This window comes from Agelaius phoeniceus, chromosome 6 (assembly GCF_051311805.1).
Source record: "Agelaius phoeniceus isolate bAgePho1 chromosome 6, bAgePho1.hap1, whole genome shotgun sequence".
In the NCBI taxonomy this organism is placed as follows: domain Eukaryota; kingdom Metazoa; phylum Chordata; class Aves; order Passeriformes; family Icteridae; genus Agelaius; species Agelaius phoeniceus.
This window is the reverse complement of record NC_135270.1, coordinates 29,826,965-29,948,860: the sequence shown is the minus strand read 5'-3', so window position 1 is coordinate 29,948,860 and position 121,896 is coordinate 29,826,965. Positions and strand designations below refer to the sequence as shown.

The following is a 121,896-nucleotide window of genomic DNA, read 5'->3' as shown; positions in this document are numbered from 1 at the left end:
CTCATTCTGGGCTCCCACCAACAAAGCTCAGGCTGCTCATCTGAGAAGGATCCCTCTTCTCTGCCTCATGTATACACATTTATATATAGATATCTGGTAAACATTTTGTATGAAAATAAATACTTCATCTGCGTTTTAAGAACCATCATTGCCTCCATCTAGCGACCTGCTATAATGTTACGTCTTTTTGTCCATGACAATCTTGTTCCCATTGCTTTTTCCCTAATCCATGGGCACCTCCTCCCTGCCTCCTGGGGCAGTCAAAAGCACGGCAGCAGGCAGAGCTTTACCCTTTGGCAGCCCCTCTCTTACTTTCTGCCTCCCAAAGTTTGGCTTATTTTAGGGAACTTGATGAAAATGGTTCCCTTTTACAGCACCTGTTTCATGATAGAAGAAATTATCTTCATCTCAAAAACACTTTACAAAGAGTAGGATTTTAACATTCTCTTACAGGGCTCTCAATTAAGAAATATGTTTCTAGATAGCACTGTTTATATAGATATAGGTATAGTTTTTATTTATTTTATTACCAACCCAACATTTCAATTTGCAGTTGTTGATGTAACTTATGACATACTCTCATGGTGGTGGGTTTTTTTCTTCTTTATCCTTAAAAAGAAATGCATTTCAAATTAAAATGATGCTTTTTTGTCTGTCTGGTGTTCCTAAAAGGTATTTGAGATGATGTAGGAGTCCTGATGTGGGTGGCAGTTTTTAAGCCCGTACCTGTCAATGGCCTGGAGACCACCAGCAAGGTGCAGGTGCTGTGAAAAATGGCGTAGCGACAGAATGGAAGCCATGGCACAGCTCTGGGTGGGATGGTGCTGGGAACATATGGGCACACTATCCAGGTTCTCCTGAATTCATTTCCACCTCTGAGCAGGAGGCCCACACAGCCAACCTGCCACCACCACCATCCCAAGGAGCCACTGCTGTTTTCCCTGTCCCCCTTGCTCCCCCCAGGGCAGGATGTTTTATTTCTTTAACAGTTGTAAATTAACATATTTTTCTCTCCCTGCAGTGCCACGAGCTCAAAGTTAATTATACAAAGAGAAATGCCATAGTCAAAATATACATGACACATATTGTATTAGAGGGTTGGGGTTTTTTCTCCTTCCTTTTTTCTTAGCCCAGGCAGGTGATTGAGATGCTACATGCTCCAGCTTTTGTCACTAAATGTGTGTGACTGTGTGTCTGTGTTTGTATTAAAAATATATCAGTCTTGGGATGTTCTTAAAAAAGAAAGAAATGGAAGGCAGCAGGGGAGGAAATGGGTAATAGTGAAAAAGTTTTTTGACTGTGTCACAGTCTTTTGTGGCTTCAGAAATACACATGTTCAGTTCCAGCACTGACGGCAGCTTGAAGCTTTGAGTTTAACTTTTTAACATTTTTTGGATTAAGTAGTAAAAAAGAAAAGAAAAAAAGAATCAGCGTGCTCCCCCAGAACCAAAAAGCAACGAGCAAACAGAAAAAAAAAAGAAAAAAACCCCCACAAATTCCTGAACCAGACTTCTGTAATTCTCAACTAGTAAAAATGAGGAAACATCTCCTTACAGTGGAGGGGTGCTCAGCAGGAAAGGAGATGACCCCCTGTGGGAGAGGTGGCCTTTGGAGATAGTTGAAACTTTCATAATTTCATTGAATAGGGTCAGTGCCTGGGTTTATTGTGTTTTATTTCAACACTTGCCATTGTTGCTTTCTTTTGTACCATTTTTGGATGGGTTTTGTCTCTTTGTTTTTTTCACTCTGTGATGGTTTTGCCCTTCTTGGCACGCAGCTGTCCGACGGTCTGGGCAGCGGCAGCCCCTGACAGACGGCCGTCCGTCCCTCCAGTGAAACTGCGCTTCCAGGACTGGTGTGCGGTGAGGTAACAGAGGAGGGGTCCCTCCCCCGGCAGCACCGTCCCTCCACCACCGCCTAAAACCCCTTGATGTAGCAATAGGCCTCCAGGGTGGCGAAGAGGATGTAGAGCAGCCAGAGGCTGACGAAGAGCAATGTCGTGGCCACTTTGCACCCTCGGGGGCCGCCCAGCTCCCCCCCAAGGTGGGGCCGCCGGCGGTAGAGGAGGACGCTGATGCAGATGAAGGCGAAGATGGTGAAGAGGGTGACGGAGAAGGCCAGGGTGCCTGCTGACACCTGGAACTCCTGCCCCTGCGACGCCCAGTAGATCGCTGCCACTGACCATGCCAGCCCGATGCCCAGGAAGACGTTGACAGCGTTGCTGCCCGTGACGTTGGTGATGGAGGCATCAGCGTACATGTCCTGGACGGCTGCGGCTTTGCTGGCAAAGGTGTCTGGGGTTGAGGGAGGAGGGAAGGAGAAATCACTGGGGGTCCAACAGGAGAAACAGACAACCCTTCATGCCTGGGGGACAAGGGAGGCTCGGGTGTGTCACCAACCAGGTTAGGACACAGACCAAGAGGCGCACAGTCCCCTCCTAGGTTCAGAGATCCCATGTTGCCAAAAAGCAAGGTGCAGACCTTGCCTGGAGTCAGGGCTTTGAGAATACCCTTCCCAGACTAATCCCATCCCATGACAGAGCTTCTCCCCTGAAATCAGGAGCAACTCCAGAGGATTTACCTCCCACCCCATCCCCTCCCCACGGCCACCCCACCTGGTACAGAGGTGCCGAAGGCGACGAAGACAACGGCAGTCACCGAGTCCTTGAGGCCAATGGTGCAGCCAAAGTGGGAGGCGAGGTCGCCGATGACGGCCGTGAGCATGCCGATGATGAGAATGGAGACGATGAAGCAGGCCCAGCCATTGCAGTACTCGGTGGGGGGCACGCAGGCAAACAGCACCTTCCAGAAGACTGTCAGGAAGTGCATCACGTAGTCAAAGCAGGATGGCAGGCGCTCCTCACCAGACTCATCCTCGTCCTCATCACCTGCTGCAAACAACATGGAAGGAGCGGTCCAGCATTCATTCCATTGGGGCAGCTCGTGCTTGTCTCCTCCACCCCAAGGCTCCAGGGATTCTGCTCTACTGGGACAAGGTGGAGTGGTGCTGGCCATGACAGTGAATTCAAGGCACACCATGTCCTTCAGTGATGGATGAGGCTTGGCAAAAAGAATGTCTCCTAGGGACCCCAGAGCCCTCAGGGATGGGGAACAATGTAATGGGATGTTGTACCCACAGAGGAGCAGCCCTGTCCCTGAACACAGGCAGTCACACAGGAGGTAGTCAACCTGTGGTGATCACCATTGAGTGGCATGAAGAAATTATGCGGGCAAGTGATGTTTTGGACCAAAACTAGTGGAAAGTAATAAAATTGGGAAACTGGAGAGATCTTTTAATCCTCCTGCTCCAGAGCACAGGCTGGGCTATCCACTGTCTCCTATACAGCTGGGTGAAAAACACCCCTTTGAGGCAGATGCGAAACCAACCATCAAGGAAAGGTTCAGAAAGATGCCAAACTGCCATTAATGGCATAGATGTGCCTAAAACACCTTCCCCACAGCTGCCTGGCTCTGAAAGCAGTGAGCTCTCTCATCAGACAACAGCTGGCAAGTCTCTGGGCCTCTTCCTTTACCAGCAGCTGCCTCATGAGGCAACATCTCCAGTCTTCATGTGGTAACTCTTCCTACTCCCAGGAACTCTACTGGCTATGACAGGACATCTCAGGACATCTCCCAGTAGGAGCTACCTGCACTGGCCAGGATCCCAGCAAGGATGGGATTTTGCTGCCTGCACACTGCTCATCAGATCACTGAAGCAGCAGGAGCACCATCATCTGACACAGCCTTTGAAAACTGGCCTTCTGGAGGGCTCTGCACCAGAAGATGGATCTCCTGGGCTCCTCACTAATTTACCTGCAAAAGCCCACTATATTTGGAGCAGAGGAGCTCTTTGGACTGGCTTTGCTGATGGGTGACCACAGCTGAGCATTAGTGACCAGGGAGATGCTGTCATTCCAGGATGCATGAATCCTGTGGATGTTCGTATGGATTTTCTGATGTCTCACTCACCTGCGCTCACAGTAATGGCCTCCATGAACTGGTCCCTCCAGGAATGTGTCCCTACAACCAAAGCCAGGTTTGTCTTCCTAATCAGCTTGTCCACGGTGCTCTGTTGTGGGAATAAAGATGCACAGCAGTTAAACCAGCTGCTAGTGGGCAAGGATGATCTTGCAGTACATTGTGGTCTCACAGACCCCTTCCAAACCATAGAAGTGTCACAAGCACTCTCCTACTAGCTAGATTAGGCCATGACTAGGGTTGAGCCCACCTTCTCGCTGGACTGGCTGATCCAGACCTCACCAGAGCCAGCTCGTTTGCCACATCTCAATCCTGAATAGGTTCCTTCTTCCCTCAACCCCGCCTCACCAGAGACAGCTTTGCTCCTGCATCCTCCTGCCCACTGGCTTCTTCTGCATCCATCAGGGCCTTCTTGCCTTTCTCTGTCCACCCCCACCAACCAGCAGCTGCTACTTTTGACATTTCTTGTAGACTTCATCCACCCTTAGCTGCATTACATACTTCTTTTCCTCTCTCAACAACCTTTTCCAGCACATGCTGCCTCCTCAGTCCTGCTCTCCAAGGCTGCTCGACAGTGCCACATGGCTTTCCCCTCCTGGAGGACCCCTAGGACACCTACTGACCTTGAACTCATAGGACTCCTCAATGATGACTTCCAGTTTGGGGTGCTCGCCGAGTATTGGTTTGCCCATCTCTGCTATTCTCTTGGCTTCCTCCTCTTCTACTGTCATCTTCCGCTCAGCCACCTCTGTGAAAGCAAGGCCAACACCAAGCTGTGGGCAGCAGCCCTCCAGGACCTCCAGGGCACCATGGGGGCTTGTCTGAAAGGCCTGAACATGGGCTGCTGCAGACTCCTCACAGCAGTTTGGGGGGCAGTGGTGGGGTGTTTGACCACAGAAACAAAGGACCGAGATTTCTGAATATCAGTCACCAAGAGCATAAGCAATGTGGTTTTAATTTATTAACAAAAAAACCCTTAAATGTTTCTTCAGTCTGCATTGGTGCTCTCAGTTGACACCCACTCTCCCATCACCCCTGCAGCAGCCACAGTTTTGGGGAGAGCAAGGTACCAAACCATTCTGCCATTTGGCAGAAGTGCCCTTTAAGACCCTTCTAACACCCTGACATGCTCCCTCATTTGAATTAACAAGAGACAGAGCCTTTTTTCCCCCTTTGAGTAGAAAATCATGGGTGGCTCCTTGTGCCACTCAGTGCTTGATCTAACACTCAGACACACAGTCACAACCACACGTAAACCACACATGAATTGGAAAAATGAACAAGTAATGAAACAAGTAGTTTTTTCCATTCATAATACTGCAAAGGTGCTAAGGCACTGGAACAGGTTGTCCAGAGAAGGTGTGAATACCCTGTCCCTGGAATTCCAAGACCAGGTTGGATGTGGTGTTTGAACAGCCTAGGGAAAGGTGTCCCATGGGAGTGGGGTTGAAACCAGATGATCTTTAAGATTCCTTCCAACACATTCCATTCTGTACTTCCGTATTTAGTTTTTGCTGAAGGAAAGTAAACCAGGACCCTGGGTCAGCAGCATGCTGAGATGACCCTGTGTCAGGCTCGATCTCGCTGATGACCCAGCTAACCCAGCAAGGTGCCTCAAGAGGGTTCTGGTTGCCCAGATGGCAAGGAGCATCCCAACCAGCTGGAAGGGTGCCTAGGCCTGGCCCAGGTCTTGTCTTCCACCCACAGCCTAAGTGCAGGAAGATGCTGATGAGCTCTCTGTAAAACTGACACCTCAAGAAAGGGGCTGGCTTTCCCCTGGCTTTCCCGTGCCTGAGCAGTCAGGGTGTACAAGCTCCAATACAGGGCCCAGCTGAGCCTGGTAGTGCAAGCTGGAGCTCTTTAGAACCTGGGAGGGCATATCACCAAGGCAGAGCATCTTGTTCTGGCTAAGCAGTGGGTCAGATGTTACCTGAGGTTTCCTGCAGAGCTTACAAATGCCCAGGTAATGCCTCAGACGTGACCAATCCCATGTGGACTCCAACAGATCTCATACTACACACTAGAAGTCACATAGAAATTATGCAGTCACAGGGAAATCTATTTATAAACTCTGACTTCTCTCTTCATCTGCCTGGCTAGATTGACTGCAAAGGCTGTAAGCCTTGCCAGACCTCCTGTGGCAGGTGACATTATTATAACCCATCACAGAAACAGAAAAGTTGCATCCATCATTTAAAATCAATGATGTACATCAAAACCCTCACTGCCTAGCTCCAAGACAGCATCATCTGGATTTAGGAACCCCTGTAAGTTTAGAAAAAAATTGCACAGACAGAGGAGCACAGCACCTGGAGAAAAAGAGATTCAATGCAGGGGGATGCAGGGGGCACACCTTTTCACTGAAAAGGTAGTTAAGATCAGAATGGGCTGCCCAGGAAGGTGGTGGAGTCACCATCCCTGGAAGAGATCAAGAAAGAACTTGATGTGGTACTTAGTGCTATGGTTTAGTTGACATGGTGCTGTTTTGTCAAAGGTTAGACAATGATCTTGGAGGTCCTTTCCAACTTTAATGATTCTATAGTTCTATGATTCTTTGAAAATGTTCTGCTTTACACTACACTTGGAGGCATGAACTGATGATTATCAAGAACAAGATGTAAGGTACTTGTATTCAGTGGAACAAGGAGTCTCATATCATGTACATCTCTTTTTCTAAGACACAGAACAAGAAAGTCCAGTGTCTTGCTCTGCCTGGGAGTGTGTGAAGATAAGCTGTGTCCATCAATGAAAATGCAGGTGGCTCACACATCATTTGCCATAGCACTTATGACATGACTTTGCTTCTGTCTGAGCTCCTCATAACCTGAAGGTCAGGGGGAAAGGCACCCTCAGCTCCACAAAACCCAGCTTGGCAGATGAGCTTGAGCACATGCTGACATATGCTGACAATACAGAACTGAGCAAAAGCACTACGGCCATCCCAGAAGGGTTGCAAAGCCCAGACTTGGTTGACAGTGTGACTCACTACAACCTTCCCTGGAATAAACACATCTGAAAAGCTGCAGTCACAGTTGGCGGCACAGTCCCTTAGGCTCCTGCCCGCTAGCTGCAGTTGCAGAGCGCAGAAAGCAAATGCCTGGAATCTGAGGAAATGCTCTGAAAATAGGGAATATCAGGCAGCATTTCCTCAACTTAATAACTCCAGGAGAAATGATGCAATGAAACTTCAATCCCCAATCTAACTGATTACAAAAGCCTTTGGCATGGTAAGAGAACATAGAGTCTCACGCAAATGTTGTGCCTCTAGGCAAGGTTGAACTGCAGGCAGGTCTGGAGGCACATGCAATGCAGCAAGTTTTCTTATCTCCACAGGAAATGGTATCCAACACAGCTTTATCCCAGAACCTGGCATCTTGCTTATGCTAGTTTATGTACTTGCACTAGGCAGGACAGTGGAAGATGTGAATCCCTCCCTGAGGAGGAAGATCTCCTGCGTCTCCTCTCTGTGTGTGCCACATCCAGGGCGGTTGGGCAGGCTGCATGGGAGTGCCTGCCTGTGTTCACAGGACCTTCCCCTTCTGGCATGTGGCTTTGATGTCTCTGCAAGCCACCTGTGGATCACTTACTAATGCAACAACCAAGGCAATCACTTGCCAGGAAGCTCTTAGAGTAAATCAAGCAACACAACCATGTCCAAGAGTGTCTGTCAGCCTAGGGGCTACATGCTATCATGAGCACAGGACCAGAGACCCCACAAGGTGAAGGTGGTGGGAGTCTGCTATTCCAGAAGGCACCTTGCCAGCAGACTAAGTGCTACCAGAGGCACCTTCAAGCCCTAGGTAAGCCACTCGGAGTGAAGAGACAAACTGACTGGCAAAGGAGACCTTCAGCCTATTGACAGCACACCCAGAGAAACATGAATAAGGGAGGCACTGATGTCACCTCCTCTTCCATGTGTACGGTGAACAGGGCGCAGACAGAAGAACATGGGCACCCAAGATGGCACATCAAAGGGCATCCTGTGGGGACAAGTGATTGAACATGACTGCCCAGCTAGGTCTTTCAATGTCAGCTGCAAGCAAACCATAGGAGAACAGGCACAGGGAGCACGTCCAAATGGGTACCTCATAGAAATGTTAATAGTGGAAGCTTTTGGATAAGGAAGAAAGAAGGTAATTCCTTAATGTCTCATTAAAATTCAGTCACATTTGTGAACGTGCAACAGGAACGTAAAGCACAGAAACCTGACCTAAACCTAAATTTCAAAGGTGCATCTGAAAATATTTAAGCTGCCATTGTATTTTCACTGAGGCTCCATCCTAATGTAGGAGAAAAACACAAGACGCCTATGTCAGTACTGTACTGGATCTTGCTCAATGTACTTATGCAAGTGACCCATAGGTGCTAAATATGAGGCTGCTGACTGTTCTCTGAAATTAAGGCAGTGGCAGGAAAGACAAATTTAGGAGCCCAGCTGATATTTTTTCTCCAGAACCTATACTTGCCATACAGTTAATGTGGGCTGAGCACCTTCAAAGAGCAATATGAAGCACCTACATGATTCCAACAATTCTGCCCACCTATTGTTTAGGACACATGAGCATCTTGGGGTGGGAATCAGTGTCAACCTCTGCAAAACACCAGATCCCATCCTAAGCCTGCTCCAGGCCTGTTGGGTCTGCCTGTTTCAATGGGATGCTGAGGGCTGAGCTGAGCCTGTGTGTACTGACCCAACAGCTGAGAAGGAATAAACTCTTGCACAAACCCCAGTGGCGGAGAACAATCCCAATGCTCTGGCATTTCAGGGAAGCACTTCAGCCAGCACAGGGTGCACCAGCCTGCCTACAGAGCCACAGGAGGTTGCTATCCTCCCTTGCTTCCATAAGTCCTTGCAATCCATCAGGCTGCTCACTTGCTGCAAGTGTGGAATATGCTCCCACACAGTCTGGTGTAGGGCTGGGCTCTTGGAGGGCTCCTCCAGGAAGCAGAGACAGGACATCCGTGATGTGTGTCACACATCACCCCAGTATGGCCGCCTGCAAAGAAGACTACCAAGGGCTGAGATAAATAGAACACAAAGTAGGGGGAGCGAGGATGGGGGGGGATTGTATGTTGGGAGAGAGATTTTAATTTGGAAGGTCAAGTCTGTCAAGGTGAATGCTGCCAAGCTGCAGCTTAATTATTAACTAGCCTGATTTCTGTTTGTATCTGCATCAGTACCTACTTTTCAATGCGGATTGCACCCTGGACTCCCTGCTGTCAACTCCAATTAAGCCTGATAAGGTCTGGCTCTGCCTATCGAGAACAGAGCTTGCCAGGACCTTCTGGGCTGCCTCTACCTCCTCCCTGGGAAGGAGAAGGTGGCCAGAGAGGGGTCCCCTAGACCCTGTCTGCTCTGGCACCTAGGTATGTGCTACCATTGAGTGTTACAAACCTCTCTGGGCAGCAGGAACACACACAGGCTGCTGAGGCCAGGCAAGCTGGGGCTGCTGTGCCAGCTGCTGCACCAAGGTACCCTGCTCCTGGTGCCAGGGAGCCAATGAGGTAGAGAGAATATGCTACAAGCAAGTGAGACAACAGGTGTGGTAAAATCAAAGGCTGGGTGGGAGGAATGAGGATCAAGTACGCTTTTGCTTGGGCTGTACCAACAGCCACAGCTGATACCCACTAGGTGCTGGACTGTGCAGGAAGCAAGAGGATAAACCACTCCATGCCCTCATTCTGCCTTGTTCAGACCCTTAAAGCTACGACAGACAAGAGGGCTGAGCAGCTCCTGGTTATGGTCCTGCCACTGCTGTGCTCTGCAGCCCTGGGCATGTCTCTGCCATGCTCACTGCCCAGCTTTCACCCCACATCCCTCTCAGTCTGTTTCTCTCAACTTATGTCCGCAGGGCCATCCCAGGACTTGAGCTGCAGTGATCTGCAAAGCACTTTCAGACCTGCATATGACAGGCCATTTCTTGGGGTCAAAATACTGTAAGCATAGCCCCATCTCATTGTATTTCTTCCAGGGAAAGGGGAGCACTGAGCTATGTTCCCATATCATGCACTGCTTGCCCGCTCAACCTCCTTCAGAGTTGGGAGGGAATCAAACAGGAACTAGACATTGCCTATGGCCTCCTGGCCACATTATAAATCAAAGTTAGACAAAGTCCATTTCTATGGTGTAATCTGCCCACTGCATCTTTTGAGCTGAAGCAGGCAATGGGAAGGCCCTGTAACACCATCAGAGAGGTAGATACTCATCACCTAGGCAATGCTGCAAAACTACCAAACCATGGACAAGTTTGTGTTCCCTGACACCTGCTGAATAAATTGGACTAAAACCAGCAATGTATTCATGAAAGATTGCTTTGAAGGCCATTTCACACTCTTCAAGCTATCTTGTCTCCATCCATTTCTGGAGTAGGCTTGTATCTGCATGAAGGTCACCCCTTTTGGACACTATGCTGCTACGAAAAAATTAAAACAATTAAAATAGGATCTTTTTTGTTGTGGCTTAATAAGAGACAACCCTGGCTAAACAAAGTAAATAGAGAGCATGAATGAGTTCCTCTCTCCAGTGCATTGTCAAGCTGTCAGTCACAAGTGGAGAAGACTTCTGGCTAAAAGACACTCTGGCTTTGGAGATTAGCATATGGATATGCCCTTTACAGAAGCACATGTCCACATACAAGCACTGGCAGCCTAGGCTGCCTTCTAAAATGTAAGGAATCTGCTTACTTAGCCCTGAAAGCTATTCTTGAGACATGATACATCCCATGTACATGCCCAGCATTCCTTAATGGTAACTGGGAAATGATACACATTCATGAGAGGGAGGCTAAGGCATAGGGCTGGGAACTGAGCATTATTCCACTCCTGGCTCTGCCTTGAGATTGCTGCTGACATGACCATCCCTGACTGGCCAGACAACTGGCATCTCTGCTCCTCAGTCTTTCCCACTGCTAAGTGGACATGGGAGTTTTAACGCATAAATAAAGAAATATATTTAGACGTATTTTCTTGGAACTTGATGAGTATATAGAAATGATGATATAGAAGTATATACCATATAGATAATTCCATAGCCCTTTAAAGACCTAGATATTTAGAGCCCAAGAATTTTCAAGCAAAGGCTGTGCCCAAGCTTTCAGTGACTTTTGCAAAGGCTGGAAAGACCTTGAGAGCAGCTCTTCTACTGCTGGCAAAGGCAGGGACAACTGGAGTACCTTTGCACTTTGGTATCAAGTATTTCCCTGTATAAACAATATACAGAGTGATAAAAGAGAAGGTCAAGAAACCCCCAGACTCTCAAGTCTCTCCACAGCTATGCCATGCTACTCTGAAGCCTGAACAGTTGGTGTTGGACACATGGCCAAGTGCTGCATGGCCTTGCAAGTCTGGCTCAGAGAGAGAAGAAATTTGGAAGAAATAAAGGCTGAGCAGAACCAGTGCCCTGCCCAATTACTTCACCTTGTGTAAAATTCACATCCCTGTTTTCCTTGGGAGAGCCCTGCCAGGCTGGGGGGGTCAAAGTCAGGATCCCTCATTTCTTCCCAGGTAAGGGCTCTTGGGACAAGAGAGGCATTGTCACTTGGGCTCATCCATCAGGGTACCCACACTTTCTGTAAAGAGAAGGGATTACTCTTGTGAGCAGGGGCTGTGCAGCTGCTGGCCCTGCAGGGGCTGCCAAAGCGGTGCCATGGGAAGAGGAATGCCCCAGGGCTGCAGAGGAGAGCCAGGACACCCAGCAGTCCAGTGACACATCCCCAGGAATGGGATGCTGCCCAGGAAGAGCTGTGCAAGCTGCTCCAGGAGGCAAGGGATGAGGTGTGGGACTGACAGATTCCACTGGAACATTCAATAATGCAGTTTTTAAACAAAGATTCCCGTGCGCCAGTGTAACCTAAATCCAACATGACATGGACTAAACGAGGACGTCGCTTCTCTCCCCACTGATTAGCCCTGATTGCTGCTGAGTGACACTCCAGCATGTGCCTGCTTGCTGGCTGCTGCTGGATTGAAGCACGCGTGGGGGCCAAGCACCACGAGCCAAGCGCACGTCACATGCACAGAGAGCACCCTGAGGCAGCTTGGCAAGGGGGGCACCCCAGGGACCCCTCACCAGACAGAGAGGAGGCTCCCCCTTACAAAAAGTAACTTTTCATAGCTGGTGACCAAGTTCTCCAGTAACAGCTGCCAAAAGCAATCAGGCTGGATCAAAACAGAGGGAGGAAAGTTATGTTATTTTAATAGGAATTATTTGGTTCCCAGGGTTCTGATCAAATTAGGCAGCTACTGAATTAAAGCAATGAAATTACTGGGAAGGAGGCTGTGCTCAACTTATTTCCAGTCCTCCCCGATCTGAAGAGGTAACAAAGGAAACTGTCCAAACCATTCCAAGGAGTTTTCCATAAACACCCTAAGCTGGTATTTGGGGAACTGGGGATTTCTGCCTGCCACTAGCAATTTTCTAATTAGTCCAATAGAGGGCTCAGGACATCCCCTGTGCAGCAGATTTGGCATCCTCTGAAAAGGGGCCAGACTGAAGCCTGCGTGGCAGATGCTGCTCCTTGGATTTGCAGCACAGCTCAGGCATCATGAATGCTTTGGTTTTCAGGCCTGCTCGCAAACCTGTGGGATTTCAAGCTCCTCTCTTCACCCTCCATGCCCACCCTTATCCTTCAAGAAATGCTTCTTTAGTGGAAATTGAACAGTAATCACATCTGGAATTGAAGGAATAACCACAATACAGGAGGCATACACTGCACCACAACTGCACCACAGTGGGATAAAGACAGACCAGTGTAATGGGGATTTCAGGCAAGGAAGAGGGGCTCTGTATTAATACACATGAAATCCTGACACAGGGACAGGAGATGCAGAGTGCAGAACCAGAGCTGAGGGTGAGGAGGGAAATAGTGCTGATCACATTCTGGTACTACTGCTCTGGTGCTGGGCACACCCTGGGGACCCCCTAGGATGGGAGGTGGAGAGCACAGGGGAGAAGGGACTGAGGGGTGACATGTGACCCTCCATGGGAAGGGGACACCTGCACAACCTTGTACCCTTACCCACCCCAAGCAACACTGTCCCACACTGTAGAAATGCCACCTCCCTGCAGAAATCCCTGTCTTCCCCTGTGCATCAGCACAACCCAAGCACCAGAGCTGCCTAAAGAGAGTCTCAAGTCACAGCTTCAGACCAGGTATAGTTGCCTGTGTTGCTTTGCAACTCTGTCTGGATCATTTCCCCCAAACTGCCAGGAAAAATGTGGAATATGGGAAATGCTCTTAGATGTCAGTCAATCAATCAACCAATCAGTCAGTCAATCAATCACTGTTATTTTCTTAATTGTACTGCTCTTAACTAGACCAGACACAAACATCATGAGCTGAGGTTGTCTACAACACAGCAAACACAAGCAGGGAGGCTCTGACCAAAAGGGACAAAAGGAGAGCCAGAGAAGCCAGAGGAAAGGAGAAAAAGCACTTACCTTGTGTGAGCAGTAGGGCTGTGGTGAAAGAACATGAGAAAGACAGAGAGAGAAAAGAAAAAGAGGGAAGAAGTTAATATGTACCAGGAAAAAGCTGTTCTGCAGATGAAGGCTGTCAGTGAGCAATGGACATGGCGCAAGGCAGCGTGCAAGCTCACCAGGGCTGCATGGTGGGCACAGGCTGGGGAGCAGACACCACAGCAGCAAGATGGAGAGGAGACTGGGGTGCTCCAGTGAGCACCACGGCACTGGCTCCCCAAAGTCACCCCTTCCCCCCAACAAAGGCAAAGGGATGGGATGCAGCGGGGGGAAGTGGCAAAGAGGGAAAAGGAAAGGGGAGAAGGAGGGCAGCTACACTTGCCACCGGGGCCTGACACAAGCCAAACTGACCCAAAGGCGTGGGAGGTGCCCCTGCCTAAGCTGGGTATGTGTGGTTGTGGCAGGGCTTGGCACAACTGAGGAGCCCCAACAAACCTGTAGGTACTGAGAAGAGAAGGTGATGGGCAGCTCATTGAGAAGAGCAGCATCAGAGGGAGGCACTGATTAAACAGATGGCCTCCAATGTTAAAAGGGGCAGGGGTAACACAGCTATGCATCATCCCCCAGGATGGTGCCCTGGCTCACCTACACCTATCCCACACCCCACAGGCACCACTTTCAGAGGCTCAGGGTACCTAGACGAGCTTAGCCACATGTAGAGCATCACTGTTTCTGTCCTCCTGGATCTCTTTGTTCCAAATTGCTGATCCGCCTGACAGTGCTGCATGGACACAGGCCATGCAACATTACCATAGTGGGATGCAACTGCCTGTCAGGAAATGTGACTTCATGGTCTCAGGAAATGTGACTGCATGGTCCTCTGAGATTTGAGGTGGGAGGAAAAGAGGAGAAAGGAGAGAAGGTCCTTGCAAGAGATGACCTTACCCTGGCTCTCCATAAAGACACAGTCCAGCCCCTTTGGCAGTGACCCCCTGACCCTCTCTTCTCTTGATTTCTCCACTCCCCAGAGCTGTCACAAAGAAACATCTGGCTGGATCCCTCTGAAGTATAACCCACAGACAGCCACAGCTTACATCCAGGTATCAAACCAGCTGCAGCTGAATCCATATAACTAAAAATCTCAAACACTCTTTGAGAGGGGCCAAGCACCAAAGCTTTAACTTCTATTTGTTTTTCAAACAGCAAACCAATCCCTGAAGACTTGGTTGCATGTGATGACAGTATTGTAATTACTAACACTTATTATCATGCACTTTTAGTCTCAGAAGCTTAAAACTCTGTACAGAGTCAGTATTAACAGCCCTATTTGACAGATGGTGAAGCAAGCAAAAAGAAGCTAAAGGGAACATTTTGCAAACTCAGAAGTGGGCTGGAGTCCAAAAGTGCTAATTTTCCCAGCCTTGCCGGTTCGGACCTCTGAAAAGCAGGCACTTTTATATAGATGCACCCAATTGTATCTGTGCCATTTGAAAGTGATTTCCTAAGCAATTTATCAAAGGTCGCACAGCACATCCATGGCAGAGCCAGGGAAACTAATCCTGAGTCCTGACACCCAGTCACTTCCTTGCTCTGTTGAGCAGCAACCATGGGCATGGCTTTCCCAACAGAGAGACACTGACCCAGTCAAGATCTTCATCCACTGATCCGTCTCCTCAGCTGGAAGAAGTGTGGGCAACCCAAGAGATCTCCCTTGTCCATGTGGGCAGGTAGAGGCACAGTGAAAGGTGAAATGAAGAGGCTCCTTGCTGAGCAACCCTTCTGTTTCAGGGTCAATTCCTTTTGAGAGTCAAAAACTTTGGGGAAACTATTCACGAGTACATTCTGCATTAGGTAGAGTGCCACTGAGCCACAAGATGCAAAGGGATGTTTGCTCTGCCTGCACCTCCTGACATCCACACAGCTCTCCTTGAAGTCTCCAACAGGCTCATCAGTACCCCTTGTAGCATGACTCTGGAGATTCCTTATAGCTCTGTCCTGCTGCAGTTCATGCTGTCATGTGACCTTCTTACTGTTCCATGGTCTTCTGGCTCTCCAGACAATGTACAGAAATTTAATTTGCCTTTTGCAATTACAAGCATTAGTACAATGGGTCAATTTGGTGTTCAAATGTAATATAATGAAATATTACTGGGACCCTAAGCTACTGTGGCTATTAAAAAAAACCATTGGTTCCTCATGTTTGTTAAAACTGTTATTATACTGCTCTGGGATTTGAGTTTATTTTTTTCCCCATTTCCTTGTGAGCCTGAAAAAGAACAATTTTTCTCCCTTTCACTTATGATATGATACATGAATATTTGAAGAAGCCTATAAAGCTATGAATGAAACATCAAGAATACACCATGCAGAAAGCCAAAGGATTCTTCTGTCTTTATATTTCTGAGTGAATGCTGTGCATGCAAGCAAGAAAATGATTTCACGGACTAAAGCTTTCTTCCTGCACACACATCTGCTAATGTGCCCTTAGCCCTGACCTGTAATGTTTACTGACAGCCCATCTGGGGATGCTGTACCTGTACCAGCTTCACTGATGGCCTCCGTGCTGCTCCCATCCCACAAGCCTCCCTCCACTCTCCCCAGCCTGGGCTGCATCCCTCCAGCCCTCCCCAGGGCACCTCTCCCTCTGCTGCACTGTTGCTCTGCACATCACGCTCCTTATGGGGCCAAGCCAGGCCACCTCACTGCTCTTGGCATTTCAGGTAGTCTCAGAGGCTTAACATGTGTACTCTTACAGGGAACTGCTAAAATTAGCTCAGCAGCCAAATCCAAAATAGCAGTCCCAAGTATCCCTTAGCTAACCCTTGCATGGTGTGACTGTGGACAAACACGTGTGCCTGCAGATAAGGGGGCTGTGACGCTGACTCACCCAGGAGGACCCACAGCCTTTAGCTCTGGATCCCTGCTCCTCCTTCACTGGGGTTTCTCTTCCCTGAAGGCTTGGTTTTGACTAGGTGAAGTCAAAATTGCATGCATGAACTCTGCTTCCCTTGCCACCCCTGAAAATGGACAATTTTAACCTGAATTTTAAAAAGCTGCTAAAAATCTGTGTACTACTAAGCCATTTATTCTGCATGGTTTTGGCATACTTTGAGGTCAAATTCTGCTGTGATATGCATGTTGGCGTGGGTTACAGATCAGGAATTTCATCACCTCCTGTGTTAACTCCAAAAAGCTTAAAGCAAGCGGAACCAGGCTTGGGATTGAAGCAGACCAGCAGTCCAGCAATCCTGTGTTTACAGCAACCGGATGTGCTGAATGTGTATCCCAGCCTTTTTCTAAACAGTGAAACATTTTTCTCTGCTGTTTACCTCACTGAGAGATTTGACTATGCTGCATGCTTTATTCTGGACGCATTCTTCATTAACATAAATCTTTTCTAATCAGTATCCCTAAAGAGTCAGAGAAGCCACTGTGTAGATAAGAGGATCCTTGTTAAAGGCCTGGGATTTAGAGAGGGAGTTGCAATGAGAGAGAGGAGGATGAATTTTGAGGAAGTTCTCAGTCCCACAGCAGGGCAGTCAGAGGATGTCACAGGCAAAGAGAACACACTGCCTCCACCCCCTGCACACTCAAAGGTGACCAGGAAGTGCCCATGTGAAACACAGGCTCCCTTCCCAAAGAGATAATGGTCCCCCATCTCCCAGATGTAACTGTCCGCAGGCTCTGCCTCCAGATTTGCTCACTGAGGTGAGTATAATGTTTCCCTAACAGATTGTGAAGAGACCTAACATGGGGTTTTTTACAGGCTAAACAAGGCAGAGATTTTGCAGCATTAGCCTGAATGCTATTATTATTGAAGTCAACAGCAAAGCTCTTGCAGACTCCAAGAGACTCCTCTCCATCAGGAGAATAAGGAGCATTCAGCCTTATCACAGAGCTGTGAGCAAATTATTAAACCTTGAGGGAATGAGGTAACAACAATCTAACATTTTTTTCCTACTCTCATCAGCAGCTGATGGAGTTGATGAAGGAGTTTCTTAGCATCTGTTCACACTTCAGAAAATTGCAGCACATGTATCAATACAGCTTACCTTAAACAGGTATAGATCTTTGTAACAAGTCAAATAATTTTATCAATATTTTGATATAGATAACTTGATGGATTAATCCAAGCTGGGAATCCTTCCTTCTTTGCAATTCAATCCTTTCTCTGTGACTCCCAGTCACATCCTCCCTCTGGGCACAAAGCTTTACCATCAGAGGTGCTGACACTTCATTAGAAGGAGATGTGCTATGAGATTTGTCTGCACCAGTTGATTCTGTGCTGGGAGAGCTGAGAAGACTTCAGACAAAATCCTCCCAAGCCAGGGCATGCCACTCAGCTGATAGCAGTGTTTGCCAGCCATCTGCACAGCCATTTCCAGCAAAGTCATATCTTGTGGGAGACATGCTTTCTGAAGCAAAACTTCACATGAAGGTTGTCAGTCCCTTTCACAAAACATAACCCTCAGAGTCAGCCTTCAGGTATCAGCCCTGACGTTGAATCTGCCACCACTGTGCCATGAATTCTCACAAGCTGATTCCCAGTAATCCTCATGTAACATATTTTTCCAAATGCCATTTGCACCATTATCTGCAATCAAGTGAAATCTTCCAAAGTAGCCTCACTTGCCATTCAGGCTGTATCAACACTAAGATTAGCCACAATTTAAGCAGATGAGCAACTTCATCTAGGGAATGCAAAGCAAGTTCTTCTCCTGTAATCCAGGGCTGAGGAAAAACTGTAAAAGCTGATGTGTGAAGAAAGTATTACTCCAAAATCTTGCTGGGACAGCAGCAAAATCTGCATTCTGAGTTGTGAGCTGACATGATAGCAGAGATGCTATGAGAGCAAGAGTCAAACCAACAGACAGCATCTCTTCATAGAGGAAGACACTCACTTCCCTGCAGGAATCCTTTAAAAAGGTGCTGACAAAAGGATGCCCAGAAATATGGTGAAGAGAAGTGTCAAAATCCTTCAGCACTCAGTAAACAGGGATTCAGGTTATATGACTTTGCATATGGAGGAAAGGTGAGACAAGAAGGATTTGAAGATTAATTTCTTAGAAATGGAAAGGACAAAAAAAGTCAGGAAACCTGGAAAATGGCCAGGAGGATAGAGAAAAGCAACATTTACCATCCTGGCCAAGCAAAGAATATGAATCTCTCTCTTTGATTTCTTTTTACTCATTCACTTAGATACAACAAGCTTGCAGCAAGCACCATCTTTGCCAGTGCTCTGTGCATCTGATATGCCACTACTGAGTCAGCACTGGTCGTCATCACAGGCCAGGCTGGCAAGATACCAATCTCAGATCTGTTCTCATCTCTTTGAATTATTGGAGCACATCAACAAAAAGAGCTGCTTTAGTAAAACTACTTGATGTGATTTGTTTGGATGATCAGAAAGACTTTGAAAAACTCCAGCTGCAGAAAGTGATTGATGAAAAAGAACAGATGACCTGTGAGACAAAGCAGATGTAGCATTTATGTAGCAGAAGTAAGTAAGTGGTCAGCTCTTCTTACAGCAAGGGTTAACAGCTGAGTGTCCCAAGGCTCAAAGCAGCATGACTCATGTAACTGGGGATGAACAGTGAGGAGCAGCATCTGCAGATGATGCAAAATGTTCCAGTTCAAAGGCTGTATCGGTGGCTGGTCTGCATTTTTTTATGCAAGCCCTGGTCAACCTGAAGACAGGCATTTGTGTTTGCATCACCACAGGAACACTTCTGTGTAGAGATGATTTTTCCTCCAGTAAGGTGCTAGCAGATGCAGAAAGCAAGAGCAATAGGATGAATGTCATGCTGAGTTCTGGCCCTCACAGAGACTATCCTGGAGACCCCTGTGGCCCACAGCTCTGATCAGGGCCAAGGAGAAGTTCCCTTGACTGGAGGTGACTGCTTTGTATTGGCAGGTGTACAGGACAGCACAGACAGTAATGCAAATCAACCGTGTGATAGTAAGCCCTGCTCCCACCTGCCATCCTCCTCCACTGCATGTCTATCAGGAGCCACTGCCACCACAGCCTGCAGCAACGTGGGTACCCTCAGGGACAGCACACTGGGTCTGAATAGCACCAGGCTCTGGACCAAGTTCTGCATCCCAAAATAAACCACTCAAACTCTGCCCCAGGCTGCTTTGAAAAGCACATACTACTTCTCCCTGTCATCAGCTCTGCCATCACTTCAGGGAACATTTCACCCTTGATTTCATCACTGCCACCTTGTTTGTATCCCTGAGGTAAGCTTGGAGCTGCCCTCTGCATGGAGAAGTCCTGGGCTGGCTGCAGGCCCTCAGCACAAAGCTGTGGTAGTGCAGGCACAACTAGCTGTCTCTGCGTGACCTGGACTGCAGATTACTTCCAAACACGACTGCCATTCATCTGAGGTGCCCAACACCACCCTGCTTTCAGAGGAGCCAGGAGAGGTTTTGAAGATGCTGCAAATAGCTGAGAGCATCAATCCTTCTACAGCACCGAGGCACAGGCTCAGTGTGACAGAGCTAAGTGAGGAGTAACAACAAAACAAGGACACACTGTCAAGAAAACCACATCTTTTGCAGCACTGGGAACAAATGCATGAGTAGCCAAAACCCAGGGAGACTCTACCTCAAAAGCTACCGGGCCTGGGTCCCCAAGGAGAGGCAACAGCTGTGCTTTGCACTTGCTGTGTGAATCACGTGGGGGTACATCCATCACCACAACAAAACCCAGCAAAGCCCCCGCTAGGGGACTGTGGTGTGGGATTTTCCCCGTCTGTGGGCACAGGGCAATGGCAGCACCCACATGATGCCAGCAGGAACACGCGTGCTGGAGCCAGCATGAGCATCCCCTCCCAGCGCTGCACGGTGCACGATGCCCCAGCACGTGCGAGCCTGAGCGTGGCCCAGGCTGCCTCCTCTCCGCCGGGAGCCAGCTGGTCATGCATGAATTCTGTGAAGCTGCTGGCCACAGCATCTGCTCTGGATCACTCACAATGCTCTCAATGGGAAAGCCTCTTGTAGCTCCTTATTCTTCATGCCAGGCACAAGGTAGGCTCATCGGAGGCGCCACAAAGTGCACAGAGTACAAAGATCCCCAGTACAGAGCTGGGGGATCTTTCCAGATGCCCTGGATTTAGTGTAGCGACTGTGCCACCTTGTGCCAGCAACATTTACAAATGCAGTTTAATCTCCTGCCTCTCATATTTTAAAACCATGGTGCTCTCACTCTCTGGCTTTTCTCTAATGAGGCCAACTAGGGCCCTGTGTCTCCTCCCTGGCATGGTCCTTTACTTCCTCCAGGGTAAAGAGGGTCTGTCCAAGGGTGTGCCCTCACCTCCTGGCCTGCAGGCTCTGTGCTGCAGATCAATTTAGTCCAGCTCTGACCTCTTCTCTGCCTCTTGCAAATCAGACAATCACACTGACTAGAGCTGATATAGATGTAAATAAGAGATATATGATACAGCAAACTGGCTCTGTAGTCCTAGCAACAATGAGGACGTTTTACAACTGGTCCACTTCCGGGGGCACTTGGGTTCTTTCCAAACACTTGCTCTTATTCAACCAAGTGCAATGTGACCTGTGTAGGAAAAAGAAATATGGGACTTCATAAAAACAGCCCATTTATGACTCTGTATTCTGATTCTGCTCATTGTTTAGAAAAGGCTGCAGGATTCACAGAGAACAGACAGCTGAGAAAAAAAATTCATTGTGTTGCTCCAAACTACCAAGCAGGAGAAAGCCAGGGGCCTGTGATTTTCCTCATGGACCTGCTGAGATGGAGGTGGGAGACCCATGGACAGGAAGACATCTCCACACATGTGGAGAGGAGACCCCAGTGTGAATCTAGGACTGAAGACTTTGATCCAGGATTTGGCCTTCACAATGCCCAAGAAGAAATCTGAGCACACTGTGGGTGTAGTGAACAGACAGCTACATGGATGCTGTGGCATTATATAGTTCTTTTATATGATGGAAAAAAGTAGTAAAATAACTAGTGGCTACAAGCTGAGGCCAGACAATTTCTACCTAGAAGCCATGCTAACATCTTTACCCTGGCGGGCAACTGATTGCTGGGACATACTCCCATGGGATATGGCAAGGTTGATCACTGCTTCTGCTCAAGGGCAGATGGACTTCAGTGAAAACTGAGGGCTTGTGCTTGACAAAGTGAAACCTGATATCCCTCATTGCCTGTGGGCTGCAGGAGGCAGTCTAACAGTATTAAAATACGGGTTTACATTTTACAAGTCCATGGATGCTGTATGATACTGAAATGCTAATGTAACCTGTGTCTATCCTGAACATCCTATGGAGCAGTCTATGGGAGCTTGGACTGGCCAGAGGGCAGCTGCTGTGCTGGTGAGGTAAGAAACAGAAGACATTTCAGCAAGGGAGAGCTGTGCTGTGCAGTGCATGGGCAGCAGCCAGGTGTCCCACCACCAACAGCAGCACCTGAGAGCAGAAATAAGCCTGTGGGCACACACATTTGGCTCTCCTCTGTAACAGGCACCCAGAAGGATTTGAATTCCTTTTTGTAAAGTGCCTCTGTTTAAATCTTGGCCCTCCTAGGCCACCCTAAAGCTAGTGAAGCCAGTGGCAAGACTCAGTGAGAAAGGGGTCAAACACATATAGGACAAGAACAAAGGTAGATGTAGGCAAGACACAACCGTAAGTCTGGGTTTATTCCAGCAATGAATCCTGGCCTCCTGGGAGATCCTGGGTCTCACTTCAAATGAAGCAGGACCTCAGTAGAGCTTCACACCCCTCACCCTCACAGACTGTGATTGTTTGTGACACATTTAAAGGGGTTTTCAAATGAAAGACATGAAGAACCATTTCAAAAAAAGAGTAAGCCAAGTTACTTCACACCTTCTCTCTTCTCCTATGGACTTTTCATCACACTTCATAGGGACCCAAGAGCACCAAAGCAGTGCCACTGGAGGCAACAACAGAGGGAAGGACAGGGGAGTACAGGAGGAGCTGAAGGGGGCAGCCATGCATTACACCCTTCTCTTGCCTTTTGCATTCCCCAAGGTCCTGGCAAAGAAGCAGGAGCAGGGAGAACAGCAAAGGTGTGCTCAGAACAAAAAACAGATCAAGACAAGGAAACCCAATCAAAATAACACAGCCTCCGAGACTCAAGCATTGCACAAAAGGAGGATCAGAAGTAAGCTAGGCTCTTAAAGGCACAGAGATGACACTGAAACAGAGTAAGAGCAGAATACAGGAGGGCAAAGAGTAAAAGTCAATCCCTCTACAGGAGGAGGAGAAAAGGAGGAAGGGTAAGGAGGAGAAAGAAGGTTATATTTTCTGGATTTGGGGTTTGGATACTTGATTCTGATTTTTTTCTTTTTTGCATTTTTTTTCATAAAGGATCTCACACCTGATATTCCTCGTTCCATCCATTGCGGTTCACCAAGGGCAATGAAGAAATTCTCCTGCCTTTCGTATTCCTCCTCATCTACTATCTTAACCCTTATGGTCTTCCTGTAGGGACAACAAGAGAGACAACCGTGTACAGCGGGTCAGCTGGCTGGAGGCGAGGCAGCGGCGGCGGCGGCAGCGAGGGCTCCTGGCACGCAGCCCCTCCCGCTGGGGCGGCGTGCGCTGGCCTGCCTGTCGGACACAGCATCCTCGCAGCGGCTCCTTGGGAGCGGGCTGTTAGGGGCAGGGGGGGCTGGCAAGGGAGAGAGGAGGCAGGGAAAAGTGGGAGGAGGACCTTGCTGATGGTTAGTGGAAGGTGACTTCTGCAGCGCATTTTTTTTCAGTGTCAGATGGTAATGGAAAGGGTATCAGTTGCCTGAAAAGCATCAGGGACCACCACCCTGAGCTACCCACTGCATTTTAGCTGGAGGACCAATTTCTTCTTACCATTAATAATAAATACAGTAATAATACCCTCACGATTAATAATAAGTCTGCAAAGACTCTGGGCCGGGAACCTGAGGAGAAGAGAGAGACACATTCCCCAGGGTGGTGAGGTAGGTCTCTGCCAGTGGCTACAGCTCCACCAGCTGCTAAGGAGGCTGATGGTTCTAACTCCCATTTTTAAAATGGCACATCTTACTGCTTTCTCTTCTTGATAGTATCCACCCATCCTCCTGTCTTGTTCCTCAAATGAGGATGCAGTCTTCCCAGGGGATGGACAGCTTTGCTCACAGGGGACACAATGGGACAATGCCTCCAAGGCTCAAAAAGAAATGCCCTGGGCACTGGAGAAGGTCTGGCCTCTTTCCCTTGAGGCCAGCTTATCTGGCCCCCTCCACTACCCCTGCAATGTACACAGCTGCTGTGAGACCTCAGGCAAACCAAAGCAGGCCCTGGCTCTTCCTTGCCCTCAGCTCCTGCTCCCAGAGTTGCTCTGTGACAACCAGACCAGTGCACAGCCTTTGCCCACTGCTCCTCAGAAGTCACAGAGCTGCTTCTCTGCCAGGCCTCAATTCCTGTGTTTTTCTAACATGGGTCTGACTGGAACAACCCATAGGACCAGGGCTGGGGAATGATCTCCTGAGATGCTGGATGTGTTTCTAGCCAACATCTTCCCACTGACACTACAAAATTTTGTTGGGCCCTCCAGTGGGGGTGGCAGAAGGTTCCTCTCAAGTCACCACAGAAACATGGACAAGCAGGACTGCTCTCCATCCTTCTCTCTCTGCTCCCCTTGCCACTTTGCCTCTCAGCAGCCCCAGCACCACTCCCCATGCCACCCCATGGGTACCATGTGACACAGTGTGCGTGCACAGCAGTGTTTAGGGCAGAGCAGTCAGAGACAGAGAGACATCAGAGGAAGAGAAGAGGAGGAAGGAGATGGAAGAGAGGAGGAAAGAACGTTAATGTTAGTCTGCAGGGCCAGTACTACACCTTTCTGTAAACTCATATCCACCATGCGGGGGCTCATCAGCTCAATGAAGAAATTCTTGGTTTTTTCATACTCCTCATCATCAATTACCTTGATGTGAACTGATTTGCTGTGGATGGAAAAATAATAAGGGTCATAAAGGGGAGAGGGGAACAGAGAAGCAAAAGTCAAGGAAGGACAGAGTTAAATGGGTACATTAGAGAGTCAAAGTTTTCTCACCCACTGAACATACTCAACATGGCCCTTTGAGAAAGGCTAAAGCCCCCCTTCTGCAAGCAACACTGGCCAATTTTCTGTTTAACCCAAAGGCAGAATGGCAGGCTAAACTAGAAAGTGAAGTTAGACAAAAACAATCCCCCAGCAAACTGGCTCAGGGCTCAGCCTGTGGGCAGTGAGGTCTGATGGCCAGCAGAGAAGCAGGCTTCCCTCACCCTGTTACCCCTGTGCACACACACACACACACACACACACACACACAAGCACACACACCCTGCTGGCACCCTGTTGCTGCCTCAGCTTCATTGGCCTGCTCTGAGAAGTGCTGGCTGCTGGAGCTGCTGAGCAGCTGTGCAGCAGATCCTGTGTTTCTCCTTTGGCAAATTTCTTGTAAGTTCTTTTACCATTTTGTAGGAGAAGAAGAGCTCACTCTGTCATGACTTCCTTCACAGCAAATACATGCCTTATGCAGAGTACTGTCCCACAACTTTCACACTCAAAGAGAACAAGAGAAACAAGTCAAAGACTGCCAACCCACTGCCTCCTTACAGACAGGCTGCACTGACTGTTGCAAGCTCAAAACGACCCCTGCACTCCCCTCATTCTGCCAGTGGCTGCAAAGGTTCATGCAGTCACATCCCTCACTTGTGACTGAAGACATCGATGCTTTCATTCCAAGCTGGCATAAGCCCCTCTTAAATACAGCACTGTTGGCGCATGTAACTCCTCTGAATGGGTACCTACTTGCCATCTTGGGGCTCCTGGACTGCTGGTTGAACCCTACCCCAAGCTGGAACTGCATCTTTTAAACCAGAAGTCAGTTCCACATAAAAAGTGTTTTCCTTACCTCAAAACAATTGCCCTCCTGCAAGTGAAAGATCCCCTGCTTCCTACTGCTCTGGTCCCACACACGGCCCTGACACAACAAGCTCCTCTCCTCTTTCCTGCCCATCCTTAGCAGTCAGATCAGGCCCAGGTGCATGTTTTGCACAATCAGTCTTGACCGGCAATGGGAAGGAAGAAAAGAGCAAGACTGGCAATCACAATCACTGGCAATCTGGACAGATGTAACCAAATTCACATCTCTATGTGCCTCAGCCTGTAGCCTTTGCAATTAAATCCTGTATCTTTGATCTCACAGTGCCTCAGAGAACAAGCAGTCCAGCCCCGCACCCTGGGGGTGCTGTGATCCCCACCCTGGGGATGCTGCCACAGCCATCAGCCTCTGGAAAATCATCACTTCAGCACAGAACAGGAGAATCATCACTGCAGCTTGCATTCCTACTGGTATCAATAATGACCACAAAATTATTTGGTCATCCTACAATTTGACTCTCAAGTCAATTCCTCCTGCATTCCAGTTGTGGAAATCCTGTTCCCTGTGCTGACTCTGGTCTTGATCTTGGTCCCAACCCTTCTCTTTCAAATGATGGCACAGGGGTGGGAGAAGAGTTTGGACAATGTCAGCCTATCCATCAGTGCAGGAATATGCAGGAAAAATCACCTCCAATTCTTCTTTCTGAGCTAAATCAGCTTTATTTTTGCCAGTGCTTGCTCTACCCATACCCTGCACCAATGCCAGCAAGCCTCCTTTCCCTTCTCTAGGCTCCTTCAATCTCTGCTAATCCAGCCTGAAAGATTTTAAAAGGTATTTCTCTGGTGTAAATGTTGCTGCTCTGCCAAGACTTCATCATGATGATTTTTTGTTTCATTTTTGTTGGAGATGTTGAATTTGGCTTTTGAACCAGATTTTATCTGGGCCTCCGATACTTTGCAAAGCTTGTTCAATTTGCTGAGTTAAACCTACAGCTGATTCATAGCTCTGATCTTTTCCTTGCTCATTACTACAAAACAGAAGGTGGGATTTTCCAAAGCAGCCAGTGCTTCCTGGACGTGGGTTGCTTTTAATAATCCCTTTCATAAGTACCATTGCTTATGGTTTTTCCATTCTAGGAGCTTTGAAATAATCAGTATTGCTTGTCTGCAAAAATTTGGAAAAAACACCACAGACCCTGTTTCCTGGGGTCAGTTTATGTACTGCGACAAAGCTATTCTAAGGCTTTGTACAGTTAATATTCTGCATGCAAACCATTCCTTCCTGCCTTCCTTCCTTCCTTCCTGCCTGCCTTCCTTCCTTCCTGCCTTCCTTCCTCCATATGCCCTACCAAGTAGTTCCACAGTGCTGAGACTTCCTTAGAACAGTCTTTGTTTTAATGTAAAAAAACACCAGTTATAACGAAAGAGAAAGAAGGGTTGCTGGGGATCCCTAGAAGCTAGCATGGCAAAGTGCTGCCTTTGCAAAAGCAGGTCCCCTTAAATCAGGAACACAAATCTTCTGGGCTCCAAAACCAACTCAGCTCTGCTGCAAACTGGACCACTACCACACACTCAAGCATCAGGTGGCTTTTCCAAAAAGATAGTCTGAATTTGGTTAGCAAACCAGTTTCCTCCTTTGCTACAAGCTTTTAAGGAGAAAAGAACCTTTTACCCAGCTCTGAAACAACAGGTGAAGGACAGATCAGAGCAACAGGCCAAAGCCACAGGTGCCCTGCACGGACACAGGCTGAGCCTTGCACCCCCTCTCCCCATCTGACTGAATCCCAAAGGAGGTGGTGCCTGACCTCTCCAGCTTTGCTGAGAGGTGGTGAGTGCCCAGAAGGTCCTCCACCCCATGAAAGCCTTGGGGATACAGCAGGAGCCCAGAGGTGATGCTTGAGGCCAGGTGTGGTGGGATGAGGGTGATGGGAGCCAAACTGCAGGCACTGCCAGCTCTTGCTCCAGAGTCAGGATGTTGCCAGACCTCCCTGTGCAAGGGGGAAAGAAGCAGGGCAGAACTTGGCAAGGACTGTGCAGTTACATGGGGAGGTGGGCCAGGGCCCACAGACCCAGTGCCACATAATGGGGAGCAGTTAACCTTTCCCTAGGATTTTGTGGCAGAGGGAAGAGCTCCCAGGCCTGCTCTGCAGATGGGGGCACAGTGCTGGTTCCCTGCTCCCAGGCCGCTCTGCAGCCTGCACAGATGGGGGCACAGTGCTGGGTTTGCTCCCTTGAGAGGAAGTGCCCTTCTCTCGGCTGGCTGCTCCCGTGAGTGTCACCACAGAAAGGTCAGTGCTGACAGAGGGGGGGTGTGCTGGCCCATCAGGCCACCCCTCCCAGTCCACTGTGGCTGGTGAGGGCTGCCCTTTCCCCAGCTGTGCAGCTTCCCTACCTCTGTGAGCATTTTGCTCGTCTCCAGGCCTATGAAAGCAACCATAAATACAGCTGCGTCCTGAGCTGTCATAAATTGTCTGGAGGCCAAAACACAGATTGCTCCCACACAATCTCATCTCTCACCTACAGCCACACTGAGAGCTGCGTCCTCGGAAGGCAGGAAGAGTGGAGGAGATGGATGGAGAGAAGGGCTGGAGTGTAACGCTGCCCCGGGAGGACATCACGTTAATGTGAGAGATGTGACAGAAGGACACCGAGAGGCAGAGAGCGTGTGGGAGCGGGAGGCTTGGGAACATTTTGCTGCAAGAACATCATGACAGCTTCTTGAAATTAATGGAGGCAGAGGCGGGCACGAGGGGCTGGCCGTGCAGCAGCCCTGATGGGCATGCTCACCACCATGGGAAGCAAGGAACCTTGCTCAGCTGAGCAGCTTTCATTCCCCAGCCTCTGGCCATTTCACATGGGCAAAGGAGGACACTTTCCAGCCTTCCCCATTCTCTCTGACAGTTTGACTGGGGCCAAGACACACCTCAGACAGCTCAAAAGCAGAGAACAACAGAGACCATCTAAAAGCCTCTCCTGGCAGCAAGGAGCCACTCTGCAAAACACAAAGCCCCACTGTTAGCACCAAGCCACAGCATAGTCCAATCTCAGCACCTGCATGACTACAGTGATGGGAAGGGCTCTTTAATTCAGGGCTTGGTGCCAGCTTTCAGCAGACTGAGCAATGCTTTCAATCTGGCCTGTGACACAGCAGGGCAAACCAAAAGCCAGCACTCTCAGGGAACACCTGGTCATATAGAAGTGAGGATAGCTGCTCACTTGCTCACTTGCTTCTTTTTCTCTGAGGTCATTGCAAGCTGCCACCCAACAGCCTTCAGATGAGGTTCTGCTTTCAATGTACACTTAGAAACAACCACTGGTTTTAAATGTCAGGGATGGAAAAGCTCCTCTGGGGAGCAACATTAAGAATGAGATTTCCCTGAGTAAGCAACAGAAGATGAAATGAATAGACATCGATCTTCTCCTAAAGGACTTTGTGCACATGATGTTGCTAAATTCCCCATCTGGGAAGTACAGAGGATAATCTATAAAATCATTTTATTTGACAACACGTCCACTTCCAACACATAAGGCAACAACTGAATGGTTATTTGATTAATGTGCTAGAAAATACTGAGTATCTCTTTGTGTGGACACTCTCATTTGCAGGAATTATTGCTGAGAAGGTTAAGACGATATGTCTTTGTGGGTCTGTGTGATTTTGGAATGTGAAGCAACTCTAAAAAGAATGCAAGTCAGGAGATGTCACATAGTGTATACCACTGAAACAGGCAGGGCTGTGCAAGGGCACATTTTAGAGTCCCTGGTGGGATGCTATTAGCCAGGATGAAAAGCAGCCAAGACAGCAAGGTAAACATCCCTTTGGCAGTGAGATGTACCAGGAGATGTTCAGTAACTCATTAATGCGAATCATTAGTACAAACACTTTGGGTCAAGCCATTCTGTTCTTGACACATATCCTGATGAACCCAAATCTTCATCTGATTTGCTGTAGGTGGAAGTTCCTGCAGCATGAAGCTCAAAGCCTGTGGTACCAGAATTACTCTTCCCCAGAGCTCTGAGCTGGTTTGGGATTTCACTGTGAAGCTGCAGATAGGGCCCAGCTACTATGCCAGAAGACTTCATAGAGCAGTCGCAGTATCATAAAATATGCCGAGTTGGAAGGGACCCATCAGGCTCATAGAGTCCAATTCCTGGCTCTGGGCAGGATATCCCAACAATCATATCATGTGCCTGAGAGCATTGTCCAAATGCTTAAACTCTGTCAGGCTTGGTGCTGTGACCACTTCCCTGGGGAGCCTTTCCAGTGCTCAATCACCCTCTGAGTGAAAAACTTTTTCCTGATATCCAACCTAAACCTTCCTTGACACAACTTCATGTTTTTTCCTCAAGTCCTGCCACTGGTCACAAGAGTGAAGAGATCAGTACCTGACACTTCTCAAGAGGATGCTAAAGACCACAATGAGGTCTCCCCTCAGCCTCCTCCAGGCTGAACAGACCAAGTGATCTCAGCCACTCCTCACATGGCTTCCCCTCCAGACCCTTCACCATCCTCATAGCCCTTCTTCAGACACTGTAATTCCTCAATGTTTTTTTTATTTTGTGGTGCCCAGAACTGCACACAAGACTTGAGGTGATGCCACCCAGTGAGGAGCAGAGCAGGAAAATCACCTGCTTTGACTGGCTGGCAATGCTGTGTGATTGAGGCAAACCAGAAGGGATTAAATAAGGTTATAAATAGTGGGGATCTGTCTTTGCCCAGTTTACTGGGAGGTGGATATTAAACACAACAATGTGACAGTGCTCACAGGAAAGGTGAAGAAGACAGCAAAAGAAGCCTGATTTGATGCCCATGCTCATATGAAGTTGTGCATCAATAACCCAGAGTAACAAACTGAGCAATTTTGAAGCAAAGAATTATGCTGTCACATGGCACAGAAAAAGAAAAAAGTGTTTGAAGGGCAGAATCATTAGATCCAAAACCAGATTCACTAAACTCACCAAGGAGATGCTGAGTGATCTTAATTTCAAGAGAAAATCATGGTAATTTAAGAACCAATCCAGATTATGACCAAGACAGGCAAGTTGCACTTTGGTCTTAAGATCATGTTTATGAAAGAAGATGTTTTGATTACCATGGAGATTATGGAGTGGGGGGACAAGTTGTCAAGCATTCAGCTGTAGCCACTGGCAATGGTCACTGTTTATTCTAGCAGAAAGGTAAGAACTGAAGGTCCCTCTAAGGTCTGACTAGATGTTGGTACCAATTGACTAAACAGGTGCCAACAGGATAGATGAACTGTCCGAACACAGTTTCAAGCAGATCACTGATGTGCACATTGCTGATGTTTGAGTTACAGAAGAACTGGTGCTGGTGCAGAAGCTGGAGACAAGCCATGGCAGGCCAGTTTCCAAGAACTGGCTGCATTGTTCATGAGGACCTTGGAAAAGCAGCTGTGCAAGAGTTATCCTACTTTGTGTAGCAAGCACATGGGGGAAAGCCCGAAGAGCTTCACTACCAGCCAGTCGGCTATAAAGTAACATAGTCAGAAGCCATCCCCAGAAAATGAGATTTTTCTCCTCTGTGTTTTCTCTTTTGTTGTCAAGTTGTTTTATGGGATAACCAGATGGTAACTAATTCTCTTTTAATCAAAGTCACCTGATAAATTACTATAAGAAACTATCATCTTATCATTAAAATAAGGTCCTTTGCAGTGCTAATCTCTATATGACCTATGTATTTCTCCTGTCAAGCCTGAAGCCTTACAAGTAAGTCAGTTGATACCTCCATACTTAAGTTTCTATATCCATGCAGGGCCTATGGTCCTTATTTCTCACAGGGACTTGATAGGGGACAGTCCCTACTTGCTTTGAACTCCCAGTGTGGAAGGTGCTACAGTGATGCAACCAGAAAGGTGGTGAGGGAAGACAGCAGAGAGAGCTTGAAGTGGTGGTGGAAGTATCATTTATTCATATGAGTATCAACTTATTCTGGCTTCATCTGACATGGTTCCCATTTGAAGGAGCTGTGCACTTCTGTAGGGCACCTCCTCTTCCTTGCTAAAGTCTGTTTACTTCATGGGGGAACTAAAAGGCCTCAGAAAGTATGTCTGCAAACAATTATCATCCTGCCTCTGGGCAGAGGCATTTCCACCAAGCCATTCCTGACTAGTAGGTGTTGCCCAACTGCTTTCTAACAGCCATATTACAAAGATGTTTTCTGGATGATCTTTCCCTATATTTCAACTCTTTACCCCTAGAAAGTCCTTTGTAATGTTCACCCGGACTGACAAGGCAGGAGGGAGAAGTGCCTTTGGCACTGCCCCCTGGAGTGGCTCCCTACGTCCCTGCTGTTCCTCCCACACAGGCAGAGTCTGAGACTAGCCCAGGAGACCCAGAGCCCTTCTGCAAGCCTCTATCCCTGCCACACATGCAGCACACGAGGGATCTCTGCTCCACTCCTGCAAGAGCCAGGGCCAGAAACATCCAGCTCTGCTATGGCAGCTCACAGGCAGGGGGAAAAGGTTCACTGGAGAAGACACCACGCAAGAAGCGGCTGTACCCCGAGGTGGGGACAGTGACCCCAGTCCAAAGCCTTGTGTGATCCCTCATGCCCACCCCTGGGACTGTGTGGGACAAAGTGCAGGACCACCAGGAGCTCAGGGGCTCTGCCTGGCTGACTGTTAGCAGTATAGTTTGTTCACATCACACCAGATCTCCTAAGGCATAAAGGAGGAAATATTGACACAGAAAGGCATCTTCCCTTTGTGTATTCCTCATGTAATCTTGGCTAATTAGTAAATTGGCTCATGCTTCAATTAGAACTATTGAAAATGCTTTAGTAGCTGACACATGATAATTAAAAGGACATAGTCAAGACTAAGAGCTGTATTTTTTAGTCTTGACTCGTATAAGAAAACTTTAAAGTGTTACAAGTAAAATATTTATAGTGATAGCCATTAAAAAAAATAAATCCAAAGTAAAAAAGAAATTTAAAATTGCTTGTTATGGTTTCTCTATCCTAGATGACAACACCGAAGGGTTTTTTTTGTCTTTCTGGTCATCTTCATGTTTCAATTTGCGCCTGTTTTGTGCACAGCAGCCCAGCCGTCGCTTCCCACTGCCACCCAAGACTGCCAAGAGACATGAAATGCTACCAAATTCACATGACAATGTTTCACACCTACTTTGTACCAGTGCAAATAACTGTACCAGCAATGAGAAATCAGAGCTGCTAAGTTGCAAGTGAGTCCATTAAGCACATCCATGCCATCAAAAGAAAAAAAAATCCTTAAGTGCCTAATAAATTCAGGGCAACTCAAGAGACGTAGTTTATCCATGTATAAGCCATAGGAATCACCATTGGAGCTAGTAAATGGCAAATTCACTCCACTCTCAAGTCTCACACTCAACTCGGAAACCCTGAAGCACCAAAAAATGCTCCATGAATGTCCATAATGCAGTCAGCCCTGCCAGAGAAGATATCCAAAGCACCCTATATTTCACTTTGTTCAAACATGATAAAATGCTGCAGCATATACAGGGTTCTTCAAGGAAAGATGTCACAGTTTGTTTTTAAGAATTTCTGCAAAAAAAGGGAAAATCAGAGTTTGTTAAACCCCCTTCTCTCAGCTGAGTCCACGCTGCTGACCAACTGAGCTATTTAAGTTAGGCTGTACAAGCATAGCAGCCCAGCTCCACAGGTTTTCTTTTCCTTATTCAGTTTCATGAAGCTACTTGGGTTCGAATAATGAAGCTGTGTGTACAGACACATGCGGGCCCTTGTCTGGCCTGCTCCAAGTCAGCTTCTTCTTGCTTACCCTATGAGACTTGATGCTTCAGGGCCAGGGGAGAACAGACAAAATTTCAGCAGCCTGTGGAGCTATTTGTTGAGGTCTGTACAGTAAGTACATGTCTTGTACAAGCAATAATTCAACTTGGCAGCCCATGAAACCAGACAGTTGAGGTGGGTATCAGCCTGGTGTAGGTGCAAAGCAGAGCCAGGGCCCTGGGCATAGACATTTTACCCCTCCCTACCTTGGGCAGATTCCCAGGGGAACAGCTTCACTGAGGAGATTCTGTGCCTTTTTTTCTCTTAGAAAGGAATTTCAGAAGGAGCAAGACTTCAACCACAACCATACTGTGGGGAGGGAGGAAGGGAGGAATGGAGGGACGGACGGAGGGAATGACAGAAGGAGGAAGGGAGGCAGAGAAGAGCAGGAAGGAAGGCAGGAAGGAAGGACATTTATTCCTTACTAAAGGTCTTTGAATTTTACTGCTTCCATCTGAGTCTGATGTACCAAAATAAACACCTATGATATCAAAATGCATCATGGGTATCAATGGCCAAAAAAAAAAGTACTAGAGATCTTTTGTTTGCTCTAGAGAACGGCTCCAAAGCTTGACAGGGTGCAGAACCAGGAGTGCCCTGGACAGGACCAGGTAGGCTGGACTACCTCAAAGCCTCTTGAGATGTCCTGAGCAAACAGAAAATGGGGATTCAGCTGGAAGTGACCCCCTGTCCCACCACAGTGTTCCTGAATTCCCCCTGCAAGACAGATGCTCGTCATTGGCTGGTATTGGCAGATCAGTGCTTCAAGCTGTCGCCCCTAGTTTTAGACTTTTTACTGAAGGCATGTAGATTTGGAAGCTATATTTAGATGTCTTTCCTATTCTTCAGCAACAGGGTTGCCATGGAGATGCTGGTGAGGATGAGAAGGTGGGGACAGAAGGGGGAGGAAGTTGAGGAATGAGAAATACTAGATTCAAAACAATCCTCACCAGCCTGGGAAGGCTTTAAATTCCTCCTAGGGCAAAACCTGCTGGAGCTGGTAAGCCAAAAGGAGCCCCTGGCATTGCCTGACAGTGTGACCCTGCCATGCATTGCTCATTGCTTTGTCATGGCAGGTTTGAAGAGACACAAGGGGCTGGCCTTCAAGCACTGCTCCTTTGGGAGAGTGTGGCCCCCTTGACCTGAGCTTACCAAATACAGAACTCTGGGAACTTCATGAATGTCTTGCTGCTGCCATCTGCTTCACAAGTTCATACTGACCCCATACTTGGTCAGCTCCTGCCATAGCTGGGGTGGCTTTGTCTCTGCTGCCAACAGTAGAGGTAGACAGGGTGCTGCAGCTGGGGGCAGAACTGCTCAAGTCTACCCAGAAGCATGGGGAGGGACATGCTAGCACACTAGGGACAAACAACCCAGCACAGGAGCCAGGCTGCAGTGAGAGTAAAGTGGACTACAGGCAGGGATTACAGGTTCTTGATCTCTGTCTGCCAGGCACATCCACATTCCCTGGGATCACACTAGCTGCAGGCACAGATAGATGTGCAGATTCATACCTATGACATTGCTCTTCCCAGTAGAGACAACATAGGTGAGACTAAGGGCTCCTCCTAACATGGCTGTTCAAGACTCACTGTACTACAATTACTGCACTGCTGATGTCCAGGCATTAGAAAGATAAATTACTTGTTGATAGAATTTCCTTGCTAAAAGTTTAGGGCTTGACATGCTTCAGTGATCTCAGGCGAAGGGGGAGGTTGACAAAGCTTGGAGAGAAGCATGTACTACTGATAGTGGACACAAAGAATGCAGGATTTCCAGGCCACAAGGACATTTGGCAGAAATCTCAAGATAAAGAAGAAACTAATAAAGCCAACTCAGCAACTGTGTTGAAATCAGCTGTGTCTGGGCAAAAGGTCATTTCAACAGGAGGAGATTGCAACCATCACTCATGAAGTACTGACTCAGGAAACTGATGGACTCAAAAGAAGAAAAGACTGAGCATGTGGACTAATTAGCATGAGAAGGAATGAAAAGCTAGTAGAGCAGAGGACTGAAATAATTTAACCAAAAGATGACAGAAAACTAATTAATAAGAGCACTAATATACAATTAATTAATTAGTTAATTAAGAGCATTAATAGGGAACTTGTAGCCAATGAATGTCAATGCCTTTGTTTGCTAAAACGTATAAATAGTGAAAAGTTTTTATAGTCCATGTGCTAACTTTGTGGATTTGTCACCCAGCACGCCTTTCTGCCCAGAACTGTAAATCAGACAAACACCTCGATTCTGTGTGTGGATCAGCCTCTTGCTTAGCAAGTGAAAGAACCTGTTTTGGGACAACAATGGCAATGATATTTGGCTTTTCAAGAAAGGTCAGGATAGTCCCCTCAGTTCCCAGCACGGAAGCTGGCATATCTCAACACCCCACTCTTTTCTGGCACCTGCATGTGACAGCATCCACAGATTTCAGTGCTCAAAGCACATCAAAAAGGGTAGAGAGCAAAGCCAACTTTCCTATCACAAATGTCTCCGGATACCAGGCTCGCAAGTCCCTCTGTCCCCTCCCTCACCCTGCTCTTTCCACACACCCACGCAGACGGCGCTTTCAGCTCTGCAGGACGGCACTCAGCCCAGCCACTGGAGTTGCACTACATCCAAAGCAGCAAGGCAGCAATCTGTAGGAAATTAATGAGCTGCAAACAACACTGTGCAGCTGCCAGCCTGAAACGAGCCTGCTCTGCAGATACAACTATTGTAACTACAACTGCAGATACAATTATTGTATATGAACAAAAGGAGCTGGAGACAGAGCTGGGGTGCTTTGGCTCCGGTCACAGGCTTCTTGTGACCAAGATAAGGGGCAGCACAATGAATTGACACGGCCAAATCTAAGTTGCATATCCAATCATTTACATAGAGCCAAGATACTGCATCTTTATCCAAGGCTCTGTGCATTTGATGGGACTCACAGTTCTCTCCTGTAACACTGAAGATAGGGCAAAGGATACTCAGTTACACCATTTCATTTCGCTCTTTGGGGCTGTTTTATTTCTGTTTCGTACAGAATAAAAACACACTGGGAAAACCAAACAGGGCCATTTTCTGAATTTCCAGGAACGCATGCCTTGGGAGAAGCTGCAATTCCCAGAAGGAGGCCAGCCCTGCTGGGCTTTTACTTTCAGAATCCAGAGCTTTGCACCATTAAAAAACCACCTCCTTATTACTAAACTGAACAGAAATCACATCATCAGCCAGCTTTGCAGTGAACCTGAATGATTCAGAAGGGTTAAATCTAGGAGCAGTGCAACCCTCAAGCCTCAGCTGATGACCCAGCTTCAGTTCACAGAGAGATGGGCTGCTGCACTGCCTCCCTGCCTTGCCACAACCCAGCCCCGTGCAGGACAGCCTGGCTCAGCCAGACAGGGAATGCTGCACACTGGCAGGACCCCATCACACGGACCAAGCACACCACAGCCTGCACAGCATTCTCCCACCCATGCAGGTCTCCTATAGATTCATGGAATCACATCCAAGGGTTGGAAGGGACCTTAAGGATCATCTAGTTCCAGCCTTCCTGCCATGGACAGGGATGCCTTTCACTAGACTTGGTTGCTCAGAGCTCCAGTCTGGCGTTGAACACCTCCAGGGACGGGGCACCCACAACTTCTCTGGGAAACCTGTTCCAGCGCCTCATAACAAAGAGCTTCCTCCTAATATCTAATCTAAACTTTCTCTCAGTTTGAATCCTTTTACCCTTGTCCTGACTCTACATGCTCTTGTAAAAAGTCCCTCTCATCTTTCTCATAGGTTCCCTTCAGGTACTGGAAGGCCACCATTAAGTCACCTCAAAGCCTTCTCTTTTCTAGGATGAACAATCCTAGTTCTCTCAGCCTTTCCTCACACCAAAGGTGTTCAATTCCTCTAGGCATCTTGCTGGCCTCCTCTGGACTCATTCCAACAGGTCCTTGTCCTTCCTGTGCTGAGACCTCAGAGCTGATGCAGCCCTGCAGGTGGGGTCTCAGCAAAGCAGAGCAGAGGAGCAGAATCCCCTCCCTGGCCCTGCTGCCCACGCTGCTTTGGATGCAGCCCTGGATACAATAGGCTCTCTGGGCTGGGAGTACACATTGCCTCTTATGCACCAGCACCACCCAGTCCTCAGCAGGGCTGCTCTCGATCTGGTTTTGGCTAAGCTGCTAAATGACCCACATGAGAGCTTAAACTCCTCCTGGGGTCCCTGGCTGACAAACAAGAATCTCCTCCTATCTTCTCTACCTTGTGGAAAAAGGCCCTTCAGCCATCCTAAAAATTTAGCCTACTCTCATTCCAACATGTCCCTCAGCTCTTGTTCCTGTTCTTGCTGTCTAAACCCTCCCACTACAACCCTTTAAACATCTCAGACCTTAACAGATGATCCTCTGTCTTCTCCCTTGCAAGTTTTGATTACACCACTGAACAACTGTATGTCTTGACTGGTCCTGTCAAAGACCAGCCACAATCCTAATGGCCTCTGGCATATATCAAACACAACTAAATGTTGGGTTTGTAGGCTGGCATCACATACTTGTCTCCATCTGCAGTTGGAACTGCAACTAATAAGAAAAAATCACTATCAGCCCTGGTCTGATCCCTAGCTTGGTGGCAGGTGCAGCATCCTTCACCCCAGCATCAGTAAACATGTCCTCAGGGGTTTAGCAACGTGACACAACTGCTCTAAAGGTTAAAACCTCACAAGAAACTCTAGGATGAACCCCTGGTGGTGTCAGAGGAAGGGCTGTTGTATAATGGGCTCCCTCTTTGCCCTCCCAGCCTGTTTATTTAAAAAAAGTAATGCCATGTCTCAATCAGAAGTTTTGCCCATTAAAGTCCTAGAAAACTTTTTAGGACTTGAAATCCTAAGATAAAGATCTTCTGAAGAGAAAGGAAAAGGTGCACCTGAGGTTTTTTTGAGCTGATTTTGATTTTTTTCTGAAAGGAGGTCCCATCCCAGTTCTCTGCCCAGCCAGAACATAATTGAGTTGCAATGCCATTGGTGCCTGAGCATCGTTTCCTCCCTGCTCCAGCCTCTGCTTTCTTCCAGCTCATTTCACATGTGCCCTGCAGTGAGTGTCAGTGCTCTTACAAGGAAACTGCTACATGCCAGGGAGACTGTCGGGAGCAGGAGCCTTCTGCTCTGTCTGTTTACCAGGGTGTCTGTCTGTGTTTATCAATGGCTTATTCTATTTTTCAGAGGCTGTCCCTTGCTCCTTGCCATCACATTGCTCCATGCTTCCTTTGCGACCCCAGAAAGGCAGTGGAATAAAATATATGCTGAGAAATAAATTGCACATGTTAAAAGCCCTTCAAACTGATGCCAATCAGCCACAAACCAGACCTGAATGTGCACCTCATTCATCTGAGGTTCTCCCCTGGCTTCTCACCTGTGGACAGACTGCACTTATCTTTGCTCTCCAGAAGCAGAGCTGAAGCAGAGAGGATATCAAAGACTTGCTTGGCTTCGCAGGCAGCAATCAGCTGGAGCAGATGGGAATGAACACACAAGTGAGATTCCCCCCCACTGCTGGCTCCCCAGGCACTTGCCTGGCCTTCCTGCCACCAGGGAACACCCCCACACCCAGGGCTGCTGCTGGAGTGGCACTGGCTCCAGGCTGCAGCACAGCAGCTCAGGCTGTCCATCTGCAGAATCACTGCTGCCAGGGCCCAACCATGAGTGCCCTGGGCTCTCCCGGTACCCATGTGTGCCCTCCTGGGTCGGTGGGTGCTGCCAAGCAGGAGCTTACCAGGCTGGGTCTTTGAAACCAGAGCCAGGCTCTGAGCAAAGGTCAAAGGAAATAATTTAGGGCTTTCTGAAGTAGTCTGAAAAGTCCACTTTCACTTGAGCTGTGCAAGACCCACAATCATGATACTGAATCAGGAGAAATGAGGCTGCCTGGGCAAAACAACATTTGGCCTAATCTCATGGCAAGACTGAAGGTGAGCTGCATCTCCTGCAACTGTAAAGGAGTCCCTGCAAACCCGTGCAAACCTTCTTCAGGTCCTAATGTTGAGATAGGTCTATGGAGCCAGCCTTGAAGCTGGAAATATCTCCCCATGAAGGACCCTGAGATGGTCCACAGCCAGAGACAGCTTGCAGCAGCCACAGCTGGCTCTGTCAGGCACACTTGCCTACAGACAACCAGGTCACATTCCACTTCCAGCAAATTAGAAATAATGCTGGGTTTGGTGGTTTGGTTTTTTGGAGGTTGTTGTTGGTTTTTTGGAGGTTGTTGTTGTTTCCTTTTTTGGTTTTGTTATTAAACATTTATTTACCAGTTGGTGCCTCCTGCAGAGACAAGCATTTGGAGACCTGCAACTGGAAAAAGGACAAAAAAAGGCTAGTAATGATATTGCCATCTCTTTAAAAAGCAATGATAGTAACAGTCCCTACTAGCCCTTGGAGCTTCACATATGACTCCACTCTGACAGAGTGTGACTGTACAGGATAGCAGCACTGGGCTCTGTTTAATTTTAGCCCAACTGCTCCAGATCAAATTTTCACAGCCTCCAACGAAAGACATAGCTTTTATTAGAGGCAAGAGTTATTAGTTTACAGTCAAACTGGACTCCTTCCTTCTCATGCCTCAGCACAAATAATAACAGTTTTGCAGGCTAAACAAGGCTCTCCTAGCCATCTGTGAGACCCACTGAAGACTGAAAGATTGCCCAGGTGTAATTCAGGATAAAAATCTGATTTTTGGAACATTCAGCACTGCTGGGATTCAGTGCTGAGAGAGAGGGGGGGAGGGGGGGGGCTAGCTCCAAGCTTTGAGCCAAGAAAGCCTGATAGTGCTGAGATGCTAAAACCTCTTTTTTGGTCTTCTACTTCCAGCAACTCTGATTTGAAATTATGAAGAATGAACTTGTGGGGCAGTTTGGAGGTTTTCTTTGATTTTTTTTTGTAGTGGGTTTTTTTTTGTTTGGTTTAGTTTTTTGGTGTGTGTATGTTGCTTTTATGGTAAGAGCAGATTTCAGATCGTTCAGTGTCATCTATTTGTCAAACAGGGAGATGGGTTCAAATCCCGTCCTTCCAAAAATGGATTTAGGCAACATTGCACCCAAGATTAGATTCACCCTGAGCATCTCCGACACCATCTAGCTCTATTTTCTTTTCTTTCTTCTTTTGGGGGCAATGCACTTAGATGTGGCATTGTTTTCCCCAAAATGTGCATGGCTAGGTGTGCAGGGCTGTTCTGCAGCTGTGCTCTGATGAGTTTCTTCCTACCCCTCCAGGTGTTAAGGTTTTGCTCAAGTCAAGAGAGATTTATCTTTAGTCTAATCTAAAGAGAGCCTCATTCTCTGGAGCCCCTGGCAGAGCTATGCCACCACCCTAGAGCTTGCTTGGCCATTAAGCCAACTCTGCATGCTGCATCCTCCCCGTGCTCACCTCTAGCAACACTGGGGGCTGCCAAAGGCTGCCTGGCCTGAGAGAGCTTTCCGGAGCAGGACATGTCTTTTGGCTGGTGGTGCTTCCTGGCAGACTTCCATCAAGGCAAGATACAAGGCACATCCCAGCCCCATCCCGCCCCCCTTACGCAACCACCGCCGGCTAAAAATACAGCCGCAGCCCCTGCAGCCCCGGCCAGGCGAGATGCAGATTTAATGAGGCTTCCATGGCAACGGGCTCCACTTCGGCAGGGACCGGGATGCAGGGGACAGGGATGCCTGGGGGGAGAGGTGCTCCTTGGCTGGGGGAAAGCTGCACAGTTAGAAGCTTGTGGTGGTGGGGTTTGAGGGGTTTTTTTTCTTGCTGATATTAATAAAACTGTGGAGTGTTTGGTTCAGTTAACTGCAGTCAAAGAGGCAAGCTGTGTAGTATTTTTAACAGACAAACCTGGACCTATTTCTGCCAAGAGAATAAATATTTACTAGTCAGCCTTAATTAAACTCCATTACCTACAGGCAAAAATGTTAAAACGGGGAAAAATCAAGGAGGCTGTTTGAGTCTACCTATATGGTAAACAACATTCTCAGTAAAAAGTGGGTTTCTCACAGAGTTGAAAAATGTAGCTGGATAACTGGCTGGTACAGACAGGAGACCTGGAGACAGCTAAGGTCACAGAGGAAGTGGTACTAGTTTATGTTTCATGGGTGACATCTTCTGTGCCAGTGCAGGGAGAGGGGTGGGAAAACCCAGGAAAAAAATCAACACTTTTGATGAAAAATATGGGATAATAAACCATTGCAAGCACGGCTTTTCAAAGAAGAATAAAACAGAGATTATTGCCTCCTGTCCTCCATACTGATCCTCCTACACTGTGTGCAAGAGTAAGAATGTATGCCAGCCAGAAAAACACTTTGGTGTGCATGGCTCTAAGTAATAGACTAGCAGCTGGTGTCCTGTGGCTCACAGGTGTTTATGGATCCATGGATTATTTTTGTGAAACGTGGAAAGTACCTTGGACAAGCTAGCCTATTACTAGTCAGATTAAATTTGCTATTCAGAAGGTGACACCTTTGCTGGAGTGTCACAGACCAAAGTCTCTGTTCCCATTATAAAGACACAATATTTTTCCAAATGAAGAACTTTTTCCCCAGGAATTTCCTTCACTCAGTGATATTCCTCCTTGTCCTGTGACACAACTTTCTATCTAAGGACTAATAAGAATAAAAGCAACTCAAAAAATAAAGGTAAATGGTAACATCTTTACTTCAGTCATGAGAAACTGAAGCCTGATAAAATATCTGGGGGAAAAAAGAATGCCCAACCTCTGCTCAAATCTACATATTTGGCACTAAGAACTTATAAATCAAGGCCCTCAGAATTGCTGCATATTAATGACAATTCTGGCAAAAACAGGTGCCTTTAAATGAAGGTACCCCCACCCAGGCACTGAAACATGGTTTGAACCCAGTATATCTGGATGTTAAAATCAAAGATCCCTGTTTTCCACTTCTTTCTGCTCAGGTCCTTGTATTCAGGCATCCTTCAACTCAAAGCAATCTGCCCAGTACCCTTCTCTCTAGAATGAGCCATTCCTGTTGACATGAAAAGTCATCACTTGGAAGCACTGAACCCTTATATAAGCTGATTTTGTATACATTAGCTCCCATCTGTTACGTCTCTCCTGCTAAACCAGGTTCATGTCCTGCTATAAGCCTACCAAAACACAACAAGAGGCATTTCCCAAATGTAATAGAAAATCATCTCTCTGCCCCATGGAAAGGGTTTGCTGCTAGGATGAAACATGGTTCATGTTAAACTACACACAGCACTAAAACTGTTGCCACAAATTAAGATGTCAACAGCACCAGGAAAATTGAAGGGATCCATGCAGAAAACTGTCCACAGCTGCTTGCTTAGGCAGAGACATCTCCAGCACTGCAGCAGCCCCAGCCATGACCATCTGTGGTCATAAAAGCTGGAACAAAAATACTACCTGTTCAGGTATCCTCCCTTCTTCCTTCCTGCTCTTCATGACACAAGGCTGCTAGGCTGTCACCTCAGCCTCAGTCTCCCCCCAGGCTGCACACAAAGGGTTTGGCAAGATCTCCCCTCCTCTGTGGCACCATGGCTCATGCCAATTCAGTACAGCTGGTCATTGGAGCTCATTCTGGTCTCTGTGCCATCTCCTCTTTGCAAAGGCGATGGATGCACAGGTTAGACCATACAAACCTGCTTTCTCAGGATATTGTAGCCTGAACCTTAGTAGTCGCATGTCAAAATTTTTCTCCTTTCCCTTTAAAATAACTTTTGACATTAAATAGGCCTAGACAGTCATTTTGCCTTGTACAGCAATGCAGTTCAAAACCCAATCTCATTACCCCACTGAGTTCTGAAATAAATGAGCAGATATCAAAGCTGTACACTCCCTTGCATTGACAGATGCAAAGGAGGAGCTAGTGCAGCATCTTCTTGATCAAAGGAGGTGCCTGCAATGCAGGAGCGCAGCACTAGTGGGGCAAAAAGAAGGCTGCCATATCCGTACCTTTACTTACACAAACGCCAATTTTCATTTAAAATTACAGCATGATCCACTATCATTCCTCATAACATGGAGTTAAATTACAAATGGTACATAGGGAGAGCAGAGGCCTCTTCCTTAGCTAATCTAGATTTCCTAATCAAAAGAACCAGAGAACTGGGAACGCCACCATATAGTCCTTGCTCTGCTTCTGAGTGTTCTCTGTTGTGACTCTAAGAAAGTCACTTCTGTCCCCACTTGTAAAATGGGAACAAGTGCTTCTTTGTCTCTGAAGCATGCCATAAGCATGAGTGCATTAATATTTCAGAACACTTCAATATATAGAGGAGAGAATACTTGAAATGTATAAATAAATAGAAGCAAAGTTTTTAGGGAGAGGTGCTATGCTTTACTAGCTCAACTGATGTTGCTCTATGAGCTTCTTAAAACACAGGATTTGGGCCCAAAATGTACTCAGTTTCAAAACTGGGACTTCTGTTTGAGCCTGTATAAAAAGGTTTGTATTGCCTTAAATTGTCTTTTCAGTGTAACTCATACGAATCAGCTGGGCTCAAGTTTCCTCTCCCTGGAGACTTATATCCTTAGGCCATCACAGTTTGCAACAGCATAAATAGCTAATTAAGGTCTTACTTAAAAGTAAGAAAGCAATAAGAAGGCATCCTCAATTTCTTCTGGAAATACTTGAGCTCTCCACCACAGCTCTGGTTTCAGACAACCTAAGATGAAACCTACAATATTTGCTGCAACAATATATTCCACCATTATCAAACTGTATTTGCTGCTCCAGTCATGGGAAAGGCGGCACACAGAGAGATGATTTGTCCTATAACCACCCATCTTGCTAAACAAGATCACACAATCTGGTGAAACAAATGCTAACTCTCACAAAATGGCAAGACATGGAACTTAACAAGCCAAGCCCTTAGGAAGGCTCTTGAATGTCTGTTCAGTCCTCACCAGGACTGAGAAGAGCCTGCCTGAGACAAGCTCCTGTAAGATTGACCTCAGTCTCACAGCAAGGGCAGTTACGAGCTTTTAAGAAATACAAAGGTGCTCCTGGTCTCTTGTAAAGAGTAAGAGCTCTACCAAGGACATCTGAAAAGCACAGTATGTTTGGAGATAAGAAGTCATGCTGCAGGAACTGGAACCATGTAAGCTGTCCCAGAGGCTCCCCTTCAGAGCCCAGGGCCCTGCCTTGGAGGATGGGAGCAGAGAAGATAACCCAGAGGGGACATACCAAAGCACCACCTCTCCTGCCTGCCTTCCTCCAGTCATGCTGTCATTCCCAGACAGACTGGAAATCTTGCTTTACTACACATACAAAATGAGATAACACCTTTTTTGGCCCCATAGCAACTCTCACAGGCTTTGCACATGGGCTGTTTTCACACCTCACTATGAGGCAGAGAACTCTGGCAGGTTTCCACCTCACCAGGCAGCTCAGCCACCTGGCCTCAGATATCCTCCATGCTTTTTGTGTTCTCTCCCTTTCCAGGATTTTTCTTTATGGATGCTCTTAGCAGAGCAGTCTTCCTGGACTTGCCCCATTTTTCTTCTCTTCCCACCCTTTTTGGCTCCACTCCCAGGAGTTCCCGTGCAAGATTCTCTGGATCTCCAGGAGGACCAACATGGGACTACGCAATGGTGCAGAGACGGGCAGAGAGCTGCCTGTAAGGGAGATGAAGCTGTCAAGATGGTACAAGCTTGGCTTCCATGGACCTCCTGTCTGCTGGCAGGAGGGTGTCCAGCAGCATGACTCTGAGACAGGGACATGTGGCACATGACCCGAACGAAGGCTGTGGCTGGCTCAGCTCCTTAGCCCATTTCAGGAGCCCTGCTGCGTCCTCGGCTCTCACAAACCAAGAAGTCAGCAGATCTGTCAAGAATTATAAAACCTAGCCACGGACCCTTAGACCTCTGCTTGTTATCAATTATGAGGCTTGCTGGCAGCACTTAAAGGCTTGCTGTGAATAGGAAGGCCAGTCATTTCTAGCAATCTGGTCTCTTACAGGACCCCTCACACCTTAATGTCTCACACACTTTCACGCATTTACCCCTGCAGCATGCCAATGAGAGGGGAACCAAAAGGAAGAATTAAGGTAGGAGTTGTGACTCCCATCCAGTGTCCAGCTGGCACCACAGAACTCCTGGCTACTGGCTCCTGTCTGGGGAAAAGACCCTTCCTTAGAAAAGGGTTGCTATAGATGGCAGCTAGGGATTGGAAAAGATGCCTGAACACTGGTAGGGTCTTCAACCAGATGCTCAGAGGGATTCTGGTGTCTGAAGCTATGACCCCGTAAATCAGAAGCATGTGTAGCTCCCCATGGCTGCTCCAGGAATGAACTCCTCTCAGCCAGGCCAGGCTGGCTCCTGGGCAGAAACCTGGTATAGCCAGGACCACCTGAGTTAGAGTTGAACTTATTGACATCTTTTTACACTTAGCAGTTGAGAACTGGGTAGGTTGGTTCTTGTGTGGAACACTCAGACCTGGGCCCAAGGCTTGGAGAATGTGCTACAGTTTTGAACCCCTTGCAAAAGCATCTCTTCTACTTCACTGCTTTTCAAACATTAGCAACATGTGGGCAAGGAGGAGTCAAACTTTGCCTTTTACTTTGCTTGATTTACAAGAGCTCCTAAGACAAGACTCCACACAAATAAAGGGTTTTTTGAGGTTTGGTTTTTTTTTTTGTTTTTTTTTTTTTTTTTTTTTTTTTTGTCTTAAGAATAGGTACACAATCTGGTGTGCTGGCTGTAAAGGAAGTCTGTAGTAGATTACACTCTCCTTGCAGGCTGTTGTTGCATTTGGGTCAGGCAACAGGAGAAGAAAGAGAAAGAATAAAATCATCACGCTTCTTTTTCCCCCCTTCCCATGCTCTGGATTGTAGGGAACTAGCTAGAGATAAAGCTCCTGTTAAAGCACGTTTAACAAGCAGCTCTGGTCTGCAGCTCATGCATAAGTGATTCTCTCAATCTGAGTCTTGATCACCTCTGGGGAACAGCCTGCCAGAAGTACCAAAGGTGACAGATGTGCAGTGTGTGTTTTGGATAAAAGCCTATCGTCTGCATAAGGTAGCTAAGAGATGATGCCTAAACTGAGCCATGCCTTATTACCCAAAATGAAGACATTTATAGGCAGCTATTGTTTTGTGATAGGGAAGGAAAAATAACCTCTGTGATGGAAGAGGAAGGACTATCAGACAAAGACTAAAGTAGCAACAGCAAAAAAAAACTACAGTCTGAATGAGAAACAGGATTCAGTCTATGCAAATATCTGGTTCTCACCATGCTCTCTTATCTCAGCCAGCTTAGTCCTGGGGCTAGGGACCAGGGGAGGGTTGGCTTTTGTCCTTTTGGGTTTTGTTATTCAATATAACTGCTCAAGTTAAAAGGGGCTCCATGAATCTATATTGTCAAAAGGAAAATCATTAGCTTGAAGCCCTAAAGAAGACACGTCTGAGGGCTTGTACCAGCTCCCATGACTGCTAGCATGCCACACTCACTTCCTACCCCATATCAGAGACCTACCCCTTGCTTTAACCTCAATTTCTGAAAAAGCTGAGCATGAATTCATGAAAGAGACCCTGTCTGTTAAGCTCAATGGGAGGGAAGAAAACACCACATAAATGCAGTGAAGATGAGTCAACTCCTCCATACACACAAGGAGCCTGCCATGCTGCCACCTTGTTTGATGCAAGTTGGATCTGCAGTCTCTTTACTCCTAAGACCCAACAAAACAGGCTGCAAGGCTGAGTTCATTGCTCTATCTGGTATCTTCTCATTTGGCTCTAATCCTCACCAATATATATGCAATATTTCAAATGCTCTTCTGAAGATGGGTCTTTTCTGAAGACCTGACATGTTTATAGCCCTGGCAAACCATCCATTTCTATTTAATTTAGTTCTGGATAGAAATAAATATATGCACTGAGATTTACATATGGGTAAACAGGCCAGTATTTTCAGGCTTGCATGCTGAGGGCTGCATCTGTACTGCAATCACTGCTGTAGCTATAGGTGGTGTCAAGCCCCTTGTGTTGGCTATCACCAGGTGCTAGCAACATAGCAGTGCAGGCTCCTCACAGGTTAAACCTACCTGGAAGTCTGGGGAAAAATTAATGTACACTATTGATCTCCAGGTTACTGCAACTGTTTAAAACTGTTTAAGAACACTTAGGTCTCCTTCTAAAAACTGCAGTCACTGCACAAATGTCTCCAGAATCAGAGGGCTAAAAGAGAGGTTTTACCCTTTCTGCACCACAACCACTCCCCAAGATGCTGTATGGACACAGGTCCCACTTCCTCTTCACATTTAGAGCAGTCTTGTTACCTCTGCTTGAGAGACTTGACTTTAGCTTCTCCAGACTGCTCACTAGAGCATACAAAGCTCCGGCCAACCCTGGATAGAGGACCTCTGTGATGTCAGGACATAGCTGCTGCCTACACCACGATGGCTGCCTCTGCTACCCTTGTGGCAGGGGAAGTGAGGGCTAAAGCAGGCAGCACTTGATCTTGTCCCTGCTGAGGGACCGGAGCATCTGTCCTTATGTGGAAAAGCTAAGTGAGCCAGGACCATTTAGCCTAGAGAAGAAAAGGCTTTTATCAATGTATATAAATACCTAGAGTGAAGTTGCAAAGAGGACGAAGCCAGGCTCTTACTGACAGCTAGTAAGTGTATCTGAAGTGATGAGCACAAACCAAAACAGAGAAGATTCCTTGTAAACATCACAAAACACTTTTTTACAAGGGTGACAGGGAAGGTTGTGTACTTTACATTCTTAGAGACAGTCAAAATACACCTGGACAAGTTCCTATGTAACAACCTCTAGATGGCCTTGCTTGAGTAGGGGGATTGGAACAGATGGCCTCTGGGGGTCCCTTCCAGCCTCAGCACCATGTGATTCTGTGAAAACTGAATAACCAGGATGACAAAATGCAAAATTATCCATGTGAGATGCCTCCCTCAATGGAATAAACATTCTTCAAAAACCACAACAAACCAGAAATGCCCCAAACATGCTACCATGTGCTAGGAATAGTGTGAGAAAACTATTACAGGCAGAGTAGGCTCAAGCTGGTGTTCTGTCTGGGACTTGTGCAAGGGCTGGTAAGACTCAAGCTGATGGTAGCAATAATGTCTGCAGCTCCACTACTCTGGCCTGCATGTTTTAATTAACACACTGGTACCTACCTCCTTCCATCCTGAAAATGCTTGCTATCCCACTGGATTAACACAGGGAACAATTTCCTCTCTGCTCCCCTGATTCAGTGACATGTCCATAGAGAAAAGAGGATTGGTGACCCTTGTTCTGAGACGGATTAAACCACTGGCTGGACTTCCACAAGCAGATTAAGGGAAATGACTGCCTATCCCTCTGTTCTGAAAGGAAATTCACCCTGATCATTATGAAGGCTGAAAATTGTTGAGAGAAAAGTCAAACCTTGCACTCCTGGGATCTTGAACTAGAGCAGCCAACACAAAGTGGTAAAAGGATGTTAAATGTTTCAGTGATTGAAAGACACTGACTGAAAGACAGAAGCCAACTTATTAAAAACCCATGTGGTAGCCAGTGGTGCTTAGATCATGGTCTGTGGGGCACCAGTGGCCTGGAGAGTGTCCCTACATGGTCACCAGGCCTGCTGCTGTTGCAATTAGAAAGTATTTGTCACTTTTTAAACAGGGACCTGCCCTGCTCTTTCTACTCCTGTCCAAGATTCACAGACCTTCTGAAGACTATTTTTGACCAGCTGGGCTAAAAGAGAACCTTAGCCTGTCTCTGCACCAGGCTGTCCTGAGGCTCCTTTTGATGGCAGATTTGAATGTGTAGAGGGAGCCACAAATATGCCAAGGAGAGGACTACAAACCATCTCAGGAGCACTGCAACTTGTTCATCAAAGGGTCTTTTATGAAAGCAAGCAAACAGTGTGTCATGTTGGGCAGGGTACACTAACCAGCCAGCTGGGCCCACTGCTCTGAGATTTTCAGCTTATACTCCACCTATGATTTTCACTAATGTTTCCCTTTTGGATAATTAGCTGGGGCACTGTGCTTACCTCAGGGAAGAAATGGGGTCAAGAATTGAGATTCTGGAAGAGGAGAGGAAGATGACAGGGAAGCTAAAAATGTCAAGAAGATCAATGAAAGGAAATCCCCAGTTGCCATCCTAGTAGATGATTTTCAAAAGCAAAAGAGCAGGAATTCCCTAACCCCCTTCATTTTCAGCTCACTCTAAGAGTTCCCTTACAGGGTTATCTTGCATAGATGCAACTCTGATAGAAAAAGCTGATCTGAAATCCTGTAAAAACAAGGTCTCTTATGTTTAACTTCAGGGCCAGAAAATCCACACAGCAGTCATCATCTATTCAGGGTCTGCAAGTGCCTTCTACCCTTCGTTAAGCAACGTGACTAATGCTCGTCACGTGTGCTTTATTAACACTCCCTTCCTCCCCGCAGGCACTGGGTGCAGAAGGTTCTGGGTACAGCACAGAGTTCTGGGTACAGCACAGAGTTTTGCCTTTATAGGGTTTAGTGGTTTTCATTTTTCAGGGTACTTGCTGCTGTGTGGTCCTGTTGGCCACAGGAGGGTGCCCCACAATTAAAGAGGAAGGGGGCAATATCTGGGGAGGTCCCTTGCTCCAGTGAAAAGTGACTCCACTGCCTGGCATGGAATATGCCGGGCAGAGCAAGCCACACAACACCATGGCAGGTACAGCTCCAGCCTGAATTTAACCACAAACACCACAATTATTGATCCTGAGCATGGGATTAGAGGGGGATATACCTCTTGCCAGAGAGGACACCTACACCTGACAAACCTGACAACATTGCAGATGCTGTGCAAAACACCTCACACGCCTGAGCAAAAGCGGCAGGGGGCTGATCTCACCTGGCACACCAAAACAGGCCAGATCAACACTAATCAATTCTTGAATCTCCTTCATGACACAAGTAGTTTTAAATCAGGCATCTGAATGAAGTTAGGGCTGTTACAAAGGGAATCTTTCCGTTCTTTCCTCTCAGTGTGGGCAAACAACATCATGAAAATCTCAGCTACTCCGCTTTGGTGACCTGAGGCAGTAGGTGACCTTATCTCTCAACCAATCTTTGCAGTGCCTCCATCTCCCTCCCCCTCCGTGCTGTGGAAGGCAGAGCAGTGCCGCTGGCATGCTCAGTGAGTCAGCAGCCCCGCAACTCCCCGATCATGGAAATGTTCCCGTTCCCATGGCTTGCTCACAGCTTTGAAACTAAGATGGGACACACAGTTTGTGACCAAAAATTGTCTTTGAAAGAAGGCAGGTCCTCCAGTGCAGTCAACACACCCATCAAAAATGCTCTGTCTGGGCCAGAGTACGTGCAGAGAGTTGGTCCTGACCACAAGCAGCCAGTAGAGCCTTGCTGTGCACTCTACAGAGAGAGGAGCCACCTTCCTCCTGTTCTCAGGGCTTGCAGGGCATTCCAGCTGACGGTGGAATGGGATGGTCATGATGCATTTCTGAGAAGTCAAAACAATCAGTGAATGAATGGTGTGTTTTGAGTTTCTCAGCCAATGCTCTTGTGAATAAAATGTTATTATAGCTAGGAAAAAAATACTCTCTGAAATTTTTGTTGCTAGCATCTGACCTGAAGCCCACTCCTGAGACTTCAAAAGAGTTTTTTTAGCTTTTTAACTTTTCTCTGCTCTTTGCATTTCCATGCCTGGACAGTGAAAAGGCCAAGTAGACTAATGCTGTTTTCACAGTGTGTGGATTGTGTTCAGCATCATACTGGCAATGCCAGGCCTCTTGAAGTTCTAGCCTCAGCTTCTGTGAAGAGGCCTGAACTCATTTAAACACTCTAACTCTGCCTGTGCTTTTAATCAAATCCTTTGAGATCACCTTTGGGGCTCACTGTCTTTGTTCTGCAGCCAAGTGTACGTCCCACACCTTTATGCTGCTCTGACTTTAGCCATAGTCAGTGGCTCTTTTCAGACTGAGCAGCACTAGCCAGTAAGGACCAAACCCAAGGCTTCTGTGTTTGCTTTGTATGGTACCAGCCTGTCCTGCAATAATGCAGTCCCCACATTTCCATCACAGCTCAGTCACTGGACATCACTGGTCCTCTAATGAGGATATTTCTGAGATAAGAGGGGCTGAACTCTGAACCATTGATGACAAAGGTGGTCTGTCTTTTTGCCTGCCTCTCAGGAGGTCTGGATGTCCCCTGTGAGGTCTGCATGTCTCTTAAAAGGGTTAACTCCTCCCAATGAACTTCTATCATGTCACCCCCTCTCTGGGCTGGCACCCAGACAGTGTCCTTTACTGGCCACTCACCTTCTCACCAACAGAGATATCAGATATCAGCAGGAAAGCACACTCCTTTGTATCTTGCATAGGAAGTGTTGACAGCCTTGTAATGTTGATTTAAGGAAATATTCACCACAGAATTCCACTTACTAATTCCAAGTAGTTTGAACTCATTCTTACTGACTTTGACCACATAAGAATTGTAGTGGTTTCATTAAAATCTGTAAACCACAGTACAGACATCAAGTAGGTCTCTAGCTTACATATATTTTTAAAGAAATAACATGATTTGTTCCTTGGTGTTCAAGCTACAAGGTTAATCTAGTATTAGCATTCAGATTTGCAAAAAGCAAAACCCTGTTAAAGGGTTATCTGTGCTAGATCTGGCTGTTGATCACCCTTTTAAATTTAAACAACAGCATATTATGATAGGCTGAGAAAGCTGGGGTTGTTCGGTCTGGAGAAGAGAAGGCTCTGGGGAGACCTTATTGCTGCCTTGCAGTACTTAGATGAGGCTTTGAAAAAAGAGGGAGAGTGACTTTTTACACAGGCAGATAGCAATAGCACAATGGGGAATGGTTTTAAACTAAAAGAGAAGAGATTTAGATTAGATGTTAGGAAGAAATTCAGTTGTGATGGTGGCAAGACACTGCAACAAGTTGCCCAGAGAAGTAGTGGATGTCCCATCCCTAGGAGCGTTCAAGGCCACACTGGATGGGGCTTTGAGCATCAGGAATGATACTTAAGGGCCTTTCCAACCCAAATCATTCTACGATTCGATGATCACTATTACTGGAAAAGGCAATGTAAAACTTAAAAATATTAAAATATTCCCACCAGTCTTTAAATATCACAATTATAGTTTTGAAATTCATCTTGGTCTTAGAATTTGACTCTACATATCCACCCCCTGCTGCAAATTCACCCCTGAAATCAAATCTGTCAGTGGCATGGAGTTTAATTTGATCTTGTGACTTTCTCCGGTACTTGCTACTAAGCTAACCCATTACATTCTGGACAACATATTAAGCTGTGACATAACAGCAGGGTCACAGAGTCATGAGTAAGAAGCAATATGAGAGCCCATAAGCACCCTGATCCTTCACTGCTGCCTGTGCTCTTAGTTACTCATATTCTGCAAGGACAGAAAGATGATATGGATTTCTGTTCAGAAGCCTGAATCACGGTGCAATAATCAGAAGCCAAAGGTCAGCTTTAGTCCATCACAGAGGTGACTGTTAAGAAATCACCAAGAAAACTCTGACCCAGAGGGTTAGGGTAAAAAAGAGAGAGAGAGAGTTACACTTGGTTTTCAACTACAAGTGGCTCAGCAGGTTGCACGTACAAACCTTTGGCAGCTCATAAAAAGCAGTCATCTACACACACGCCTACTCGTCCCTGTGGTGCAGACTTTCAGACAAGAGGCAGTGCTTCTCTACAGTACAAATGATAGGTGTGGAGATACACACAGCAATGCACACTAGCAGAGTGTACCAACACTGATACCTACATGCTTAAACATCATCCTCACAGGGAGACATGGGATCTCCTGCCTGCCCACACTGTTTCCTCCAGGAAAGGATGTGCTGCTGTGCCAGACTGCAGTGCCTTTGGCAGCAGCATCACCTACTGATGGGTGAAGGATGGCAACCATCCTGGAGTGGGGAAATGCACATTAGGCAGACCATCTTCCTTCCTCCTTCTTGCTGCCCAGGAGGCGAGAGTGAGGAGGAAAGAGGGAGGAGGAGGCAGAAAGACCATGGATCCATCAAACCAAGTAGTCTCCACAGACCTGGCCTTGGACAGTGTAACAGGAAACCTGCATATTCAGAAAACTATCCATTTGTCTAAATCCTATGAAAAGAATCAACAGCAGGAGAGAGAACTTAAGGAGTCTGAGGTCTTTATGGTTTAGACCCATCCATGGTACAGTTACACTCAGATGGAAAGGCTGAGAGACAACAGCATGGTACCACCACACAGATGAAGCTTCACTGCCACTCCACCCTTCTGACCATGAAGGAGATGGATAGGTCTGAGTGACAGAAAAGGAACTCTACTTCTTTGCTGGTTTGGAGATAAGAGTTCACTTTCTTCACAGTAGCTAGGATGGGGCTGTTTTGGATTTGTGCTGAAAACAGGCCTTTTCTATGTCTTGTATCACTTCACCTGCCAGTGGGCTGGGGAGAGGCACAAAAGGTTGCGAGGGGACACAGCTGGGACAGGCATAAGTGACCACAGGCATATCCCACAGCATATGGCACCTTGGTCAGCAAGTAAAACTGGGGGAAGAAGGAAGGAAAGAAGGGGGTACATTCACAGGGATGGTGTCTGTCCTCCCAAGTAACCCTTATGTGTGATGGAGCCCTGCCTTTCTGGGGATGGCCAAACACCTGCCTGCCCACTGGAAGTGGTGAATTAATTGTTTGTTCTGCTTTGTTTGCACACACGGCTTTCACATTTCCTATTAAACTGTCTTTATCTCAACCCATCAGTTTTCTCATTTTTACCCTTCTGATTCTCTCCCAAGTCTCACTGAGAGGAGAGAAAGAGAACAGTTGGGTGATGCTTAGTTGCTGGCTAGGGCTTAAACATGACAACATTACAAGGGGAACACCATCCAATTTCCACAAATAAGAAAGAGAGGATGAAGCTGTCTCCTCAGAATCTACAGGAGGAAAGAGTATGGACAAAACCAGACTATTAACTCCAAAAAAAGCCATACAGAGGGCTCTTTCCACCAACTTCTATGTTGGATGCCTGTCCAGGAACAGACAGCACTCATGCAGGTTCTTCTCTCCTCCAGTCATGTATTTCAGACTCTTCTTTGAACAACAAAGAGTAGTGATCTCATAGAGGTCACCACAATGCATCTTCCAGGTGCAGAGCCAAACCTACTGGAGGTCTCAGAGACTACAGATCTCAAGTTTTAATTCCTGATTTCAGAGCAAGGATACTCAGATCTGTATCTAGAGTAGCCAGAAATGTAGGGCTGTTGCTCTGGACCAGCATGTGACAATACTGGGCATTCACCACAATGAAGCAACCAGTGCTTCTGTGGCACTGGACAAAGCAACTGCTGGAAATCTGGCCAGGCACTAAGGGACAGACCTGAGAACACTCTTTGGAGCATTTTGGCACCTGGAAGTCTGAGAAAAAGACCTCTTAATGAGCTTCTTGTTAGCTTCTTCCTCATGGACATTTTTGGCTCTCATGAATGTAAAATAAGCCTTTTCTATAAAGATGCTGATGACACAGCTAGCAAAATCCTTCCTTGAACATGGTCAGGGAAAACTAAAGAAAGGCAAGAAAAGACATTTCTGTGGATTGCTTTGGTTCTCTTTGCTTCTCCCACAGCAGGACCTGGAGTGAGCTGCCCCACTTCCCACTTCCCCAAGCTCCAGCTGAGGAGACCTGCTGAGCAGGAGCAAACCAGAAGCAGCCTCAGAAGACTGCCCAAACCAGCTCTCACCCACAGCATCACCCAGGACCTTCATGCTCTCCTTCAGAGGGGAGCTACCTTTCAGCTCTTGCCCACAGTCCCTGCCCAAGCTGTGCCTGTCATGGCTGTGCCTGGCTGCACACACCCTGCCAATGCCATTCAGACCCTGACCATTCACCATTCCTGTCCCATCACCACAGACCTCTCCTCCTGCACATCCCAGCTTTTCCATCACCAGGCTGTGCTCAACCTGTGCAGCTGCTCTTGACCACTGACACCACATACCTCTGAGCCCTCAGGCTCCAGGCACATGCAGGCTTGTTCTGTCTTCTGGGCACCAGAAAGCAGGACACTAAAGTACACACAGACACATGTGCTTTCTGCTGCATTCTCCCACATGCCCTGCCAGATGACCACCTGCAGTGGTGAGGAAATCCTTGCAACTTAGGCTTGATATACTCATCCCTTATTTCCAAAGGTGATGTCCAGTCGGGGAGTGGGAGAGTCTAACAGGTCAGTAAGGCATCCCAAGGTGCCTTAAAGAAAACAGGAAACTTATAAAACAGAACTGTGTGGAATATCAGCTGTATTGCACATCATTGCACTAACTGCTACTTGCTCACACCTAGGTAAACAAAGAAGCCAAGAGTGCGCAGCCATTTCATTTTATTAATTAAAGTGACTGGCATTTATACAGCACCAAAGCACTTTGCAAATCTTAATTATGCTTCACAGCAGCTCTGTGAGGTGAAACGTGTTCCCATTTACAAGCAGCAAAAACGAGACATAGTGAACTAAGAGACTTGCCAGTGCACTCAGGAACTCAGTGGAAAAATTAGGACAGAATTCTAGATCCCAGTGCCTCCCAATCACATTCCCTAGCTACTGCTCTGTGTGCTACCCCACAGCTCTAACCTTGATCAGATACTACCACAGGGACCTCTAAGATCAAGCAGCTACATGTGGGTGTGAGTAACATTCACACAGAAAGCTGAAATGCTCCATTCTGCCTAGGAGATGCCTCAGGAATCTATAAAACTTTTTTTATTTTTCATATACTGAAACAGATGGAGAATCTACAGCCAAGGCTTCAGAATGCCTCCAACGTTCATTTCATGCCACTCAAGGCCACTAATTTTTATTGCGCTCACATTGGAGAAGACTAATACTGGGCGTCTTGGCACAGAGTTACTCCTACTGAGAAACATCCCCAGCAGCCAGAGGGGAAAGAAGGGAGATCCAGCCTGGTCTCCCCAGCCTGTCTGCCCTGTCCCCAGGAGAGCTCCCTCACGTGCTCCCCATGGTCACGCCGGTGCAAGGGTGGCACCAGACCTGGGGAGGCTGTTGGCAGTGACCCTGCCCAGCCATCAGGATTGAGAAACAGACAGCAAGGGTGTGGCTGAGGGGCAGAGGGGAAAGGGGGAAGGCCACTGCTTGACACAGCATCAGGGACAGAGTCTGGTTTGTGGGGAGAAGGAGGAGAGGGGAACGAGCAGCTTGAGACTCCACAGCTGTGGCAGGGATCTGCTCCCATCTCTCTTCGGGTGGGACCTTGCTCTGCAAGAGCACTGCTCTGGAAGTGAGTGCCTGCCTGAGGGAAACAAGCCTGACAGATATTTTGCACAAATAATTGAATTATTTTTAGATGCTCAACACATCCACTTGCAAGACATCTAGTCACACAGAGATGAACAGATCTCACAGCCCCTTGCTAATCCACTGAACAGCTAATCTCCTTAACCCTTGTAGCTCATGAATAGTGGCAGGCACATGACTTCCCTAGAAAAGGCACTGCACCTTGTTACTTCTACCCCAGACACTGGACCCAAACGAAGGAGATCTGCACAAAAAAAAAGATGGGATTTTTTTTTTTTAAAGCTTTATTTTACTAGGAGAAAGGTGCATCCAGATAGAATGCCAGCAGAAAGGGATCAGGACAATATCAGTGGGGAAGTGCCCTATAGCAGACAGACCTGTCCTCTCTTCCTTCATTCCCTTCTTTGCTGTTTCTTGCAGCTTGACATATGCACAGGCATGATTCATCCCTACCAAAGTGAAACAGGGTCATCAGCAACCATCCCAAAAGCATGATAGCTGGGTCGAGGGAGAAGAGGTTATATAGCCCCAAGCTTAAAAGTCAAAGGCCTGGTTCGGTTGAGCATGGAAAAGAAACCCCTCGAGTCACCTTCTATTTTTCTTTGACTTTTCATTACTTTCACTAGAACAATCTGAAGCATCTTATTTTGAAAGGCAGCTCAGCCTCAGTGCTCTGTGGATAGCGTTGTGCTCAGTTCTGCCCTCTCACCTCACAAGACCAAGGGTAGTCTGATCCCCATAGGCTGTATCATCACCTTTTCGTCTACAATGCATGCTGTAAACAGCAGGTCTGTAAAATCTTATCAGCTGAAGTAAACCTGTGAGATAAACAGCATACAGAAAAAAGATCCCTAAATACATGCATATACACATTCAGACAAGGCTCAGGGGAGCCAAGGGCTGTATCTCCAGATTTGTTTTCTCCATATAGCCAGGACATAAAGATAATACCCTGATATTTCAGTGCTGCTCAGGAAATATCCCAACAAATATGAGATTGCTTGTATTTCAGCTATATCAGCAAATCTGCAAAATTCATGGAATTGGGACAAAAAGGCTCACACAATATATTCACAGTGCCAAGCAGATATTTCTGCACCCAGGAGAGATGTGGGAACTGCCCAGTCACGCATGCTGGTATGGCTGTATCAGTTCTGCTTGCTGCTAACTGCTCTGAAGAAACTCTCAACAGCTACAAGACAGAGAGGGGTGCTGTTCTAAAGCCAAGGCTGCATAACACTGTGACGTAATACTTACCTGGATGAATTTCCAGCACAGTTAGGATGCAGAGGCAAGGGGTTGGGGAGAGTGGTATTTCTGCATCTCATGAAATTTACCTAATGGAGCTACAAAGGGTAATGATTTCTTTTAACAGCATGCTTCAACCTGAGCAGATCCCTGCTCTGCTGCTGGGAGAACCTGTGATGGGTTCGGTCAACCAGCTCTGTAGTGTCCCAGCAAAACTAGTAATGAGTGTTGTACTGTGTGTATTAGTGCAGAGGAAAAGTCCTGGTCCTCCCCAGGATCTGGCCACAGCACTGCAATCCTGCTTTATCAACCAACATCCACCAAAAAGTCCCAAAGTTATCAGAGTCCAAGCTCAGCCCAAGGTGCACTGAAAGGAATGCTGAAGCTAGCCCGAAGTTCTGCAGACACAGCACAAGTCCCATCATTGGCAGTGGGTTTGCAGCAACAAATCTAATTTACAGACCACTTTTCCAAATTCAGCAATATTTTCAACATAATTACAGCAGTACAAGACTCATTGTTCAGGTCTTAGAAGATCTTTAGGCATCCTAGTATCCATTTATATCTCCTGTTATCTGTGCTGCTGTACAAACTACTATTTATGGAGAGCCTGTGTGCCAACAAGTGGTTTTACCTACTCTGGAAACATAAACCTGCAAAAAAACCCCTGAGATGCTGTAGCAACAAATTAAACTATTACCTCTGGAATGATTACACCTTTTTTTTCCTAGACTGAAAAAAAAAATAAAAAAAGCCACCACTAGAAGGAAGTGGTGGGTAGGGTGTCTTTCAAAAGCTTTTCTATTAGCTATTCAAAGAATCACCAAAGTAGATGAATAGTCAACTGAACAGCAGATTTTCCATGAGTTTGCAGAAGAGCACAGCAAAGCTGTGTTCTGTCCTTCCCATCACAGTTTTGTAACTAAGAAGATTTTGTTTTGTTAGGAGTGTCACGGCAGTACCTCCCACCAGTAACAAAGTCAAAATTAATGTTAAATTAGCATTAGTATTAAAGTAAGTTATTCTATTCCATACCTCAGTGTTTATGAGGAAATCAGGATAATCTCTCTGAGGATTTCCAGTCAGCTTCCCTGCCAGGGCATCTTCTAAATGACAACTGATACTTGCCAGTGTTTGATCTTGTTCAATACTACCCCATCAGGAACATGGCTGAGATGCATGGCTTCTTCAAACAAGTCCTTGCCTCAGACTTCTGAGTGGGGAACATAGTTGGATTACAGGTAAAAAAATTACAGATTTTTCAGCAAAGAAAGGCCCTCTTTCCTGCTTGTCCTATCCAGCAGCCTGCTTGGGGTATTCCATTGTGAATCCTGCTTTCCCATCTGACAGCACACCCTGGCTCTCCTCTCCTCTCTCTCCCATTCCTCCCAAGCTATGTGACAAAAACAAAGTCTCCCCCTGCACTGCCCTGCTCCCTGTACAGGGCTGCTTCTTCCCACAGCTCCCAATGACCAGGGCACCACTCACACTTTCTGACCTTGCCCACAGCCAAAAGAAATTGAAATTTAGAAGTAGCAACTCAAGGGGAGAGCAACATGTGATGCTGTCTGCAGCTCACTGCTGCTCTGGCCTTGATGCACAGCTGGGATCATTGGGGACCAACAAGCTGGATGGATGTTTCTAGCCAGAAACCCTGCCTCTTCCATAGCCACATGTCTCCCCTGTGAGACCCCATGTTTCCCACTGGCCATATTGCTCCCTGCAATGTAAGTGCCACTGCAGCAAGGGGAAATAGTGCCAGGACACATCAGCCATTCTAAACAAATACTCTGAGGATTGCCTGGCAAAGGGACAAACAGTCCCAGGCAAAACTGATGACTGGCTGCAACCATGCAAACACCCATTTAGTATAACTGCTCAGCAGGATTCCTAAAATCAAACCTCCAGTGCATATCAGGTCCCCTCAGAGGGTGTCCCAAAGACAACCTCACATCCTCTCCACCCCAGTCCTGTTAGCATCCTATAGACACCATGCATGCTTGGCCTCTTTCCAGGAAGGACTTCTGCCAGTGTCAACTGAAGACTCCCTGCCTGGGACAGATGGATCCTACATCTCCAGGCACCAGAGTGGGGCACCACGTGTCCCCTGTGAAAAACTCCAACATGTCAAGTCATTAGGGTTAAACAGTACCAGCCTAGCAAAGAGTAAAAACCAGAGAGGCTATTGCAAAGGCAATATGAGATGGAACAGAGCTCAGCTTTAATATATTGGAAGGCAAAGGCCTCAGGGGGGCTTTTGCTGATAATCTTAGTAGGATCAGCCTACAGGATTCATTCCCATACCAAGGTCAGTATGTCAGCTAGCAAATGGGCTGGATGCCCTCCCTGCACCAGGCTGTCCGCTCTCATCCTTGGGCAGCTCCCTGACCTGCTCCTTCTCAGCAGCACTCAGGTAGCTGCTCCCAGGCTCCTGGCTTTGCCTGCTCCACAGCCTGGCTGAACACCCAGATCTTGCCTTCACACTGCCCAGCCTACCAGCTGGCCCTAGGATGGGGCACAAGTAAAATTTCCTTCATTGCAATGGCTGTTAAACAAGATCCAACAAAGAAGCTGCACTCACACTTCTTTCTTTCTCATATTCAGCCTTATTTTGCTTCATGGAAATAAGCCTGCAGGGATAATTTCATTTATGCTGCTCACTACTACCAACTCCAATAATGTGTTTCCTCATTTGCATCACCAAGGGATGTAAATTTGCCCCAAAGAGCCCATGATCCACCCACAAAACTCTCCCCTGAGCCAGACAGAAGAGGAGCAGAGGGAAGAAAATAAGGGCCAGGACAAGCTAGAGAAACAGGGGAAAATCCACAAGGAGAAAAATCGTGAAGAAAGGAAGCAGGAATAATCTTCAATGCTGCCTTATGGATTCTTCAAGTAAAACTGAAAAATAATGTATTTCAAAAATGCCCCCTGTACTGGGCACACCTCTAGCCACTGCATTTTGCCCTCGGACGCTTGCTGCATTCACAGTGAAACATTAACAAAAGCATAGAGAAGTGGCCTGTGGAGCTGGGATGCAGGAGTGTCACAGCTCATCACAGGGTGGAGAAAAAAAACACCCCCGAGCTCTGACAGCTCAGCTCTGCATGTCACATCAGTGTCCATTGAGGAAAGCAGGCACAGGAGATGTCTCAGAACAAAAAACACTCTACATGACAAAAGCCATGTCTATGGGAAGAGGAAGGAGCTCAAGGGGCCAGTGGAGATATGGCAGAATGAAGAGGAATGAAAGGTTCGATTTCAAGCTACCTAGCAAATTAAAGTTAAAAAAACCATGTCTAGATGTATAGCTTCTTACCAAGGACTAAAATTTCCTTTCCATCACATTTTCCATAGCGTTGATAGCTGAAGTATCATGCATTATATTTGTGTTGTGGTTAACACCCTTCCAGGAGGTGAGGAAGCACACAGATTTGGAGCAGCAGGCTCAGGTCAATGAGTACATCTGAATAGTAACATGAAATTTTTGTGACCCAATCCTGACTTCCTGAGGGAGAAGAGGGAACCCTCTGGGCTCAAGATCACATAGAGCTTGCTCCTGGCTAGGAGGCACTAAGGTGGATGGGATCAGCATTCCTCTTTTGCACAAACAACTGAAACTGGATCAACCCAAAACACAAAAATATATGGTCCAAGCAGGACCTGTTGAGGGAATGAATGGCAGAAAAGCTGGGATAATTATCCACCATTTTCAATTTGGGGATCAAATAGTTATAGATCCATTAAAGCATCTCTCCTCCTACGTGCAGTTCCTGGTCTGACTGGGGCCATCATGACCTCTTGACATGACCCACACAACATTGTCTCCTCTGGACTTCAGGCACAGACCATGTGAGAACCCACCATGAGAACTGAGACAAGAATGTTTTCAGGACAGTTTCCAGGGCCTGGGTAATTTAAGGCATTGCAGGCAGATCTGGAGGATTTTAATTTTGAAGTGGCTGGTTACTACACAGCCTCCCTAGGAAGGCAGATTAATAGCAACCTGGGGTTCATCTCACATAAAATAAACAACTGTGACATCCCAGAAAAAAGAGCAAACTTCAAACCCACTGAGTGTATCAAAGATATGCAGTTAAAAATAACTAATGCTAGAAATGCTGTGTAAAGCAAACATTTCACCAAAATACAAGAGTTACGTTTTAGAAGATAATCATGGAAGCAATCTTGTATATACAGCCACAGTGAAGTTTTGTGCAGTTCCTTACGTCTCAGAGGGGTGGGAATAACTCTGAGTTCTCTGCCTGGTATTTGCTGTTCAGACAATCTCCTAGAAGCACCTCCCGAGATCCTCAAAAAGGCAGAAAGTAAAGGCATCCCAGGCAATCCCTCTACCTCTTCCTCTGCAGTTGTCACCAACAGCTGTGCCTGCTTTTCCAAGAGCAAAAGCCAGCTGGAATTCCTTACTTCCCAGAGAGTGCTAGACAGATCCTGTCCTTACCCTACCTCCCATAACAGAATAGCAGACGTCTGTCACATCAAGCAAGTGACCTGTTTGATCCACCTCAACATCCTGGCAGTGCCCAGCTCCAGCTGGTTTGGGCATGGTGCCTGCGGCACACCAACCTGTATCAGAGGTCTCTAAACAGTCTTTGCTTTCTCCTGGCCCCAGCAAGCATTCAGATCCTGTCTGAAAGCTTGAGGACTCCTTTCATCCTAATTTGTACAACTGGTGATGCTATTCTTATTCAGAGAAATGTCTAATTCATAGCAACATTGTTCACAAATGGGAGCAAAAAGCCTTGTGCACTGGAGGAAGAGCTCTTACCAAATACAGGTTGTAGCAGAGCTCTTGCTGTCTCTTCCTGCTGCAGCCCCATCTGCCACAGCTTTGCTACCCTGACAGCATTGTCTGACAGACCATATCCACCTATTCTCTCCTCCTCATCCTTTTTCACTAGTCTTTCTCCTTGGGCTACCTCCAGTGCTCAACCACAGACCAGATCCACAGACCAATCTTAGATGTTTGGTTTGTGAAAGAAATATCTTCTCCCTACCTTCCTCTCCCCCCAAGGCCCCAGTGCTCTCTTCAGTCTCTCTCCAGTTGCCTCAGTAGCTCTTCAACTGACTGCTTACTGGTGTTTTACAATACTGAATACATATTTGGCAACAAAAGGCTCCTCCAAGAAATACCCAGTGCCACCACCTCACTCAGGTGACCACAGGAGAAAACAAGAGACTCTTGCTCCTTTCTTAGTAAGATTTTGGCAGCTCTTGGCAGTGGAGAAGAGTTTTGGAACAGATCAGTCATATCTGCTGCTCCACCTATTCTTCCTCCACACAGCTTTTTGGGGATGGAGGATGTGGCTAAGGGATGGCATCCCTGTCTGAATTCTCAGAAGGCCTACACATCTAAGTCCAAGCTGTGTCAGTAGCTCAGCTAATTCAGAAGTGAGAATTCAGCTGTCTTCTCTGAGCTTTGTCTTCTCCGAAACCTTCAAGGACACAACCATGGACAAGCCAGGGTGAGACATAATGAAAGGAAAAGTAGTAGGAGGCGGCAATAATGAGGGATGAGACGCAGGAGAATGTAGGCATTTGCCTTGTGCTGTTCACGGAAGGAAAATCTGTCCAGGCCTATGTTACACTGGGAGGAAAGACACAGAAAAAGAAGAGAGGTGATGCTGGCCTGGCCTCACTGACACTCATCTCCAAGGAGCAGTGCTGGCATGGGGACAAACTCCTCTGATTCCATGAGCTGTGGGCTCAGGCACGAACCTGTCTTACGTGAATGGACAAGATCCCACAGCAAGGGGAGGCACTAGGAAGGGATGGACTCTGCCAACCCCTGTGAGCAGGGCTGAGTGATGTACCAGCATTACCCCTGCATGGGAAGACACCAACAGCTCTGCAAGCACACAGGGCACCACAGTGCCTCCCATTCCCCTGCCATTTGCAGCTTGGGAGAAGCTCATTGTGAATGTGCAAATCCCACCCTGAGGTTTCCTGGGTCTGTAAGGGGACCAGTGCCAAGACAATACATGTGACAGCAATGGAGAGCACATCCTGTCTGATAACCTCCCACTTGTCCTCTGTCCAGGGAAGAGCATACCTCTCTCCTTGCTTCATCTTCAAACTAAGGCTTGGAAGGAGTACTGTGTCACCTCATACACATCAGGAGGCTTCTTAATTAGCCAAATGACCTTCAAAAACTAGGATCAAGATGTCTGCCCCAGACCAGTAGAATATTTCAAATATTATCTAGGTATGAAAAAGGATATTTTTAGAATGCACAGTGTTGATAACACAGGAATGCCTTCATTACTTCCAAGCAGAGCTTGCATAGCATCGAGGCCTTTTCTCCTTCTCACCCCACCCCACCTGGATTGAGGTTTATAAAAATAGATGGGACTCCAGCAGCTTCATAATAGATCATGGATTATAAAGTATGACAAACAGCCACCTTCTCATAGGCAAGCTGTGAAGTGAATAGCCCCTAGGCTCAATGGTTTGTGCTTGGCAGCCAGTGCAACTCAGCAGAGGCAGGAAAGCAGATATCCTGGAGGGCATTAAAAGAGGAAGAGGAGGAATTACAGTGGCACAAAGCTGAGAGGGAGTGATGAGAGCAGGAGGAGCAGCCACAGCAGGTATGCCTTCAGCCTCATCAAACAGGGCAAGTTTTGCTGACCACAGAACTAATTACAGAAACAGATGAGACCCACTTTTAATTGCCAAGGACAGGAGACAAAAATAAGGGTTGGAAAGAATGATTTACCAGCATGAGCTGGCAGGACCTACAGAAGGCGGCAGAGATAGACATGGACCAGTTATCCTGGGACGAAATCCATCTCTCCATGCTACCTAGAACTTAAAAGGCCTCCGTTGGAGTACAGATCCAGTCCAGGGTGCACATTCCAGAGAAATGTGGACCAAGTCCGTAGAAAAACAAGGAGAACAAATGGATGGTAAGTGGAGCTGGTTTACTTAAAGAAAGGTTAAGGGAACTGGGATTACCATACAGAGGAGAAAAACACAAGAGGAAATGCAACTTTCAGGCATAGCATTCAAAGATGTGAAAGAATTATTCAGGAAGAAATAAAGAAAGAAAGGAAGGATCTGGCAAAAATGTATTTTCCATGTCCCTGATGGAGAGAATGAACAATAAGAGGCTGGATTTGGAGCAAGGCCAACTTAGCTCAAAAATCAGAAACCTCTTTCTAATGTGTTAGGATAGTGAATTTCTTAGAGGGTATTGTACATGCCTCTGCACCAAAGATTTTCAAGAACAGACTGGGAAAATATCTGTCAGAAAATACAAAGGTGCAAGTGGCTCTGCCCTAAGTTGAGATGATGTTGCACCTTTTTTTAGTTGGCTGTTTTATGCCCATGCTTCTCACCTGAGCAACCAATAGTCATTGTGCTTAACTGCAACAGCAAAGGAGGGATACCCCTCTCCTCAGAGGGATCATCCCTTGAATTCTGTAAACTGTTGGCCATCCTTGTAACACTCTGCAAACTGAGCTGCTTTGTCCAGAGGGATTTCACCAAGAGCTGTCTCCTGCCTGTCCACTCCCTCCATAAGACAGGCACTGTATCGACTGCCATTTCTGGGAAGGAGGCTGGCAGCAGGGAAGCCAGAATTCTCTCCCAAGTTAAAGCAGGCATTAATGGTGACTGTTGATGGCAAACTACAAGAGCAGAATAGTGGCATTTTCTATAAATACAGAGCCAATAAAGGATGAGCAACAAGGCTAATTTGAGAGCTGGCTAGCTGGAGACAAAAAACCCCTTTGCTTACTCAGTTTGACCTCAGAATGCCAGAGCACTACACTGCATGCACTGTGGTAGAGATGCTATCAATCACCTGCCCTGCCAAGACATTTGGCCCCACTGTTCAGGTGAGACAGACTATGAATTAAGGATGCAAGAATTGGTTTTACAGAGCTAAGATTCATGTCCATTTTTGTAGCATCACCGGTTTTAGAAACATCATTAAGAATATGGCATTTTTTAAACTTTACCCATGTTCTCTTGCCAACAAAATGACAGATCCTGGCTAGAAATTCAGTCAGTGTGCTGAAATTTAATTTGAAAAGATAGTCTTGCTTCCAGCTGAATTGCTATAAGAAGTATCCAAATTTCACAAGAAAGACAGGAACATCCCTTCTAGGTGTGGAGCCTGCGTCCAGGCTTCGTAGTCCAGCATTTATCTGTAGGGGAGAAGAAATGAGAGCAGCAAAGGGAGGACACAGACCTCTGTGTGCATTTTCCCTGTCCAGGGATGAGGATACCAGAGTGGATGCTTCCTAATGGAGCCACGTTCTGAAGAGTTCCTTAGGGTGGTAATTAAAGGACATAAAGCCAGAAGGATGAGCTACAAGCCACATCAATACCTTTCATGCCATGACTTATAAAAGCTGGGTTTTCTAGCTTTACAGTCCCTTTGCTGGAGTAACATTTTGCCTCTAATGCTCATTTGAATGACATCAGAGGAAGAAGTGATTGTCATTGCTAGAGGGGCCACAATCACTTCTGTCATCACACTGAGCTGTGATTCTTCTGCCTTTAAAAGAGAGCAGCAAAGAGATCAAAGAAGGAGAGATGGAAATTCTCATCTAACCTGCTGGACTTAACGGGGGTGGTGTGGGTGGAAAATGACATCCATTGAGAAATCCAAGCAAAGGATCTCTTACAGGCAGGCCTCTCTATTAATTGTCTGACCTGGACTGCAGACTAGAGGTTTTGTGATTTACCAGCAACCAAGGACATCACTCTAGCCCTACCCAAACAGCAGAATGTTGCTAGCTGTAGGCATCTCTGGACCTGCAGGGACGTGGTTGACACAGTTCTAATGGGCCATGGCAAAAATGAGAGATGAGACACTGTTATTCTTCCCAGCCTAGAGGAATCCAGGTGACACACATCCTCCATTCTGTCCTTACCAAGTCTGAGAAAGCATCTCTGAAATAAAATCAGAGGAGTATGTAATTATGTATGCATGTGCTAAGCTAAGAAGTGCAAGTGTTACACTGCAGCCTCACGTATAAACCTGACAAAGTGGGAAGATCTGCACAGAGAACCCTGCTAGATTTAGCTTAATAGCGTCTTCTCAAAAAAGCTATTCATGATTATTTAAAATACTAGTTACAATGTTTTGGTGGGTATTATATACTTATTTACTACAGAATAGTTTTCTCTCTGCAGCCTGCTGGGAAGGACTGTTGACACCTACACATGGAGCTCACATCCATGTCATGACCCTGAGGTTTGACTGCATTAACGCTTTCTGAAAATATATCCAGGGCCTTTGCTCCAGGCATGGTGCAGGAGGAGATGCAGGGTGCAGACCTACACATAACTCAACATTCCCTATTTCCCATCCCTCCAACTGCCCAGCCTGGATCCTGCCATGCTCTCAGAGTGACAGCCTGCACCCTTCCAGGACACACAACCACTGATGCTGCTAACTTTGCTCCGGCCAAAACATTCCCCTCTCCATGTTGCAAGAAGTGCTGGTGCTTAAAGGCAGGAATCTCACTGGGGAAATTTGGAAGACCCCCTCAGCAGGGCTGGCAGACACTTCCTCAATGCAACACAAATTTTACCAGTGCCAGTCCTTCACACAGCTTTTGAGAAATACATAGAAAAAAATTAACAGGAAAAAAGTCAGTAATCCTAAAAACAAAGATATCTGGGCTTTGGGGCTATAGATTTTAGAAAAAATATAATTGGCTAAAATGACACAGCTAGCTGCTAACCTTCTGGAAGCCAGGTGGCCAAGTATTCCACCAGTGCCAGTCAGGACACTTCAGGGTAGGGAGTTTTTGATCAGATTTGTATTGCACCCAGATTGCTGAAGATACGCAAAGACACACTGAGCCGAGCCCTGGAGAAGTGAATTACCTGTCTCACCCAGTTGCACCACAGCTGTAAGCCCAGCTCCATCTTGAAGCTGAGCTCTGTCTGCTGGTGGGGACTGTGGAGCAGCAGTGATCCCATGGGGACTGGGCTGGATCCCCATGGGGGACTCAGTGCTCAGCTCATCGATGCCAGACCACCTCCCACTTCAGATTTACTGCTACTTCTGGCAGTCAATAAAAGCTTGCAATGCACTAGGCAGGAAACCTCCCCTCTTCAAACTTCCCACCCTTCCAGCTAGAGAAATCTGGGAAGATTTATTACTGCAATAAAAACAAAAGAGACGGAAAGCTCTGGGGGAGTCTCCAAGGCAGGCAGTGCTTCATTAAAGCCCAAGCAGGCTCTTGGGGGGATGTTGATCTCTGGGAGAGACCACACCAAATGGCAGTAAGCAATTCATCCACTGGAAAGGGAAATGTCAGCCCACGCTCATGTGATACCCCAGCAGAAGGCTAAGAGAGATAATTCAAACAGAAGGGAATATTGGGCTCTGGCTTTTCAAGTCCCTGAGTGGAAGAGAAACCAGATGGAAAGGGAGATGCTCATGCAGGGGAGCCAAGAAGCAGCCACATGAGAGCACTCCCATCCTCCTACTCCCATCACTGCATCTCAGGCTCAGGCCATGATGACAATCATTATTCTGGTCCCAAAACATCACACACTCCTACCAAGGCACTGCACCCGTGGCATGGCACTGTCTGCTCTCCTGGTGGCTCGGAGGGTCTGAATGGTTCCCACATCACCACGTGCCTTGTACTACTGCAGACAGATAACTGAAGCAGATCCTCTGCAGGAGCCTTTCGCTCATCTCTGCTCCTACAAACTGTAGTCCCTCCTTCCCAGCTCCCAGGTTTCCTCACTAAGGGCTCCAGATACATAGAGCATGAGATCATGTCTCCCTGGATTGTGGCAGGCAACATGCAGGGCTTGCAACTCACTGCCTTCCTTCACACAGTCCCTACAGGTCCACATGCTCTCACACAGGAACCTACACACTGGCAGTCTGAAATTCCCTGAGAAACACTCCCCACACATCTCCATCACCCTCAACACCCAGACTGACTCCTCATAGCCAGTCTGGCACCCACCAACCTTCTCTCTGGACAGATGTCATGCATGGTGTAATGTCACGTTAAACACTGCTTTTACATCTAAGAAGGGAGAGAGAAACCGTTTAGGCCTGAGAAGAAGGAAAGAGAAAATGTATTCCTTTAGGAGGAAGAAGGGAAAGTAGTGTAGCAGAGAACAGCTCTTGTAGTCCTAGAGACTATAGTTCTATTCTTCCCCTCTGCAGAGCTTTATGGTTTAACTTCACAAAACTGCCTTTCTGCCTTAGTTTTGTCTGCAAAACAGGATGCAAGATCTGTAAGGAATGCTAGAAGGTGCCACTGAAGAGCAAAGTTGTTGCTCTTATGGAGGCTGTAAGGCAGATTCCTTCCCTTCCTTCAGATCTTCCTGTCTGCAGCAGGGTCCCTGCACTGTTGACTCCTGACCCAGGGCAGGTAGCTCCAGAGTGGGGCATCACACTGGGACTGGGATAATTCAAGAATCCTTTAACTTTTTGAAATTTTCACAGAAACAGATGTTCCCTGAGGTTAACCACTCTTAACTCAAGCCTGGATTTCCACACAGAAATCCAGGCTTGAGTTAATCCTTCCACACAGAAGGCGGCACACAAGTCTGGGTTAAAAGCTCTTCTGCACCCCAAATCCTGTCTCAGGTGCAGATATGCATTCAAATCTGCATTTTCTGACAACACAGAAACATGTAACCAACATGTACACCCTGAAGGACTCTAGATGAAATGTACCTAAGAGTACACACTGAGGTTGTGCTGATCAGCCACCCCATCCCATCTCACAGATCTCAAGATACAAGAGCAACTTCATTCCAGGAGCACTGCATTTCAAGAGAACAAAAGGGAACAGGCAGTACCTTGGAAAGTCCATCACAGTAATACCCTAACCTCTTCCAACACTGACTTACTTGGTGGTGTTAACTAGACAAAAGCAACAACCAAAAAGTAAAGAATAAATAAAGGAGAAGGTGATTTTCAGTCCTTATTTTCAATATGTTCTTAAAGCTTTCTATGCTCTCTTTCTATGCTCTCTGGCTCTAGTTGGCTAGTTCTTTCCTCCATGCAAAACTCTTCAGTTCACCTTTAAAAGAAAGAGATGGATGACTTAGAGTCCAACATTCCAAAAGCAAATCTCTGCTCCCCACACAATAGGCAATAATTCAGCACAGCTATGCTGCCACCAGTAATGCTTCTCATCTTTCCAGTGCACCTTTCCTGTCACTCTCTGGCAGGGGGATATGGATGGTAGATGCTCCCTGCTATGTCAGGTTTCAGGGTGGCAAAGATAGGAAATGGGTGACCTTGCAAACACTGCCAGCAAGTCACAGGCATCAGGCTCAGAGATGACTGGTGGTCTCCTTCGTAACTGCATGGCTTTGCTAATTTGATGCTTTAAATACCAGAGTGTTAGAGGGGGACACATTAAGCTACCCAGAGCATGATCAGTGTTAGAGGGACTGTAATTTTTTTGTTGTTGCTGCTGTTGCTGATATTATTTGCATGTTTGGGTTTCCCTCTGCAATGGCTCCTATATGAAACAAGACTGAATGAATTGTCAAAAGATTTCCATTTTTATTTATTTACTTTTAACTGTCTCTTCTGCAAATCCAGCCTAGGATCTGAGAGTCAGACATGACCTTGTCTGCTTCCCCTGGTAATAAAGACCTTGTAATTATAGAGGAAAGCCTGGTACTGACAGACAAGCCAGAAGCCATTGCAGTCTGTTTTTTCCACAGCTATGCTGTTCGTGGAGGACCCAGGAATAGTTTACCCATGCTGCCCACACAAACAGAAGCAATTCACACAGAGAAGACCAGGCCTTGGAAAACTTCAAAGCTGAGAAATTGGTAAAAGAAGGGAACAGATACTATTTTTTTAAGTCTGGTATCCATCATGTTGCCTGTTTCCCTGTGTGCAGCACAGCTCATGAAGCACACCACAGCATGCAGTCAACATCATGCCAACCATTCTGTCCATGTCCAGTGGGAAAAGCCCACTGCCACAGCATGAGTATAGCTACCAAGCCTGGAGGAGCCAGTGTACCATTCCCCAACAGTTTCCCAGCATCTCATGGGGAAGGGGCAGATCTCAGGAACCATCCCTTCTCCAGCAGGCTGGAGCAGAACACCTCTCTAACTCAAGGGAATTCATAGCAAACCTTTCAGGGTCTTTCCCAAGGCTTCAAGTTGCCACCCTGCCACCATTCAACCCAATGTCAGGTGAATAGTTTTCTCCATTACCACTAAAAGATGCTAAGCTGTAAGCTAATGTGCAGTTCAAGGAACTTACTTGAAAACCTTATTAGCTCCTCAGAAAGAAGAGATGCTCAGTCCAGTGGGGGCCATGACACTGAAGATGCGCTGACATTAATTTAGTTCTGCATTCCCCTGACTGCAGTCCATGCCACTGGATGGATGTAAGGACTGAACCCTACACAGAGCTCTGCTGAAGCCAGCATCCTGCCATACCAGCACCCAGTGCAGGACAGATGCCTTTAGCTTTATCCCTACCCATGGGTCTTCTGAGTCAGTTCCAGTCTTCCTCAAAATCACTCTGATGGTTCTTACATGTCTGCTCTTAGGGCAGAGATGCTCAGTCCTAGGCATCCCTGAACAGAGCAGAGAAGGAAGCAGGTACCAGGGACAAGAGACTTTCCATGATATTGCAGCATTAGAAAATGTAATGACTGCTACACTACCCCCATTTTCCATGTGGGAGAACTGAGCCACAGAGCAGTAATGCAGCTTGCCCACAGCTGCACAGCGAATCACCGCAGGTCCAGGAGACCACAGTTTCCCCCATCTTATGTTACATAGCAGTGGTTGAAAAAGGGAATCAGCCATACAGACCTAAAGTAGTCACAGGCATTTTAGCCACAGATTGAAAGAGATGTTCCTGCTTGCAGCTGCCTTAGCTGCCCTGCAAGAGCTCCCAGCTCCCCAAGTCTGGTCAGTCAAACCACCACTGCAGTCTTTAAGTTAATTGCAAACCTTTTTCTTGGGCTGGACTGGATAGACCCCTTTACCATTCTGCTGCAAGGACTTACTTGTAAGTGAGAAGAGATTCTTCCTCAACTACTCCCCTTAGAGGTGTACCATATAAGACTATTAAACATGGCCAGAATGAGAAAAGATGCTCAGCTGCATCACCACTGGGAAAAAATCCCAACAGAAATTAGGTCTAATCTAATCCTAGTCTACTCAGTTATGGTAGATGAAGCCATAATAAAGCTGATTTCTTTTTGGCAGCAAGGGATGGGTGTTGGGAGTACAGTGCAACAGATCTGGGTCAGATCTGAAATCCAAAATCCAAGCTGTGCTTGTGTTGGCTGCTCCACAGCCAGCAATGTCCTGCAGCTCCACTGTTGCCAGAGCCTGGGGGTGCTACTGTGTGTGCCCCAGCATAATGGAACAGTCCTAGACAGCAGTTCCAAGTGGTCTTTGCTGCTTTCTTTGAGAAATCGGGACCTACCACAGCCTGTCTTCTATCACCATCTTCTATGTTTAGCATGAGGAGATACACATGCTTCCAATACCATGTAAGAAAAATATAACCTAGCAACACTGAGAGGGCCTAATCTATCTGGGGATGCTTGGGAAAATTAAGCTGAATTAATTAGGAATGGGAAGTTAAGGCATTAGAAAGCCCTGTGTTGATGCTCATGCTCTGAAGTAACATGACCTCAGTTCAGTTTAACTTAATCTTCTTGTAAAGGCAATTAAACTAAAGTAAGGTCCTGGGAATGAGCTCACCCACACAAGGAGTTAACAGACTTTAACTAATGTCTTCAGACAAAGCCTCAGTCAATAAAACTAGAACTGGTTCAGCCTGATTTTGACAGACTTGAGTCTGACCCTGCTCATGGTAGAGCCACCAATCCAGACACCAGAACAATCACACTGTGGTTTCATTCCTTTTAAAAATTTTCCACCATTTCTGGTCACATCACCACCTCTACAGAGCTACCACATGCTTCCTGAAGAGCAGCATCACCATAGCCTGTGCTCTACCATTCCAAATACACAGTTGGTACCAACACAGCTAGAGGGTGTTTAAATAGCTATTAACCACTGACTGCAGTGATGCTCTACCCCACCAGCTCTGGTCAGCACAGAATGTTTCTAAATGCCAGCCTATTGCACTAATTTGAATGTTATTTTATTATTTTGTAGTGACAGGATAAGCACTTGTTTCTTGATTGCAACAGTAAATCAAGAGAAAGATGTCTGTACTCAACCATTTGGAAAAAAAATTTCCATTTAAAGGCATGATTTGGTTTTGCCATGGAAAATGAAGCTTGAGCCTGCGGCCTTAGCATAGCAGCGTTCTGGCACACCTAAGTACATCAACAAAATTAAGGGGCAATATCAAGAAGAACACTGTGATGGCAGAATTATTTTGTTGTCCCATGGCATGAGAGTTGCTTTCCCAAAAGCAATTCTTACTCTACACACAGAGTACAGACATCAACAATGCAGCCACGTCTCATTATTTAAATCCCATGAAGCCATAATCTATCAGTCAGTGCAATACTGCTCAGTACAGCGCATCTCTATGTTCTACAGAACAAACTTCTCAGAGTCCCTAATGAGAAAAGAGCTTAGTACACTCCTCTTACACAACATACAAGAAATTAAATATAACAGCACATAATGAGAGAACTGCTGCAGGCTTATTTAGGCCACCCAAGTTTTGCAGCTAAAATAGCTCTGAAGTTAACTGTTTCACCCTCCACAGTGAAGTGCTAATGGACAGTGAATGGTATAATACACAGCCATTGACTTGGAAGGGAATTTTAGCCTAAAAGGCTTCGAGGAGTGGCTTTCAGCCTGCCATTTTGATGGCAGACTGTGGACTGCTCCTGAGGGATTCACAAAAGGTTACTGGAAAAAACAAGATTGCTGTACTCTATAAGACAAAGTCAGATGTTTCTAAAGGGGCTCGTATATTCCCCTAGAATATTTTGAAGGCAGCAAAAATTGAGAAAGGCTGACAACCCCTATATGAGGGATAAACTCCTTATTTTATTTTGCCTGGTTTACACTGGTGTAACTCTATTAATGTGAAGGGAGCCTCTTTTGATGTACACACACTGGCTCAGTAAAAATTAAGAGAGAATTAAGCACAGGTCAATTCAGCTGCACATGGCAGAATCAAGATAATTAATTTAGTGAGAGTACAGCAGATTGCAAAAATCCAGCAAGATGTTTCACATATAAACCTCTGCGCGTAGAAGACACAGAGTACATTTCATTATCAGATAAACAGTTTATAATTGTGTCATTAAACATCATTTTATAATGACACACACTGGGGGCAGTATTAATGTTCTACTTGGCATTATTGACTTCTAGGACTTACTAAAGCAAATGGGATACTCTCTTAACTAGATATTTTTTTTAAACCACTCTTCTTGAGTTTAAATCGAGACTGAGCAAGACAAAGGGTATTCCTTTCCATCCCAGGGAATGCTTTCACACAAAAGCACCTTTCTTTGGACATACCACATCCTCATCCTGGACAACTGCACTCAGGAGGTCATTGGACTGCAGATCTCCTTAGCAAGCCTCCTGCCCCAGCTCCCACTTAAGGCAGCCTGCCAAGGTGGGTCACTGGGGCACAGCATAGCCATGCTCAGCTCCATGCAGTTTATTACAGAACAAAAGCCATGCTAACAGTGCAGAGGCAGACTGAGGAGAAGCAAAGCAGGAGTGGCTGCAACAACACAGCACGTTCATGAACCTCTGTGTCAGAAATAAGCTGTGTCCAAAGTCTGTGTTTCACACTGAACTAAGTTACGATCCCTGCCTGATCCCAGAAGTTCCATCAAATGTCCATCCTGCTTACATGTACAGAACATTAAAAACCATTGATCTGGGCCTGGCAATGTCCCTGTTTGCAGCGGTCCTGTGTCAGGGTGCAGCACTCCATGGTCTGTACAGATAATAGCAATGGCATGAGGTACCTTGGCCCTGCCCAGCATCAAGTCTAATTCAGGAATGAGCAGAAGGGAATGAGATGGTTTCCCCTCCGTATTTTGGCTCACAGTCATCAGGAGCTAGGGACCACCTGTGGCCCAGTCTGTATCCACCACAGTGTGCTGAACACACGGGGCTCTGTGACAGACTGGCCTTTGTAAAATCCTAAAGCACGCTTATTGGAGGTGACACCACCATTATGTAGGATGTTCCCCACCTTTTCTAATATTTGCATTACTTGCCAATCCAGACTTCTTTCTCCAAGGACATTTAAAAACATATGAAGCAGAGGTGCACTTGAAGGTAAAACACGGACGGGTTGAGAAACAGAGGTTTAGAGAGGAAGAGATAAATGATGGATATAGATGCATACACAGAAAAAAAGAAAGAGGAAAAGGATTATGAAACTTCATCTGGCTTCTATCAAGCAAAATGGAGGCTTGGTCCTATTCCCAACAGCAAAAGCCCCCTATTGTTTAATGAAGAATCAGAATTCAAGCAATAATCACAGTCAGCCCCATTGTAGAATATCCAGTTGTTCTGCATCCTCTCAGGGCAGGTTTGATGAATTCAGTCAATACTCCTAACCTTAGGCTGAAGCTTGGGTGGCTCTGTCACTGGATGGCACAGCTTACACAGGCACGGCGCCAAAAAGTACTGATTTCAAGACTGATTCCTTAAAGCATTGGTCTGGTAGTACAACATGCTGCAATGCCGTGCCAGAGCATGCCCCCTGAGATTTGCAGGCTGCAATTAATAGGTGAATGTGCCACCTTCCCTGGGGCTGATGAAAGCACCTCAGTCCCTATTGATTGCCAATCAATAGCCACTTCCCCTTTCTCCTTCTCAGTTTCTGCAGTAGCAAGTGTTAGTAATCGAATAAGAGTGGCAGGCTGATAAGATCCTGTTATCAGTGCACCAGCAAAATGGGATTCTAGATCTAATCTCTTATGTCACATTTTCAACATAAATCACTGAGATTTAACCCTCTCAATAACAAGTGTGTAACCACAGCTGCTTGAGAGAAAATTTCCCAATCTTCATCCAGGCCAAGAAAGCCAATGGAAAAGCCAAATTCCTGTTCTGACTAAAATCCAGAGAGAACAGGAAAAATTGCAGAAAAAAACCCTAATAGTAGGAATTACTGTATTTTCTCATGGTTTCCTATTGTGCTTCCAAGTCACCACAAGGAACAAAAATGCTATACATCCAAAAGAATATGAACTGCCCTTTTATTCTATTTTTCACAAAGAAACACTTCTAAAAACTGAGGTTCTCAAAGAATATTTCACAGACTGGTCTTCTGGGCCTGTGAAATTTCCATACCCTTTCAGCTAGGAAAATAAAGTCCTTCCACTCCATAGGGGACTTAAATATTTCAGTTCCTACTTGGACTCCAGTCCTGGCAGACCTTGGTTAAAATCTCATGTAAATAGTCCAATTTCATGGCTATTTACTGACATGGCCTCATGGCACACAGCCATCTAGAGACACCTGGACTGCCTGAGAAAGGAAGCTTTAAATAAGCTGTCATGACTGCATGGTTTGTGTTCTTCCAACCGATCAAGTCCAAATGACATGGAAGTAACTTGCCAACAAAACAGCAAATACCAGCAAAGAGACGGTTAATGCAACACCCTCCACCCGCTCTAACTGTGGGAGTCTTTCTACTACATTTGAGATGGCTGAGCTTGGGCCCTCAGAGGACTACTCTATTTAAAATTGAATGTTAACAGGAAAAAAAAAATCTACCAGACATCAGGGTTCAAAGACAGCCAGGCTGGCTGTTGTGTACTTCACATGAAATACATATTATCTGAGATACCAAGAAGATGGTGCTTCTTCTCTCCTTGTCTTTAGCCCTTTTTTTTTTGTCTATTATTTCAGGAAAGCTTCTCCTGCTTTTTATCCCTTTCTGCCAAATCTGCTACTCCACCAGTGTCAGGAAGAGAAACTCGCTCTGGGGTTGCCACTACTGGTCTCCACCCAGTATCACACAGGACGTAGACCAGGGGAACTTATTTCTGCCCCACAATTTCAATGTGCGATAGACGCTCGAAATTTAGACCTGGAGGTCAAAGCAACAGATGACCTGGAGAGGACAGGATGTTGCTGAATGTCCTCAGCTAGTTCTAGCAGCCAACAATGGCTGTGTACAGCTGGGCAGATGGAAAATGAATACCACATGGTGAGTACATAACACAAGTATATCATGCAAAGGGACATTATCCAACACTTCCCAGAGGTTCAGCAAGAAGTACACTTGCCAGACTGGGATAGTAGCTCTGCTACATGTCTAGTAAGCAGCACTTCAGCTGGTCAACATCGAAGAGGACTCACCTACTTCAGATGGGAGAAAAATCACAAAATAGGCATTGGGTGGGAGAAAAATCACAAATTAGGGAAATTCAAGCTTACCAGCTTTGCCTGAACATTCCCTAGACAAGGGGAGAAGGTGGGCAGCCCAGGGAGACCTTCCCTTGACATCCCAATGAGGGCCAGAGCTGCTTCCATCTCTTACAGGGAATAAACCTCTGCCACTGCCTGCAAAATCCCAAGTCAGTAGCAGTGACAACTCTGGCTAATATTTAAGACATACTGTGCTGCTGACTGATGTACACCGGGACCACCAGAGTCTCACGGAGCTCACCCCACGCACCAACTGCCATTGAGACAGGAATGCCAGGGAGGCACATAACTGTGTGTGAGCCTAACTTCTGGGAGTCAGTTACAGAAGGACTCTTGGAAATTTGTAGCTGAACATCAACATTGCATAGGTGTCTGGCACTGTGGTTTCTTCCCAGAGTTGCTGGTATTGATCCTTATATAGTTCACTGATTGCTGGTTAATTATATGTTGCTGATAAATCAATGTGCTGCTTCAATCTTGATTTGTTTTAAACTGCATGAACCAAGCAGTTTCTCCCTGCAGCACAGCTCCTTCCCTGCAGAGCCATTCCCAGCTAGCCAGCCCACAGCCTGCACCAGGGCAATGGCTGACCCCATCCCAGGTACAAGATCTGCATTTCTCTCTCCCAACTTCCCAAGGCCCATTGGTCCCTTTCTGCTGCACACCAAGGTCCCTTTGGCCAGCAACCCACACTCCAGCATACCAGCCTTCCCCTTGGACCACAGTGCATATGGCCTCACTAGGAGAGGGCTGCATGTTACCCTATCGTCCCTGGCATGGATTAGGATGCTGAACTGTCCAGTTCTTATGCTGGCTTCTTAAGGCTGTGATTAGGAACTGGCTACCCATTCAACCTCAGAGCACTAACCACTACCTTTTCAGTCTGATAGACCAGACAGCCTGTTAATCCATCTTGTATCACCTAGCGAGGCTGTATCTTCCCAGTCTGCCTATAATGATGCTGTAGGAGAACACATCAAAAACCAGGAGCCAAGATAAAGTCACCCACTGCTCCCTCCATGTCCACCATCTCAGGCATCTCACCACAGAAAGCCATCAGGTTAGTCAGGCATGATCTGCTATAGTAAACTCATGCTGACTGTTCCCAGTCACCTTCTGCAGCTAGAAAGAGCCCAATCTAGCATATATCCACTCCCAGCTGGTTTTCACTGTAAAGAGCTTTTCCTTGTAGGTTCTCAGTTTAGTCAAGGCTAAAGGCAATTTAAAGTTGCTAAAGTACCCAAACAGTCTCTGGTGAAAGGACTGAGTGAATAAGGGCTTATAACACAAGCTGAGATGGGCACATACCCACATCACACACCCTGACATCAGCTAAAAAATAGGCTGGCAGACCCTGCCACCTTTATGGATGGGACTTCAGTCTCCACACTTCTCAGAGGTGCTCACCAGTCTGGCAACAGGTTCCTATTGGGTCAGTACAGGCAGCATGAGCAGAGGAAACAGTGGCATCACCTTCTGTGCACAAAAACCGTGATGTGCATGTGAGAGGAGGGAACGGTGTGCCCAGATGCTGCAAAAAGGCAGAAACAGATCAACAGTTCCACAGCTGCTAAGGGGTTAGCAAGAGGTTGATGCTTTAAATGGCAGGGTTCTGGTGAGACACTACATCCCTGCAGGAGCCTTGCAGCAATAGCTGACATTCAGACCTACGTGGGCTCCTTGGAGAGGGCTGTGGGAGCCAGGGTCAGCAGTGCCACAGCATGCCACAAAGCCCACCAACCCATCACTGTTCCCAAAGAGGATCAATGTGCCCCATCTGGGCATGGCAACAGAAGCATCTCAGGGGTGACCCTGGGCAGGCTTCTCCAGGGAGGCTTTTTCCCCAGCACCTGGTGCCCATGTAGAAATGAAGCCTGTGATTTTTGTAGCAGATCTGTATTCCTAATGAAGAAACTGTCAGGTTTCTAGTCCCTGCATCCCAGCTGTGTCAACCACTCTGCTCTTCAGAGCCTGTGTTTTCAAGTGAGCACCACACAAACACTCCAGTCACCCATCCAGCACTGAAGAGTGCTCAGCACCCAGGCACTCACACCTGGCTCACTGCATGCTCCCCAAGGGCAGCACACCCCTCCTCGTGGAACAGGCACCCTACTGCTAACTGTGCCAGCCCCCAAACCTGCCCAGCACAGGCCCCTCCTGGTCCTGATAACCCTTTGCCCTATAGTACCTCACAGGACCACTGGCTGCCAAACACAGCATGCCTATGAGCACTCACTTTTTCTCAGTAGATAAAATGATTCTGCTGCTCAATCTGTTGAGTAATTTTGGATTCCCTCCATACAAAAAGAGAAATAAAACCACAAAATATCTTTAATTGTTATGAGAAACTGCCCAGGGTAACCAAATAATGTTTCCTCAATATTCCTCAGGGTCTCTCAGTACTCTGCCTACAGGAGGTCAGATAACCTTGACTGTGCTACTGTCCCACCTCCTTTTTACAGAAAAAGCATGCAACTGCTCCTAGAGCCAAGTGAAGCATGAGCCAGCTGGTAAAAGGAGTTTCCCCAGGAACAGAAAGCCCACAAATGCACATGAGCAGTGAGCATTACTCCAGAGCTGTGGTGAAAACACAATTCAAATGCAGCCAGTGGGAGCCTGTCTCAAGTGTTTAAGTCTCCTGTTCTGGATAAGGATATGGTGCTCAAGAGCCACCAGGATTTACACAATGATTCAGCATTTTCTTTCATACCAAAACTCTTGCTTTGCTGCACTGCTTGGAATTGGGGATCATCATTACAGATACCTAGATGCCAAGAAGAAATTAAACATGGGGAAGAATCTTGGTTTTCCCTTCACTTCAAGCCATGCTCAACACCAGTGCTGCCTGAAGAAGAACAGATGCCCTCCCAGTTTGCTGAAGCATTCACTGGCAGTAGGTAGTGGAAGCAGGTAGGCTCCACTGTGCTTCTACTCCACCAGTACTAGATTTTTTTCTGGGGTGGGGGAATAGAGACAGCAGAAAGAGCAGAGATCAGCTCCTCCTTTCCTTCTCTTGCCTCAGCAAGACTGAAATTTCCTTTCCTACCAGTTAGTGGAGAAGAAAATAGGAGATGAATTCCTGTCTGAGACATTCCCACTGACCAAGGAGCCCTTGCAGAAGTAAACCCAGCCCCACATTAGAGGAGAAGACCAAGGCCCCATGGTTCTTAGCAAGGAACTCTCATCCATTTAGCATTCCAACCATGATGCTCTCTATCTGCCTTTTACCAGATTACTTAGCAATTCACAGCAGAACTCAGCTGAGCCCTGGACACACCCCCACTAGGGCCCTGATGGCCAGTGATTCCCCATGGAACTGTCTCCAAGGAGAGAATCACAGAGATGACAGAATCAGTTAGGTTGGAAAAGACCTCTGAGATGCATTGAGTTCATCCTATGACCAAACATCGCCTTGTCACCCAGACCAGAACACTGAGCTCCACTGGCCTTTCCTTAAACACCTCCAGGGATGGTGACTACACCAGCACCTCCCTGCCCTTTCCACTATCCAATCACCATTTCTGTGAAGAATTCCTTCCTAAAAAAGATGCTGCACCCTAGTGCCATCTAAAAAAACTCGGCTCCACCTGTGGTGATTCACCCCCAAAATGGCAGTCAAGGACACACGTTGGGACTCAGATCCATTGTCTTCAAGTTCAGCATGATGTTCTCTTGCTTCTTAATGGGAGGAAGCCTCGCTCATCCACTGTCTCCATCATCTCTCAAAGGTTCTTGCCTCATATTTCAGAGGTGTCCAACTCCCTTAGAGCTCTGGGATCTGAGGGCAAAAAGACACTTGGAGGCCGACAGACAGCAACTCAACAGTACCTACAGCAACTACAATCCTGTGACCGGTAGATGAGTTTACTCATGCGGGTGGATGAGCTTTCTGTGAGAGCCATCTGAGGCTGCTGAACTAACTACGGCAGGATTGGGGGCAGCCCAATCTTGGCAGAGCATCGTCAGTCCTCTCTGGACTAGGGCTATTCTTCAATCACCAGGCAGACAATGCTGTTTCCCAGCTGACTTTTACTGTGGGTCAGGAAATTCCTCCACAGGATTTCTTTAGGTACTTGAAAGTCACACCAACACCCCACCCTCCTCTCCCCCTACGGTCTTCTGCAGATTGACAGAAGCTGATGCCTCTTGTGAGAATTAGTTGGAATTACAGTATCCCACAGAAGTCCTCTACATGGTGGTCAGTGTTCCTCGCTTCTAGTCTAAAACCTTTTGAGATGCTGCAATGCTGTGGTTCACACCAGGGAAACTCATTTCAACTGGTAGTACAATTGCTCTTCTTCCCACAACATCCTAACTTGTATTGAAATCTTACAAACTACCAGCAGAATGGTAGGAACTGCCTATTATGGACCTCAATCCCTGCAGTGCACACTGTATCACTGGCTATTGCTACACAATAAGGGGCAAAAAGACAAGTCTAAAGGCATAAAGAAAACCTCCCAGTCTTTAAAATTCCCAAGAAGCTTTAGAGAAGATGGCAAAGGTGCAGGTGAACAGCCCTGGCTGGAGTGGCCTGAAGGCTGGGGAGAGAAATGCGGTTGCAGCGATGCTCACATGCTGCTAACAGGTTTATTCTGCTGGCAGGGATTCCCTTCAGAAGCATTTGGGTAAGTACTGTACACCACCGAGTTCAATCTGTGCTAAGCAGATTAGTTCCTTACCGGTGAAAGGTTCTGGGCAGCAGCAGACAGTTGCTCACCATGTGATATGAGGGGGCTGTCATTATGTTTCATAGATATGATATAATTATATGCTCCCTGGAGGGTACTTCTAATTGAATTATAGGGTGTCTCACAAGTATTCTGGGCAGCAGTTCGAGGAAGCTCTCACCGCCCAAAACAAGATAGAGATACCCTTTCATTCCATTAGATGTTCTCTCCAGGGAGCGGGCCATTACCTTATACAGCAATTCACTTTAAAAAATCATCTCCCCCCATCAAATTGAAAGAAAGGTACCCTTAGCAGAAGTTTGTTGATGCTGCATAGTTGTTCCTCTCCTCCACAACCTCACAGCCCTGAGAAACTCCTTTGCTTGCCACCAGGACAGCGCTACACCACGAGGGAGAAATCCCTTGCCAACAGCAGTCACCATTCCCTGCCCAGGCAACTGCTGGGCTCCATTCCCAGAGTGGGGACAGGAAATATGGCGCCACGTGAGGTATGACACGTCAGGCTACGCGCACGAGGGAATCTCAGTCTTCTTCAGAAAGACTCCAAGAAGCTGTCTCCAAAGGCATTTGGTCTTGTCTCAGGCTAGGGCATTCAGGGACTCCAGTCAATACAGCATATGCTGGGAAAGGTCCTCGCTCAGCCTGCTCATCCATTTGTCCTGCCTTCAAATGCCCCAGAGCTGTGAATGACCACCCTGGCCCCTCAGAGCCAGACAGAGTGACCCCAGCACAAAGTAGCTTTTTCCCCTGAGGCTGGCCATGCTTCCATTGCCTGGGCACCCAAAGCCAGTGGCCTATTTCATCCTTGGACTTTGCTCTTCATTTTAGTCTGGACTCACTGAGTTTTTCTGTCATCAACCAGATCTTTCCAGGAGAGCTGCAGCACCAGGCTTGCAAACCCAGCTGCCCTGCTGCCTCTGCATCATGGCACCTCACCTCCTCCAGGTGATGCTTTTGGCCTCCTGGATGGCCAAAAGCACTGCACAGAACACAGAGGGGTTCCACTACTCCACACAGAGCTTAGAGAAGAAAAAACCCACCTGTCACTTACTGATGTTCTCCCAGCACTCTAAGCAGCAGATCCTTTGCTCTTTACCCTCTCTCCTGGGCACTGTGCTCCAAGGAAACCACTCTGCACTTCTCTCCTGCTTGGACTCTGCTATCTACAGCTTACTGTCAAGCCAGGGGGGATGTCACATCTGTTATGCTGGTTTTTTGCTGCCCCATACCATATAAAGGATGGGTTAATGAGGCCTCTGACTTTTTTTTTTTTTGTCAGTACCTCAAGGGAAAGCCAGCACCAGCTGCCCACCACAAAGTCTAATGACCTACTGAAGCTGCCATCAGCTCTGACTCCCACAGACCATGTGTAGCACTGCTCCACTTCTCAGGCCACAAAAAGAGCAAGAAAGACAATTATGTCAAGAATTTGCTAATCACAGAAAATTAGGACTTTGCAATTGGACAGGCACCATGCCACTGAGATAGCATGCTCAGCTCCTCATGCCTTCCCAGTGCTACAGCCTCTCACACCAGCAGTAGCCAGGCTCCTCCACCCTGCCACAGCTTTCAGGTATGGGTCTGGGGGATCCAGCTGATGAAACCCTGGGAGCCAGCTACTAGGCAAGCAGTTATTGCTCATACATAGTCAGCTCACTGCTTATTAGTGCTTCTGCATTATTCAGAGTTCTGCCCACCTCTGGTGGTGTTAGCTAACAGGACACATCTGGGAAAAACTGCCAATTCACATGCTCCCTCTTCCCAGTTACACCACAGAATGAGAAAACTACTGTGAGCTACCAAAGCCCACCACAACCCACCCCAAAAGTAACCATTTCTGATGTCTTAGAAAACAGAGCATTTGATATCTTGCAAAGCCAATGCACTGGTCCCAGCACATCCTTCCTAAATAGCATTGTGATCTAGTTGTCTTTACTGAGGTAAATGGGAATAGCAGTATTAAACCAAAACTCTCAAGCAGATGAGGCAAAGGAGAGACCAACCCAGAAGGGAAAACAGATAAAGCACAGGTAAGTGGAGCAAAATTTCTATGTTAAATATTAATCATTTTATCACCCTTTTCCCTTTAAATGATAAAAGTCAAGCAGCACAGTGCTCAGGTAGGTAATTTTCTGAGAGCAGTTCACATTTGGCTTGCTGATCTCATGGAAAGAAAAACAGAAGCACAAAAGGTAATTCCTAACCCATTTCACTTTAACAACATACTTTTACATAGATCACTAAAGAGGTGCAGCAGGAGATAAAACATCAACGACACACTCAGCCAAACAGCCACAGCACAGGCAGGAGCAACCACTCCTGGAATCTCTTTAGAGAGGTGAACAGGGAAGAAAGAAGTCTCTTTCTCGCCCAGCACCAGGAAACACCAAAGGAGATTTTCCACCATCTAACAAAAGGAGCAGGAGAACAGAGCCATGGCTTTTGCTCACATGGAGTAGAGCATCAAGTTCTGGTCTGCTTTTAACACCCAGAAGGTCTCCACATGAGGATGTGAAAGGAGAGAGGCAGGATAAGAAGAAGCTGTTAGGAATGTGCTGTTCAGAGGAAGGTTTCCAGTTACTGTAGTCCAGATCTGGGGCTGCACCATGCTCCACATGAAGCTGCTCAGGCTTTGTGGCACCTCAGCAGATGTCTCCACCAGCCTCCTAAGGACAGTTCCTGCAAAGCCTGGCCTGAAGAACTGGTCCTATCTGACATTCAGACTTCCATCTCACTGCCCTTCCAGCACAATTCACCTAAAGGGTCCAACCCAGGAAGCAGCCAGTGCCTGCTCAACACCAGGACTGACTTCAGCTGAAATGCTCTCAGCAATACATGCTGGCATCCAGCACCCAGGCAGAGACTTGAGGGGCCTCATCTGTCAACAGCCCATCTGCTAAGACAGCTGTAAATATGTATGAGTCCACATTCCTCCCAGCTTTAATCTGCTGTTTTCACTGAAGCTAAATGGAGGATGAACTTGGTCCCTGGTGCTTCAATCAGCCAGCATAGCAAATTCTTTTATCACCTTTTTTCCTGACATGAGGTAAATAAAAACCAAATCACACTGCTAGCAACAGGTAAATCAGCTCTTATTTGAAACAGCTGCCATCTTGCACCATGAGTTGCTCCTCTTTAATCACATCAAAAACATGCTGAAGGACCTCTGGGTGGGGATACTTTAGACACCATTGTTCTCTTCATCTCATTTACAGAAGGATAAGCCCATACTTAACACAAATTCTACTGGCACTCTAGTTTGTTAGAAGTCAGAGTCACAGACGCTTTATAATGATGTCGTAAGTAGCATTCCCACTGTTGGCTTTCAAAAAAACTCCCAGCACATATGATGGGATGTCCATCAATCTTGCCACCAGCATCTCTTCTTAATCCCCTGAAGCTTCATCATTCAAACTGTGCTTTCTCCTTCTTCTTTACATGTGGGAAACAAATACAACCTGTGCCTCTAACCCTGTGTGTAGACAGCATGACCTTTAAGTTACTCATTTTGCAAAGGTGCTCCACTCAGTAAGGCATGAGTCAGTATGAGTTAAGCAGGCAAAACCACAGTAAACTTGTTTTATCTTAGATCAGTTCTGGTCCTTTGTTTTTAAACCCAAAACTTGGTTGTGTCATTTGTTTGGGTGAACTTCCCTGTGTTTGCCCTAAACTAGGAATTTCACCGCCCTCTCCTACACATTGCAGAATGTCCCTTTGAAGGGCCTTCTTGAAGAATCCATAAGCTTCCCAGGAGCTGCTGAAGAGCTGATCTCTGCCACGTGCCTCAGTTTTGAGCTGGAGTCCCAGGCCTCCCCTATTTAACACTGTCACATAATGCCTTTGGGCAAGAAGTCACAGTCCCTGAGACAGGATGTTGCTTGTCCTTCATGGACAGAGGGCAAGTATATCCCCCTGACACCTGCCAACAGGACTATCTGGGAAGGTAAAGGTCAGCTCAGGGCTTCTCTTCTTCCCAGTGTGGTGTCAAGGTCTCACATTTCTGCAGGCTGGTTTTACAGACATTCCAGAAACAGTCCCCTGACACTTTACACAAATCCCCTGCAGGTCACATCACCTAGACCTCACAGTGGGACAGACTGTAGCAGAAATTAAAGCATCTGTGCATGTATGTAAAGGAATTCAGTTAAATTAAATACTGCTGAGATACTGCTAAGAAAACTGACAGGAGAATTTCACAGCAAAAAGCAAATACAACAGCCTTAATCAATGGCAAAATAGTGGGGGCAAGTTTGCTTAACTTGAGGGCGTCTGCTACTGTTTTCCTTTAATGTGAATTAAAATAGGGATCAAGAACTTCTAATTTAACTGTAGAAGCAGGAAAAGAAAGCCAGGGGGTGCTTACCTACTAATAGAGACAAACTAGAGAAAAGTTTAGAGGATTCAATCTCAGTAGGCTGTAATGGGAAGGAAGCATTCCCTCCTGAGAGAAGGAAAGCATCAGCCTCACACAACAAATTCTCATTGCCTGGAGTCCCACTAATAAGTCTTAATTTTTTGAAGGCTGTCTTCTCAGAACCAGAGCCTTAGGGTCAGTGTATGGTGTATGACAGCTATTGAATAAGATTTCAGACTCAAGTACCAAAATAATTTTGTTATTACCTTGGTCATTAATTGGCGTAATCACAGCTGATATAAATAAAGCAAAGTCTGCTGATGCAGCAGACCTCCATGTCATGTAGCCAAAATTTAATTTAGGAAAATGAACATCCAAAACTGCAGTTCCTGTTGTCAGTTTGGGGGAATAGTGAGATATTCCAATGACTGCCTACACCTGTACCATCCTGACTCTCAAGAGCTGAAGAGAGGTCAGTGAATCTGCAAAAATTCAATGTGGTCCTGAGTAATGGAAAACTGTAAGCTTGATGCACACAGACCTTCTCTGGATAGAGCACAGGTCAGCAGCTCAGGGAGATCATTTTTATTCGTGTCTTTGCTTTTGATCTGGTGGGTAATCCAGAAGGAAGAGAAGTCACTTTCTCTGTATTTTTTCCACATCTGCAAAATGGGAATACTGTCTCTCAATCTCCTTCGCAAAGTGCTACGAGATCTACTGAAGAAATACCAAACAAAAGTATCAATAATAGCATTCCCCTCAAAATGACACAACCATGACTGTGTAGGTGATCAAATTAAAAAATTAGATTGACAGTTTCCTCAAGTGCTGCATGGCAAAAAGGAAGGCCAACTAACGGTGCTAAACCTCAGCATGACATCCTTCCAGCAGAAAACCAACGCTCCCTTTTCTCCCCTATCACCGTGACCGGATCTGCTGGAAGAAGCCAAGAGCCATCACGGCAGGCAAGTGAGCAAGGGGTTAGGGCCCAAGGTCTCTGTGTCCAACCCCCGTTAGACAGGAGGGGAAAAGGAGGGGAAGGGGATACTGACCTTCCTACCAAACAAGGGTGGCACAACACACAGGAGAAAGGGCAGCAGCACCAGCATGTGCTGTCTGCCCTGGGGCAACTGTTAACCAGCAGCCTTGGGGCACAGCACCAAGGTGACCTTGATGCAGACAGGACCACCTCTAGCCACCACGTGCACACAAAGACATGCATTTCATGAGCCCCCTGCCAGAAAGTGTCTGAAGCCCCCAACAGGAGGATGATTTTTCACTGCACAGTGCCATGGCAGCCCTTTGGAAGACCAGCATTACCAAACTAAGCACATCCTGGGAGACAGCCCAAGGCTCACAGTGATTCATGGTGCAGACACAGCCATGCACACAGCAGCCTGTGGGATTCTCTGGGGAAAAGCAGACAAGGAGAGGCAACATGCAACTTGCACAACATCCTACCCAAATCCTGAAGGGAAGGAACAGTATCTCACTGCCTATCAAGTCCCCGTATGTTTGTCTCCAGCAGTCTCTGTATAAAAGGAGTAGACAGCCCTTCTGATATCAAGCACTCTGCCTAACACACACATAGATAAGGGACTCTGGGTTTCCATGCTACCAAAGTTTAGCCAAGCTGACTTGGAAAAGAGGCTTTGCAGCCCACTGAATACCAGTTCAACACCACAGCATCTCTCAATAGCCAGTTCCTTCCTGAGCCACAGGCAACACTCTGCAAAGGCTATGGGCAAATAGCTGTAATTCTAGTAGCCTGCAAGTAACTTAGCAAGCAACAAAGGCACCTACTAAGCCTTAAGTCAGTACAGCTGTTGCAAGTGACAGGGCCACAGAACCTCATTATTGTCTAGCATATCAGCTAGCTATTGGTAACTTGTGTATCTTTCCAAACATTCTAAAACAGGACATAGACAAATTTCCATATGAATTTCAACAGTTTTAAACAGAAGAAACAATTTAAACAGAGAAAATTTAAATAAAATTTAATGACTTGATAGGAGCTCTCTTTCTAATGTAAAAAAAATCCTTTAAACCTCAATTCATTTTTTGCTTCTGGCTCTTAATGATTTCTTTATTGCTTAGACATGATAAAGCAGCAGGGTCAATCATTCTTCTACATTTTCATACTTTCAAGAACCTAACATTTATTTCATACAAAATAATTTAAAATAGAAGTATTCAGTCATCTCGCCAAAAAAAAAAAAAAAAAAAGAAGCTTTTGGGTTTTTAGTCAACAAGAGAGCTAGGATTCCACTTTAACTGCTTAGTTTATATCTGGCCCTCACTGTGCAGGAATTCAGAAATAAAAAATGTATTGAAAAGGAGGCAGCATAATCAAATATTTGAGATTTGATCAACTCCCTTCTCAACAGACGACAGCATTCAAGATTATATGGCTTGATTCACAGCTCTCCAACACTCAAACACACCCATACATACATACACACACACACACACACACTCTGCATAGAACCGTATTTCAGTAATAGTGGCATTATTTCAATACCCCTTGTCTCAGCCTGCATTCTTTTGTGCTCCCACCCAAAAGTGAGTAAGGAAACTTTGACTGTGTTAGTCTAGAAAGAACCACAGAGGCAATAAGCAAGACCCGCTGGCAGGACCCATTTCCCTCTTGCTCTGTAAAGCTCAAATCAACTCAGCTGTTTTTTTGGTCCCATATATTTTAGGGAAAGCCTCTCAAAACCACCTGTGAGACTGTTTGTTTTGTCCTGTTACATCTAAGTGAAGGCCTCTTCTCCCTTTAGTTTAGTTTCCAGGGAAAGTCCTTATCCTTGGCCCTTGGGATCTGGTAGGTGGCAGCGCTTCTCCTACAGTTTGATCTCAGGGGTGCTGTGTAATCCAATCCCCCCCCAACCGGATTAATTTAGCCATTGCTACACTTCAGGAGGCCAACCTACAAACTGCTTACAGATTGCCTGCTGCTGCACAATGTGAGTTTTTAAGTTCATGTGATGGAGAGCAAGCTGAGAGCATGAACTGAAGCTTTGCTCTCCTTCAGTTTACACAGATCAGTGCTTCTCTGTGGCTGCAGTTCTGCAGATCCTCAGCATATGTGCATAGCCACGGCAAAGCTCAGCACTGTCTTACGTGTTTGCAAGAGGCTGTTAAATAATTTGTCTCCTCTGTGAGTCAAAAAATCTTATCAAAGTGACTCCATGAGAAGACTGTGAAGGTTAAGGCAGTGAGGTAGGCATGCTGGTGTAGGAGTTTTACACCAGCATGGAAACTAGAGCCCAAATTCCAGTTTTCTTAGGCAAGGATCTAAACAGTAGACTGAAGTGGGGAGCATGTTAACTTCTCACTGCTTTCTCACTCCCTTTGTATTGCCTGCTGACCATCTTAGTCTCCCTGCTGTCCTCTCTGTTCTGCACTGGGCTTGGTGGACTCCTGGTTCCCCCTTCACTGTGCAGGGTATGTCAATACCTCGTGGTGGATCCCCCTCAGTGGCAAGGCATCTAAGAGGCAGTCTCAAATATTTAGCCAGGCAATGCTCTGGCTATTTGGTGACCCAGTGTCTTCAGACAGCCTTGTACCAAGCAATTCTGTGACTCATACACTGCCCTCTGGGTCAGCAAAACTCTACCAAACACCCTATCCACCCATCTTCCCAAACTGGGCTGAGCAAACTGTTTGTTGGAATAGCAGCATTACGGGTCTGAGGTCCAAAATTCAGATTTAAATCACTTCAAATTTATTTGAAGCCTAAATAATAAGTATAATATCAAAATTATTTTTCTGCATTCAGATTTAGAAAGCAGAGAAGGAAGAAAATATTAAACCCACCTACTACTGCTTCCAGCTTTCTACAGCTGCTACAACCTGGACCTCAAAGAGGAGCTGGCAAAATGCAGCAACTGACCTGTGTTCACTGAATTTAAAGGCCAAAGACTGATTACTGAAAACTATCTCCATGTTTCCAGACTAAATTTCCATTCCTATAATTCCTGGAGGTATGAATAAAGGAGTAAATAGGGAGTGAATAAAGATATGTGCTGGCTGATATTATCTCCCTCCCTGTTAGGCTTATTAGCTTGATTAAATGCTATGTTGAGCCACTACACTAATTCCAGCTTCAAAATAAATTAAAATCTGCTAGCCACATGATCTTCATGGCCACCGAGGCTAGTGGGCTTTGTTCTTAGTAGGCTTGTGATGCAGAAGTGAAAATCTCATTAATGCATCAGGTGTGGTCACCATTTTAAATACACTACAAATGTTCTGTCTATGCTCTAGGCCACTGTTGGGTCAAAAACTACAGTGTTAAGCAACTTACACATACTTGTTTTCCGGACTGCCTTTTTTTTATTGGAGTCTGTGCCACAAGGTTCTGAAAACAATTTGTTTTAACCCAAGTGAAGCAACTCTGTAGGTATGACCTTCTGTCACACTTTTCAAAGACAAAAAGAAGTCTTCCATTAGCCAGCACATGAGAGAAAGGGAGTACAGCTCTGAGTACTCTCTGGTACCCCAGATCTGCTGGCCTTTCACTGATGGTCCTCTTCAAGCAAGGAAAGTCTCTGCTTCAAGACCTGGTTAAAGCAAAGTAGTACCCATCATATTTTAGGTAGCCTGCTCACAAGAGACTGTAACCGCAAACGTAACATTCTTCTTTGCTTTCTCCACAGAAATTAGCTTGTGGTTCAGTTAAGGAGACTGACCTGCATGGTCCATCTTCCCAAAAAGGCCAGATTAGGACAGCTGATCCCCTTCCAGCTCTGACACTGGCTGAAGCCAGCGAACAGGAGCTTCTCTTCCTCTAACAGGAAGAACATATACTTATAATCAAGCATCAAGACTGTGGATATTAGCTGGATTAAATAGTTTAGTGGGCTAAAACAGAAGGGCCTATCAAATTAGGACATCCCTACTTTGTAGAATTTAATATATTAACATCCTTCTGGGCACAGTATTGGGAGGTTTGGTACAAATATTTCCTTTCTCTGATGTCAGATGCAAGCCTGTACAATTCTTCCTGTGATAGGTCAAGTGATTAGGTTTTAACAAAAGGAACTAGGCACTTAGCCTAACACCAGGCTCACACCTCTGTCCTTCTCCCTGCTCAACTAAGGGACTTTTCTCATTCCTCACTTCTGTTAACAACAGGTACTTAGAGCAATTAGACATTATCGCCTCTCTGGTCTTTATTACTTCCTAGCTTAGCATCAGCTACTTAGTATGCAATAAAAAAAGCTGAATTAATAGGATGGGTGCTGCTTCCCTTCTTTATTCTGTATGAAAACACTGGGTCATGGAGCCACATGGGCAGGCTGTGATCTGTAATGCTTTAGACCATAATTGCCATTTGCCACAGTATTTTATAAGGGGGAAAAACCACAGGTAGCAAATGAACACACATACAGCGATCATAGAGAAGGTGATGTAGGGCATACAGGTAGACTATAGAGTCATAAAGGCTGCAGGGATTTCAGGTTCAGCAGAATAGCTTTGCAGCTGTGCCTGTGCTGGGAATTAGCTGCCACACAGACCTGCCAGTTGCACAACCAAGCCTAGGGACGCAGGTATGAATTATCGCTCGTGTGAAAATAAAACCCAAGGACTACTGAGCAGCCCTTGCATGCCTGGGAATAATTGTTATGAACCTTTAATCTAGGGATTGCAATAAAGTTCTGTGTTCCCTATGTTTGGTGTTCAAAAAGAGGCTTTCCCGTATTTGCCCAGCCAAGTAAAACCTCATCTTTTTCCTTCTCTCTCTACCTTAACTCTCCATTAACCCTTAGCTTTATTACAGGACCTCAGAGAATGATATATTTTCTTCCTATCCCTGATCCCCAGTATTTCTAAGCCTCAGTTTGTCATTCCCAAGAGGGAAGGGACAAGAGCTTTGAGCTCTTAAATCCTGCTGTCAGCTCTTGCCTGATAGAGGTAAGTAGGGAAACTGATAGAAAGCTGAAGAAAAGGAGCCTGTCCCTTGTCAGCATTCACCTGTAACGGACTCAAAATGTGGGGTTAAATACCATAACTAGACCCGAGAACAGAAATGAATGGGGTACTTACACAGTTTCATCATTCTTGAACTCCAACTCCCCGTAAGTGTCTTCAAAGTCTTCGCCACCTCCTTTCGCTGTCCCTTCTACTGTCCTAAATGGCACTATGACTGTACCCCGCGCACCTGATGTCCTTAGGACTTTGACTTCCATCACACCAATGCTCTCACTGACGTGTATAATGTCACACTCAAATGTGAAGATGCCAGCATGGTCATCATCCAGGATAGTCACTGTGGCCACACAAGGAGAAGCCAACATGGCCTTTGGGTATGGGGAGTTACTGAGCTCTGGAGGTTCCTCACTCTCCACCACACGGAGATTACTGAGCCGCACAAAGAAATGCTCATCTTCCTCAAAGATGTCATCATCAATAATTCCCACAGAGAACTCCTTCTGGGTCTCCCCAGATTTCAAGACAACAGTCCCCTCTGTGAACTCATAGTCAGCACCAGCATTGGCAGAGCCATCCTCTGTTTTATAGTCCACATAGATGGTCTTGGACATGTCCCCTCCTTTCCGCACCACTGTCAGGAGGACAGCACCACAGTTCTCAAGACACTGGTAGGAGCATGGGTCAAAATAAATTTTGGAGATGAATTCCTCGGGTTCTTCTGGCTGTACCTCATGCAAGCTAGTGGTTCTCTTGGCTTGCTCAGCTGCATGTTTTTTCAGAATATTGCCAGCTCCTGTCATCATTCTGGTTGCTTGAATGCGATAAAAGGCTCTGCTCTTCTGCTGATGAGACAAGGCGTAGTAGTTGGCCATCTCCACCAGCTGGTCCAAGTCCTTTTCTGGGTGCTTTTGCTTCAGGTCCTTTAGGATCCGGATCATCTCTTTGCGAGATTCATCTACCTCCTTCCCCTCCACAGTCACTAAGTTCCCATCTAGAAAGTGAGAGTTCATCATCTTGCCATCCATCTCAATTCCCTTAGGGTGATCACCTTCTGATTCTATGATAATGCCCCTGTGCTTATCAGTACGGTACTTTTTGTGCATATACTTGTAGAAAAGCAGACGTCTATCTGCTATCCAAGCCAGAACGACACAAAGTGGAAAGAAAAACAGCGTGAGCAGGCCTTCCCAAACCTGAACCACACCTGGAGAGAAGACAGCAAGGATCATGTACAACCAGATGTAAGCAAAGATGCTCCATGCAGCTGTGACAAAGAAAACCCTCAGGTGTTTTATCTTCCTCGTTTCCCCATCAGGGATCACATAGACACAGATGGCAATGATGATAAACATATTGAAAGCAGCGCTGCCAACAATTGTAGATGGCCCCAGGTCTCCAGCTATGAATCCATGCCCACACACTTCTATCAGAGACAAGAGGATCTCAGGAGCAGAGGAGCCCAGAGCCATGAGGGTCAAGTTGGAAACAGTTTCATTCCAAATCCGAATCGTGGTTGTTGTGGTCTCTCCATTGGGTTTCTTAATTGTTATTTCTTTCTCCTGTGATGTAATGACTTCTATAGATGCCATAAAACGATCTGCAATGATGGAGACTCCAAGGAACATGTAGATCAGGGCTACAAAGTATACGATAACACGGGCAATTTTGTCCCCAAGGGATGGGTTTTCTGGGTACCATATTGGCAGGATAACACCCTCCTTGCAGTCAAAAGATCCTGAACACGAGCTGTTTTGTACTGTACTGGTTGAGTCTCCCGTCAGGCCAGCATCCACCTGCAAACCATGCAAAAACAGCACAAAAGTAACCAGCCCAAAATGGAGGAAGGCCGAGGTGACAGGCTGCAAGCTTAACCACGCCATACACAAGATGCAGCTTCCACTGTGTAGATCCAAAAAGGCCAAGAACCTGAAACAAACAAAACAGAGAGGGGGGAGGGAAGCATGAGAGAGAAGGAAGATGCAACATTTACCCAAACGCACTTCAGTATCTCACCACTGAAGAGTACTGGTAGAGATGTATGGGCTGTCTCTCTGCCACTTTGAAGAAGGTATTTAGCAGGGACTCTAACAAACTGCAGCATTTACATGCCCTGCAGATCAACTGCTAGAAAAGTAATTCAAAGGAAAAGTGTGTGTGTGTGTGCGTGTGTATATATATATATATATATATATATATATATATATATATATATATAAGCTCATTCCTGACCTACATCATGTGCAACAGGAGAACTTAACGCTCCGCTACCACTCACCTAGTGATGCCATGGTGATCCCCAGCGCACAGCATTTCAACTCAGCACAAGCTGTCAAACCTAAGGACCCCCCTGACTCAGAACCCAGGGAATACAACAAGTCAAGCAGTCTCTAGCAACACAAAAAGTACTACTTAAGACCAGTGACCAATCTCCAAATGAAGTCCATTTGTAGGATGTGATTCAGTCATAAATCATGGAGTACCTTTGTGACAAAATCATCCCCACAAACAGCCCCTCGTAACAGGCTGCAGAGTCTGCAGAAGAGTCTTATGGCTCCCCCAAGCTCTGATGCACAGGTGGTCCATGTTAGAAGGTAAAGGTATCAACTCAGAAATAGGGCAGAAGACTCATGCTCAGCAAAGTGCCAAAGGCCATTTATCACTAGCCTCTCCTTTGCCATCTGGACAGTCACATTTTACATCAATAATCATGCTTTTAAATGGTCACAGAAACCTACAAAAATGCCACATTTAGGAAAAGTTGTGCTCATGAAACTCAGAAGACAGAGCAAAATGCATATACCCACTAACATTCCCTCTGCATCCCTAAGAAATTGATGTATTTTCAAATATCTTCTAAAATGAAAGTAATCTTTAACCTAAAATACCATACAAAAACAATGGAGCTGATCGATGTAGCACATAGATTTGGCATATCACTGCCCAACAATACCTTCTACTACTTACAGACTACATTGCTGTTGGGCTTGCACCATTTAAAACTGGATTCTGAACCCTTCACATTATCATGGATCATGCTATTCCCCTTCCTTCATAACGGGCCTCTGGAAGAATTTGATCTCAAGCTTAACTGACAAATCACATTTGTGAGTCCAGACACAGGCAAGTACCTCACAGGAAACATCAACCTTAACAATGGCATTATCTACAGCACTTGGAAGGTTCAAAAGCCTTAACTCCCACTAACTTTCATTGAGGTTTGTACTGCCAAATGAGCAGGTCTGGGATTCATTTCCCTTACTGTAACTATCAAATCTTGAGCAGCAAGTCAAACCAAGTCTCTCGGGCTCCCTTTGTAGTCAGAGGAGAAACTCATTTCCAGGGAGCGATCCTTCCCGTCCCACCCTGTGCTGACCCAAAAGATGTATTTAGGATCTACATCTCCAGAAGGGATTATGTCCCTTCACACCTCTCTCTGTTGTCTCATGAGGGTGCCCAGTTAGGCAGTTTATAGCAAGATGCCTGAACTTCAGATGACAGCAGTTCAAAGAGATTAACTAGCTCCTGAACACTTGAGGAGATCCACCCTCCTCTCTGAACTGTAAATATTCCAGACAACATTATTGTGTTATCAGCAGTAATAAATGCATCTCAAATGCCTATTTTATCATCATATTGTGTTGCTTGCCTATTTCCAAAAGCAGGTGCAATCTTCCCAATATCAACAAAAAACATTTTCAACTTTCAGATAAAAATCTATAAAGACAGCAAAACAGGAGGGAAAGCGTGAACACAGACTGCAAATGAACAAAACTGCTCCTGACAAAGCACAGCAGAGGGAAGAGAATTGATTATGCAGTATCAGGATCACAAATCCATATCTGACACCCTTGATATTAAAAAACAATACAGTTCTTCATGCTGTGTGGACTAATTCAGAAAAGTGAAATTCTCCCATGTTCACCTACATACCCTTCCACTCCAATGCCTACTTACCTATCCTCTGGTATCCCACAGCCCTGGTGCCTGATTGAGCTCCCAGGGATGAGAAGGACATCAGCCCCAGTGAGGACTGCTAGACAGCCCCAGCCCCAGCCTTGAAATCTCACTGAAACACCCCACTGCCTGCATAGCTCAGGGTCACAGCGAGGACTGAACTGCCCAGCAAATACAACTCAGATTCAGTTTGATGCTCCATTTTCTCCTCCTTCCCTCTCTGCACAGTACTGCCTAGATTTCGGGCTGCAGGGTGTTAGGAAACTCCTGAGAAAGGGCCAGTGAACATGTGCAGGCCAGTGACTGTGAGCAAGTCCAAGATCTCTGGGCTGCCAGGTAGATGTGTGCACACAACAGCAAAGATGACGCATTCCAGGTGCCTCTGACGCAAGGTGCACACAGAGACCAGCTGCACAAGCACAGCAGCTCCAAAAACACCCCAGGCACATCAGATCATCCTTTTCCATACTGAGGCTGCTGGCAGGTATCCACCAACCTCTTGACACTTTCAGCTCCCAGCTCCTACTTAACTGTACCACATCCAGTAGGTGCTGTGTCTTCCAAGATCAGCCATGTAGAAATGGCTGACAGAAAGACAGGAGTACTTTCAAAAACATATACGTGACTCAACCACCTAAATTTGGTTTCAAACATTATTTAGGAGTCTAAGTATCACTTAAATTCAGAGCCTTGTCTAGGAATAGTGCAATGAGTAAATGCCCTCTGAAATAAATCACTCCTACCACCAACCTCCTTCTCTGTGGGACAAACAACTTCTGTAATTAACACTGTCTACCTTCTGTAATGCCATGATGGTTTCTATTGCTAGGCACTCCTCGACACACTCCAGGACCTTGCCAGTTCCGCTTAAATTTTTAATTTGATTTTAAGCAGAGGGTAATTTTACCATTATTTATCAAACTAATAGTATGTTATCTCAAAGACAATCTCTGCCAGGGCAGCCTCTGTTTATGTGTTAGGATCTCCAAACTCAGGCTATGTGTTGCAGACTAAAATCTCAGAATTTGGGAACATTTTTCTTCACTGATTTTCATTTGCTTTGACATCGAGTAGAGGTCACAATCATTTTTCTAAAATGAAACGATAATGACCTGATCCTACAATTCTTTGCCACAGATAAAACTTCCCAGTGGGATCAACAGGAACTTTGCTCACAGCCATGCTGTCTAATAAGATCTTAATATATGTTCATTACAGGAAAAACAGCAACCTAACCAAACTGAAAAATACAGTGAAGCATTCTTATGGTCAGCCCCCTATTGAGAACTGCTGCAAAAATGCTTTATAACAGAATAAAAGCATTAAATTTTAAAAGTGGTCTTAAGAAAACATTGAGGTAATGCTTTGACATTCAGGTGACAGAGGACAGAAGAATTAAAAATCACTCTCTAGCTTCAGGTCAACAAGGTTGCTCACACAAGGTGCAAGTTCTCCCTAAAGTATAGCTACTAAACTCAGTCCAAAAACCAGAGGAGGGAATTCCTGGCCTGCCTGGAGTGCAGCAGATACTCCCCACTCCTCCTCTAAGCAGTGGCATTGATCTCAGCAGGGCTGACTACGACAGGAGCCAACCTTTAGCATGAGACTTGCTCTGAGCACCAGGCCTCCAGGTGGCCTTGCAGCACAATCCTGAGACACTCCTAGGCACTCAGGAGGCGTCATGGTGTCACCCCTCTGACACCAGTGCAACAAAACACATCCACATCTGGCACAGAGAGGTGTCATTCTAGCACTGTCACTGCCCTGGCCCTACAAGATGCAAACAGCAGGAGGCTGCAGCAACAGTAGAAAGTTAGTTGGTACTGGGTGATCACAAGGATCATAATTTCCACCATCTCTTTGCTATCAGACATAATTTTCTCCCACAAGTCTCTACTTCCAAATTGAATACACGCAAATGAGGGCACTGGTAGTGAAGGGACCAGAAAGTGCCCCCTGTATGGTAGGGTAAGTTCAAAGCAATCAATCAATGCAAAAGAGAGACAAAGTGCTGTGAGCATCACTGCACCAGGATGAGCAAGCATTCAACAGCAAGGCTCTGGGAAAACACATAATAGTTATTTTAGTGGAAGGCACTCCTTCTACAAGAGTTGACAATGGCCACATCATCTATAAATGCATAAATAGAACCCATAAATAAAAAGATGAGTCTTGAAATCCTTCTGAAGACAGTCTAGAGGGTAGTATGGACCACACTTGTCACAATTAAGGTCTCTTCCAACCCAAACCACTTTATGGTTCTATGACATAAATTCTATGATATTTTATAATAGCTGAGTTTCAGAAGACTGATGGTTTGTCTCCTGTGGATTTGTATTTGGCATAAAGCTGGCAAGGGTATACTGATACCTTATAATTTAGCTTTTTGTACACAACTTCTTTCATGAATCTAAAGGTAAGGATATTTTCAAAAGGAATCATTTACAAGAAATAAAATCAAGAGGCAACATAACACAGCGATGGCTGATATGTAACCTCTACATACCAAGTTCCTATATCACTGCTCATTAAACACAAAACCAAAGGCAACCCCCTAAGTCCCTATTAATTTCTTATTTAGGCAAAATGCCCCTTAAACCATCAAAAAAGCCTTTGGATTTGACCTGGAAATAAGATTAAGTCTTCTGGCACCTCCCGCTCCTTCTCCTCTTCCTCCCACCTCCCACACAAATGAGACATGGGAGTACATCTGTGACTAGCCAGAAAAGGCAGCTGATTAGATCTCAGCATGGGGTGAGCCCTACTCAGGCGTGGGTGCTGCACTGGAGCCAGGCAGAGATGGCTCAAGGTGCACTTAGCAAGCATTTGTCCCAGCACAGAGCAGATACAGCACTGCTATCAGCATCATCTCACAGCCCCGCTCCAAAGCTGAGTGAGACAGAAATAAGGATCAGCTTAATAACATGACTTCACATTCCTCAGTTCCAAAGCACATAAAAGCTTTTTGATTGAACATACAGGGGTTTTCACAACCATGAACTAAAATTGAAATTATAGCCTTTTTGCCAAAGAACACAAATGACTGACTTTTTGCAGAGGAGGTATTGTACCTACTGCACGGTCCTCCCTCCTCTAGCATAAAAGCATGGCAAAATATTTAATACAAAACAAAGCCTATTTTTCAATTTTCTCCATTGAAATGCTATTGAGCCCCTTGCTCATCACTACAAGAATAGTATCCAGAATGCAAGTTAAGATTTACCTGCAAGCCAAAGGCCACAGCAGTGTAATCAGATTCATTTTGTCTGACAAGTACAAATTTCCAACACAGACCAGGCCTTAAACTGTCAGACTAATGGCACATGCCTGCCTATCTGAAATGAGCACAACCAAGGAGCCCAAACTGACTTTACACAGATTATGACACAGCAAAGAGGTAGTTTACCTCTGTACTATTGTACCAGCTAGGTTTTATGAGGGAAACAGCACAATAACTCATGTCTAGACCTTGACAGATCCCCACAGTTTGGCTCCATGGAAAAGTTATTGCAGAGAGCTGTAGGTGCTTGTTGCTTTGCACTTCACAGTAAACATGCCAAAGCCCAGAATTAGCTGCCTATGGATTAATCCCCTTGGTATGTGTCAAAAGCAGCCTTTCTTTTTGCTCAAGATGGTACAAAAAAAAAAGCTACCATAAAAAAAGCTACCAGCTCTCTTAGCAAGTCTTTAATATTTACAAGCTGGTGTCCCTTCTAATTTGAGCAATACCCACCATTCTAGCATGGTAAATGGGTGTAAATTGACATAACAACTGAAGTCTACTAATTCCTTATAGAAATGCTGCAGTGATGAGATCCAGTTCATTTGGTGATCCCAGGGGCTGGTCCAAGCAGAGCACAAGTCTGTGTAAAGCTAGGAGCAACCTCCAAACACTCAACTTGCCCTGGGGAACCAGTCCACACTGTTTTTTCTGTAGTTTAGTATCCATGATGCTCCTGGAAAAGCAGGGGCATAAATAGCTAACCCATAAAGATGCCTGTACTTAATTGTCCCTTTCCAATACCCCACTGACTGCACTTGACTGGCCAGGCATTTTATTTCCTTGCTCACACCTGACCTAAAGAACATCTGTATAGGACAGACAGATATATGGGTAGCAGAGCTGCAACACAGCTCTGTACACAGACATGCACAGGAGCTGGCAGACACTGCAGAAAGCCTCCAGTGGGCAGCCACAGCCACACTTTAAAAGCCATCCTTATTGATGGTGTGTGGTAGTGCAGCCTCCTTTGAGGCCACGATGGGTTCACTCTTCTGCTCCCCATACACATCCATGTCTGAGATTCCTCAGCCTGGTAAAGAGCAAGAGTTGCTCTTTTTCCCCCCAGAACCATAGCCTCTTTTACATTCAAACCCCAAAACCTAGTATTTAGGCTGACATACAGATTAGTAGTGGGCATGCTCCTGCTGAAAAGGCAGCATTATCTGCTCAGATATAGATGAGGGCTTTTTCTTTTCATGAATATTACACAAATCTCACTGTTGTTTTTCCAGGACTTTCAAGCAGGCAATTCACACAGGAGGTGGCAGGGATCTCTGGAGGCCATCTACTTCAACCCCCTGGCTCAAATAGGGCCACCTAGAGCCAATTGCCCAGGACCACATACAGCTGGCTTTTGAATACATTCAAAACATACTAAAAAATACATTTGAGGATATTCAAACACAACCTCTCTGGTCAGCCTGTGCCTGTGCTCAGTCACCCACATAGTAAGAGACTAAGAAGCACAGCTATGGGGTCCAGGCCTGCTTGTGGCCACCACATCCTGCTGTTACTGCACAGGGACCCAGAGCAAACTCATCCTGTGTACAAACTGCACCTGAAGCTCACTGCAGTGCCTTAGTGACAATCACATGTGCATTTGGCAAAAAGTCAGTGTTGTGGCCTTTCAGAAGTCACTGGGAAGCCTCCATTGCACATTTAGAGGCTGACCTTCAAGGATCAGTCTTTTCAACATTTCTAAACACAGTTAAAGCCTTTAGGTGCTTGTATCCCCTTACAGGTGAACTCCCTGTTCTTCCCAGTGACTGAATGGTCCCAAAATGAGAGGGAAGGTTCAGCCACATTCTCCAGACTCTTATGCTCATGATGTGGAAGGCCCAGTGAAGATGCTGAAAATCTTCCCTTTTAGGTTTAGGAGGCTGAGGGAAATAAAGAAGTGGAGTTACTTGGTCACCCACTTGGTGGTCCCCCTGCCTCTTCCATGGACTGCAGCTTAAGGAGACAAAACATGGAGCACCTGACAACACACGGGGTTGCACCAGACACTGGTTCCTCTGCTGCAGCCTTCAAGGCACTGGTTTCCATCAGACTGTCTTGCTGGTTTATAAAGAGTAGTGAAGACCATTTGGGGAACAGTCGGGGAAGGGGAAAATCATTTCAGCAGTGTGAGGAAAACTTCTTGTCAGTGAAAGACATTTTATGTACTGCCCGTGGCAGCACACAGGGTGTGTTATTTACTGCTCCTGCTTCATAGACATATTATACTGCTGGTTCAGGTGCCACCATCAAAGTGCAACTTATCACCTAGTGACTCACAGCATCCTACAGATGACAACAGCAATTCTGACATTTCTTTAGCATTCTGGTGACAGATCTGCAACTGTTACAATTAAAGACTCTAGGATTTGTTGTCAACAAGCACAAGTGCACTTGTGCCTCAAAGCCCATAGTTATTTGCACAGAGAGGCAGGCTAAATGGTACATAAGGAGAGAAGAGGTGTTGTAGTCACATTTCATCTTTAGATCCAGACTTTGTCAAGAAAAACACAAGTTTTCTGACAGAAAACCTATTTGAGACAAACAAAAACCACATGATGTGCTGGATTTGGTGCAACAAGTAGGCAGGTAGGGAGCCCTTAGCTCCCATCCTCTGGAAGAGCCTGTTTATTTCTTAACTTATTCTTAGAGGAAAAATAAAAACAAAATTTATAACTTTTTTGGTCTATAGGCAGCAAAAAAAAGTTTTTGCCAAAAATGCCACATCACACAGAAGAGAAATTATAAGCCCTCCACAAGTCTGTTCAGAAGGGCCTGTTCCTGGCTCAGCAAGAAAGAAAACATTAAAAAGGTGAATGGAGGCAGAAGCAGCAAATGGTGAAGTGGGAGACTGGGCAGAAAACCGGGAGGGGAGAGGAGAAGAAGGTTACACTTCAGAAAGCATCTTTACTACTGCAGCAAAAACAAGTGGTTGTTGTCATATTAGAAAAGCCCTCAGCCTAATTAGCACAGATTTCATTTATTTCACAGTTAGCTAGACCAGAGACAGAAGAGTTGCCCGGTCCATGCCTCAGGGACTTCCACTGCCTTCCTCCCCTTGTGACCATTATTTCCTAGTACTTTGTCCAGCTGAGTTTTAAATTATCCAAGTGATGGCATCTCCACAACTTCCCATAGAGACTCCGCCATGATGTAATTTATCTTGGAGGCTTTAGCCATCTTCCTTATATTTAGGATGAAATTAAGAAAATTTATGCTGCTAGTTCTCATTATCATGTCCTTGGAGCACTCTCAACCATTCTCCTCCCTGTCTGAGATTTACATGCTACAGATACTTGTAAATAGCTCTTCTCCTCCACAGCTTTTCTTTGGCCAAAGCACACAAATTTATTTTAATCTTTATAAATTAGCCCAGGCTGCCCTATAATCATTTATCTTCATCTCCTCTTGATTCTCCATCTTCAAGGCAGTCAGAAGCAGACAGGTATCTTGGAGAGCCATAGTTCAGTGCCCGCTCCCACCGAAAACAACAGCAGATCTGCCCTCTTTGGAGCAGGAAAGACACGCCTGGGCAGTGAACACTTGCCTCTCAGCTCTGCTGTACAGCAGGTTTTCAAGAGATACTGGACTCGCTATGAAGGTAAATCAAGACTGATGCACAGAGACCCACTGTGTTGCTCACTTTTTAAGACTTCTCCACCTGTTTGCTGTGCACCCCCAGCACGGTGGGGCTGGCACAAGGCAGTGCTGACTGCCATGTGCAGAATGAAAGCAGAGATTTCCAGAGTTTCAACCAGAAAGTCAAGGTCTCCAGCTGAGATGTGGGAAATACACTGTAACACGCCCACTGCTTCTGCAGATCTGAGCACAGCAGGAGGCATGAAAAATGCACTGAGCTATGGGTTATCCTCAAAATACCTCCCACTTCACTTGGGAGGTGCCAAAACCTGTAAATTCACCCAGTTTGAATACAGTTATCAAATAAGATTCCACACAGCACCTTCACCCTTTACTGCCATATATCCCCACGTCTCTCTTATTGACAATTTAGATATCTTAATCTGTTGTTTCTTCAGCTGCTAATTCTGCAACTGCTTTAAAAAAATAAGCCCTCGCATCCACGATGATTAATTCATTCTTCATAAGTCCGGGCTGTTTATTGCTCTTTGTTCACTAGCTGTTTACAGATTCTCTTTTAATACTAGCTCTGTTATTTGCTAGGGACTCAAGTCATATTTACCATATGGTAATTGCAGAGATGACATGGACAACAAACAGTGGAAGCTGAGCCACTACGGCAATTACAGTAAGTGGCAGCAGTCTCCAGGCTATCTGCTGCCCCACCTCCATTTCTTCTCTCCCCACCCTCTGATGGCTTTCCCTATGGGCTGTATAAAGCCATATGCCACTCTGATCTCTACAGCAAAGACAAGCAGAAATTTGTTCTTCACTACAGAATTACCAGACAGGTTGATTCACCTTTTTCCTTTCAGTTTGTGTTCCAACTGCAGGTCTGCCCTCGCTGGCTGGCTGCCCCACTCTGTCCTGCCAAGGGCAGGTAATCTGAAATATTGTCTGGAGCTAGACACCCTCAATACCGACATCCTTCTTTCTCACTATTACAGCCTCACTACCTTCCTCCTCTGCCTCCTCCATGGTCTGAATGTGCCTTAGATACTCCCCCAAAGGAGTTGCAAAGGACCACATTTCAAAGGGTGGTTAGAAGCTTAACAGAGCAGCTTTTAACCCACTTGGACACCTGGAACCCACTGAAATCACAGATTTTCCACTGGACACCTAAGCATGATTTAAAATTCCTGCAGAAAATCAAACAGATGACTATGAGAGACTACTGCAGTTTTCTCCAAAGAAAGACATGAGGTTATTTCTTGATTCCTACCAAGAGCATCAGGCAGATTCCATACCCAGATGTCATAGGGCTAAGCCAGGTAAATACATGACTCGATCCATTAAGAAGATTCAAAAAAATCAAGATTACCTATATTGCCAGCTTGGGGGCAGTGCATACAACAAAGCACTTTGTTTGTAAAGGATGAGACTTCTCCCCTGTGGTTTCCAACATGTCTGCAATGATACTCTCCCATTCCCAGCAGTCAGCAAGTCCTAACTTAGATACCAGTGCAGAACATTTGAAAACTGGATGCAGGATATCATGTATCAGAAGAACTTTCTAGCAACATATATAATAATCATACTACTGTTTATCTCCAAAGTGAAGAAATAGCATTTTCGTGGTATTCAGAGTACTTACTTTCACCAGCTTCCTCCCCTTGACCTTCCCCCTCTAAAAGCCTGTTTTTACACAAAGTCATCTTAAAAACCAGAACTATCCAGCCTAGTCATCAGAGGGGGGCTGGCAAGAGAGAAGAGAGACAGAGTACTTAGGACCAGATTTTCTCTGGCGTAAATCAGCATAGGTCCAGTGAGCCCAAGTCAGCAGAGCCAGCTTACTCTATTGAAAGAGATGCCTTAGGAACTTTGGCAACATTTCATACAACAGAAACCGTCAAAAGGAAAACTTAATCTATTTCTTCTTCACAACCCACATCACACACAGCAGCTGGGGGGCATCTTCCTACTTCCCCCATACAACTATATTCCTGTCCATCCTGCCCTGATTCCTCCTTCCTCCCAATACTCCATGCTGGCCCCAAATCTGCCACAACTAGTCCTGCCAACAGGAGCAGTAGCTGAGTCATGGGAGATGACCACTTCAGCCAAATGCACTGAAACCAGACGAGAGAAGGAGAATATTCTCCTTCTCTCCACAATCCCAGACTGCAGCACACAAGGCTTAGAGTCTCTCCCCTCCACCATGTGCCCACTGTCACCTTGGATCAGCACGTGAAGTGCCTCATCCTGAAGGTAAAATGACAGGAGTCACTAGCTTAATGCATGTGCTTGGATAACATACTCATCCCATGCAGCACTCACTGTACAATCTATTTAAGCCACCAGGGCAAAAAGAGAGGACAGCTTCTATCCTGCCACTGAGGGGCACAGCTTCCATTATGGATCCTAGTAGTCCCATATCTCCATCAGTTTTACTCAGGAGTTTGAGTACCCTTCAGCGACAGCAAAAATTATTTTTTCATCCTTTTCTGTGAAGAGAAAAATCAAACTAAGATGCATTTAACTTGCTTTCAAGTCCAAATCTCTCCTAAGACCCTGCTACAGCAAAAAAACTGCAGGGTCCCGCTCTTGCTGCAAGTTTCAGTGAAGGACTGACTTGAGTAACAGCTGAGGCAGGAATAAACAGCCAGTTTTCACACCCTTCTCAAGACTCACTCCCTACCCCTCCTGCCTCAGCCCAGAAAGCCTCTCATGCCCAGCCATATGTCTGTGGTGGTGCTCTGAACCCAGCTCATCCTGATGTTGCTGATGACAGGAACTCCTGTCATCTGTCACAAGTCACAGGCAAATGCTTTGCCAAAACAGAAGCAACAGTCCTCCAACACCAGCAAGTGAGGAACAATGGATAGGAAGAATGTTATCCCAAGCAGAGCCACCATTAGTGTTGCATTCAGGTCAGAGACATGAACAGGTAAAAGAACAAGCACAAAACATCTTTGACAAAACGATGGTCACTTTTCAAGACAAAGCCTTGAAACAAATCCATTTTGCAGTGGGAGTTCAGTGAGCAGACAAATGAATGAAACGGGTTCTCAATGAATTTGAGGCCTGTATCAAAACAAATCTTCACTCTACAGACATAGAAACATTTCTGGATCTTCCCCCTGACGCCTCCTCCCACAGCACCCTTGTGGTCTTTCCCGAACCCGCTTACCAAGACCACTCCTTATCTGGGTTGACTGCACCAAGCCCACCATACCTAGTAGCTGTTGGCTCCCATACAGATACTTGCAAATTATTACCAGACCACCTCTTCATATTCTCTTTTCAACAGTAATTAGATGAGGTTTCTGGAATACTGCACAACCCAACATAGCTCCCACGTCCCCTCCCTCAGCCTTCGGTGGGAAATTAACTTTGGTCCGAAGGATAGAGGTGGTCAACCAAGGCAAAAGAAGCTTAAACCTGGGAAGCTAGAAGGCATGGAGTTTTTGAGGGAAGTCAGGAGTTGGGGCATTTACTGAGAATCATGAAGAAATCTATATATTTAAGAAGGAAAAGCAGAGGCAGGAAAAGGCCACAGCTGGGGGAAGGAGGGGTGTTTGTGACTCACTAGGATGCACAAACGGCAAAGAGATGGATCTAGACAGGCAGCAGGCAAGCTAGCAGATTTTTGGGAGTGACATAGGTGCACCAAGTGCAGCAGAGCATCTTCTCACCTTCAGTCTCCTGGTGTGATTCCCCAGAGGAAAGGCAGCTCCATCATGCTCTGAAGGTTAAGCTGTGCCTTCTGCCTGGCACAAGAGCACATTGCAGCCAATGGGTAAAACTGCCTACCTACTTAAAAGCAAACCCCAACACTGCCAGGAGGGACAGGCTTTATTTTTAGCTGGGACACCAGCAGGGTCACTGCTGGTGCTGCATTTCCTCATGGAAGCCAGGGTTTCATGAAGTGTGCTGTGTGTGCAGGGTCACTGCGGGGGAAACATCTGTCAGGTCAGCTTTGGGAAGATGGATTATTTAAGTTAAGAGAAGAGGAAACATTTACTAGAAGAAGTGAACCTGAAACTACTCTGGAAGGTTAAAATGAAAGGAAAAAATTAAGCTTAAAAAGTCAGCGTGGGTGGTAATTTGTGTGAGGCCATTGTCTAGTCCACCCATCTCCAAAATTCTCAAATGGGAGAATATCCAATCATGGCTAACTCCAGCAGCATTCCCCCTGCTTGCCTCCTATGACACAAGCTTTGAAAGGCTCATTCTTGTCTAGGCACTGCCAGAGCAAAAGCAGCAGCATTAAGCATGATAAGTCATTATCCCTCATCAGAATCCTTCACAAAGGAAAAGTACACAGACACCCACCTTCCCTCACACTTTAAAGACAGCAACACTGAGAGCTCCACCTCACTCTGGTCCCTGTGTCCTCACACAGAGCCCTGTTAGCACCGCGGCCAGCAGCCTCCCCAGGACTCTCACACTGGCCAAGAGAGAGTCCACACTCAGCACCCCGGTGAGTGCATGGCAGCGGTGCAAACTGAGCCCGCTGCGGTCCCTTGGGGACAAAGAGTCAGGTCCTCCCTTGCTAGTGGGTTTCATGGGTGCAAACCTAATAGAACAGTTGGCACTGCTCCCACTTGCACCGCCAGGGAATGCAGTCTGGAGGCTTCAACATGGAGAGATGGCTGTTGATGAAGTGCTGAGTGCTAGTGTGAAGCTTTCAAGGGACTCGAAAGAATGGAGAGCAGAGGGGAAGTTCCCATTTTATTCTCTTTTTGAAAAACCTGAGTCCATTTGGCATGTTGCATCTGAGAAATAGCTTGGCCTAGACTCTGATTTTTTTTTTTTTTTAATCAGGATAAACCCCTGTGCATGTTCTTGGGATGATTTTATGTTAAAAATTATTTTCTATTTTTTTTCCTGCTTTTTGTGCCTCTTAATAGCTTTAAAAGTGCTTTGCAGACCCCATCACTCTTAGATTCTTTGCAACTAATTTGCATTCAATACTATCCGTTTCATCAAGCACAGACTTCAAGGCTGAACCAACTCCAAGCCTTAACTGCTGCAGGCAATTCAGGCAGAAGCTTCACAGGTGGAAGCAGGGATTCTTAAGCCAACCTGAACATGTTCCACCTCTGGTCATTTGTTACCACTCTGCTCTAGCTCTCCCCTTTTTATTGGCATAACTGTTTGCATGGCTAGGGCATGAATAAGGACCAGGAATCTGTCTGGCAGAAAAGCAAGCAGAACCCACCACCTGGGCACACGTGCCACTGTGCCAGCATCCTGCAGGGGTGGGACAGGAGCAGAAACAAGCAGCCAGGGTGGGAAAGTTGTAGAAAACAAGACCCAGATGAGAAGCATGGCAAGTGCATCAGCTGTATGGGCAGAGGAGGTTTGCCTCTTGCAGCAGTGAATCCTGTAACGCCTCCCAGACCATTGAACAGCCTTGTCCTGCAACGCAAGGGCAGAGAAATATCTCTGTCTCCATTTTTCCCAACCAACATGTGTGTTCAAGTCACTGCCTAATCCCAACCAAAACCAGAGAAGAGAATTAAGGTGCTTATTAAGGTGAACTTGAAGCTCAGCATCAAGATACTGCTCCCCAACAAGGAAGGCCTCCCTCAAGTTGGTATAGCAAGACATCCATGACTTAATCACCCAAGACAAATTTTCCTGACAGTAAACAGTATGGAGAGCAAAAGGATAGGTTCTTCAGACCTGAAGCAGTATTCCAAGTACCCTCACCTGTGCATGGCAGAGGCAGTGCTGCCTTCGCTAATTTGTGTGCGGGGAGCTGTGGCCCTGGGGCAGTGGTGGATTTCACAGCCTGCCTGGACTCTGACAGACTCTCTCCTAGCACTACTCACATCGAGGTGAGCTAGGACACATCCAGAGTGAGGTGCAGACATGCTCTAACCCTCCCTGCTTCTGCCCCTACTCTGGGGATGAAAACCAGCTTTCACCAGCATGCAGCATATGAATGCACTGGCAGGGCACCTTCTGTTGTCAGCACTGTAGTCCCACGTTCACTCCTGGACATGTCACCTTCAACACAACCTCAGCAGTCAGATCTAAGTGCCCTCTCACAGGTACATCCCCGCATCACTACACTTCTTTTGATTAAAACTCTATTCTGCGATGCTGCTGTTTGCTTTGAGACAGCCTCCAAGTACCAGCCTAGGAGAGGAGAGATGAAAGCAATGGCAATGCAGTCTCATCTGTCTGTAGTTCCTAAAATTCTTTGGCACCTCACTGGTTGCAAAACATGCCCAGCAGCATAGGATATTTAGTATTTCTGATTGCTCTTGACCTGGCTGTCTCTGCCGCTGTCCTGAGTTAGGAGGCTTAGGTAAAAAGACAGCAGAGTACAGGAAGGCAGCAACCAGAGCAAGCTCAGTTTTGTAGCCTTGAAATAATCTGCTAGTGAATAGAAACAGAATCTTCTCCCTAAATCTGAGTGCTCTGGAAGAGCTCCCTGTTTTATTATGATGGAAAATCCTCATTGGAGTGTTTCATTAGAAAACAAGCTGTCATAAAAGAAATGTTAAGAGCCCTAAGCTCCCTTCTCTCCCATGATGTCAACTGTCAGAGACATCAATGACAGCTCAGCTGTGTGATCAAAGGCTCCAGCAAGCAGATTTAAAGACAGAATTACCAGAAAATTGAGAGTTGAAGGAGCATGGGGGCATGATAATCACCTATTTATAAATGTGCCTTATGGGGCAAGCTAATTACTTTATGATGCTGTACTGCAGGAACAATGGCACCTGGGTCTCACTGTGACACTACCAAGATGGGGTGGTGGTGCTACCTTCAGAATGGCATGACATATCCCTGCCACGTCATGCCTGCAAAACCCTGTGACAGAAGGGCCTCGTGGGGAGGCTGGGAGGCCATCATGGTGAACTTCATGCACTCACATCCATGATGGCCCTCAACCACAGCTTGCAGCTTAAAGCATTAAGGCAGAGGGGAGGCAGAGAAGCCAGCTACACTCTATACTGTGTTAGACCTCAAGCAGCCCAGAAGCCCACTGAAGCTGCAGGAGACTTGAGGTGGTTCCTGGATCCCATTCTGCCGAGCAGGGACATGACCAGGAGCCTCCTCTTCAGCCCCAAACCCCACATCACTGAAATCAGCAGATTCAGGACCACAAGCTCAGCAATACAGGTGTTTTAAAGGTTCCCCAAGAACAGTTTATCATCTCATGTATTTCTCAATGCATGAAACTCTACAGGACAAAGACTGTAATTTACTAAACATCTGTATGGCGCTTGGAAACATGGGCCCCCAACCAGGCTGATGCCTTTAGGAGTTACCATTATCTAAACAGTGAATCAACAATAGCATTAATCTATGCCACAATACCTCAACACAGTGGGTGATGGTAGATGGAGCATCGCAACTATCAATTTCCTGGCTTCAGAGACTTTTTTTCCCTATTAAGAAGATGTTTTTGTCATTGTAATTTAATTTCCTTCACTTTTTTTTTAAATATAGAATTAGAAATTACTGCCTGGTTTATAAAAAAAAAAAAAATTGGCCAGCAATCAAAGCCATCTTTTTAACTGTGAAGCACATGAAAGGCATCTGAAACATGACAGCAACAAAGAACAAGGAACTATTTGTCAATGCCACTTGGCCATTGGGGAAGCTTAGGGGAGGAGACTGATGCTGTTTGTTTAAAACAAGCAAACAAAACCCTGACAGACAGACCATTTATCTGTATAGTGCTTCACTTGAAAATATTGGCGAAGGGAATACATCTTCACTTGGCTTCTAATAAAAGTGCTGACACACGCTGTTGTGGCCTTGCCCTGCCTTGGGGACAGAGGATGCCTCCCACAGGAAAGACCCTTTAAAAATAAGGGATCTGCCATAACACAGCAGCAGGTCAGCCTAAGCCCTTAGCAATCTCTCTACCTGTCCAACCTGCAATACCATAGCATCTGCCAAGCTTGGACCAGCCTCCTCTGACTTCAAACCCACCAGTTTCAGAGAAAAGCAGAGGAAGCAGGAAGGGTGGATTCATCCGTGGGTACCTCTTTCCTGCCTCCAAGCCAGCCAAGCTGAGGAGCAGTGCCTTCAGCATCCTAGGATTGCCATGAAGAACAACTGCCCATGACTCCCAACAGCACAGTGTGCTCCAGTCTGACTGGATCAGACAGGGCAGCTCCTGCTCTACACTGGCCCAGCAAGAACCTATGGAGCACAGAACGATGCATGATCCCGGCTGTGCTTGGTACTGCTCCACATGTGATCTTCTGTTCTGGGTGCTGAAGGCAGAGGGGTGTTAGGATGGCTACATATCTGCCTTCCCTCTCACACCCTGTCACCCACTAGTTATTGTAACCATATCCTAACCAAATCCCCACCCAGGAAGAAAAATACCATTCATTATACAAATGAAACCCAGGACCTGAGATGTGCCTAGCAGCACACTGGAGGTACGCAAAAAACATAGCAAGCTTACTTGCATTTCCACTGCCCTCCCTTTAGGACCTCAGTAGTGGGATTACTAGAGTCTGTCCTACCTTGGGCATTTAAGCAATGCTTAAACTACCTCCTTATTAGAGCAGGACTCATATTTGGCTTTAAGGAAAAGAAACCAGACTGCTGTACTGCACGTTTTGTGTAAGGCTCTCTATACCCATCAGTCGTCTCCTTCCCCACACTGGTTGATACTACACCCTTCTATTTACAATACGGGGTAGCCAATTCGCCTCATGTTGCACACTCATGGCAGAACTGAGGGCTCCTGGGCTGCTCCCACTCCTCCCCAGCCAGCCCTCGGCAGCAGCTGGACATGCTCTTTTCCAACATCACTACTTCTATTCAGGAAGCAAGTCTCGTTCCAGTTGAACACAGAAGCACAACATGAGCACCAAATGTGACTTTCTCAGCTAAACCATGATCAGGGTAAACAAAAGCTTCCAACAGCAGTGGATGGAGCAGGATTAGGGACTCCCTAGAAATGCTGGTGCCGCAGGGGAGCGATGCCTCTCCCTGCTGCACCAAACCTACAGAGCACCTTCAAGGCCTCTGTGTCCCCTCCCTGTGTCTTGTGTCCCCTAAAGCCAGCTCTGCTGTCCTGGGCCTCCCACCAGGGGCCATGAGATGTGTGCTCTAAAATGGAAAGGTGCTACCGACTGTTACCTAAGTCTTCCAACCCTGTCATCTCCATAAATAAAATAAATAAAAACAAACAAACAAACAAACAAACAAAAAAAACAGCTCCAAAAATCACTCTTTTGCTTTAAAAAGAGATGTGTAGAATTAAAGGAACATACATATAAGCATGAAGAGGGGAGAGATGTGTGTAAGGCATCTCTTTTCACTCTGACTGTCCCTCGAGCATTTCCCCCTAAATCTGAAATAGATTTTTAGGGTAAAATCCCCAGAACAAGCCAAGGACCAACCCAAAAAAGTCAGGAACCCAACCATTAAACTACAGCTCCATTGGAGGGGGCAGAGGGGGAAATGACCATGCTTGTGAACGGTCACGTTTTAGAATAATAGTTAAGAAAACCCCAAAACCAACTGCAATGGTTTCATCTCTCACCCAGGATGATCAATACTTAGACACAGGTGAAAAAACATAAAGCTCTGAAGCAAGGCTGGGAGACAGGTAGAGTGTAAAACCAGCCCACATTTAGGTCAGCTCTCATGCGTGTGCATGTGTGTGTGCGGAGTTCCTGTCCCCCTGCCATGGGGGCTGCGGGCCTGCCGGCGGCCCTTGCCCTATTTAGGGCAGCGCCTGGCGCAGCAGCTATATTTGACACCCGGGGTAAACAAGCCGGCCCCGGCGGACGGAGCGCGACAGCTGCCCAGGACGGCGGCCCCGGCGCCCCCGCCCCACGGCCGGGGATGGCCCGGCCCGGCCTCTCCCGGCGGAAGAAAAAAATAAATTAAAAATAAAAAGGAAATTTAAAAGGGGGGAGTGGTGGGGGGGGGGGAATTATAAAAAAGGAAATTTATAGCACTGCATGAGAGCCGCTTCCCCCGCCTGGCAGCCCCGGGCAGAACCACCCCCCCGGGCTCCCCGGCATCCCTGCGGGCCGCGCCGCGCCGCCGAACCGGGGCACCCCCGCCCGGCGGCGGGAGGGATCCCGGGGCGGCCGCGCGCGGTGCCGCGGGACCGGGCAGCTCCTGCCGCGCACGCCCCGCCGGAGCCCGCCCGCTCCGCCAGGCCCCGGCCCCGCAGCGCCCGGCCCGGCCCGGTGCTCCCTCCCCGGCGCGCATCCACCCCGCAGCGCCCGCTCCGCGCCGTAGGCAAAGCCCTCCCTCCCTCCGCAGCGCACACACACGCATCCCCCCTCACACACACATACACGCACACACACACACAAACGGGCACGGAGCCGCCACGGCGCCGGGAAGATAGCGGGAATGAAGCGAGCTCCCAGCGCCTGGGCAACGCTAATTCCCCCCGCTATCCCGGGAAATGAGCCTGCAAAGAGCTCTCGTCCCCCCACCCCTCAACACCCCCCGCTCACGGCCATTCGCGTGCAAGGCATGGAGCCCCGACTGGCAGCAGGACACCTGCCCGCCAGCCTCGCGTCTCCCACGGAGCGATGGTGGCACCCCCTTACTTACCCTTTCTGGCGGCTTTCCTGACTTTTTTTTGGAGGGTCGGGCTGGGGGATGGGGAGGGGGGGCTCCACTGACTCCCCAACACAAATCCTTCCGGTTCCTAAAGGGAGCTCATCGCATCTCCCGGTGATTCACCGACGGTGTGTGCGGGTACGGGGGGGTTCGCCTTTGCATGTCAGTCCGAGTTGCTTCGCTCGCTACAAAACCTGTGCTCCCTTTTGCAGCTGTCAGGGAGAGCGGGGAGGTGCATCTGGAAAAGGGGGTGGGGGTGGAGGTAAAATGTTGATAAATCCACCAGCCTTGATCTTCAGCTCCGTGCGGTGGAGTTTGGGGAGGGAAGGGAGATTTGGCGAAGAGGGAGGAGGGCGAGGAGGACGGAGATGAATGGGAGGAGGGGGAAAGAGAAAATGGATTGTACCCCAGATTGCCACTGAATCTGCTGGGCTTTCCCCGCTCCCGCGCTCACACCATCGGGGCTCGGTGCAGGTTTCCCAGCATTACGGTGCACGGCAAAGCGCTGAGCCTGATTTCTGGGAGCCAGCGAGGTTTGCACAACTGCAGCAAGAAGCCAAATCAAAAAGCCAATCTGCGAGCCTCCAAACTCCACGTCACCTATCAGCTGGGAGCGAGCGCTGCAACAGAATTACAAGCCATGCATATTTATTCCTCTGAATCCAGGGGGGATTTTCGGATCGTTTAAAGCGAGGCACGGCAAAACCAAGGCAAACCCTTTCCAAAATAAATAAAGGCAGAGCACGTCTTGCATGTAACACGCGCGCACACACCTCTACGAGGTCTCCATCGGTATATATAGATAGAGATATACACTCACTGAGCGGGGATCACTCCTGTACCGTCCAAGTATATTGACTTGACTTCGTGTATTTCAAGCAAGGTGGGGGAAGAACATGGTAGTTGAGCCTCAGAGAAGAAGATATTGATTGCATATCTGAAATTTAAAGCATCTGCCAAACACTTCTGAGAGATTAAATATAGGCAATATAATTAGACAGCCAGATTGGTCCTGGTATCCATTTGAAGCTGCATGCTTTAGTTTGTGCTTGCAGAAACCACCCAGTTATTTTTTAACCGAAGTAAAATAACAAGTTGTGAGACAGCAAGTAATTTTAAGGTAAAAAAATACACATTGCCTCCAAAGTTGCTATTTGGCTTTGGCAGAAGACTGCTGGGGGCTGGTTTCCTGGACCATGGAGCAAAGCAGCACAGTTATGGCTCACATAAGACACATCACAGTATTTGTACACATGTTTGTCTCCCCTTAGGATCCCCTCTGGTTTTGCCCCAGCAGCTATGGGCAGACATGTGCCTCCAGGAGATTTACCTACTGGCATGGCTTCTCACTTCTTTAAAAACCAGGTATTACAAGGCAACAATCCCTAACACCAGGCTATCCTGCCTGTTTCATCCTCCAGAGAGAAGCTGTCCCCAGTCTAAACAGACTTCTCTCTGGAGGATGAAACAGACCATTCTTTGGCAGGATAGCCAGTGACTGCCCATACCCCCTGAGGCGATGAAGGCCCTGAAGCTTTCTGGTGAGACCTGAGCACATGTGCAAGTGCAAACCATCCCTGTCAAAAGCAGCTGAATAAACTGCCATGAGAAACCTGAGCCCAAGTCCTACACTGGGCAAGAACTTTTACCTCAGCCAGGCACACGCAGCGGACGTACAAAGATGGAAGAGGAAAGGGCAGAACAGTTACCAAGAGGGTGACCTGTCTGAGAGTTGCACAGGCTTCATGCTGCCAAAAGTGCATAAGAAAAGCTGCAAATGGGCTGTGGTCCCCTGCAGGACAGCACAGACCACTAAGGCCCTGGAAGTCAGCTGATACACTCCAGTTAATGCTCCATAACAGTTATGGCTCCATAATAAGAGCAGCCCCTGGCCCCACACCTCAGCACAGAAGAGATCCAGAGACCTGGAAGAGCAATTATCCATTCTGGTCTGGCTACTCACTGTTGTTATTTAGAACAGGGCATGGAAGTCCAGGACAGATGCACAGCAGGAGGAGGCACAAGGGGACAGATTTGCTGCAAGTAAGTACAAGATGGCGGTACAAAAGATAGTGGCAGAACACCTTGTGGGTCCCAGACTCAGCCTTTTATCTCCCCAAATGCCACCTGCTATTCCTGGTGTCCTCAAATAACCCAGCAAGGCAGCTTACCAGATAGGAACATGGTAAAGGATGCACATGGGCCAGAGAGATGGCAAGATCCAACATATACAGAAGTGCCTGACCTCAGGGTGCTGTCCAGCCCTGCACAGGGCTGCAACCCTGAATGACGCTCCTGTGTGATGTCAGGGAGGGGAAGGGCTTCCCAGTGCCTGGAGGAACACAGGCACATATGCATTTGTGGCCCGTGGCATTTAAGTGCCCAGCAGTCTCACCCAAGCTGGAGAAGAACCCTTACTGACATAAAATCAACAGCACAGCATCAGTGGCTGAAACCAGGATTTCAGAGAGACTGTGTGGATGCAGGGACTCTGGAACTGGCGAGTGTCACCTGATCTCCAGGTGGCCACCTCCAAGCCTCACACCCCTACCAGGGAGGACAACCCCAAGGATGGCAGCTCTCCAGTCACCCCCAACACCAAGCAAAGGAAACCTCCCCAGCTGGCCCAGGGAAACTCTCCCAACCCATCTCATGCTCACCAACCCATGCCCAGCTCATCATCAGGCAGTTCCAAACAACTGCTTGTGTTTAAGGCTCAGCAAGAGTGGGTCTGGAGCTGAGGAACTGCAGTACAAAATGCTCGTCAGCAGGAGCAAGCCCTGGGGGCAATACACAGATTTACAGTTGACAATAACTTAAGACAGACAGAGCTCTTTATGGTACACAGATGTTTCATTTCACCTCATCCCAGTACATAAAATCATGCCTAATACATTTAAGAAATGCTCCCAGGCATTTCCCTCTTTCCCTCCCTTCCATATGGACCTAATCTTATGTTGCTCAGCTCAAGCAAAAAAATTTCATCACAAGAGGGAGTATATGAAATTTTTTATCTCCTTAGTCTTAAAGGTGTGCTTGCAAAGTACTAACCTAAGACAAAAGCAACCAAAGTGCTTATATAAAAATACGATTTAAAATTTTTTTAAAACACCAAAACTCCACAAAAAACCAACCACCTCTTGTTTATATTAGCTCTAACAATTAAAATACAGGGTGCTCAAATTCCTGGGCTGTTTAGCACAATCTCACTAAACAAGCACGGATATTAGTTTTTAATGACTACCAAGATCACTTGATGTTTCAAGTGTTACCTAAGGACCAGAGCTAATGGTTTTAAACTGACAGAGGGCTGATTTAGATTAGATATAAGAAAGAAGTTTTTTACAAAGAGGGCAGTGAAATACTGGCCTAGGTTTCCCAGAGAGATGGTAGGCATCCCATCCCTGAAAACATTAAAGGTCCGGTTGGGTGGAGCTCTGAGCAACATGATCTAATTGAAGATGTCCTTGCTCGTTGCAGAGGGCTGGAACTAGGTGACCTTTAAAAGATGCCTTCCAATTTAAATTATTGTATGGTTCTAACCCAAAACCACTGGAATTCTACCAAACAGTGGAATATTAAAAGAACACAGAATGAGTAGGGTTAGAATGGACCATTCTAACCAGAGGTCATCTGATCCAACCTCCCTGCTCACACAGGTCCCCTAGAGCACTTTACACAGGATTGAATAACAACAGCTTTTGGATATCTCCACAAACTCTCTGGGCAACTGTTCCAGTGATCAGTCACCCACACAGTAAAGAAGTTCTCCATGAAAGAGAGAGGAGTTATCCCATGAACAATCAGGACCTTAAATACTTCTCTCAAACCTGTCTCCAAGCTCTTGAGATTTGAAGCAGAACAAGAAATGGAGGCTTTCCTCTTCCTTTCCTTGTCCACCTAAAACTAGATAAGATTTGTTTAACACAACCCATAGTTTCAACATCCCATGACTTCAGCCTTCTGCTGGCAACCATGCTGATAATAAAGATGCTGACAGCAGAATGTACTCGACAGCAGTGCTGTTGTTAAAGACAATGGGCATAACAGGCATTGACTTGCTCTGCCAGGCCAACAGCATCTATTAACATAAAAACCTGCCAGTGTCCTACAAGTTCCAGAGGAAACTCTGTGAGTGTGTTAGCTGAGTTTGAAAGGACCTGTTCTTTCCCCTTCATTCACCAGCTATACACTTCACACATACAGATAAAAATTTCACAGTTACCATCCAAAATTTCAGATGGATAGGGGCATATTATTGTTTTATTATGGCAGACATGACAAGCTGTAGGTTTGGCTATTCCTTGAAAAATTTCTAGCTGAGCAAGGCTTTAGGAAGTGCTCCTACTATTGCTGTCCTGAAATCTTTTGGCCCTTGGCCTAATGATCCAAGAATTTGATTTAGACTAGATATAAGAAAGAAACAAACACCATATCAGCCCTTTTTCCTTGAATACAAGCAGACTAACTGCTGCAGACTTCAATTTTGTACAAAAGGGCTTGGCACAGCCCCCTTCTCTCATTCAAGATCTGATCTTGATGAACTTGTGTTATGTTTTGGGCTATTTTTCCATAGCTTTGCTTTTTCTCCCTCACCAGCTTTCATCAGGTGCCTGCTCACATTTGTGTCAGAAGGGATGAGATAATGTGACATTTTATTAATATGATGCATTTGCAGAGCCTTGAAATGAAGTTTTAAATTTGAGAAAAAATTACTTTCTGGGCAAAAGAGGAAAGGAGCCAAAATGTAGAAGCCAGCTTCAAGCCTATCCATGATTACAGAGCAAACGAACCCAGTTCAAATGTAAAGTTCATTATTTTTTCCTCCTATGAAAGCCTGTTTTGCAAACATGGTTAGAGCCCTGAAAGCCAAGCTGAGCTTTACACACACAACACTATGCAATTCTTATCCCAAACGTTATATTGGGACACCTGGGACAGTCCATGCACTCTTCATGGCATTTCCCCATAACCAGGGGATGATTCTTCCACAGGTCCTAGCAGACAGGGGGTTGCCGAAGATGGGTCAAGATTCTTTGTGTGTCCTTTGTACAATGCTCAGAAAAGAGAAAATTATGGGTTTAAACTTTCTGACCCACAGATGTGTCTGTGCAGCTGTAGGTTGCAATAAGATCCTCTAGTCTCATTGTAGAGTTTCCCAAGAGGTTAAGTCTGGGGTCAAAGGCCACCTTCCTCAGGCCTGGCTTACAATGAAGGGCAATTCTTTGTGTGGTCATCTTCACAAATGATTGCAGAGTCATGTAGAGACAGCCCACACGCAGGTGACTGATACCACAAACTTGTCCTGGCCTGAGCTTGCCAAAGGTCTTCTGTGCAAGGGAACACAGACCTAAAGAAATTTTAGACAGCATTCAGACACCATGCAGAAACCCTCAAAAAGTAAAAAACCTAACTGAGGATAGCAACTAGCCACTGGAAGTTCAAGGCAAGTCAAACCCTAGAAAACTTCTGATGAGAAGTGACATCTTCCAAAGACTCTACCTGACAATAGAAAATGAGGGTACACCTGACAAGCAGATTTGGATCATGGTGGAATTTAGGACTTACCATGTGTTAATTAACACGTGTTAATTCCAAAGTCTTCCATTTTAGCACTGGCTTCAAAAACTGTGTTGATCCATGGTCCATGGACGGACCACTGCAGGTTGCAGAGAAGTGGACATCTGTAGTGGAGCACACCCTCTGTTCAGGACAAACACCCCGAGGCTTGGCCTGGCAAGCCAGTGTGTCCTGGGGCAGGAAACAAGACTCATTTAAAGGGGATTTTTTCTGCATTTTAACTGCCAACCATGGGAGGTGGTCAGGGGTTGAGGTTCTCAGGTTGAGGAAATCTGAGGTTTTCCATATTTTTGGTGTCTTAGAGCAATGGCTTAATAGCAACTCTATTACAAATTAGGTTGTATGTTTTTGAGGGCTTTTTTCCAGGGAGGACCAATGGGACTCTGGGGCTTACAGAATCAGGCTATGTGCCAGGACAAGGGGCACATTCAAAAAGGCCATTTCAACTGCAGCGACTACTAATGAGCAACCAGCACCAACGCTGCAGGAGATACACCCTTTTTCTCAGCTGCAGAACAAGAACATGAGGCTCAGATTACAGCAGTGGATTGGATCTGCTCCTACCCCACTCTCACTGAGGACCAAGGAACCTGGCCACAGAGGAAGAGGTTTGGTATGACAGAAGATACCAACACATAGTAAGATGGCAAGAGGCCTGCACTTCAGCACATTCTGATGGATTCTCACACGTGTCTTACAAAGCATCGAAGAAGATTTAGCTCACAAAGATGTCAATTCATTTAACAGCTTCCCAAAATAATTTTGAATTCAAAAAAATCAATGGGAAAAGTTCATATTTCATTGATTTTGAAACCCAACAAAGACAAAAATCAATTGCACTACCACCACTCTGGTTTCCCTGTTAAACACTGGCACCAAGGTGGTTTTTTCTGCTTCCTGCACCACATGCTGGCTAATAGCACAAAAAGAAAAAAAAAAAAAAGTGTTTCTTAAACTAAGCTAGTGCTTCATGGAGAGGATGATTCACAGTGATTCTAGAGCAGTAGCTGGTGCTTCAGCCATGCACTGTACACAGGCTGGTTTTCTTACACCTCTTTCAAACCCTTCCTTCTGGATCCTGTGCCTTCACATTCTGGGTAAATTACTCCCTGGCCAGCATGTTTGCTAACAGGTTAAAACTGTGCTGTAATGAAATACATTTCAGGTTATGTTATATTGTGGATAGCACATCAGTAGCAGGAGCATGTAATCCCTGTATTGGCTTTCAGCTCCTAAGGGTCTTCCCCAGCAATTCAGACTCTCCTACAGCTGTCCTGTAGCTGCCCACCTTCACATGCAGTGGGGTTGTGGGTGCTCAGCGCATGGCCAGCAAGCGCTGGTGTGGCTGAGGGTGCCCCGCCCTTAACCTCACAAACAGCTTCTGGCAGGATGGCAAAGAAGGCTTCACACTATCATTTGTCTCTGCTTTTGAATATGCAACATGCCAAAGCTGAAGGTCCCCAACTTCAGGGGATGTTACCAGAGAGCACAGCTACACACCTTGATAGTGGGGATAACAATAAATGCTGGGTAAAGATTGAATGAAATTTTACAATTCTCCTAAGGTCAGTGTAATAATTTTCTTAGCAAAACAGCTGAGACCTACTAAGAAAAAAAAAGTCTCCTATGGAATGGTGTCTCTTTACAAATCTGGGACAAAGTGAAGAATGCCAGATTGTCTTTTCCCCCTGAGCAGTTAGAAGAAAGCTGTGCCTCCCTCCAGGAGAATCTGATCCAGGTTTATAAAAAAATCAGGGGGCAAGGGGGGCTATATGTGAAAAAGAACTATAAAGTAAATTAAGATCAGCTGTTAATGAAAGCTTGGAGTTTAATTAAAGGAGTGAGCAGCTTGTGCATGTAGAGACCCATCCATCTCTAGGATACCTGTGGCTTCTGTCCAGATCTGGCAGGATCTAGGAGACACATATCGGATGAGTGCTTCTGGTGCAAAGTCTGACCCCAGACTGCTCTGATGATGGTAAGACAGAGACAGTTTCCCTGGGAAGAAGACTGTCATCATGACACCACACAAGGCCTGAAGGCCTGATACCTCCCTCAGCACCAAAGACTTGACTTTAAATATCTAGTTGTGTTGCAAATCATCCTTCTGATGACTGTTGCAAAAACCCATCCTTCATGTTTTGGGATTATGTGGATGATAAAATGTTGGTTATCCCTTTAAATATTAATTTATTCAGATTCTCCTGAAAGTTGAATTTACAAAAATATTTTCTCTTGTTTTAAAAAAGTGCACAGCCAGAAAAGGACTTTGGCACATGCAATATTCCTATCCCAGAATGTGTTAGATTGGAAGGGACCACACTGGGTCGTTGGGTCTGACCTCCCTGCTCAAGTAGGGTCATTCTAGAGCACCTATATACCTATACATGCTTATATCCTGCTGAACACAGTCCACATGCCCTAGACATGCCATCACAATCTGAAGCAGTCCCACAGGATTGCTCCAACAACAGGATCCCACCCTAAGAGCAGTCAAAAGAATTCAGACAGAAGTTAATTTGTGGAGAAAGACACACCTGTGTGCAAAAAAAAAAATAGGGTGGTCTTTCATATCCTGGGGTTTCTTCTACACACAATTTTGTCCTCTACACTATTTTGTCCTGTACTTTGTACAGAGTCCTACATTCAGCCTCTGCTCTCTCCTCTGCCCCATTCTGTGCACTGTCTCCCACCTACACACATATTTCTTGCCCTTGCTCCTCTCATCATACACCGTCTTTAAGACCCTCTTCATGTTGTTCCTGTGGGGACATGGGTTTAGCTGTTGCTCTTCTCAACATTTCACATAAACTCCAAACTTGAATTAACTCTCCCTGATAACTGATTTATATCCCAGAATGTGCAGAACAAGTTTTGCTCTGGAGATAACAGGGGGAATAATTTGGAATGGCTGAAGCACTTCAGCCTTGACAGTCTTGGCCTGCCTACCTCTGGCTCTCTCCTGGCAGAGGGAGGGTATGGCCATTTTGCACAGGCTCTGGTCTGTGTGGTTTCTGACATTCATTTTTGCACTGCTGACCATCTTGCAGCTAC

General features: G+C 46.4%; 1 protein-coding gene across 10 annotated transcripts; it reads right to left on the bottom strand.

Annotated features, from left to right (window-relative positions):
• Window positions 1-490: 490 nt before the first annotated feature.
• On the bottom strand, window positions 491-113,827 carry SLC8A3 (solute carrier family 8 member A3). 10 transcript variants are annotated; one of them, XM_077180278.1, is made up of 9 exons: window positions 113,669-113,827; window positions 113,254-113,500; window positions 91,986-93,797; window positions 24,238-24,344; window positions 13,417-13,434; window positions 4,601-4,725; window positions 3,969-4,068; window positions 2,615-2,890; window positions 491-2,294 (listed from the first exon to the last, which is right to left on the bottom strand). In XM_077180278.1, exons 3-9 carry the CDS (start codon window positions 93,749-93,751, stop codon window positions 1,918-1,920), a joined length of 2,769 nt encoding a protein of 922 aa, XP_077036393.1. In that variant the 5' UTR covers window positions 93,752-93,797; window positions 113,254-113,500; window positions 113,669-113,827; the 3' UTR covers window positions 491-1,917. The 10 variants fall into 10 exon arrangements, with proteins under 10 accessions (XP_077036393.1, XP_054490648.2, XP_054490650.1 ...); XM_054634673.2 differs by having other exon boundaries at window positions 91,986-93,664; window positions 113,254-113,827; XM_054634675.2 differs by lacking the exons at window positions 113,254-113,500; window positions 113,669-113,827 and having other exon boundaries at window positions 2,615-2,887.
• Window positions 113,828-121,896: the final 8,069 nt, after the last annotated feature.

Excerpts from the sequence above, each read along its gene's own strand:
- SLC8A3 (XM_077180278.1), bottom strand. The coding sequence starts at position 93,751 with ATGGCGTGGTTAAGCTTGCAGCCTGTCACCTCGGCCTTCCTCCATTTT. Across the intron at positions 4,069-4,600 it reads AGGAGTCCTATGAGTTCAAG|AGCACCGTGGACAAGCTGAT; the intron begins GTCAGTAGGTGT and ends TTCCCACAACAG. Across the intron at positions 2,295-2,614 it reads CTTCGGCACCTCTGTACCAG|ACACCTTTGCCAGCAAAGCC; the intron begins GTGGGGTGGCCG and ends CCTCAACCCCAG.